The sequence below is a fragment of the Triturus cristatus genome, chromosome 8 (genome assembly GCF_964204655.1).
Source record: "Triturus cristatus chromosome 8, aTriCri1.1, whole genome shotgun sequence".
NCBI lineage: Eukaryota > Metazoa > Chordata > Amphibia > Caudata > Salamandridae > Triturus > Triturus cristatus.
The window spans coordinates 1,581,813,939-1,581,958,117 of NC_140591.1; the positions used below are offsets into that span (position 1 = coordinate 1,581,813,939).

At 43.3% G+C, this 144,179-nt stretch overlaps 1 protein-coding gene across 1 annotated transcript; it reads left to right on the forward strand.

Moving 5' to 3' along the window:
• The first annotated feature begins 37,488 nt into the window (after nt 1-37,488).
• On the forward strand, nt 37,489-91,558 carry LOC146806239 (extracellular calcium-sensing receptor-like). The gene is made up of 6 exons (XM_085623917.1): nt 37,489-37,697; nt 41,801-42,092; nt 48,697-49,539; nt 63,659-63,886; nt 77,437-77,560; nt 90,633-91,558. Exons 1-6 carry the CDS (start codon nt 37,489-37,491, stop codon nt 91,556-91,558), a joined length of 2,622 nt encoding a protein of 873 aa, XP_085480043.1.
• Nucleotides 91,559-144,179: the final 52,621 nt, after the last annotated feature.

Genomic DNA, 144,179 nt, shown 5'->3' on the forward strand with positions numbered 1-144,179 from the left:
GATCATTTATATCATCTGGTATCCAGTTGTGACAGAGGTATGTCTCTTGATTATCGAGACTGCCTCAACAATTCAAAGCTCTATTCCTCTGGGCTGATGGAAATATATCGAGAAAACACGTAGAAAACTGTGATAGCTAGATAGTAAAAAAGTGCAGTGCGACAAGTGAAAACTAAAAAAGGTTGTGTTGAGAGTGTGATGTGGTTTAATTCACTCCCCACACCTTGGTTAAAAAAGTGTAACAAAATAGAACACAGTGCTAACTAGTCACTGGTAAGTAAGGGTCGACATGTTTCAGCCATCAAAGAACATTGCTCACGGCTTTCTTCAGGACCTTTAAATTGCAAAGTTAGGCTACTGCATTACATTTGTACATTTCAAACAATGAGACGTGCCCTCCCACAAATATAGGAGAAGTCTAAAAATACAAACAAGGTGAAAATGTATACGACCTCGAGTAGTCCTAATCCTCTATATCACAGGGTGCGAACATCACCTATGGAGATAGGACAATAAACACATATACTTCTACTCAATTGAGTCAACAATGCTGTCATCAAACAGGCTTATTAAATTGATATGCCTGATCATTACTGTGAACACATCTACGTAATGCTTACCCAGCGTGAATAGGGATTGCACCTCACCTACCCTGGAACCTGGCTCAGGTTAAAGGAGGCCCCGCTCTGAATCGTGGGTAATAAAAACAAAATGTGCTTAAAACTTGGAAAGCAACACTAGGGATACAGTAGATGCTTCGCGTTACAAAAAGCGCAAAGTCCTCACACTCCTCAATGTTATGCTACCCACCTCAGTTAACATCCCATTCCCAAACCTCAACTTTCCAAATGGCAATCATAAATGTTATGCAACGATTTGTCACAAATCCGAATTGGCAATCAAATCAAAAAATAGTAATAATAATAGATTGGTTATCAGCAGCCTTACTTGAACAGCTCGCTGGACAGTCATTAACACCCAATTGCCGCTTGTATAGGAGCGGTGCGATGTGTCAAAATCCCGTAGCCAAATGCATTATACGAGTGGACTGAGAGACTAAGCAATAACCCTTACCTGTCCGTCGTTGCCCCGGGATTTACCGAGCAGGGTGGGAGGCAGCGAACACGGACAGGAAGGGTGTTTAAATAACATCAATAAACGAATGATTGCCTCACGTAACGTGACCTTTCAGTTCATTACGTCGCGAATCACGTGAGAACTACAAGTGAGTATGACGCCTCATGGGAAATGTAGTAACAATTCCTAGCGATGACCCAAGAAGTATACGCGGCGTGAACTCAATAGAGACACGCATGCCGCAAACCTTAGCAGAACTACTAATAGATATGAGATAAAACACCTCATAAAGAACATAGTTCAAAAACCAGAAGCCAATAATGTCAAAACTTGTAATGCATAACAAAAAACATCAAGTACTACAAGGAGTACTGCAGCGACGAGCAAGCCGCCTGCCAGGAGTGCTGTTTCATAAAAAGTATATGTATCTCCCTAGGCAATTACAATTGATTGCATAGGGAAGATTAATTCTTAGCTAGTAATCCAGTAACGTGTAAAACGCTGCGTGGCCCGGTGGGAGCCAATCCGGAGCGTTAAAAGAACTCCTACATGATAAAAGCCTCATGGGAGAAGGGGTTTATCTAAGCTGGACGCCAAACATCAGAGTCCATTCAAAAAGCATAGCATATATAAACCAATACACAGCATAACGTTGCTTGTACAAAGCCCAGCACATTGCAGCTACAAATCCTTCAGCCTAACGAATTGGTGGTACTAAATATAAAATACCTGTTATAGGGAACAAAGTGTCCATCACGTAATACTTCATCACTATACTAACTATGCGATGGGGTGGTTGTATAGTGATCTCACACCCTATAATGTTCTTTTTTATTATTTTTTATTCTTTATTTTTTATTTTTTCATACCATTAAAAATAGAGTGTATGAAGAAAGGGATATGCATATTTCTGTATTTAGCAAATACCAAACAGTGTGCCAATGCTGCACATGACTTTAAGTTTAAAGAAAAGTTTATTGGAGATAAACATAAGATAGAGCAATAATACAATACAGTATGCGTCAATAGTACAAAGTAGAAAAAATATTGCGTACAATAAGGAAAGAGAAAGTAAGAAGAGGAGAGAAGAAAAAGGAGATAGGAAGGAGAAAGAAGGGGGGGAGGAGGAAAAGTAAACAGATAGAAATATCATATACTTATATCACTGAAAACGTTGGTCTAATATATAACACATATTTCGTGTTGATCTCACTACTACAAACTTAATTATATATTGATAATAAAGCACAAAATACAACCATACTTAACTGATTATAATCTAAGGAGGTTTGGAAACTTCTTCTATGACTGGAGTATGCGATGGCAACGATTGAGCAGACACATTTAGGAAATTAGTCACAGGTAGCCACAGTAAGTCACGCTTAATGGCTAATGTAATCGGGTGAACATAGGCTCTATCCAATCGATGGTTATAACAAACTCCATACCACCAGGCCTGAAAAGAAACATTTGAGGCATTTTTCCATGATTTAGTAATTTGTTGAAAAGCAACAGCAATAAGTAAATCAATAATGAGGATATTAAGGGAAGTGGAGGAGGACCAAACCTCCGCAACACTACCCAGAAAAATATGGGCAAAAGAAAATGGGATTTGCGTATGAAATATTTTATTAATTTGTTGCCAAACCCTAGACCAAAATTGATGAATAACTGGGCAAGTAAATAGCATGTGCATAAGGTCTGCAACCGGGGCTGGACATGACCAACAGGTAGAGGGAGATAGATGATTGATTTGATGTAGTTTAGCAGGAGTGAGTAAAAGTCTGTTATATATAAAGAACAGTGTTTGTGTGGTATTTGCTGCCCTAGAAGATTTCCGAAGTTTAGTCCAAATTTTATCCCAGGTTGAAGTGGAAAAGGAAGTAGATAAATCAGATTCCCAGCTAGATTCAACTGCAGATTTATTACGGGGCTGACCAATGAATCTTAATTTGTTATAAATTTGAGAAGCTGAAATGTTCCCTGTTAAGAATGAGATTGGAACTGGAGAGGGAGTGGTCTGCACAGAAGAAGTCATAAGTTTATCGTAAGAACTTTGAGCAGCTAGGGTCAGTAATATATATTTAGGGTGATACGAAGGGGGGAGAGAATAACACGATTGTAGTGTAGAGAAGGGTATACAGGTATCGCCTAGAAAAAGCTGATGTGTCCACTTAAGACCAAGATTGAACCAATCCTTCCAAAAAATAGTCCGATTTTTAATCTTAATATGGTTGTTATACCAAATCGGAGAACGCAAGAACCTATTTCGGACATCTAAACCATCTAACATAATAGGATGAAATATTTTACGAGTATGCATAAGAATGGGGAGAGAAAATTTTTGGGGGGTGTTAGATAAAGACAGAAATTCATCAAATGAGAAAGGGGAAATGAAATGAGATTCAATTTCTACCCACAAAGGCAAGGATAGTAAATCTGTTGCATTCTGAGATAGTAATGCAGAGGAATTCTTCAGGAAGAAAGAAGTATGATAAGATGCAAAGTCGGGAAAATTAACACCACCCAAGTGTTTAGGTTGTTTGAGTTTGGAAAAAGACATCCTAGACTTTTTCTTTTGCCACAGAAATTGCGAGAGAATAGTATATATTTTTTTGTACCAGGATTTAGGAATGTTAACAGGAAGATTGGACAAGAAAAATAAAATTATAGGAACCAACATCATTTTTATAGAATCCAGTCTACCCCACCAGGATAAAAACAAGGGGTGCCATCGCGCTGTAGAGTCGGATAATGTTGACAGAAGATTTTTAAGATTGAGCGCTACAGTATCTTTAATAGAGGGAGTGAACCATAGGCCTAAATATTTAATCTTCGTAGGACTCCAATGAAAGGAAGAAGATACAAAGTCAGCATGGAAACAGTACTTATTTAATGGAAGAATTTCGCATTTATCTACATTAAGCTTGTACCCTGAAAGCGAGGAGAAAGTAGAGACTTCTGAAAGAAAGGCCGGTAGAGAAGACTGGGGATTAGATATAAATAAAAGAATATCATCGGCATAAGCCTAGATTTTTAATTGTTGATCACCATAAGGAAAACCAGTAATGTTCTTGTTCATCCGGATTTTAGATAAGAAGGGTTCTAGGGTCAGGATAAATAAAAGCGGAGAAAGAGGACACCCTTGTCTGACTCCTCTGAGTAATGGGAAAGAAGAAGAAACTAATCCATTAGCCAGAATAAATGATTTTGGAAAAGAATAAAGCAATGAAACATAAGATAGAAATTTAGGGCCGAAACCAAACCAGGTAAGGGTCGAAAAGATAGACTGCCAGTTAACCCTATCGAAAGCTTTCTCAGCATCCAAAGCCACGGCTGCTAGTGAGGAGTGATGGGAATGAGACTTACTGAGTACATTGAAAAAGAGACGAGTATTATCTGAGAAGTGGCGACCTTTAGCGAAACCACATTGTTCCTTGCCTATTAAGTGAGGTAAAATATTATCCAGACGAAGCGCAAGAATCTTCGCGAAAATTTTATAATCCAAATTAATTAAAGAGATAGGTCTATAATTTTTACATAAGGAATGATCTTTACCTTCTTTAGGGAGAAGACAAATTAGAGCCTCTTGAAATGAACCGTCAGAACTCCGGGAAGCAATAAAAAATAGGAATAATTTAAGTAATTTGGGAATAAGTAAATTAGAAAAATGTGTGTAGAATTCTATCGTAAAGCCGTCCGGACCCGGAGCTTTCCCCTTTTTGAGTGACTGAATAGCCTTGAGAATATCTTTAGCGTGTATATTAGATTCTAGAGAAGAAAAATCCACGTTCAAAGAAGAAGGAGGAGGAGAAATGGAGGCTAAATACTGATTAATATCAGATAGAAGAGGTGGAGACTCTGGGGTGTATAATGATTTGTAGAAATTGGAAAATTCCAAGAGAATGACTTCGTCCCTATGAAGCACAGTATTAGATGAAGATGTGATAGATTCAATTTTGGTACGTTCTTTTTTAACCTTGAGATATTTAGCAAGGAGATTACCAGATTTGTTTTGTGCAGTGTAATATTTAGCACTAGATTTAAGCAAATACAAATTTGCAGAGTCAGTAGACACTTTATTAAAAGAAAGCTTAGCGCTAATGAGTTCTTTTAGAATAGATTGGCTATTTGACATGTAATAAAGGTGCTCTAACTTTTTAATTTGTAAGTTGAGTGTTTGAGATGAGAGAAAGGCTGCACGACGTTTTTGTGCAACAAAGGAAATGATGAAATCCCTAGAGGCAGCTTTAAAGGAATCCCATATAAGTTGAGGAGATAGTTGAGGAGATTCATTTTCCTCGAAAAATAAGGAGGCAAACTCGAGAAAGGCTGGTGTGAATTTAGGATCCAGTAAAAGGGAATTATTAAACCTCCAGCGTCTGGTCCCTTTAGTGGGAGGGAGTAGATCCAAATTCAAGGAAACGGGGGCATGATCAGAAATTAATATAGATCCTATGTCTGCCCGGGAGGTATGTTGAAGTAGGGCCTTGGAAATAAAGAGGTAGTCTATTCGGGATTGTGAGGAATGAGCAGGTGAGTAGTAAGTATATTCTTGAAGTGTGGGGTGGCAGAGTCTCCAAGAGTCTACAAGAGCTCTTTGAGAAATAGTGGAAGTGAATTGGGAATGTGCAGCGGAGGGAACAAATCTGGATTTAGAATGCCTATCAATAAAGGGGTCTACAACCATATTACAATCCCCACCAAAAACCAAATATTCGTCAGTACATTGCATTAAAAGAGAAAGAATTTGGGGCCAGAACATTTTATCGTGTGTAGTAGGAGCATAAACGTTAAAAATAGTAATAGGAACCTTATTAATCAGCAAAGAGGTCATAACCCATCTACCATCAGAATCATTATCCTGCTTTATGAGATGAACATCCAAGCGTTTATGGCAGAGAATGGCAACCCCATTGCGTTTTCCTGAGCCCGGTGATGCAAAAACGTGGCCCACCCAATTTCGCCGTAATTTAGTTATCTCAGTATCCTGTATATGGATTTCCTGCAGAAGAACAATATCTCCTTTTAAATTTGCAACATGTGACAGAACTCGCTGACGTTTGATAGGAGAACCCAAACCTTTAACATTCCAAGATATAATATTTAACGACATTTAAATCTTTATAAACTTAGCAAAAACAATTCGTAAAAGAAGCTGCCATGCATGCAAGCAAAAAACATGTGAAGAATGCGGAAAAATACAGAAAAAAGGCATTATTGTAGCGAGATAGCAATAAGACATATAGACGATCATAAGATAGTAAAGAAAGAAATGAATTACATAAGAAGCATAAAAGATAAGCCGAAAATATAAATGGAGCAGAAGAAAAAAGAGAAAAAGGGGGAAAGAGCGAAGATAGTGAGAAGGAAAGAGACAGAACGAGAATAAGAACAATAAAGATGACATACAGAAAATAGAAAAAACATACCACAAAAGAACAATCATGTTGGGGTAGGTGGAGCCACGCGAAGGAGGCCAGACGCCAGGTGAGTGATCGCAGGACGAGGGGCACACGCAAGACATCATCCAGGAAGAACGAAAAAACGAAGAAGGTAAGGGAACACAGAAACCGCAACCTGTTAAAGGGGAATATAAGAACAATAATTAATATGGGAAGTAACATAACTCCAACATATACACATATGAGAAACATAAAGAAGAGCCAAAATTGAGGGCAAATAAGAAACAAACAATGAGCAGTTGGAGCTAAAGCATTCAAGTCAGATCATGGTTTAGAAATGTCCATAGAGATTCCACTACACGAGTTCAGAAATTTTTGAAGCACCTCAGGGTCCTCATAGTTGGTTGTTTTGTTATTGTAAGTTACTTTGAACAGACAGGGTTGGAATAAGCCATAACGAGCATTCATGCTGCGAAGTGCTGGTCTCATATCCAAAAATTTCTTGCGTCGATCAGCCGTAACCTTGGCATAATCTTGGGCAAAAAAGAGGTTAGAACCGTTCCAAGTGATCTTTCCTTTCTGTTTGGCGGCGTGCAAAACCTTAAGAAGGTCAGTATATTCTAAGAAGTACAAAATAACTCCTCTAGGTTTTGCTGAGGAAGATGAAGCATGAGGACTCTGACCCAAACGGTGTGCACGTTGAATATTTAATGGTGGAGATGCTGAAAAACCAAGAAGTGTAGGAAGGAAAGACTTAAAATGAGATATCGGATCAGAACCTTCAAGTCCCTCAGCCAGGCCATAAATGCGCAAATTGTTGCGCCTATTGCGATTTTCTAACTGCTCGACCTGTTGTTTGAGGTGATCGACTTCTTTGTGAATATGAGGAACTTGAGCAGCGAAATCTTGAACAGTATCAACACGTTTCTCCAGAACGTCGACCCTTTGTACAGTGTGAGACCAGTTATCTTCCAAACTCAACAGACGGGTGTTAGTTTCCTCCATATATGGTTTGAGGGCACGAATCTCCTCAAGGATAAGCTCCAACGAGAGAGGTGAAGAAGAATTGGTAGGAGAGGGCGGATTCGCTTTTCCTCTTTTCCTAGGCGTGAAGGAAGCCGATGACGATATTTTGGATCCCTGTTTGGCACCTAACCAAGTCATAGAGGAAGAAGAGCCCTTCGTAGTAACAGGATCACCAGAATTATCGTCCGCTCCCTCTTGCAGGATGTTAAAAGGGTTAAAGTCCTCCAGAGCGGTATCACTGGTTTGCAGAGTATCCTTACGAGCAGTCCGGGATGTTGCCATGACTGAGTTGAGGAAAAGTACCCCACAGCAAAAATTTTGTGAGAGAGGTACAATAGTAGAACGTCACTGAAAGCAGAGTAACACCCAATGCACGTATAAGAAACGCCAAAAGTAATGTCAAGTTATTGTTCAGAAAGGAGTAGTATTCAAAAGAAGCGGACAACAGCAGAGAGCGGGGGATTCATATGACTGACCAATTCATACTGTTTTCCTGAGGAGGTCAGACCATCTCCAGCAACAAGCATGAGAGAACAAAAAGTCTGTCAAGGCAGTGAAAAGGCGGAAGATGCACTCCAATAAGCGTTCCAATAAGTTGACCCAGATTCTTTATTGTTGAGATTTTTCAGATTTTTCATTGGGGGTCTGCATTATTTGCGGAGCAAAGGCGGCAAATGTGAGGAGATTACTTCATGAAAAACAAAATGGCGGCCGCGGGTAAATCGTAACCGCCATGAAGTCGAAAAAGTGTCTTCTCGCTCACCATATGCCAGGAATTAGAGCTTGACGGCTGGAGCAGTACTTCCAATGAAGTCGGGAGCAATTTCCGCGCTCCAACAGCAGGAGAAAGTGTCCTGGAACAGCTGCGCCACCTCACATCGCTGCGGAGCTCATCGTAGCGGCGGCCATCTTCTAAGGCGCCGAAACCACGCCCCCCTGCACATGACTTTAGACAAAAACTTTTTAAATGTGTGTATTGACTAAAACAATCACACTTTAGACTACTTTTTCGGTCAGATTTAACCAGACATAGTTCATTTAGTTTACATTAAATTTTCTTTTGCATCGATTAATCCATAGCCCTAATGCCACAACGTGGCAACCACATTAATTTTTTGTGTGTACAACAATTTTTTCAAAAATTTTTTAGACACCCTCTAGCAATATACAAAAACTTAACATAAACATTACACACTTTTCAACATTCATACCCACTCATACCCATTCATATTCAGAATCTTATAAAAACAACTTAGTGCAAACATGTCAATGACGCAAAAAAGGCCAGCAGCCGCTTGCGAGAACCCCATAGAGATGCGGGAAGTTCGTTCCATTCAGCATTACGAACAGCATTGGCAATCTTGAAGCGAGTTAAACACACGGCTTGTGACACAGCCACACTCCATTGATTGATCGTTCTACTTGTGGCATGGTTTGATCCATTGGATATATTGGACATCGGCTGACATCTTAAGCAGAGGCTGACGTTTAGAGCAGGAAATCCCTCTGAATTTTGTAGACTGCATTCAAATTGCAGAGAACATTGGTCCTGACGAGGATCCCAGGAAGAAAAGGGATTTGAAACGCGTAGACCATAATATCCAAGGCCAATCAATTGGCACAAAGCTGTAAACAAAGAACAAAGTGTTTAAAAATGTAACATTGTCCTTCGGATGGCCTTTTTTGCGTCATTGACATGTTTGCACTGAGTTGTTTTTATAAGATTCTGAATATGAATGGGTATGAGTGGGTATGAATGTTGAAAAGTGTGTAATGTTTATGTTAAGTTTTTGTATATTGCTAGAGGGTGTCTAAAAAAATTTTCAAAAAATTGTTGTACACACAAAAAATTAATGTGGTTGCCACGTTGTGGCATTAGGGCTATGGATTAATCGATGCAAAAGAAAATTTAATGTAAACTAAATGAACTATGTCTGATTAAATCTGACCGAAAAAGTAGTCTAAAGTGTGATTGTTTTAGTCAATACACACATTTAAAAAGTTTTTGTCTAAAGTCATGTGCAGCATTGGCACACTGTTTGGTATTTGCTATTAGTAGACTTGGCCTTGCTGCCCATAAGTCAAAACCCAAAACTGTTTGTTTCAGTTTTATTTCTGTATTTAAGCAATTATTAACTAGTAGTTCACTTATCAGGTTTCTCAGCACTAGGAGTCAAATGGGTTACCTCAACTTTGACAGCAAAAATAGTATCTCAGAGTGTGGTGTACTCGCTAGTTCAGAATGCATCACAGAATAAGGATTGTAGAACTTATTCCTAGGGAAATGAATAAATAAACCCACTGGCTAAATGCTAGTCCAGGGAATATCATCATTCAATCCCGAGACATCGCATTGGAGCCTATAGATCCATTTCTGTTCTTTAATGAACAAATATCTAGAGACATCACTGATGTGTTGTGGAATCTGAGGTTTCTCAAGTATAGCCCATTGGAACTCGTCTGCAGTATGCTTAGCCTCTAAGAAATGTCTAGTGAGACTGGTGTTCATTTTGCGGCACCTGAAAGTGCTCTTGTGCTCTAACATCCGTAACCTCACTTTACGGGTAGTCATCCCCACATACCTCGTTTGACAGGGACATGTGAGTAAGTAGATGACATGACTACTGTTGCAATTAGTAAAGTGGGTCTGAATCCAAGGTCTGTTGGTCCCTATATCTACTGATAAGGAATGGGTGGTCTGTGGGCAAACCGAACACCCTCCACATGGGTGGTGTCCGTTTACTGCCGGTAAGTCCCATAAAGTACCCAGAGGTCTAGTGGGCCCAGCTGATGGACGTGTATGGACCAATCGGTCCTTTATATTGCCTGATCTTTTGAAAGCAAAAAGCGGCATTGCAGTCTTCTCATTACAACTGTTTAGAATCCGCCAAAGTTTTTTAATGCTTCTCTTGATGTCATTGGATAATGTACTAAAAGTGCTGACCAATGTAAGGCGCTCCATAGGTGGTTTAGATACAGGTGGATCCAACAGGGCTTCGCGATTGTTATTCGAAGCTCTTTTGAGCGATCGTTTGACTAACTTACGTGGGTAGTATCTCTCAATGAGTTGTGCAGTTAGAAGGTTAGAATGCTTAGCAAAACCCTCAGTTGTCGAACAGTTTCTGCGCACCCTAAGAAACTGGCCATAAGGCAAGTTATCTCTTAAGGCCTTAGGGTGCTTACTGTCATAACGTAGAAGAGAGTTGCGTGCCATAGGCTTACGATATAATTCACTCTCTAGGCCCGCTGGTGTTGCAAAAATGGACAAATCCAAAAAAGCCAAACGGCTCTTATTAGACTCAACCGTGAACTTCAGGTACTCATTGCGTGTGTTTAACCATTGATGGAAGTGGCCTATAGACTGTTGGTCTCCCCTCCAGACCACCAAAACATCATCAATATATCGCTTCCATAAGCGAATTGATCGGCAGTAAACGGACACCACCCATGTGGAGGGTGTTCGGTTTGCCCACAGACTACCCATTCCTTATCAGTAGATATAGGGACCAACAGACCTTGGATTCAGACCCACTTTACTAATTGCAACAGTAGTCATGTCATCTACTTACTCACATGTCCCTGTCAAACGAGGTATGTGGGGATGACTACCCGTAAAGTGAGGTTACGGATGTTAGAGCACAAGAGCACTTTCAGGTGCCGCAAAATGAACACCAGTCTCACTAGACATTTCTTAGAGGCTAAGCATACTGCAGACGAGTTCCAATGGACTATACTTGAGAAACCTCAGATTCCACAACACATCAGTGATGTCTCTAGATATTTGTTCATTAAAGAACAGAAATGGATCTATAGGCTCCAATGCGATGTCTCGGGATTGAATGATGATATTCCCTGGACTAGCATTTAGCCAGTGGGTTTATTTATTCATTTCCCTAGGAATAAGTTCTACAATCCTTATTCTGTGATGCATTCTGAACTAGCGAGTACACCACACTCTGAGATACTATTTTTGCTGTCAAAGTTGAGGTAACCCATTTGACTCCTAGTGCTGAGAAACCTGATAAGTGAACTACTAGTTAATAATTGCTTAAATACAGAAATATGCATATCCCTTTCTTCATACACTCTATTTTTAATGGTATGAAAAAATAAAAAATAAAGAATAAAAAATAATAAAAAAGAGCATTATAGGGTGTGAGATAACTATACAACCACCCCATCGCATAGTTAGTATAGTGATGAAGTAATACGTGATGGACACTTTGTTCCCTATAACAGGTATTTTATATTTAGTACCACCAATTCGTTAGGCTGAAGGATTTGTAGCTGCAATGTGCTGGGCTTTGTACAAGCAACGTTATGCTGTGTATTGGTTTATATATGCTATGCTTTTTGAATGGACTCTGATGTTTGGCGTCCAGCTTAGATAAACCCCTTCTCCCATGAGGCTTTTATCATGTAGGAGTTCTTTTAACGCTCCGGATTGGCTCCCACCGGGCCACGCAGCGTTTTACACGTTACTGGATTACTAGCTAAGAATTAATCTTCCCTATGCAATCAATTGTAATTGCCTAGGGAGATACATATACTTTTTATGAAACAGCACTCCTGGCAGGCGGCTTGCTCGTCGCTGCAGTACTCCTTGTAGTACTCGATGTTTTTTGTTATGCATTACAAGTTTTGACATTATTGGCTTCTGGTTTTTGCACTATGTTCTTTATGAGGTGTTTTATCTCATATCTATTAGTAGTTCTGCTAAGGTTTGCAGCATGCGTGTCTCTATTGAGTTCGCGCCGCGTATACTTCTTGGGTCATCGCTAGGAATTGTTACTACATTTCCCATGAGGCGTCATACTCACTTGTAGTTCTCACGTGATTCGCGACGTAATGAACTGAAAGGTCACGTTACGTGAGGCAATCATTCATTTATTGATGTTATTTAAACACCCTTCCCGTCCGTGTTCGCTGCCTCCCACCCTGCTCGGTAAATCCCGGGGCAACGACGGACAGGTAAGGGTTATTGCTTAGTCTCTCAGTCCACTCGTATAATGCATTTGGCTACGGGGTTTTGACACATCGCACCGCTCCTATACAAGCGGCAATTGGGTGTTAATGACTGTCCAGCGAGCTGTTCAAGTAAGGCTGCTGATAACCAATCTATTATTATTACTATTTTTTGATTTGATTGCCAATTCGGATTTGTGACAAATCGTTGCATAACATTTATGATTGCCATTTGGAAAGTTGAGGTTTGGGAATGGGCTGTTAACTGAGGTGGGTAGCATAACATTGAGGAGTGTGAGGACTTTGCGCTTTTTGTAACACGAAGCATCTACTGTATCCCTAGTGTTGCTTTCCAAGTTTTAAGCACATTTTGTTTTTATTACCCACGATTCAGAGCGGGCCTCCTTTAACCTGAGCCAGGTTCCAGGGTAGGTGAGGTGCAATCCCTATTCACGCTGGGTAAGCATTACGTAGATGTGTTCACAGTAATGATCAGGCATATCAATTTAATAAGCCTGTTTGATGACAGCATTGTTGACTCAATTGAGTAGAAGTATATGTGTTTATTGTCCTATCTCCATAGGTGATGTTCGCACCCTGTGATATAGAGGATTAGGACTACTCGAGGTCGTATACATTTTCACCTTGTTTGTATTTTTAGACTTCTCCTATATTTGTGGGAGGGCACGTCTCATTGTTTGAAATGTACAAATGTAATGCAGTAGCTTAACTTTGCAATTTAAAGGTCCTGAAGAAAGCCGTGAGCAATGTTCTTTGATGGCTGAAACATGTCGACCCTTACTTACCAGTGACTAGTTAGCACTGTGTTCTATTTTGTTACACTTTTTTAACCAAGGTGTGGGGAGTGAATTAAACCACATCACACTCTCAACACAACCTTTTTTAGTTTTCACTTGTCGCACTGCACTTTTTTACTATCTAGCTATCACAGTTTTCTACGTGTTTTCTCGATATATTTCCATCAGCCCAGAGGAATAGAGCTTTGAATTGTTGAGGCAGTCTCGATGATCAAGAGACATACCTCTGTCACAACTGGATACCAGATGATATAAATGATCATGAGAGGTCCACTTGCTCTCACTATTTTGCTCCTCGGAGGAGCGTGGTTGATGTTAATCCATGTTATGCTCTATTAGCGGATGGGCCTGATTCTATACACTATACTCCTTCTCTGTCTTTTGTGCTGCCTGTCGTTAGACCCCCGATTCTTTTTTGTGTGTATAGTTTAGTTTTGGGGATTAGAATTTGGGCAGGTCTTTAAATATCTTTCCCTTAGACCCTTCTTTAAGTATTATTGTTAATGTAAATATTTGGACATATTTTGAGTATAAGGAACTCATTACCAATATGAGGCAAGCGAATGATGAGGACTATGCAAGTATTCTGAAAGATATAAGAATTGGACTACTCACAGAACATGGCAGAAAGGCATTACAGAGTCGATTGCTGAGTAATTTGTTTACAACAGAAGAAATAGTTCCAGAGAAAATATACAAGAAAATTGGTGAAAAAAATACTGTAATCTGCTTAATGCCAACACTACATGAATGCTCTCTCTTCAATCAAGAACTTTTGAAATTGGAAAATGAAGAGATCATAAAACTGGAAGCTGTGGATAAAATTCAACATGAACGAATAATATTATATTGACAGGCAAATTGGCTACTAAATTGGATTCTCTGGAGAAAAACATTTCAAAAACAGCTGGTTTGGAAAAGAATCTTTATGTGGGTATGAACTGTAGAGTAATTTTAAGACGCAATTTGGATGTAGAAAAAGGTTTAGTGAATGGAGCTATGGGTAAAGTTGTGGGTTTTGTAAAGTACCAGAAAAAAGATGGAATTGAATTCTTAAAAATAAAATTTGATCAGATTGTAGAGGTTAAAGTGATTAGTCGTTGTTCAGTTCGTTTTTTGCTAGTGAAAGACTTATATGTACGTAGGAAGCAGTTTCCGATTTCTCTAGCATATGCTGTAACTATTCACAAGTCTCAAGGATTAACTGTTGATAGTGCTTTTGTAAACATTGGGTCTACTGTGTTCAAAGAAGGTATGGCATATGTTGCTTTGTCACGCGTGAAAAAATTATCTGGTTTATTCATGATAGACTTTGATGACTCAAAAGTAAGTGCTGATGCAAACTGTGTAAAGGAGTATAATAGATTAAGAAAAAGCTATGCTCCTCATTTAGGTCAGTATCCTGTGTTTGAAAAACGTGTCGTTTGTCGGAAAAGGAGATTTGAGAATATCTGTAATGAGGATGTACAGAAGAGAAAACAAAAAGATAGTGATGTGACTGCAAGCAAAAAGAAAAAGGACAGTGTGGAAGAGGTTGTTGGCTGTCATTTTGAAAATAGCTCTGGTGTCAACTGCTACGCAAATGTAGTGCTGAATGTTGTATTTTATCTTGAAACTTTGCAAGAGCACATAATACTAAATCATGAAAAAAGATTCTGTTCTTTGCTGAGTCTCCTTTATGAGAAGCTGAGTAATGATATAACTAAAATAGAAAGTGCTTCTGATGTTAGAAATCTTTTAGATGTATGTTCTGGACGTACACAGTTTACACAAAATGTCCAGCAAGATGCACAGGAATTCTTGATGTATATCCTGATGGTACTGGAAGATGAAGGGGTAGAAGTAGAAAATTGATTTGGTGTCTCTTATAAATGGGAACATTGTTGTGATAACTGTATGAACACAAGCAGTACTAATGTTGATTCTGAAAGGTTCATATATTTACCATTACCAGAGAGTAAAACAGTGACTTTAGTAAATTAGTTAAAGATGCTAATCACAACATGGAATGTTCTAAATGTAAATCTGAAATGTTGTCAACGTTATTTTTAAAGAAATATGGACAGTATGTAATTTTAATGGTACAACGTTGTAGAGCTGATGGAACAAAATTGGAAACTTTACTAAAGAAGTTTGTTGCCAACCAATTATCTATATCTGGAAAAACTTTTGTAGCAGTTGCAATAATTTTTCATGATGGTCCTTCTATAACTTCTGGTCATTACACAGTTTATCTTAAATGTGAAAAAGGATGGACACTGTGTAATGATTCTCAATTGATTTTCAAGCAACGTTTGCCTTATGATTTACCCAATTGTTACTTAATTTTTCTGAAACCCAAATTTTAAATACAAACATCATCATCGGAAGAAAGCATTATTAAAATTTAAAAAGATTAAAATTGGATATTTCACTCAAAAGGGATTTTAAACTTACCATTTGGCCTCAAGGAAAGGTAAAACAAACAATTGTGGAATTCTTTGACAGATATTATTTTGGAAAATGTTCTTTTGCAACAAGGTTTACAGACGTTATTTCTTGTTTTTTTGTTTTTTTTTTTGTTCTTAAAAGGTATTTTTGACATTTCTATTAAGGTATGTTTTAGTGAGGATACATTTGGGGCTTTTTTAAACAATCTTTCAGATTGTTTTTTTTTTTGCCCGCTGTTAAATGATGAATACAATTGATTTCACTATTTTCAGTGAAAATCAAAACATTCTGAAAACAGCAAAAAAAGGGCAAAAAATTGCTTTGCTAAATATGAAAAAACATGTACTGTTTAATAAAGTGTATTGTTGAATATTAATACTTTTTTATTTTTTTCAGAACTAGACAGAAAATTTAGAAGATGTAATTCAGTTTTCTTTGCAATTAAATAAAAACATTTAATTCTAAATTATTTATTTTGATGGTCAGGTAAGTTTAACATATCTGTATGTGTCACTGCTTTCGTTTCATGCTTCCTTTTCTTCACCTCTCCTTACTCTGCTTTTCTCATTTCTCTTCTCACTCTCTCTTCCTGCTTTACTACTCTTTTGTAACTCCCTCACTCCTTCTCTACTACTCCCCTACCTTTACTACCTCCATCACTAATTTTTCATCCATGTTTCTTTCTCTGTATCCATATGTCTTAGTCTTTTTAACTGCCTTACTCCTTCTCAGTTGTTTGCTCTCTGTCTCTGTATCTGTCACTCTCGGTTTGTCTGTTTTACCCTTAATTTCCTTAACATCTCTGGGGCACATTTACAAGCCCCCTGCGCCACCACTACGTCACTTTTCTTGACGTACAAGTGGCGCAGGGTGCTCCTCCATATTTACAAGGAGAGGATAAGCCTTTCTGTGTGTCTTTTCCTCTCCTTGTAAATACAGCCAATTCAAATGCAGCACTAAAATGAGCTATTATCTTTTTTGGGTACCTATACATAAGTACTGATGCAGAGTTTAAAGTTTAATAGGAAGACTCTCTTCCCTTCATCTGTGAAATGTACACCATCTCTTTTTTAATTACTTTGCCACTACCCTCTCCTTGTCAGGGAGTCCCTGAAGGTTTACTAAAGGTGAAAAAAATGAAACCCCATTGGGTGCGCGCAGGGTACGCGCACCCAAAAAAACCCACAGAGAAATAGATTCAAAAACCAAGTTTTTGTGTTTTGATTTTAGGTGGCTCTAAAAAGAGCCCTTGAGTTAATGTAGGGACAGAGGAAGAGAAAAACGAAAAAAAAAAAAAAAAAATTATGGCCTTTCGCAAGGATGCTCCTCAAATTTTCTTTGAATGAGATCAATACTGCTCTCACCCAAAGTAATAAGAGTACCACAATCCATGCAGTGTGTACTCATCCTCCCAAAACCAGGACGAATATCCAGAGGTGTGGAAGAAGGTGAAGGCACCATCGCAGAAGAAGTGCTCGCCTGAGCTTCCGAAGATGTGCTCGGCTGAGCTGCTGCAGATGTCGTCGGCTGAGCAGGTGGAGGGATTGCTCCAGAAGCTTGACGAAAAGTCACAGGATGCATTGCCTCAACGTGCCTCATAATAGTGTGAATACTAAAAGAGTACTTCTTATTAGCATTCCCACGTGACAAAGTGCGCTGACACAGTATGCAGGTGACCTTTGGTGCATTCACCTTCTTTTGTCCCTCAGGAAAAGTGAAAAACTGCCATATAAAGGAGTCTTTCTGCTTCCTCTGCCTCTGTCTCTCAAGAGTGTCCTGCTCACTCTCAGAAGGTGGCTGGTGCTCTGCCATTGTCTCACAAAAACAGAGTAGCTCCTTCTCCAAGGGAGTCAGAACTAACAATGAGGGGGGTGGGTGTGATTTTGGAAGAATCTGGAACTGAAAGTACTTTGAACCAATGAAAAGTGATGTTTCTTGATCACATGACTTGCCATGAGGGGATTGGGTGTGGTGTTGAAACAATCTGAAACTGAAAGTAATGAAAACCAATTAAAAGTGTTGTTTTATTCATCACATAACCCGAGGTGCGCGCACGGAGCAAGCTCAGAGCGCGCACCGTGCAATTACGCATGGGCGAACGCGTACGCGCGCATGCGCATACGTATTATGCGCGTAAGTAACGCGCATACGCAGCACGCGCGTATGCGCGAACGTCAGCACGCGTACTCTACGCGTATACGCAAGTGTACCGCGTGGAGCACGTACGACACACGCATGCGTACTGGGTGCGCGCTGCGTGCGCGCACTAAAACGTATGTATGCGTACGTAGATAACGTACGCCTGCATACATGAAAAACGTACGCAAACGTACTAGGTGCGCGCTCTGAGCGCGCACCCTAAGAATTTATAGAAAAAAAAAAGTGGACATAACTTAATAGAAGATATTAACTATGCTGTTCAACTTTATCCAAATTCAAAGTAAAAAAAAATTAGCCACACCAAATTAAAGGATACAGATAATTTATAAATGTATACATAGGGACATTTTTGAAAAAGAAATATATAAAAAATATAATAAAAAAATAAAAAAATTGCATTTAAAAAACCTTTGAAATTCAAAGAAAAAACCATAGGTTTCACACAGGTTATAGTTAGGAATTAGCATTTAAAAAACCTTGCAAATTCACTGAAAAAACCATAGGTTTCACACACGTTATAGTTAGGAATTAGCATTTAAAAAACCTTTCAAATTCACTGAAAAAACCATAGATTTCACACATGTTATAGTTAGCTGGTCATTTTACTCGTAAAAAACCAATGAAATTCCCCCGTTATAGTTAGTTCAGCTAACTATAACTCGCGCGCCCGCAATCCACTGCTGATGACGTCACATATTACATCACTCATGACATGGTCAGTGACATCACTCATGACATCACTGATGACATCTCAAATGACATCACTGATGACATCACTGATGACGTCATCCATGAGAAAAATTACCACATCTTCTCACACCCTAATATAACCTTTGATACACCGACTAAAAATTTAAGAGTTCCATTCTCAAAACCATATATACTGCAATACCAATCATTACATACCCACTTATTAACTCTTTGGTCTTCATATACCTCCACTTGCTCACCTGTACAGTCACTCATACTTACAGTCACTCCGTACAAAACTATAATATACATTTAAACACTTATATAGACACTCACACACTAACAAGTATCCATAGAGCTACTGTTACACCAACTCAGTCATGCAAATAATCACACTCCCATTTTCTTACCTATGCAGTAAAACACACTCAAGTTCACTTACTCATAAAAATAGTATCACATTCTTACACTCTTATAGAATCATAGATACAAGCACACACTCATCCATACAGTCACTTTCACAATCACAATCACACACTCTCATATCTACTCACTTATATACTCTTACACGCACATATACTGCCTTTCACATATGTAGTTAGTCACAAATGTACTACTGAAATATATATTCAATCCCTAACACACCCATACATACACTCACTCAACCATACAGTCCATCACAGATGCACTCCTAAAACCATTCACCCATAGAATCACCCACTCACACATCTATGCATAGAGTGACACACACCCTACCCACACAAACACTCACGAACCCATACAGATACTCAGACAACCAATCAATTACCCATATAGAGACTCATATAGCTGTTCTCAAAACCATGCAGCCACTTATACACCAACCTACAGATACATACACACATTTACACAGTTTAGTCACTAGTCTGCAGTAAGATACATTTAATGACTTACTGAAAGAATCATGTTATGCACCACAGAAAATCATCCATTTACACACTTGTACACCCACTCATTCTTCAACAGGCCTTTCCCTATATATATAAAACATATTCAAATTCTTGAGAAACACATACTCACTGGATGACGTCATCAGTGATGTCATCAGTGATGTCATTTGAGATGTCATCAGTGATGTCATGAGTGATTTCACTGACCATGTCATGAGTGATGTAATATGTGACGTCATCAGCAGTGGATTGCGGGCGCGCGAGTTATAGTTAGCTGAACTAACTATAACGGGGGAATTTCATTTTTTTTTACGAGTAAAATGACCAGCTAACTATAACATGTGTGAAACCTATGGTTTTTTCAGTGAATTTGCAAGGTTTTTTTAAATGCTAATTCCTAACTATAACGTGTGTGAAACCTATGGTTTTTTCAGTGAATTTGCAAGGTTTTTTAAATGCTAATTCCTAACTATAACGTGTGTGAAACCTATGGTTTTTTCATTGAATATATATATATATATATATATATATATATATATATATATATATATATATATATATATATATATATATATATATATATATATATATATATATATATATATATATATATATAATCTACTGGCGGTCACCAGTAGATAGTTATAGTTAGGACCTATTTTCCATAGGAAATCCGCAACATTCTATTGGGAATATCTTTAGTGCCGGTTGATGAATCCTCGCGAAATTCTCCAAACTTTTGGCCAGCTCCGCTCCGCTCCTACCCTGAAAGTTTCATGGTGATTCGACTGAGAAAAAAGGGGGATCCCAAAACGCATTTTTCCCATGCAATTTCCCATAGGATCTGTTGTTGCAGCTACAGCTCGAACCGCTGAACGGAATGACACCAAATTTGGCAAAGAGGTAGTCCTCAGTTCGGACTCGTGCCTTTTGCATATTTGGTGTGAATCTGTTCAGTAGTTCCTGAGAAAATTAGGGTAAAAAAGTTAGTGATATCTATGGCCGCGGAGGATCCGCGGACCCTACTCGCACCGTACGCGAACCCTCCCCGAACCGAGCGCGCACCCTCCCGATCGCGCACTGAATGCTAATTGGCTGTCGAGCGTCTCTCTACATTCGAAACCAGGAACTGTTGGCGGCCATTTTCTGCCTCGGTAGAAGCAAGGCTGAAGAAGCAAGGGGAATAAGTGCGTAAAACATATAAAGGGGGCAGAGTGGAAATACTCTGACCCTCTAGAGGTGCTTAGGGGGTCCCAGAAGGACCCCCTGGGGCACCCCTTTTTAAAAAAAATAAAAGCGGCGAAATGCGCGCACGGTGCGCGCATCCTATCGCGTTGGATGCACGGATCCTCTCGCGTTGGATTCGCGGATACACGGCATCGTTTTTTGAAAAACGACAAGAAATCATTGGTTGTATGACAATTTTGTACACTGAAAGGTAGGGTGTATATTTTTGTTTTTAAAAGGTATGATTGTTATTGGTTAACAAAAACAGATTGTAAGGAACATTATATATGATAAGCTGATATGTTGAAAAGTCAAGCACACTTCCTGTCTTGTGTAGGGGCATTGTGTGCTGAACTTGTGACCTGTGAGCTCAGTGCAGTGTTCCATGACCTGTTTCTATGGTAACAGGCAGAAGGCAGATTGGGGGAAGGGTTGAAATGTATTTCAGTTGGAAAGGGTTGAAATGTTTAACCAATAGAAATGTGTGTTTGCTTTTGCGTTTATGTGCGAAGGATTGTGATTTGATGTTTACATGTATATGTGTGGAAAATGAAAGGGAAACTTTTTCATTCTTTGCTTTTGCTGAGAGGTGCACAGTGCAGAGATTCTGTAAAAGAAAATATGGTGAGTGATTGATATACTCCTTAATCTACAAAAGAACTTGAAAGATGAGTTATTTAATTGTGAGGGGATGTATGTAGACTATTTTGATTTTAATTAGACTAATGTATTTTTCCTGCTAAAGTGTAGGGAGTGCTTTTTTTCTCTACAATGTGTGTGCATGTAGATAGCATTCTGTGATAGGCATTTGTGTTTTTCATGTGTTTGTAGACAGATATCTGTGCAGTTTTTATATTTTGGTAGAATTAGAAACCAGTCATTGTTTATAAATTTGTGAAATGGGTTATGTTATGTTTCTATACTAAAATGTAGTACTACTTCTAGATGAAGAAATGTGTTTTGATATAGTGCAAGGGATAGTGTTGTTTGTCTAGAATCACACAGTGAGTCTGTGTGCATTTGGGAACCACTGTGAGAGAAGCATTTGGTAACATCTTGTATTTGCTGACAGATAACTGTTTTAAAACCAGTCAGGTTGTCAAGTTTTAGTAGCATTAGAAGACAGTTATGGCTTATGCTTTCATTAAATGAGTCAGGCTTTGACACAAAAGTGCAGTCCTGAAATATGTAGATTGTGTGCAGTTCCCTTACCACTTGCATTGTAGTGAATGAGTTTTGGTAAACTCATAGGGATAGTGGTGCTTGTTTAGAATCACACTGTGAGTTAGTGTGTATTTGGGATCACAGTGAGAGAAGCATTTGGTAACATCATGTATTTGCTGACAGATAACTGTTGTAAAACCTGTCATGTTGTGAAGTTTTAGTAGGATTAGAATCCAGTCTTTGCTTATGCGTTGATTAAATGAGTCATGCTTTGACACTGATGTGGTGTACTTAAATATGTAGATTGTGTGCAGTACCATTAACTCTTCCAGAGTAGTGAATTCGTTTTGGTAAACTCATAGGGATAGTGGTGCTTGTCTAGAATCACACTGTGAGTCTGTGTGCATTTGGGAACCACTGTGAGAGAATCATTTGGTAACATCATGTATTTGTTGACAGATAACTGTTTTAAAACCTGTCATGTTGTGAAGTTTTAGTAGCATTAGAATCCAGTCTTTGCTTATATGTTGATTAAATGAGTCATGCCTTGGCACTGATGTGCTGTACTTAAATATGTAGATTGTGTGCAGTCCCCTTACCCCTTCCACAGTAGTGAATGAGTTTTGGTAAAGTGCTAGGATAGTGTTGATTGTCTAAAATCACACTGTGAGTCTGTGTGCATTTGGGTAAGGATTGTGAGAGAAGCATTTGGTAACATTGTGTATTTACTGACAGATAACTGTTCTAAAACCTGTCATGTTGTCAAGTTTTAGTAGCATTAGAAGCCAGTCTTTGCTTATGCGTTGATTAAATTAGTCAGGCATTGACATTAAAGTGTAGTCGTGAAATATGTAGATTGTGTGCAGTTCCTTTACCACTTCCACTGTAGTGAATGAGTTTTGGTAAACTCCTAGGTATAGTGGTTGTTGTCTAGAATCACACTGTGAGTCTGTGTGCATTTGGGAACCACTGTGAGAGAAGTGTTTGGTAACATCGTGTATTTGCTGACAGATAAGTGTTGTAAAACATGTTATGTTGTCAAGTTTTAGTAGCATTAGAAGACAGTCTTTGCTTATGCGTTGATTAAATGAGTCATGCTTTGACACTGATGTGGTGTACTTAAATATGTAGATTGTGTGCAGTACCATTAACTCTTCCAGAGTAGTGAATGAGTTTTGGTAAACTCATAGGGATAGTGGTGCTTGTCTAGAATCACACTGTGAGTCTGTGTGCATTTGGGAACCACTGTGACAGAATCATTTGGTAACATCATGTATTTGTTGACAGATAACTGTTTTAAAATCTGTCATGTTGTGAAGTTTTAGTAGCATTAGAATCTAGTCTTTGCTTATATGTTGATTAAATGAGTCATGCCTTGGCACTGATGTGCTGTACTTAAATATGTAGATTGTGTGCAGTCCCCTTACCCCTTCCACAGTAGTGAATGAGTTTTGGTAAAGTGCTAGGATAGTGTTGATTGTCTAAAATCACACTGTGAGTCTGTGTGCATTTGGGTAAGGATTGTGAGAGAAGCATTTGGTAACATTGTGAATTTACTGACAGATAACTGTTTTAAAACCTGTCATGTTGTCAAGTTTTAGTAGCATTAGAAGCCAGTCTTTGCTTATGCGTTGATTAAATTAGTCAGGAATTGACATTAAAGTGTAGTCGTGAAATATGTAGATTGTGTGCAGTTCCTTTACCACTTCCACTGTAGTGAATGAGTTTTGGTAAACTCCTAGGTATAGTGGTTGTTGTCTAGAATCACACTGTGAGTCTGTGTGCATTTGGGAACCACTGTGAGAGAAGTGTTTGGTAACATCGTGTATTTGCTGACAGATAAGTGTTGTAAAACATGTTATGTTGTCAAGTTTTAGTAGCATTAGAAGACAGTTATGGCTTATGCTTTCATTATATAAGTCAGGCATTGACAGTAAATTGCAATTGTGAAATATGTAGATTGTGTGCAGTTCCCTTACCACTTGCACTGTAGTGAATGAGTTTTGTTAAACTCATAGGGATAGTGGTGCTTGTCTAGAATCACACTGTGAGTTAATGTGTATTTGGGATCACTGTGAGAGAAGCATTTGGTAACATCATGTATTTGCTGACAGATAACTGTTTTAAAACCTGTCATGTTGTGAAGTTTTAGTAGGATTAGAATCCAGTCTTTGCTTATGCGTTGATTAAATGAGTCATGCTTTGACACTGATTTGGTGTACTTAAATATGTAGATTGTGTGCAGTACCATTAACTCTTCCAGAGTAGTGAATGAGTTTTGGTAAACTCCTAGGATAGTGTTGCCTGTCTAAAATCACACTCTGAGTCTGTGTGCATTTGGGTAAGGATTGTGAGAGAGGCATTTGGTAACATCGTGTACTTGCTGACATATACCTGTGTTAAAACCGGTCATGTTGTGAAGTTTTAGTAGCATTAGAAGCCAGTCTTTGCTTATGGTTGGATTATATGAGTCAGGCTTTGACATAAAAGTGCAGTCCTGAAATATGAAGATTGTGTGCAGTTCGCTTACCACTTCCACAGTAGTGAATGATTTTTGGTAAACTTCTAGGTATAGTGGTTGTTTGTAGAATCACACTGAGTCTGTGTGCATTTGAGAACCACTGTGAGAGATGCATTTTGTAACATTGTGTATTTGCTGACAGATAACTAATTTAAAACCTCTCATGTTGTCAAGTTTTAGTAGCATTAGAAGCTAGTCTTTGCTTATGCATTGATAAAATGAGTCAGGGTTTGACACTAAGGTGTAGTACCATGTACTATTCTGTTCACTGTGGCAGAACTGAAAATTTTAAAGTTTTACCTAAGCACTGTCCTAGAAGTAGTCTGATTATTTAGTCAGTTTCTAAGTACCAAATAGACTGCTTCAAATGTCTTTGCAGTATGCATGTAGTGTTCTAACATACTATACACTTGTCTTTTACACCTTCAATTCCCTAGTCAGTATCCATACACTTCCAGAAAATATCCTGTCACTTCCTTTGCAGTCCTCTAGAGACCCATTCACCAGCATGTACTAATCCATTCACTGTGCCAAAACCCAAACACTTATAAATTCACCAAGACACTCTCTTTCCAGTACTCTAATGATTCAGTCACTGCCTAAGTATTCATGCACAGAGCCAGGTCTTTGCATATGGACTTCGTCAAACCCCTATCCACTATGCATGCAGTCCTCTAAGCACCTACACACTTGTCTTTCACTCCTTCAATTCCCCAGTCAGTATCCGTTCACTTCCAGCAAACACCCTGTCACTCCATTTGCACTCCTCTAGTGACCCATTGAGTATAATGTACTAATCCATTCACTGCGCCAAACCCTAATAAATTCACCCAGGCACTCTCCTTGCAGTATTCTAATCATTCAGTCAGTACCCAAGTACTCATCCAGTGACCCAGGCCTTAGTATATGGACTGCTTCAAACCGTTATCCACAATGCATGCAGTCCTCTAACCACCTACACAATTGTCTTTCTCACCTTCAATTCCCTAGTCAGTATCCATACACTTTCAGGAAATACCCTGTCACTCCCTTTGCAGTCCTCTACTGACCCATTCAGCACCATGTACTAATCCATTCACTGTGCTAAAACCCAAACACTTATAAATTCACCAAGATACTATCTTTGCAGTACTCTAATCATTTAGTCAGTGCCTAAGTATTCATACACAGAGCCAGGCCTTAGCACATGGACTGCTTCAAACCCCTATGCACTATGCATGCAGTCTTCTAACCACTTAGATACTTGTCTTTCACACTTTCAATTTCCTAGTCAGTATCCATACAGTCCAGCACTATTGACTGCCTTTGCACTCCTCTAGTGACGCATTCAGTACCAAGTACTAATCCATTCCCTGTGTGAAAAGCCTAGCACTAATAAATTCACCTAGGCACTCTCCTTGCTGTACTCTAATCATTCAGTCAGTACCCAAGTAGTCATGCAGTGAGCCAGGCCTTAGCACATGGACTGCTTTAAATGCCTATGCAGTATTGATGCAGACCTCTAATCACCTACACAGTTGTGTTTCACACCTTCAATTCCCTAGTTAGTATTCATACTCTTCTAGCAAACACCCTGTCACTCACCCAGTGTGTCTCCTTATAGTACTGTAATCATTTAGTCAGTTAGCATGTAGTCTTTAGTGAGGTAGGCTTTAGGGCATGAACTGCTTCAAAGTAGTATGCACTATGCATGTAGTGTTTTAACGATCGTCACACTTGTGGTTCAGGGCTATAGTTTCTTAGTCAGTTTTTATATAAAATGTGTTTGTATAGTAATGGAATAGTATAAATTTGAAAGTTATTAATGTACATTTATTTGTGATTCTTTTTTACAGATACAGAACAGGAGTGTTTCTCATCTGTTTGCACTCTTCTCATGCAAGATTGTTTGGATGAAGGGTCCTTAGGTGTTTCATCATACTTGGTGTGCCGCACGAGTATTTTTTGTTAGGATCCCCTCGTAACAGAACTCTTTGGCAAATAATGCGAATGAAGAAGGTGGCATTGGTCTTTGTTTGCCCCTTGGAAAAAGTTAAAAATTTCTTCACCACGGAAGAAAAACGTTGTGGGGGTGGTGCCTTCTGCAAAAAAAAATCCTCAGATTCGGTAAATATTTTAAAGCGGCAACATTTACAGTTTTTGTAAGTTAAACTTAGAAAATGTTGTTAGCTGTATACATTTTATATATCTGTGATTTGTTTCTTGTGGTATTTTGTTAAGAATACCATGTTGTTTTTTTTTTAACAATCTTTTTGATTTTGCAGGTCTGTCATCGGCATCCATGGTTCCCACAGGAGTGTTCCGCTTTGTTGTTTTGTATTATTGTTGTTTCATTTTGTTTATTAGTTTATTGTTTATATTTATGTTAATAAAAATATAGAGTTTGAAAATAGTTTATCGTTTATATATTTATTATTATAAAAAATAAAGTTTGAAAAAATAATTAATAATGTTTTTGGTTGTTCTCTCAATGAGCATGATACAGGGATACCCATGAGGGCCAGAAGACTCATCACAACAACTCCAGGACCACCAATGCCCCCCAAACCCATATCTTAGTAAGTGTGTCCCTGTGGTCATAGTCTTAGCATGATAGGCACGAGCCCTGCAACATCATAGTCACCTCAGCGTTGGCAGTGAGCCTAGATGTGTAGCTACGTACGCATCCTCCTGCATGCAGAACTGGCGTGTGCTGGTCTGGGGTTCACAGGTCAGTGCAGGGGTGTGCCTATCCGGCAAGGGGAACGGGGTGTCTCGGACATGTCCGTATACAGGAAGTGCGGTAAGTGTGTTTCTGTGTTCTGGTGTGGCCTGTTACAAGAGCTGCAGCAGTCGATGTTGTAAAGTGGCATGCACCACCTCCAAACGGCACTGTGATGTTGTAGTTGGAATGTAGCAGGACATGCGCAAATAGGCATTACAATGGCGTGCTGTATGAGTGCACGAGATACAACAGCTCACCGTACAAAAGTGTGGGGGCTCGAATGCTCCGTCCATCACCACCCCCTTTTGTACCGCTTTGTTCGCCATAAGTTGGCAGGGTATGCTCAGACGTGAGTCCCTTGCTCACTTTGCCACTGGATTCAAGCAAGCCTGGCTGAAGACGGCTGAAATGCCAGAAACCGGTCCTAGGAAGCTTGTTTCCGGTCCAGGGAAGGCATGGCTTGGCAGTTCGGGCTGGACTGTTACCATGAGGCACAGGGTCAGACTGATTTGCATATGGCCATGTCTGAACTGGGGTGGCAGAGTGGGCTAAAGAACGGTGATGGATCAAACCCAGATCTGTTGACTGGGTGTGAGTGTTTGATTGGTTTGAATGCTCCGTCCATCACCACCCCCTTTTGTACCGCTTTGTTCGCCATAAGTTGGCAGGGTATGCTCAGACGTGAGTCCCTTGCTCACTTTGCCACTGGATTCAAGCAAGCCTGGCTGAAGACGGCTGAAATGCCAGAAACCGGTCCTAGGAAGCTTATTTCCGGTCCAGGGAAGGCATGGCTTGGCAGTTCGGGCTGGACTGTTCCCATGAGGCACAGGGTCAGACTGATTTGTATATGGCCATGTCTGAACTGGGGTGGCAGAGTGGGCTAAAGAACGGTGATGGATCAAACCCAGATCTGTTGACTGGGTGTGAGTGTTTGATTGGTTTGAATGCTCCGTCCATCACCACCCCCTTTTGTACCGCTTTGTTCGCCATAAGTTGGCAGGGTATGCTCAGACGTGAGTCCCTTGCTCACTTTGCCACTGGATTCAAGAAAGCCTGGCTGAAGACGGCTGAGATGCCAGAAACCGGTCCTAGGAAGCTTGTTTCCTGTCCAGGGAAGGCATGGCTTGGCAGTTCGGGCTGGACTGTTCCCATGAGGCACAGGGTCAGACTGATTTGCATATGGCCATGTCTGAACTGGGGTGGCAGAGTGGGCTAAAGAACGATGATGGATCAAACCCAGATCTGTTGACTAGGTGTGAGTGTTTGATTGGTTCGAATGCTCTGTCCATCACCACCCCCTTTTGTACTGCTTTGTTCGCCAGAAGTTGGCAGGGTATGCTCAGACGTGAGTCCCTTGCTCACTTTGCCACTGGATTCAAGCAAGCCTGGCTGAAGACGGCTGAAATGCCAGAAACCGGTCCTAGGAAGCTTGTTTCCGGTCCAGAGAAGGCATGGCTGGGCAGTTCGGGCTGGACTGTTCCCATGAGGCACAGGGTCAGACTGATTTGCACATGGCCATGTCTGAACTGGGGTGGCAGAGTGGGCTAAAGAACGGTGATGGATCAAACCCAGATCTGTTGACTGGGTGTGAGTGTTTGATTGGTTCGAATGCTCCGTCCATCACCACCCCCTTTTGTACCGCTTTGTTCGCCATAAGTTGGCAGGGTATGCTCAGACGTGAGTCCCTTGCTCACTTTGCCACTGGATTCAAGCAAGCCTGGCTGAAGACGGCTGAAATGCCAGAAACCGGTCCTAGGAAGCTTGTTTCCGGTCCAGGGAAGGCATGGCTTGGCAGTTCGGGCTGGACTGTTCCCATGAGGCACAGGGTCAGACTGATTTGCATATGGCCATGTCTGAACTGGGGTGGCAGAGTGGGCTAAAGAACGGTGATGGATCAAACCCAGATCTGTTGACTGGGTGTGAGTGTTTGATTGGTTTGAATGCTCCGTCCATCACCACCCCCTTTTGTACCGCGTGGGAGGGAGGAGCAGCCGTTTGGCAACATAACACACAGTGAACTTGACCATGTGCCACATGCTGGGCATCTCATCCATGATGACCACGGTCGCAGACATCCCACAACACCAACGACTCGCCTTTGTACACATCCTATATGAATGCAGCGTGGTTTTCACTTCTATGCTCGTTCAGTGGTGTGATGCTGGCGGGTTGTGTGACTTGTGCTCCTTGTTGGTGTGTTTCATTTTGGCCATTGTTAGTCTATATGTGTGTTGTACTTAATTGTGCATTTGTGCCATTCTGCCCATCTCCCCCCTCTCCCCACTCCCTGCTTCTTCCTCTTCCTAGTGCTGTTGTGTCTATAATTTTGTTGCTGCACGCATAAATGTATGTAAAGAATGAATTAGAATAGTTCCTTGATTCTTTTAGGTTTCAAAACTTCTCTATTGGTTTCTTTTTAATTTTCCATATGAACCGTTTTTTAAATATTCAACAACACATAGAAGTCAGAAGTGCAACGTATTCTATCAACACACTTTCTAGAACATTCTACAACACGTGCAGGTTAAAAGTTCATCAATTTTTTAAAACTTAACAATATTTTTTTGTAACAATTTCTTGAATTTTTAACGACACGTGCAGGTTAATAGTTGATGATTGTTTTAAGTTCGAACAGTGCCTTCCAAATGCAAGTAGCAGGTGTGGTTGATCTGAGCAAATTTTATCCTTTGATATGTACTCCACGTTGAAACTGCTTTTTCTTAACCAATCACAAAGATGCTTTTCCACAAAACTAATGTGCACCCTACTTTTAAAAAAGAATGCTTTTCATGATATCTTTAGAGATAAGTTATAGATAGGAATTAGCATTTAAAAAACCTTTGAAATTCACTGAAAAAACCATAGGTTTCATGGGCGTTATAGTTAGGAATTGGCATTTAAAAAACCTTAGAAATTCACTGAAAAAACCATAGGTTTCAGGGGTGTTATAGTTAGCTGGACATTTCCCTCGTACAAAACCCTAGAAATTCCCCAGCTAACTATAATTCGCACCCCCGCAATGCACTGCTGATGACGTCACATATTACATCACTCATGACATGGTCAGTGACATCACTGATGACATCACTGATGACATCACTGATGACATCTCAAATGACATCACTAATGACATCACTGATGACGTCATCCATGTGATAAATTACCGCATCTTCTCACACCCTAATATAACCTTTGATACACCGACTCAAAATTTCAGACTTCCATACTCAAAACCATAGATACTCCAATACCAATATCTACATACCTACTCATTAACTCTTAGGTCTACATACACCTCCACTCATTCACCTGTACAGTCACTCATACTTACAGTCACTCCATACAAGACTATCATATGCATTTATACACCTATACAGACACTCACACACCACCTATCATCCATAGAGGTACTCTCACACCTAGTCAGTCATGCAAATAATCACACTCCCATTTACCCACCTATGCAGTTATACACACTCAAGTTCACTTAGTCATAAAAATAGTACCACATTCTTACGCTCTTATACAATCATTGATACAAGCACACACTCATCCATACAGTCACTCTCACAATCACACACTCTCACATATACCCACTTATATACTCTTACAAGCATATATACTGCCTTTCACATATGTAGTTAGTCACAAATGTACCACTGAGATATACATTCAATCCCTAACACACCCATACATACACTCACTCAACCATACAGTTCATCACAGATGCACTCTTAAAACCATGCACCCACTGAATCACCCACTCACACATCTAGTCACAGAGTCACACACATCCTACCCACACAAACACTCAGGCACCCATACAGATACTCAGACAACCAATCAATAATCAGACACTCATATAGCTATTCACAAAACCATTCAGCCAATTGTACACCAACACACAGACACATACAGACATTCACACAGTTTAGTCACTAGTCTGCAGTAAGATACATTTAATGACTCACTTATAGAGTCAGTTACGCACCTAGAAAATCATCCATTCACACACTTGTACACCCACTTATTCTTCAACAGGCCTTTCCCTATATATATTAAACATATTAAAACTGTTCAGAAACACATAATAAATGCATGACGACGTCAGTGATGTCATTTGAGATGTCATCGGTGATGTCATCAGTGATGTCACTGACCATGTCTTGAGTGATGTAATATGTGACGTTATCAGCAGTGCATTGCGGGGGCGCGAGTTATAGTTAGCTGAACTAACTATAACAGGGGAATTTCTAGGGTTTTGTACAAGGGAAATGTCCAGCTAACTATAACACCCCTGAAACCTATGTTTTTTTTTAGTGAAAAAAAAAAAATATATATATATATATATATATATATATATATATATATTTGCCAAGGTGTATTGAAGAATGAGTGGGTGTATGAGTGTCTGAATGGATGATTTAGTGGGTGCATGACTGACTGTATAATTGAGTGATTAAACGTGTCTTAGTGAATACATGGGTGAATTATTAATCTGTGTAAATGCTGTGTAAGTGGCTGCATGGGTTGGTGAGTAGCTACATCAGTGTCCATATGGGTAATTATTGGTTGTCTGAGTACCTGTATGGTTGCCTGTGTGTCTGTGTGGGTGGGTAGGAGGGTGTATGACTCCCTGCACAGATGTGTGAGCAGGTGATTCACTGGGTGTATGGGTTTATGATTCCTTGTGTTAGGGACTGTATGGGTGAGTGAGTGTATGTATAGCTGTGTTGTGGAGTGAATGGATGTCTCAGTGGTATATGTGTAAGTAACTACATATGTGAAAGGCAGTATATGTGAGTATTGGAGTATATAAGTGAGTATATGTGACAGTGAGTGATTGTGACAGTGGTTGCATAGCTAAGTGTCTGACTATGTCAGTAATTGTTGAAGAGAGTATGTATATGGTACTATCTGTATGAATAAGTGAGGTTGTGTGTGTGTGTATGTGAGTAAATGGCAGTGTAATTAATTCTTTTGGTGACTGACTAGGTGTTTGAGTAACTCTTTGGGTGAATGACAGTGTGTGAGTGTCTATATGGGTGTATGAGTGGATATATCACTGGCTTTATTGATTAATGACTGCGTGTATGAGTGACTGTATGGGTTAGTTAGTAGATGTGTGTGTGTAGACATATGAATCACTGAGCGGGTATGTACTAACTGCTATTTGTCAGTCAATGGGTTCAATATTGGTAGTCTGTATTTTAGAGTGGGTGTATCAAAGGTTATATTAGGGTGTGAGGAGGTGCATCAGATGATCACGTGGATGATGTCATCAGTGATGTCATTGGTGATGTAATTTGAGATGTCTTCAGTGATGTCATGAGTGATGTCACTGACCATGTCATGATTGATGTAATATGTGACATCATCAGCAGTGCATTGCGGGGGCGCAAGTTATAGTTAGCCCTACTAACTATAACGGCTGAATTTCTCTGGTTTTATATAAGTGAAATGTCCAACTATCAATCAATCAGGTGTTTGTTAAGCACAACTACTCACCTGCAAGGGTCTCAAGGTGTTGGGGGTAGGGGGTGCAGGTTCCAGTCCATCAAGGAGGGGGACAGCCAAAGAGCCAAGTTTTGAGGTTTCTCACGAAGAAGGGAAACAATGTTGTCTGTCGGAGGTGGAGTGGAAGGGCGTTCCAGGCTTTGGCTGCGAGGAAGGAGAAGGAGCGGCCTCCCGATCTGGTTTTTCAGGTGTGTGGGACCACGGCGTAGGAGAGCTGGGCTGATCATAGGGTCCTTAGGGGTGCGTGGAATTTGAGTCGGCTGTTCAGGTATGCTGGTCCGGTGTTGTGGAAGGCCTTGTGTGCGTGGGTGAGCATCTTGAAGGTGACTCTTGCTTCGATGGGGAGCCAGTGGAGTGTGCACAGGGGCTGGGAGATGTGGCTGTGTCTATGCAGGTTGAGGACCAGTCTTGCGGCAGCATTCTGGATGTTCTGTAGCTTGCGGGTGAGGTTTTTGTTTACTCGAGCGTAGAGTGTATTGCCATAGTCAAGTCTGCTGGTGATCAGGGCATGAGTGACGGTCTTTCTGTGTTCGAGGGGGATCCATTTGAAGTTCTTACATAGGAGGCAGAGGGTGTGGAAGCAGGAGGATGAGACTGAGTTGTCCGGCGGTCTATTTTGAGCTCGGAGTCCAGAATAATTCCCAGGTTGCGTGCGTGGTCTGTGGGGGTGGGTGGGTTTCCGAGGGCGGGGGGCCCCCAGGTGTCGTTCAAGGCGTCGGGGTTTGGGCCCATGATGAGTACTTCTGTCTTGTCAGTGTTTAGTTGTAGCCAACTGTTTTTCATCCATTTTGCGACGGCTTCCATGCCGTCTCGAAAGTTGTGTCTCGCAGTGTTGGGTTTGTTGGATAGGGAGAGGATGAGTTGGGTGTCGTCTGCATATAACACTATGTTGAGTCAGTAGGTTCTGACGATGGGGGTGAGTGGGGCCATGTAGACGTTAAAGAGCATAGGGCTGAGGGAGGACCCCTGAGGGACTCTGCAGGTGGTTGGTGTAGGGTCCGAGAGGAAAGGGGGGAGTCTGACCTGCTGCATTCTGCCGGAGAGGAAGGAGCTGACCCTCTTGAGGGCCTTGTTCTGGATCCCTGCGTCGTGAAGTCTGCGTATTAGGGTGCGGTGGGAGACTGTGTTGAATGCCGCTGAGAGGTCGAGGAGGATGAGGGCTACTGTTTCTCCTTTGTCCAGTAGGGTGCGATGTTGTTAGTTGCGGCGAGGAGGACGGTTTCTGTGCTGTGGTTTTTCCTGAAGCCAGATTGGGAGGAGTCGAGGATGTTGTGCTCATCGATGAATGTGGCGAGTTGGCTGTTGATGGCTTTCTCAATATCTTTTGCAGGGAATGGAAGCAGAGAGATGGGTCTGTAGTTTTTGAGGTCAGTGGGGTCCGTCGGGGGTTTCTTCAGGAGGGGGTTGACTTCGGCATGTTTCCAGTCGTCGGGGAACGTGGCGGTCGCCAGGGAGCGGTTGATGGTGTGGCAGAGCATGGATGCGATGGTGTCAGCGTCTCTATTGAAGATGTGGTGGGGCAGGGGTCTGTGGGGGCCCCGGAGTGGATTGCCTTCATCGTCTTTAGTGTGTCTTCAGTGGTGAGGGCTGCCCAGCTGTCAATCTTCGGCTTCAGGGTGTCGGGGGTGGTTGGTGGGGGTTCCGTGTGTTGGTTGTATTCATCGAAGTTGTCGTAGATGCTCTTGACTTTGTGGTGAAAGAAGGTGCTGAGTTTGTCGCAGAGGTCTTGTGATGGAGGGATGTCAGTCAACTCGCTGGTAGGTTGGGCGAACTCCTTGATGATGTTGAAGAGTTCTTTGCTGTTGTTTGCGTTTGTGGAGATTTTGTCTTCAATCGCTTTTTTCTTCGTTTTTCTGATGAGTTGGTGGTGGGCGTTGTTAGCGTCTCTGAAGTTGTTGTGAGATTCTGCGGATTTGGTGTTCCTCCAGGTCTTTTCGAGGTGGCGGCAAGTGCATCTGGACTCTCGAAGTTCGGTGGTGAACCATCTGGCTTTCTTGGAGTGAGTGTTGTTGTTTTTCTTGAGGGAGGCTATGATATTGGTGCTGTCGGAGATCCACCTGTGTAGGGTTCGGGCTGCTGTGTTGGAAGCATCGTTTTCCACGATGGTTGGGGTGGAGTTGCTGAGTGAGTCGGTGAGTTGGTCGTTGGTGATTGTGGTCCAGTTTCTTTGTGGGAGTAGGTGCTGGTGTCTGTGAGTGGTGGGTGCTCTGAAGGTGAACTGGACGCATCGGTGGTCAGTCCATGGGAGTTTGGTGGTGTGGCTGAAGGTGATGGAGTTTCCTGTTGTGAAGAGGGGGTCGAGGGTGTGTCTTGCTGACTGCGTGGTACAGTCATGATTTGGCAGAGTCCAATGTTGTGGAGGTTGTCCAGGAGGGACGTGGTGTTGGTGTCCAGTTGGGTGTCGATGTGGAAGTTGAGGTCTCCCAGCAGGGTGTAGTTGGTGGATGCGATGGCATGCGGGGAGATGATGTCCGTGATGGAGTTGGTGAATAGTCCACAGGGTCTGGGGGTCAGTAGATGAGGGTTCCTCAGAGGGTGGTGGTAGGGCTGGTCTGTATCTTGAAGTGTAGATGTTCCATCATGTCTGTGGGCTCGTCAGGGAGTGTGCTCAGGCAGAGGGTGGATTTGTGGACGATGGCGATTCCTCCTCCCGGGCAGGTGGGGCGGTCCTTTCTGGAGATCTTGTATCCTTGGGGAATGGCGATGGTGATATCCGGTCCTGAGGTGGTGTTGGTCTAGGTTTCGGTGAAGAAAGCTACATCGGGGGTGGTGTTGTCAAGGACATCCCAGATTTCGGTGGCGTGTTTGTGGAGGGATCAGACATTGAGAAGGATGCATTGCACGGTCCTCGGTTTGGGTGTGTTCTTACGGTTGGGTTGTACTGGGTTCATGTTCCCAGTGGTGCTATAGGTTTGTCGGCAGCAGTGACAGCTGAAGGGTCCGTGAGTGTCGGCTGGCGAAGCTAGCTTGCAGTTGTTGTTGCGGCCTGGGTTGAGTTCGAGGAGTGCTGTTGGGTCTTATCGTTGGCGGGGCAGAGGTCCAGGGTTCCCTGTGCCGGTCAGGTCACGGACGGGCGCAGAAGGGCTTGCCCTTGGCGCGCCTTCGGCGTGTCAGCGGCGTGGCCGCATACCGGCTGCCATTAAGTAGGGGTCAGGGAGACCAGGGAGGTGGGAACGGGGAGGGGGGATTGGTCACGCTGGGGGGAGGAGCCACGTGGGCAGCAGCGGTGGGGGAAAACGGGCGGGAAAGGAGGAGAGTGGGAGAAAGGTGAAAAAGAGAAGACAAGCAGAGCACAGGAGAGTGCAGAAAACAGAAAAGAAGAAGGAATATAGATTAGGCAAAGATGGTGAAAAACAAGCAAAACGAGTGGAAAAACAGAGCGGAAAGCGGGAGAAAGGTGAAAAAGAGAAGACAGGCAGAGCACAGGAAAGTTCAGTAAACAGAAAGGAAGCAGGAATATAGCTTTAACTAACTAACTAACTAACTATAATGTCCCTAAAACCTGTGTTGTTTTTTCAGTGAATTACATATCTATATATCTATGTACGTACAATTTGGATTTTGCTATTTTAAAAAAACTTAATTCCTTCCAATCCCTACTCCTTATGACTCATCCCAAGCCTTCTGATGCTATGAACCCCCACACATCCTTTTAAATATTTCACCCTTCCTTTTTAGCCATGCTCCCCAACTAACAAACACACATGGACATTACTTACAAAAACAACTCACTACTTCCACTTTTCAAATCCACTCCTATAATGCTATCCCTACCACAAACTCTACTGAACACACATGAACCCAAAAGCTCAATCCTAACACAACTGAGGCACAAGGAAAGTAGAGTGCTACTTGTCAAAAAAAGGGCACCAATGGCTTGTCAAAGGCCATAAGCACTATATAACTACATTTACAGTTACAATATTTCCACAAGCTGTTGTTTTTGCAATAGTCAGTTGTTGCAAATGCCACTGGAAGATTGATTGGCACTGCTGTTCATTTCCATTGAACCAGTGCAAAAGTGGCCTGCACCAGTCCAGTCCAGTGTATATGAACCGGCCCCTGATGGGGCAATTTAAAGCACACTTACCTAAGAATTGACATATAAAATATGATATATTTGGTTTGTCTGTCAATTGGTGGCTTCAATTATTTTCTCTTTGTCTCAGTCTCTTACTACACAGGCCTGATAACTGCTTGCCTTGCTAAGTTTCTGTTAAGGAATAGAGACTTGCACATCAGACATCTATTTACTTCTTAAATTGAAGAACTTTGAACAATTTTTTTATTTATTTTATTTATTTTCAAGTGCAGTTTCGATGCTTGTTCTGGCCATTCTTCCATATGTTATTGACCTGTCAGTTAAAGGGTTGCAGAAAAGACACAAGCAAGAATTAGAAATCTGTGACATCCAAAAGAACATCACCTGGTGTACTGGTACAATGCCCTAAATCTCCACCCTGCACATACATTAGATTAATGGAAACATCTGAGGAGCAGATCTACTTTTCTTCCACCATATAATTACATGCACTGTTATTATTGAAAATGTGGTATAATCTGCAATGATACTAATTATGCAGCACCCAGGAGTGGCACTCAGGAGAGTCCTGGATTCTCTTTTCACAGCACGTTTTCCACTGAGTGCTCTCAGAATCCTTTATAAAAGCGTAATCAGTTACAACCAAATTGTTAGAAGAACCTAGCCTCATATCAGCGTATAGGTCGTTAATCTAGTCTGACCAACTGCAATTTATGTACAAACCCTGTGCAGTTTGGAATATCATTGGTGGGTTACATAATTTCATCAAAAGCAACATTCTGACTGACCTCACTGTAAGATTTCAGGTCCTCAATGGAGCTAAGTTTGGCTGCACTGCTTCTCCTGACCAGCTATGTGTGCAGCAACACCCAGGTGTCCACATGCAAACTAAAGGGTTGGAAGCAGGAGTGTTACTCCAAAGATGGAGATATTCTTATCGGAGCTTCTTTCGGGGTCCACGCAGCTTTCACCTCCACAGAGCCAACCTTTAAAGATGAGCCGCAACCAGTATCCTGCAGGGGGTAAGCAGCAATGACCAGAAAATGTGTGGCAATGTCACAAATGTCATGTGAGGTACATTGCTGCTGCAATTAATTTTCAGCTTCAGTGCACTATACAAAGAATCCATTAGATTGATGCATACCACAGCACACATGTGTACAATAAGCAGCGCTACACTGACATGTGAGCTGCGTGACTGTGTAAGTGTTAGGGGTTGGGTGGGGATAATGGCAGGGGTATCATAATGTTTAGGGCTAGCCTTAGAATAGGTTTAGACTTGGGCTTAGTTTAGGGTTTAGCTTACTTTAGGATGAGTGTTATTGTAAAGTTTAGCATAGGCTTAGAGTTAGCTCTAATGTTAGGATTAGGGATGGGTATAATGGAATGTTGAGGTTTAGGATTAAAGTTAGGTTTGGGGTAAATGGGAATTTAGTATTTGGTGTTACTCCTAGGATTAGATTTAGTGTTCGGCTTCTTGATAGGTTTAGGGGAAGGGTAGGGTTAGTTTATATGTTAGGTTTAGGTGTGGTAAGACATAGAGTTATGGTTAATGTATGTCTTAGGATCAGGATTAGTGTTAAGCCTCAGTCTAGGGGTAAGCTTCGGGGTAGGTGTAGGGTTAGGTTGGGTGTCAGGGTTAGAGTAAGGAATAGTTTAAGGATTAGATTCGGGGAAAAGTGATTTGCTGTCAATGTAGCAGGGCAAATGTAATAGCTGATTTTTTTTATATACCCATGCCGTTGATGTAATGGTAACTAAATATATTGGTGCTTCTAGTAGTGACATAGAATCCTTGTGAAGTGTAATACTGTCCATTAGTTGCACAAATGATACCCTGTGAAGTTAAAGCAGGTAATTGGTTTTCCAGCTGATCTCTTCTATGATGTAAGGACATGTATAAGGAATAAGGAATGTTTGCAATTATATACATATTTCACTTTACTCCGTTATCATCTTTATTATTACCATATTGTTGGATCTTCAAGCGCATCTTTCAACAAAGCGTCCTTTAGATGGTCTTATTCCCAGGAAACATAGTGAAAAAAAAATATCAGTGAAAGAAAAAGGCACCAACCATGGTAAAAATAACCAGCATTACATACATTAATCAGCAAATTAATTCCCAAATTCGGTTATTTCTTGGCAACTAAGTATATTTTGCAACTCTGTCAATCCAGTAGGGATTTTGTTTCTTAACTAAAGGGTGTCATTCCATGAACCTACTAACTATTAACTATTACTAATGACAATTACATCTTTTTACCATGCTCTCTCTCTCACTTATTTGCATAGTTTCTCTTCCTGGCAGTCAGTTTGCCCATTCCATCCTCATCACTTAGCTCTTCACAGTTCTTTATCTTTGAGGCTGGCTTAACTCAAAGAGGATGGACTGACGCATGGGAGGCACATTTCAGGTATTGGTAAGTTCCAGTATCTTTTGTGGCACAAGATATTACTATACACTGACACAACACAACAAATGCAGGGGACATGGTAAGACCTACTGCCAGTTAAGAGTATGCAAGGGATGTGTCTATTTTCATTGACCCATGTTTGGTCCTAATAAGATAAACAAAATAAGCTACGAGGGCACATTGAAAGCCCTCCAGTAGCACTGAGCCCAAAAAACGTTTTTTTTTAACCTGATAAGGGAATCCATATATTAAAGGTTTAAGTGATATCCCCTAATCAGTTTCAGCTCACTTCATCACTAACATTTTACACCACACCACCAAGACATCTCTCGCACTCATCAAACGGCGTAAACTATCAAAAGAGCTCCGCTAAAGTTACCCTTTGGAGGACCTGTAGGGCATTGTAGTGGCAGCCCTTTGTGGAGCAACTGCCCGATGATGAAGCATGACATTCATTGGGATGTGTGAGGGCATCAAGAGAGTCTTGTTGACTGTCCCCTATGTTTTGTCAAGATCCTAAATACCCTGTTGTCTTTCCTTTACCAGGAACAGTGACACCCCCCCTCCCCATCTTTGAATTATTTTGATTTCCCACCAGATCATAGGTAAACCTTAAATTTAATTACAAGGCAAATCAAGATTCAATTGTTTCTGGCGGCTGGAAACCAAGAGACTTGGAAGGTTTTCTTCCAATTGCTAGCAGTTAGTTTGTACTTGAGGTTGCAAGGGAGGGGGAACTCCAAGCATTTATTTTCCTGCCCCTCCACATTGTCTTTCCAATACTGAATATGCATCTGCAGCGGAGTCAGGCTCATGGTGGTGGACTGCTGGATTTTGGCTCACAGAAAAGAAAGTTTAATAAGTGATTTTCTGTAATAGTTATTACAAATCTACCAGTGGCAAGTTGGATTTATCTCAATTATTAATTTGATACATTGAAGTATATTTTTAGATGGCTCATATCTATATTTATTTTTAAATAAAACATTACAATGGTACCCTATGGGGCCATTCACTACTATGGGAACACCAGAATTGGCAGTTTTTCCCTCACCAGGGCTTACAAAACATATTCTATAATGACCCTGTTATAGTTACAAGGCACCCCATCACATGGACACCTAAGGGAGACCTTAGGGGTGACTCATATGTAAAACTAAGGTAGGTTACATATTTGGCAGTACCTTTAATTCCAAAGTCGAATTTGCAAATGATTTCAATTTAAAAGCAGCCTGTAAGGCAGGGCTGGCTTTTAAAATGACAGCAGGCACTGCAGTACTGCACACTCCAGTCAGGAAATCCACTGGGCCGCTAAACCGCTATTAACTACTAAATACTAAGGACTTAATGGTAGTTTGTATCCCCCTCTTGTCTTATTCTCCACTAGGGGCTTACAGGGGTCTGTCATTGCCAATTGTAATTAGACCATATACCTTTATAGCAGAACACTGGTCCTGGGTCTGGTAAACAGAGCCCAGGGCACAGTCAGAGTCAGTTACCACCAGTACCAAGCAAACGAATGGGGGTGATCAGGGCAAAAGGGATGACTATCTCTCAATAATGTTCTTGTGAAAAAAGAAAAAAGAATTTGGCAGTGCAAATGCACTAATTGCTACATTCAAACATGCAGACATGAATACCTGCTGCATTTCCATATGTGTAAATGACTAGAGGTCAGTTTACTCTTGACATTTAGGACTACTGCTGGAATTCTTTGAGAATTCCAAGTAAGTCAGTAATTTGCTCCAAAGGTAGGCATTTTCCTGGATGAACAATGTTTCTTCTGCAGCCTCTTTGTAAATCAATAAGAGCACTTTTTCTTTACTACTTGAGAAGTTTTTCACCTTGTACCCCTTGCATCTAAAAAGGCTTGATGTAGAATAATTAGTGAAACCTCTGCTCGCTGATCATGGAAGATATACATTTAGTACCTTCTCTATTTCAAAGTAAATACCAATTAGAGGAATCAGATTTATATGATGTTTCATATAGTTGTGGTATATGTTCTAACATCCCCTTCCCCGCGTATTAATTTTTTCATTGTGCATAGGATATGAATTTCCCTCTCACACAACATTTGAATGCTTCTCACGTTGCTGATAGACCTTGTACAGATCCTACAATGTCCTCAGTGAAGTCATCAATATCCCCAAATTTCTATGTGATATTATGTCCTTTAAAAAAAGCAAGGGATTGCGCCTCCAAGCATTCTCATTTTGGCCTTTGTATTAATCTAAAGTAAGTAGTACTGTGACTATTTTGTCAAGTGTATATTATTAATGATGACATGGACTAAATCTTTAATCAAAGTCCCAGAGAGTGGAAATAGTGAAGCAAGAGTAGCTATTATGGGGGTAAAGATAAATAGTTGTTACTGTATATCTACTATTTTGAATGTTTCTGAACTAAGAGAAAAGGATTGCTAATCCACTTGTGAGTCTATTGTGCCATGCAGAGCTCTGATCGTGAATCAGTGATGGGAAGTGCTGTTGCTGCACTGTAAACTATTTCACTTTTAGACAGTTAACGTCATTATCTGACAGTCAGGAGTTATTACTAAACTATCCTTGTGGTAGAAGAGAAACTTATATTATCAATTCACATCTTTTTATTGTCATTCACATTGTTTACCACCTTATCTGACAAACCATCTTGTGTGACTTACCACAAAAAAAAAAAATGTATGTATTGTTTTTGTGGCATTGCAGGTTCTACATACGATACTATCGGGTTGTGCTGGCTATGGTTTTCGCCATAGAAGAAATAAACCGAACTCCAGGTTTTTTACCGAATATCACCCTTGGCTTCCGGATCTTTGACTCCTGCATATCTGAGATAAAGGCTGTCATGGGGACCTTGGAGTTGCTCTCAGGGAAGAAGGGTCCAGTTCCTGGATACAGCTGCCCATCACACCCACAGCTTGCTGGAATCATTGGGGAGACAATGTCTTCCTTAACTGTCCCCATGGCCAGGATAATGGGGGTTCTGCACTACCCACAGGTAATAGTATAAGCCATGTTGAATATGCTCCCTGCTATGAGTTAGAAATTAAAGGTTAAATGATGCATTTAGATAGACTTTAGTGTCTCCTCTCTTGCTTTTTATATCTTTGTAAACTCAGTGAATTTAACAATACACTAATGAATAATTTTTAGATTATTAAATACATTTTGATATATTTTTCTCTACAACTGTGTTATAATTTTATTATTTCAAAATTTACAATTAAATGATATTTTTTAATTTAATAGAAATAATCAATATATCCAAAATTATTGTAACTGTTATGTATAAAAAATACTTAGTGCAACAAAAGAAATTTTGAAAAAACCCATTCCACGTTGCTTATCATTAAAATAAAATTCACTACATATAAAATAAATTATCTATTTTTTTAATAATCTCCAGACCCCTGTCCCTTAAAAACCTAATATCTCACTGCACTCACTAATTGGGCTACTAGCTTCTCTCTCAGTAAAAACGACAATCTGCACTGGCAGGCTGGGTTACATGTTTTACGTTGTTAGTCTCAGGGTGGCATGATACGTTCTGCAGACCACGGTGGAGAGTTTAACTTACATGTCCTGGGAACCCATTGTAGCATATACTCTGGATCTATAAGTAAGTTAACCTATGCTAATTGGGTATAAACCAATCAAGCATATACTTTTAAAGTTCAGAGTACTGGCACTGAGGTCTGGTGGGCAGGCCTCGGTGCACTCTCAGAGTAGAAAAACCAGCATTGCGAGTGTGAAACTTTGAGGGGATCATGCAAAAAGAGACATTTCCCTACAAAGTCATATACAACTTTTCAAACTGCGATGCAGCGCTGGACAAATATAGCTTAGCAGTCCACTCCAGTCAACAGATTTTATTTCTGGCTTAGGGTCAAGTGTCTTTGAATAGAATGCACTTCTAATATAGCAAATAGGATATCCATTACGTTTCTGACGGAAGTCTAAATCAGGACCTTAGTCAATCAGATGGACGCCAAAATTCTTCAGTGTGGTCTTTCGGACTCCTTTAGTTTTTGTACCAAAGCTTGGTACAAGAGGAAATCAGGTTCCCCATCTCAGTCCTTTCTTCAGACAAACCCTAGCAGCAGGTTCTTCCTCTTCTCTTCACCTTCAGTGCACTTTTATTCTGAAATCTGAAGGTTTTGTTTACATGGGAGCCATTTTTTTTAATATTAACTTGTTAGTACTCAGTGATGGGGCCTGCGAAAATAGTAAGCAAGCTTGCACAATTAGTTATATAAATGTTTTTGCAACACTTGCTCTACTTTACTAAATACCCATCCCAGAAAAGTCTGTATTGTGGGTCTTCAAAGGTGGCAGAATCCCAGAGACACTGTGTGGAGTTCTTTCAGCCTTCCAATGGGCTGGCCCATTAGAATGTGATCCTCCGTTTCCTACCAACAAGAATCCCACTCACTAGTTCTGAACCCAGGCCACCTGCCAAGGTAACATGAATCAGCCTGGCAATAGGGAAGCCACCTTCAAGGTACGAGCACACTAGAGCAATTAGTTACTATACAGATGCTATTATCAGGGTCCCTGATTGTCCTTAGTAAGTTACAAGTGCTTTCCCCCTTACATTCCTAGATAAATATCAATCAATCAATCAGGATTTATAAAGCTTGGCAAATCACCTGTGAGGGTCTCAAGGGGCTCAAATTGCTAGCTGCTTCGTGGAGAAAGCAGTGAAAAATGAGGTAAAAGCAGAAGAAGGCACTCAGAAAAATGGAGGAGAGGAAGGAGAAAGCAGTAAAAAGCAGTAAAAAATTAGGCAAAAGCAGGAGAAAGCACTCAGAAAAATGGGTGGAAGGGAAGGAGAAAACAATGAGAATGAGGAAAAAGCAGGAGAAAATACTCAGAAAAATGGTGAAGAGGAAGGAGAAAGCAGTGAAAAACGAGGCAGGAAAAAGCACTAAAGAACAAGGGAGAGGAGGGAGAAAGCAGTACAAAATGAGGCAAAAGCAGGAGAAAGCTCTCACAAAATGGGGAAGGATGGACAAAGCAGTAAATAACTAGGCAGAAGAAGTAGACAACACTTGGGGAAAGAAAGGAGAAAGCAGTGAAAGTGAGGCAAAAGCCAGAGAAAGCACTCGGAAAAACAGAGGAAAGGAAAGAGAAAGCATTCAAAACGAGACAAGAGCAGGAGAAAGCACTCAGAGAAACAGGGAAAAGAAGGATAAAGCAGTAAAAACTGAGGGATAAGCAGGAGAAAACACTCTGAAAATTGGGGGGGAAAGAGAAAGCAGTGAAAAATTAGGCAAACGCAGGAGAAAGCACTCAGAAAAACGGGGAAGAGAAGGAGAAAGCAGTAAAAACTGAGGTAAAACCAGGAGAAAGCACTCAGAAAAACGGGGAGGAAGCAGAGAGAGCTGGGCCTAGGTTGAATGTTCATGTGACCAGCTTCTGTATTGAGAAAGACTCGCACCCGACCTGGTTACTTTCACTTGCGGCTAACATTAGCTGTTTGGGCCACCCACTGTTATACAGATCAGTCAAACATTCACTTATATTTATTGTTCATTTTATTATTTTATTCAATTCAAACTTTTTGTACAGTTTTCCTCGTTTACACAAAAGTTAAAAAACATGTAAGTGAAAATACCAAGCCTTGTTGAAGTGCAAATATACAAAAATGCAATTGTTACATACTTTACATGTAAGTTATGGTCCATTAGTTCTGGGACTGAATCACAGTTGGAAACTTGTTCAAAGTACCTCCCGGCTCCTCCCAGGTAAGATGTTAAGCTTCCACTATCATGAAGTGCCAATAGGTCTCAGAAAACCCAATAAGCCACCACTGAAGTGGATAACCTTGGTAGAAATGCTCAATGCCCTAATTTTCTCGTGCCTTCTAGCATTCTCTAACACCTCGATCTTTGCATCTATTTTATTGTAGCCTCAATGCCCACTGTCAGAATTTTCAGGGTCTGCACCCTACTCTCTACCTTGTCAGTTCTGTGGTCTACACCAAACACACAACTACTAAGGCCCTCCAGCTTCTTTTTGCACCCTTTGCTCAACTGCCTCCATAGTGTTCATTTTTTTCACCAATGTATTATTGATAACAGACATTGAGAACAGAAGCAGCCAGTCACTTATAATGGGCTGCAGATTCCACTGGCCATCACGGGCCATATTGTCAAGAACGGCGCAAACATTATCGTCGCTCTAGCGGCAGGAAACTGCCGCTAAAGCGGTGATAAGGGGCTTGATAATATGCCCTAGAGAATTCCAATAGAAGCCCGGGTTTGATTTCCGTGACAGCAGAACCTGGGCTCTATTGGAATTCTCTGGGGCATATTATCAAGCCCCTTATCACCGCTTTAGCGGCGGTTTCCTGCTGCTAAAGCGGCGATAATGTTTGCGCTGTTCTTGATAATATGGCCGCACATTTCATGCAGTGAAGAAGTCTACCTTTGCCTTCTTTTTTGCCGCTATCACTCCATTGCATGGTTCACCAGGCAATTGTAGATAATCCCCCAACAATGTGCAGAAGTAAATTTAAGGCCTCTAATGTCCTCTGACTGCAAGTAATAGTTTAGTTGGGTTAGGAAGCCACTTCAGGGCCTGCCCACAAGATGGGAAGATGTGCTGCTAAGAAGATCGCAACCCAGCATTGCTGCGGGAAACCCATTGTTTTTGGGGTTTCAGTCACCATCTTGGAGAGGAATTGGACTCTCTGGCTCATCCCCGTTCATGTGTCTCCTCTCAGGTGCTGAATCACCACCATACTCCAATGAACTTGTTACACCCACCCAGTCTCTGAGCACATGACAATCTGCTGCTTTTCCTGGCCACCTCTGGAATGCCATTACCTACTCCTCTACTATTTCTAGATTGATCCTTTGTCAATGACAGTGGGCAAGACAATGCTGGCTCCCTCTTCTTACCACTACCTGAGATGATCAAAGAAGCTCACAAGCACTTGGGGCAGCAGAACAAGGGTAAAGAAGGGGACTTGAGCAGAAGCCCTCAAATACAAAAAACATCTTGGGACCCAGTTGGTTGTGCACCCTGAACTCATGTTTTAAAAAAATATTGCAGTGGGTGGTGTAACTTCATACTCATACCCATAGATGCCACTGGTGTGATTTCTATGCCACTGTACTGTGGCTTTACCTAAAAGTTGCTAATATATTAATTGGGTTTAGCTAATGCAATTTCAAGACTTCAGAGCACATGCACTGGGGGGTGTTTACCAGCCTCCTAGTGTCCAGATTCTAAATATGCACATAAATCAGTCACAAAATAGAAGATCCACGCCAAAAGATGTAGGGGCATATTCTCAAGTATCTATCGCCGAGTTATCCGCACTTTATCTCAGCCAAAGTCGCGATAAATTCATCGCCCCATTCACAAGCTGGTGCAAAAAGCAGATACCACCTGTTTACCTGCGAAATCAGCCACAAAAAATATCGCCATGGATGACCCCGACAACTATCACTAATGAGATGCAGAGTAGGCGTCCCCGAGCAAAAAGCAGCGACAATACCACACCTCAACTTTCCCAATGACCAGCCAGATCTGCGATAAGAACACAAAACATGCTATAAGGCGCGTTAGCAGCAGAAAATTAACACCTGCTCTGACCTGGTGCAAAGTCGGACTACAACCTGCACCAGAAAAGGGAGCCCAACCCAGAGCCACACCTGAAGAACAACAGATGCCATGGAGCCAACGATCATGCAGCTCGGAGCCCCAACAGGGCCACAACACCCACCGCCACCCACCCCCGGATCACCCCTCCCCCCACCCGGGCCCTTCCTTGGGCACCCACCACCTCCCCCGGACCAAGAGACTGCACAGCAACGTTACAAAATAATGAAAAAAATAATTTGCCTGATGCCGCAGAATCACAACAACAGTCATGTGAGTACAGAAAAAGCAGAATCAATCATTCACCATTGAAAGTCCAAACAAAATATCACAATCAAATTATTCTCCAAACAACTATTTGGAAGATCCATGGCGGGTCATCCCTGGACAATCTGTAAGTGACAGCCTGTAAGGCAATATCTGTCATGATTATCCACAGCCCCACTCCTCATGCCAAGCCTTCTTGAAAACCTATGTTCTCAAAACCTGGAAACCCCACACCCTCAGATTTCCTTTTGTGACTTGCTCTCTTGTTTGTATTGCACTATATGAGTCTTGATTATGATGATATAATATTGTTTATATTCTGTTAGTTGATTGGTTGATCACAAAGCCAGTAGGCCTTTTTTTTCATGCCTTACACCTGTTTGATTTAGACTTACACGAGGGCAATGTATTTATAGGGGTTAGGGCCTGCTGGTGCACGAACCATTAAAGGTGCTTCTAGCATAAAGGGACTACGCTGCATTTAGAAGGTTATTCAGTAGCTGTGAACTTTCCTTATTATACATGCTCTATATTGTGCAAGGACCTTTTGAGGGTGTCCCCATTGACGTTTCCAATAGCCATATAAACTTAATTGTGTGCATTGTAGTCAGTTTTGTGTGTAATAAAGTACTTTTTTCCTTATTGAAAGTGAAGTCACGGATTGGACTGATTGGGTGTTGCTGTGGGTGTTCCCACGCAACACCCATGGAATCTGAAGCATTCCCAGAATTACGAGAAATTGTAAACCTGGGAATGCGTCAGAATCTAACACCCCAGGGGTGGCGAGAGTTGGGCGCAACGAGGAGAAATGTTTTATTTCTCCTCGTTTTTTCTTTTTTCTATGTGTGGTGCATTCTGCGGCTCACATAGAAAGAGGACAATGCCTGAATTGATTGATTGAGTGCAGAAAGGTGTCTCTTCCTGCACAAACCCAATCAGCCCCACAACGCAGGCACCCTTGCAACATGGTGCAAGGGTGCCTGCGTTGGTGCACAGCTGCTGTTTGTGCACTGGCGCAGGGGTGAAGGACAGGAATGCACCTTATCTCATAGCACAATCCTGCCCTTTTGTTTTGATGCAGGGCAGCGCTGCCCTATGCCAAAACATCATAGATGAGGCCTGACATCTACAGTAGTATATTTCTTAACTGAGTCCAAAGTTAACATTGTAATAGGCAGAGCTCTGAGACAAGCAGAGTTTTGGGATTCTTGTGGAATAAATGTGAAACATGAACGAATTATATAACATAACGGTGTACGTATTATTCCTATTTTTTCACACTGAAAGTGTACTACAGAAAGCCTTTAGCCGTATTACATAGCATATGAGGAACATTGTATTATAAAAGTGATAACAGTGCACACATTGAGCATGGCAGGAGTTACAAAAATGGAAATTTGAACGTTGAAGCAAAATAGATCAGGAAGATATTGAATACCCCAGTGTGCATTTCAAAACGGAAAGTATCTTGATTTTATGGGTGACTTTATTTTTATTAGAAAGGAAGCAGATTTAATAGAGAATATGTTCTCTGACAATAGGTGACTTGCAATGGTAGGTAACAATATTAAAGTCAGTTTTGGTACATTCATAGGAGACAATATTACAAGTGTGTTCTTCAGCTTAAGTGTTCACATTAGTGGAGTGAGATTAAATAACGCTCCTACGTTGATATTTTGGATCAGAAAGTAATACTTGTGTATTGTTTTTTTATTTCCCAATAGATCGGCCACTCTGCTGCCATCTCCATCCTCAGTGACAAGCTCCAGTTTCCTTCCTACCTTCGCACTGTGCCTGGAAACATAGTTCAGAATATTGCCCTTGCACAGTTGACGCAGCACTTTGGTTGGACATGGGTGGGAATGATCATTTCCGATGACGATGTGGGCCTGCAGGGTGGCCAGCACGTGAAGATGTTAATCGAACAAAATGGCGGCTGCGTAGCTTTCATGGAGAAGATTCACCAGCCATACTCTGTGGAACAGGTCCGTCGGGTGTTTGACGTAATACGTAGACACTCAGTAGGAGTGATCATTATTCACAGTGCAGAGGCGCACGTGAAGGTGTTATTGGAGACTCTTTACACTCAGAATGTCACTGGGAAGACCTGGATACTCTCTGCATACTTCAGTATATCTGCAGGGTTATTTGCACATCAGGCATGCAGAATACTGAATGGAACTATAGGTCTGAAGCCCTACACAGACGTCATGTTAGGCTTTGATGACTTTCTCTACCAACTCCATCCCAACAAATTCCCTGATGATGTCTTCCTTAAATATTTTTGGGAGAAAGAATTTAACTGCAGATGGTTGGAGGTCAAAAGTACTGAAAGCACTGAGATGGTGCAGCGGGTAACACAGGTGGCACCTTGTTCGGGCAATGAGACATTAGGTGAAAGAGCATTTTCTGTGTTTGAACTCCATGACCTCAGCTTCACCTACCATGGTTACCTAGCAGTCCATGCTTTAGCTCATGCATTGCGCACCCTCCAATCCTGCACACCGGGACAGGGGCCCTTCAAAGACAGGACTTGTGCAGACATCAGCGACATCCAACCATGGCAGGTCAGACCTATTTCTTAAGAAACATACTCAGGGCAACTAAAGAGGGTTGATTAGCAAAGAGCAAAATTACTGTGACAAAACCGCGACCTACTGTAAAGAATGGCATGTGAGCAAATGGAACAGTTTTATGTCATGTGATGAGGGTACTTAATTGGCAATAACAGGGTGGATGATGAAAACCAGATAGGTCAAAAGATTTACTAAACTGTGCCAAATGAAGCCACCCTACCTCTCCACTCCATTCCTATCCAAGTCCTTGTTTTATGGGACGTGTCCTCCTCTCCCAACAGTTACCCTATTGCCAATGCCCAAACACATTTATTGGACACAAGCCAACCCCTCTCTGAGCCCTTTTCCTTGGCTTATAGGAGCCATAAACAGAGTCCTCAATCACAATCCCATCTGGGTTTATCTTAAAAGGAGACAGGTTCACTTGGTCCTGGTAGCCCTATGGTCCTCTAGTGTACAAGATGCTGTGTTCAGCTAAGTAGGCTCACTAATGCTGGACAATATAGTTACTGGGGACACAGCAGAAGACTGTTCTTCCCAGATTCCCGCTAACTAGCTGAGAGCAAGGATAAGGCATTGCCGGAAAGGAGAATTCAAGAATAGGATTAAGATGCAAAGTTTTGTGGTGACATTTAAATGCTGAACATTACTCAAACCTTGCAGAGGATCCACTTGAAGAGATTCATAAGCAGATTTCCATAGTGACAGATGAGAGATTGACAGGAGGCAACCTGAACAAAAATGACCATGCCTTCCTGAACAACCCTCAACAATGTGCCCAGTGATTTATGTCTTGCCTAAAGTGCAAAAGACTGCTAAAAAACGTGTGGGGTGGCCCATAGTACGCAGATGGGAGCCAATACTGCTTATGTCTGTGACATCATTGACTTCATAGCATTAAGGATCTTCTTTTTTTACCCAAACGTACACATATTAGTAATTCTAGACATTCTCACAAACTCTAGAGATCCAGACAAGCACCTGTTCCCCAAAATTGACCCCTTGAATATCTTAGAAAAAAACGTATGAAACAAGACCAACTACCCTTAGTGTTAAACTAGTATAGATTGACCTCACTCAGCATTACTTTATTTTCCTGAGTGACTAACACTATCAGAGAAAGGGCACAGCAAAGGGTGCTGGTTTTGCACCCAATCTCACTCATTTGTCTCTGAATGATTTGGAGCAAAACCATATATTTTCACCTTCAAACCCTTTTCAAGATAACCTTAGGACTTGGAAAGGTATAACTGACATTTTTTTAATTTTGAAAGGTTACATTGATCTACTGCTATCCCTCTATAGATGGATAAATGTTGTTCAGCAAGTATACCATTTACCATGAACCTATCAATTTACTATTTTAGTAGAAGGCAAACTTTGCATCTTGTTTCTGGAAACCAATGTCAGCAATTATTTTCTCAGCTACACAAATCACATTTCCATGATAACTTGCTCTTTGAAAAGTTGTTTAAATTACAAAGAAATTTTAGTCCGAAATGCAACTATTTTTCAAGATCAGAGACCCTGATTATACTATTAAATCAACAAAGCATCCCCAAAGTGACTGGTTAAAAGAGCATGAAGAACTGCTACATCTCAAAGAGAGGAACAGAGAAGCATACCCATGAGACTTGATAATTCACTTTAGAGACCCTTGTGCACCTTCAAGACAACAAGAAGTAAAAAGTATCACATTGTGAGGGTGCTTACAGTAAGTGAAAGAAATGCATCCACAATTGCCCAATGGGGATTGCAAATTATGAGCAATTACAATAGTTAAAGTTGCAACACATGCTTTTACTTCCCAGATAAAGTATTTTCAGCATCAGAATATACAGGCATGTTAAAAAAAACATGGCAACACATGCTGCACATGTAAATTACATGATTTGGAATCTTTGAAATGAAATCATTATTTGTCAAACAACACAAAGATCAAACTCTATATCACTCCATGTAGGGGTAGAATCTGTTGTCAGACCTCCAATGCCCCCCTTGTTCAACACTATACTCAGTGGAACCACACTGAAAAGGAGATATGAAGGTCCTTGGTAGAACAAATGCCAGCATCACTTAGAGGCAGAAAATTTGCACGTGATCTTCATCTGTGTGAATCCAAGAGGAAGGAATGCCTCAAACCCATTGAAAAAAGCCTCAGTGAGACATGTGAATGGACTACTTTGATACGACAATAAAGAATGTATTTGCAGTGTTTGATACATACCAGGATATTGTTTTGTTTATGTATGCTCCATGTCAATCATGATTTATAGACTTTGGAGTTTCAAGTGTATATATTGTCCAGTTTAATACTTTATATGTAGGCTCAGACAAAAAAAAATGTTCCAATAGGTATGCACCACAGCATCCTTAGGTCGCATACACATTGATGTGTGCCTAAGAATGCTAAGACTGCCGCGATAGAGGCTTGCAGTGCTGCTATACCATGCGCATGCATGTTTGGATCTGATATGGTTCCAAGGTGCTGCACGTTATTTTGATGTATTCTGGGTAGTCTTTTCTCTCTGGTACTTCTGGCAATGATTTAATGAATATGGGATGAAACTTCCTGGTATCCCTTGATAGTATCACCCTGCATCTAGTAAATGCTACAAACTTCGGACATTTCTGAAGACTAGCACCCTAAGAGGGCCACCATAAAAATATGTAGCGGGCAACTCTGGGCCCAAATTAAAAGTAATTATTTATTTATTACGCATAATTAATTAGAATTGTTGCAAAAATGAGCTATCTTACATAATTTAAAAGCATCAGGTTTTAATTTTAGTCAACATCATTTGCAAGTTAGATTTGAAAGGAGTATTATGAAGTAAAAAAAGGAAAAGAAGAATGGAGAAAGAAGGAACAAATGAAGGCCATATAAAAATCAAGAGCTGTCTCAGTCCATGTCAGATTTTAAAAAAAAAATTACATCTGGCAGATTTAAGCGTGCTCAGATTTCTCTCCTGCTTGATCAAGTGAGGAGCTTAATCATATTTTATGTCCTAATCAGAAATTTTGGATGTCTGCAGTTAAGATCTGTAAATCTGACAGGTTGAAACATGCTATTATCGCTCACCTACAAGATCGAATATTCCGTTGAAAGATGGCCTGGCGTCATAGCTCCCACCGGTTCTTCATAAGTGTTTTAGATACACAAACAAGGTGGACCAAGGCCTCATTAGTCGACCCACATAACCTGCAAATCATGATGCATATTTATCATGCTTCCACACAGCATAACGCAGCAAGCCACCTTCCTGCACGGCATGAAAGGGAAAGGGCAGGAAGGTGCAATATTTAACATCATATGGCGCATTCCTGTCCTTTCCAGGCACTAGCACGCTTTTGGCTGCCTAGCGCCAGCTCAGGCATTCTTGCACCATAGTGCAAGGGTGCCTGTGTTGTAATCAGGATTGTTTTCGTACAGGAAGGAACATCTTCCTGCACAAAAACAATACGGAGAGTCTGATCCTCTTTCTATGTGTGCTGTAGAATGCAGTACACATAGAAAGAGGAAAAAAACAATGATAAATAAACATCTCGTTATGCCTCTCTTGGGGAGGCATGTATTTTGATTAATTCCCAAGTTTACCACTTAAGGTAACTCTGGGAATGCACCAAAATCCATGGGTGGATTTGTGGGAACACCCACGCTCCACCCATGAAGCACCTACTTGCGCAGAGTAATACAAGGGATTGATTTGCGCTGCTTTGTGTTACTCCAGATTTATCAAGCCATCCAGGGCCATGTAAGGTGGCAGGGCAGTGCAAGGTGGCCTTTCATGGTTTGATAATTCTCACTTGGGTTTCGCTTAACCCTTGCGCCCCCTTGTGTGGTGCATGGGTGAAGCAAAACCTTGATAAATATACCACTGTATTTTCGATTTTCCTGACACATGGTGGAGTGTGATCAAGTAATGGGAGATTACCAAATCGAAAATTCATCACATTCTGTTTTAGAAAGGGTGATAAAACTATCCCAAGGTAAAACTGTGGGACATATGTACGAAGCCTTCTGGGCTTAATGACACGCTCCGCACTTCGGAAATGCAAGGCTGCACCATATTTACAAGAATGTGGTGCACCCGTGTGTTTCCCCCAGCGATGGTGCTAAGTTTCACAACTTTGCGCCAACGCAGGCACCCTTGCACCAAAGTGCAAGGGTGTCTGTGTGCAGGGGAGGTTTGTTTATGTACAGGAAGGTGACCCTTCATGCAAATAGACAATCCTAGTAACTTTTATGTGTGCTGCTTCGTGCAGCACACATGAAAGTTACAAAATGGCATTTTTAAAAAAAGGTTTGTTTATGTACAGGAAGGGGTACCTTCCTGTACATAAACAAACCATGGCATTTTGCTTTTTCTATATGTGGTGCACAAGGCAGCACACATGGAAAAAGCAAAAAAGAGGAGAAATAATGCATTTCTCCTCTTTTTGCCATCTTCAGACCGGGATTTTCCTGGTCTTAATTTTGGCACTGCCTCCTATGTACGCCATCCTTTTTCATAAGGGGAAGCGTCAAATACAATGGGTGTTGCGGTGGAACGCCCACCACAACACCCACTGTATGCGCCTTTCACGCTAAGCATAGCGTGAAAGGGTGCCTATGGTACAAGGCAGTGTTAAGCCATGTAAAGTGGCTTAACGCTGCCTTGTACATAAGGCGCAACCCCTATCGCCACGGGAACATCACAAAAAGTGACGTTCCAGTGGCGATAGGGGCTCGTACATATGCTCCTGTGTTTTTAGAGTGTTGCAACTTTTCATCAATGCATTACTTCACTTAGGCATTGCTGCTTTATCCTCCATTAGTGAGAGTATTTTCATCTCATTATTCAGTGTTTTCTAAAACGGGCATAGGTAGATGGATGATCCCAGAGAGAATTTATCTGGAGAATTTGCAGAGGTTTCCTGTTATCTTCTTGCAGGCCTATTTCTGTCCACAGCACTTTGTTTGATGATTTTTGTGTTGTTAGTTTATGGCAACGTTTCATAAAGGCCCCCTGTATTGCTATTGTTTGCTTGACTAAACCAAACCATGGGTGTATCTGGGCTGGGGATGCATTTTTCAGCAAGGAAAAAAAAGGCACCTGTATGTTTTGGAGATAATGATGTTCAACACTGTTGAATCCCAACCACCCAGCTCTTCACTAAGCTAGTCGGTAGCAGTGTTACAGATACTGTGACATATTTACAGGCCCCTAACGCCACTGGAGCATCACTTTTTCTGATGCTCCTGTGGAACTGCTCCATAACCCATATTTACAAGGTGGCATTAAGCCACTTAATGTGGCCTAGCTCCACCTTGTAAATATGCCTCTTTCTGCAGCAGTCCGCTGTGGCAAAGGGGCGGGCAATGGGTGTTGCAGTGGGCATTCCACCGCAACACCCATTGCTTTTTGATACTGCCCCATATTTACAAGGATAGGACAGCGCCAAAAACTAAAGCCAGGTAAAACCTGGTTTTAGGATGGCGATGTGAGGAGAAATTATTCATTCTGCAGCACACATAGAAACAGCGAATCACCTGTAAATATTGTTTATGTGATGAAAGGTGTCCCTTCCTGCACATAAACAATCGCCCCTGCAGAACAGGCACCCTTGCAACATGGTGCAAGGGTGCCTGTGCTGATGCTACTTAGCTTTTTTAGTGCCAGCACTAGGGGAAATGCAGGGATCTACTGTATTTTTGTAAATACGGTGCATCCCTGTGTTTTGAAAATGTGGGAGTGCAGCATTGCCAAATTTGGCGTTACACCGCGCTCTGCCAATTTCTGGCACACATCCCCTACTGTTTTTAGTATTGGAGTCAATGTGGGTCCCCTAAGTGTTTTATTTAATGTTTGAAATACTACCATTAGAGCACATCCTTTGGCTCTAAGGTGCCGCTTTTGGGGTAGGGCAGCCTCTAGAACTGATAATCACCCCAAAGTATGTATACTCATTCAATTTCCTGACTTGATTTCCTCTTAAAAAAACAATTGTGTTTTTTCTTTATTTTGCTGTCTGTCACCACTGCCTAGGTTTTTTGTTAGGTTCTTTAGACTTGCCAAGATCTCATCATGTGTGTATCACAAGTTAGATAATGAGTGGCTACCAAGTTGAGAGGGCGAGAATTGACAGTCTGCAGGTTAGGGGTAAAGATTGAAAGGTTGGGGGGCCAGGACGTACCCCTGCTTCAGGCTGAGTAGTTGTCAAATCTTCCTGGAGACACAAGAGCCATCGCCAGTCTTGATTCCCATACAGGTGTTTGTGTATAGGAGTTGGATACACCTGAGGAGGAAAGGTAGACTTACTAATTGCACCAGTTTTTCCCATAACGTGTTAGGTTGAACACAGTCAAAAGCAGATTTAAATTCTATGAAGCAGAGATGTAGCAGTGAGCACTTTTCCATCTGTTGGTGGTTGACTAGGGAAAGAGCTAGAATATTAGCCATAGTACCTGTCTCTTGGCAGATTCATAGGAATTATTTACTTGTCAGTAATGTAAGTTTCTAGATCTTGCACCAACAAAGAGGCGAACTCTTTGTCTTCATTATCAAGAAGGGCTACAACTCTGTAGTTCAATTGTGCTGATTTTTGCTTCTTTCATAAATTGGGTTGATAATAAAGCATCTCCAGGAGTTTAGTAATGCCTCCCACTGAAGTATGTGACCGAAGATGGGGGACATTTTGCCTGCCCAGATTGACGGGTTGGTCTGTAGATGCCATTTGGACCAGGTGCCCTGACAAAATGTTCTTTCACGATTACCTCAATGATTTGGGTCGTTGAATAAGATCATGTATTTTCTTTGATACGTCACCAAACTCAGTAAGAAAGGTTGTCCGCATCAAACAGGGCACTCAAATCCAATTTCTTTTTGTCCTGGGCTCTAGGAGTGACATTCTGTATATCTATTAGTAAATTTGGTTCTTCTCTGCCTAGGAATAAGCTAAAGTTGGCCTTTAAAAAGGGTGCCCAAGTTGATTCTGGAGTGTTTGAGTTGCTTACATTGGAGGCGCCTCTTTCAATAATATTGATTATTTGTCAGAGGTTATTTGAGTTGTGATCCTTGCTAGCATGGAGTATTTTTCCCAAAAATGGCTCTCATCCAGTCTTTTGTCCCGCCTGCAGAGTTTTTAAATGTAGCCCTTTTCTTCTGGAGGTTTTCAGTCAGGAGATTGTTAAGTGGGAGTATCCTTAATGACCTACATGCTTGGTTAACTTTTCTTGTTACAATCAACCAAAGGAAGGGGCAAGAGGTTACATCACAGTGACCCCCCCCCCCCCCCAATATACGCACAAGACAAAAAGATGCTGTGAAGATATAGAGGCTCAGAATTAGAATAGGTTCCTTGGGTATGTAAACTGTCTAGGGTGAGTTATTTATTAAGGACAAAACCCCTCACCCACCGGCCAGGTGTCATGGTTTATCATAAAGTTCCTCCTCAGGACCAAAGGTGTGGGATACAACCCTCTCAACGCAGAGGAACTGTTAGGACGGGTCATCCATGGTCGAACTGTGATGAAACACTAGTTTTCCCGGTTTTCAATATGCATTCAATAATTTTGGAGTAATCTGTCTGGCGTTCTTCAGCTTGCTGTTGAAGCCTCTCTGCTATATTCATCCAGTGTGTGGTGGTCAATGATGTTTTGATACCCATTGACACATCTTTCTGTGTCTGTTATGCTTCAAATAGGGGCTCTTTGGCCACCTCCTCCTTATACGAGCCAGCCAGATGGAGAAGGCCGAACTGGTTAATCAGTATTAGCCGGACCGGCAATCTTTTTTTGGCAATGCCCAGTTGGACCTTTTAGGGCTCACTCTTAGTAGCCTGAGTAATACTGGTGACCCTGGAGGATGCAGAACCTACTTCGGGGCTGTATAGCCTGTGCAAAAATTAAGTCCCTGGAGCCCCAAATTCCATGATCGCACAAGTGCAGCTGGGTGACAGAAATTCAATGGCTGTCCAGACTTCAGGGACCAGGTCTGGGATTCTGACCTCTTACCTGTAGAAGCCTACGCAAGGCTGCCATGGGGGCTCAGAGTGGTAGGTCATGGATATGTATCTCAATAAAAGAAGCAGCAGAAAATGGCCTGAACAGTCCAACTTGCACCAGGGCGGTGACATGAGATGGAGCAAGAGTGGGATACAAGGCTCACCAGTTCCTGTTTCCGCACTGGCCACTTCTGTGCCCTACTAGCTATGCACCCCAAACCCCCTGTGGTGCTGCTCAACCCACCTGCACATCTAGTTCTGCCTCCATCGAATGCAACCTAAGCAGCCACCTCTCCTATTTCTCCTCTGTGGATCAGGTCACAACAGCCCAGCTCAGCAGCTCAGTGCTGTTCCTGCATCACTGGTGCGGCTAGCACAGCTGCCACTGCTGCTGTGTGTTACCTTCTTGACACAACTCTCCATGGCACTCCACTCCTCTCCAAGCCTCTGAGCATCCAGGCATCTCCCTGCATACCACTTATCTACCCTCTAGCACCAGTATGTAATGCGCCATGGCTCACTCTCTTTGGACCTTACAAGATTTTGCTCTTGGTAATGCCGGTGGGCTGAAGCTCCCTGCTTCCCTCTCCTGCCAGCCGCAGCAGCACTCCCTCTTGGCGCTCCACCTCCTCACTTTCCTCCAAATCAAAAAGGCCAAGGTTGATAGAGTTCCTTGTGTGCCAGCTGACTCAGACGCATACAATGCAGCCATTCTCATTACAATTGTGAAGAAATTGTGTTATACAGTGGATGTCATTTAGAGGGTGTTTTGGCTAACAACCCCCACTTCCCTGTATTTCTCATGGCCCCCAGTTTTCAGAAATGCCAAGGGCTGATATAGTTCCCTGGGGACAGGGCAGCCCTGAGCTCAATTTATTTCAGTAATCCCCATGGGAATTTTTATAAGTTATTGTTTTATGTAGCTATTGAGTGATGTTTTGAGGAGATTCTGAGCAAGAAAATATGGTTAGATGCACACAAGCCAAACCTCCCAGGCCTCTACTGGATCTTTAGTTGCCGGGCCACCCTTGGCCAGAGCTCCGGAACCATCCTGCATGGGAACTGTGGTTTCTGTAGCCATCATTTGACATCTGGAGGAAAAGCTGAGTAAGAAAATATGATTGGAGTAAATGTAATTCCTTCCTAGATTCCTCTATGTCTTCACATTTCAATAAGACCTAGAGTTTATAGGATTCCCTGGTTGCTGGCTGTACCCATCCTAAATACTATTATCCCCCCTCCATTTGAATTATGTGTAAATTGTGCATTATGTAGCAAAGATTTGACATATGGATGGTATTCTGTCTAGGCCTACCTTCACATGTATTTGTAATTGCAGTTGTATCTTTAATCATATTTGTGCAGCACTTCATACTCCCTACAGGGTGCTGCAGTGTACTCTCTGATGGTAGCATGCTAGGCCATGAAGGAATTCTTGGCTTCAATAATGTTGTTTACAGGGTGTTAGCCTAGGCATTCTTGGCATGGTTTTCACCCTAACTTTTTTGCCTTCAACACTCCTGTTTCATGTTTACTGACTTCATTTTGCTGGCTTTAAGACTATGCACTCTGTACCACTGGTAACCAGTGTTAAAGTGATTGTGCTCTCTCCTTAAAACATGGTAGAATTGGCTTATACTAAATGGACATATTTAATTTACTTGTACGTCCCCAGTAAGGTGGCACTCTCCGTGCCTATGGCCTGTAAATTCAACAGTGGACCTGCAGCACTGATTGTACCATCCACTTAAGTAGCAATGTAAACTTGTCTCAGGTGTGCCATTGTAGCTTGTGTGTGTGCAGTTTAAAACTGCCATGTTGACATGGCAAAATAAACCTTTTGCCAGACCCAAACATTCATTTTTAATACATATAGGTAACCCCTAGGGTAGGCCCTGGACAGCCCAGAGGGCAGGGTGGAATGTTTTAAAAAGTAGGATGTGCTTTTCAGTTTTACATGTCCTGATGGTAAAAAAATCCGAAATTAGTTTTTAAGTACTGCACTTTTAGAGAGTTGGCATTTTTCTGCCTTAGCCATTTGGTGCCTGCAACCTGTCTCTAAGTCTCATGACTGGGTGTAGTTGATAATTGCGCTTTGTATATTCTTCCTAGACAGTCACACACAAAAGGGAGCCTTGGCGTTGCTGAGTGGGCCATCACTGGCAGGATGGGAGGAGGAGCTGGGCACAGCCCAATTTACACTTGAAAAGGCTGTGTCCAGCCTCCACACAAAGGGCTGCTGCATACCCCCTGTAGTTAGTATGGAGCGAGGGCCTGGAAGGCAGAGCAGCTGGGCACAACAACGGCATGCCTCTAGTAGCCTCTCCCCACTTCAAAGGCACAACTTGGTATAAATGCTGAACCTCAGACACCAACTCTTCAGTACACTTCTGGATCTATGTATACCCTGCCAGGAAGAAGGACTGCTGTGCTGTTGAAAGGACTGCCACTATGCTGGACAGCTGTTCTGACCAGAACCGATGCATTGCTACTGCTGCATGGACTGGACCCGTTGTAAAGACCCACGATACCCTCACAGCCGGCAACCACCTTTAATTCGCTGCTGCATGACTCATCCTTGGCACAGGCCCTCACATTCCTCGTCGATGGCAGCCTAAATGATGATACCAGACTCCGCATCCCAGCCTCGCAGCTCCTCGGAATCGGCGCATCGCCCCGACTGCGTGAAGCATCCTCGATGCCGGACTTCACATCATAAGCCCTCATCGACAGGATCTTCTATGACAATGTAGGACCTCGCACCAAAACCTCACCGCATCTCTTCAGCTGTGCAACTCACCTTCGAAATGGATCCTTGCAACGCTCCGCAAACCAGGATTGAAAGTCTTTTGTTCAGCTGGCCTAACTGGGTTCCAGTAGGGGGCCAGCACTCCATCACGGTTGACCTGAACTTGTGACTTTCTCCCAGCCCAGCACAACCACTTATCCACAGTTGGCAGTTTGTGCTTTTTGGTGCTCTTTTCATTAATACTTTAACATTTCATGTATCCAGTTCTACTGATTGGATTTTTGCTGTTTTGGTCCTGTTTTATGTATTAAAAATGACTCTACTTTGTAATCTGTCTGGGCTGCATTTCATGCTGTGTTTCTGTTTGAATACTTTACACATGACCTCTATGTTAAGCCTGACTGATCTGTGCCAAGCTATTAGAGGGCTGAGCACAGGTTAATCAAGTGTTGGCTTGTACAACACCTTTACAAGGATTGTGGTTGCTGCCTGACCAGGGCTCACACCCCAGTCAACCAACAACCTAATTTCATACACAGGGAGACCTGTGTAGAAAGTGTTTCGGTGTTGCCTGTGAGGGAACAGAGTGATGCTCTTACCCTCTCTTGGGTTGGAGCGCTTAATAGGGTAGTTGAGAAAAAAACATTGAGAGATAGGGTATTAAGAGCATTTTATAATAGTGTGAGATATATAGTGTTATCAATAAAAATGTGGGAACGCTGGATGGTAGGACTTTTGCCATTGTCTGTGAATTCTGGTGCCACTGCTACCCACTTGTGAGGACTAGGTACGTTTGTCCTATATTTAACATTTTGAGGGCATTATGGATAAGTAGAGCAACACAGACATGTCACATGTCCCTAGATTCTATTAGCCTCTTCTCTTTAAAAGTGTGTGGGTGTGACAGATTTTAGCTGGGACAAACTCTGTGGACATAATACTTTACTTTGACAAAGTGATCTCTAAGATACATGTGAGGGGGCAGTGGTCCTATAAAATCCTAAGTTAAAGAAAATAAATGATCCCTTGCAGTTAGTGTTTCCCGACTCGCCCATTTGACATCCCCATATGCATCCACAGGGACGTTGCATTACAGAGGGTGACTGGCACCCACCAAGATTCAAATTTTTTCAAGGATCCCCAACTCCAGGCATAGTTGTTATGTTTTCAACAAAAATATATACCTACTGATAGATGCCAAGGGTAAAACTCCCATTCTGTTGCTCCAGGGGAGCTGCAATGTTGAAAGCAATCAGAGCCCAGAGAGACATGTCTTGTGCCTAGAAGCCCAACTTCACACTCTGTTATGAGATTTTGTTTGCTTATCAGAAAATTAACCCAGGTGTCCAAGTGACATTTCAGGACCCATGAGAGAGACAGATTACTAGTTACTACCCTGGCCTTCTCCCCCAGGGATCGAAAGATGGAGGCTGGCTGATGCCCGGAGGGGCCAGCCTCTGCTCCATATATCATTTATTTCCAAGTTATCATTTTCTCAGGTGTCTTTTGTTTTCAGACCCTTTGAGATAGGCAGATTTGGCACTCCCCCACCCTAATCTTCTCTCCCAGGACCTAGAAAGTTGAGTGTGGTGAGTGAGATTTGGGAGCAATGCACTGTGGCAGAATGTTGCTTCCTTTCTGAAACTCATCCCAGGTGGTCCAATGGGTGGATCCCTGCGTAAGGATCGCTCTCTTTTGGCTGTCATTGATAAGGAAACAATGTGGGAGGCCTACTGCTGAAAATGAGAGAGCCTCTCATTTCCAACTGTACCTCAATCAGTGCTAGGGTGGTAAGCTGTTTGCCACCTGAAAATAATGGCTTCGGCTCCCTCCGGATTCCCTTCCATGACATTAGCATGCTGGATGTGTTGGGCATCATTGATAAGTAAAACAACCTCAAGTTTGAGCGGAAGCAATTCCGTTGGTAGGCTGGATGAAGGGGAAGCCCACCAGCATATGTATCAAGGGGTCCCTGAGGCTATGTACATGGACATGACCACCATATACATAGCACCTGTCAAATAGTGCTAGAGATGCGGCCATGGCCATTGCACCCTAGAGGTTGAATCCTTGGAGGCTCATTTAATTTACAAGCCCTGTGCGCCGGCAGAACGTCACTTTTTGTCACATTCCGGTGGCACACAATGCTTAGCCATATGTATGAGGCCACGTTAAGCCACCCTGCATGGCTTTTCATGGCCTTATAGCTGTGGAGTGAGGCACTGCAGCGCAAGTTGCTGCGTTGCCTCACACTCAATGGGGAGGTATACCATGAGCGTTATGGTGGGTGTTCCCATGTAACGGCCATGGCATTTGACACATTCCCAGATATACAACAAGCTGTAAACCTGGGAATGCGTCAAAAGCCTACGCCTCCCTAGGGGTGTCGTAGGGGAGGTGCAACACGGAGAACTAACATTATTTCTCCTCATTTTTTCCTCTTTCTATATGTGATGCATTCTGCAGCACACATAGAAAGAGAAAATCAACTCCACGGATTGTTTTCATGCAGGAAGGTGCCCCTTCTTACGCAAAAACAATCATGTCTACAACGCAGACACCTTTGCACCATGGTGCAAGGGTGCCTGCGTTTGCACATGGCAGCCAATTGAGATTCAGGCAGGGAAAAAGACAGGATTACGCCGTATTAGATAGATACGGTGCATTCATACCCTTTTCTTTCGCCGTAGGGCAGCGCTGCAGGAAGGGTTGCGGCACTGCCCTACGGCAAAATATTGTAAATATGGCCCTTAGTTTCTTGCATCTTGTAAATGTAGTGTAGCATAAATGTCAAATTTGGATTGTGGAAATAAATACACCAATATGCATAGTCTAGTTCACTGTAAGCACATTCTCTAAACCATTTATTGCAAGGAACTTTCAACCCCAGCTGTTAGCTACAATGTTGTAACATGCTGATAAAATCCTGCTTTTCGCTACTTTTCTTCCTGAAGCACAATTAACACATTTTGTCCTCTACATGCGTCTTAGTGATTAATTTTTACTGAAAAATGGTCAAATGAAAAGGAGCTAGAAAGTGCTTAAATTCAGTTTTAAAGTCTTCTTTAGTGATATGTATTTACAACTGTCTGAAGACCCCAGCATCTGGCACTGGGCTACCGCGACTCACCTGTAATACTTGATTACAGTATAGTAACAATGTAATGTTCTTACTTTACTCTAGACTGTGACCAGGAAATGAGATGCAGGTTTTTAGCATTCCATGTTTTATCTAAAATCCAGTGAGATCTGACTGTAGATTACAAATGGGGGACAGGGAATGTTTTGAAGGGGCCATAAGAAGCATGGAGGAACAAGTCTTTAGAAGAGCAGAAACTCTATTTATACAAACCTCTGTTCTGTCAAACTCCACAGATTCTACATTACCTGAAAAATCAGCACTTTACGACTCGCAGTGGTCGGGAAATATTCTTTGATAAAAATGGAGACCCTCCTACCTCTTTTCATATCGTAAATTTTCAGATTTCTCAGGATGAGGAATTCCAGTTGGTAAAAGTGGGAGAAATAGATCCAAAAAACCCAGGAGACAAAGGGATAACCATCAACATCAGCAACATCTTGTGGAGCGGAGGATCATGTGAAGTAAGGATGGAGTGAGTTAACTGCAGTGGAATGCGTATTTTAAAGAAGATATTATCTATCATATTCAAGACATGATCTCTTTCTATGTAAACCAACTATACAGAAGGGTAAATTGTTTCAGACATTGAAGTTTACCTGAAATCCATATAATTTCGAACGTGCGTGGGCCAAAATGTTGAGTACCGGACCATATTGAATTTTTTATGATAGGCAAAATATCGACATCAAAAATCTCGTCTCTCACAAATATATTTTGTATCTTACCATAATATGTGACATCAGATTGTTTTATGGGTCACTATAACAATATAAATGTAGACAATGTGAAGGTAAAATGCATACCACATCCTGAAAATATAAATACAAGTCTACCCCTTACCATAGTGCTGAACCTAACCCCAGCCCTGAACCTAATCTCAGCCCTGAACTTAACCTTAATCCACCTACCCATGAATCCAACCCCAATACACCTAACCATAATCCGTTTAACCCTAACCCTTAACCCAACCCTAACACACTTAACCCTAGCCTTGAAACTACCCTAGTCCTGCACCTAACCATAATCTGCTTAACTCTAGACCTTAGCCACACCATAATCCACCTACCCCTAGTCTTGAACGTACCCTAGTCCTGAACATAACCATAAATCACCCCACCCTAGCCCTTAACCCAGCCCTAACACACCTAACCCTAACCTTCAGCATATCCTAGCCCTGAACCCCACCCTGATTCACCAAGCCAAAAGCCTGGAATCTAGCCCTAGCCCTAACCCTAACCCTAATCCACCTAACGTTAACCTTGAACCTAACCCTAGTCCTAAGCATAACCCTAATCCACCTAACCTTAGCCGTGAACCTAACCCTAATACACCTAATGGTAGCCTTTAGCCCAACCCTAGCCCAGAGTCTTACCCTAATCAAACTAACCCTAGCCTTGAATGTAATCATAATCCACCTAAGCCTAGCTTTGAACTTTACCCTAGTCCAGAACCTTACCCTAATCCAATTAACCCTAGCATCTAGCCACAGTGTTATTCTGATTACCTTTAATAATCATATGAACATACTGACCTCAATTTATACAGGGGTTTAGATTTAAATCTTCTAGATTTTCTCATAAGTGTACACTACCATTGCATACAACTAGGTGGGCGTAAAATCCCACCCGAAGCCAGGAAGTGTGCATTTTATTGACAAGTCTTGAAAGGCTGTGAACCGCTACACAGGCGTGTAAACCCCTGCAAAACTTGTGCCCCCCCCCCCTCACAAAGACGTTCACAAACTGCTCTCTGACCATTTCTCACATAGGAAATAATCAGACGGTTGTACCTGACTTGAACCGGAGTAAAATGCTTTCAAGTGTTGGAAGAGGAGCAAACCACCCCCCCCCCCCCCCCCCCAAAAAAAACTTGTTAATGGTGTAGAAAAATGGGTCTCGTCACAGACAAAAATGTTTCCCTAATAGGAAACAAATGTGCAATTGCACATTGGCAATGGACTTTTAATATATACAGAATTATATTGTGAGAACGATTCCTATTAGGAACATCCATAAACCAGGAAAAAACACATTGCTTTTCTGGGAAAATGTCTGGAAAACCTGTGACTGGTGGACATTTTGAGGTGTACTGTGACAAAGTTTGTGAATTGAGAACAAGTGTTAAAGTACACCCCAGAGGGTGGGAATCAGGCTCACTATAGTGTGACTTTTAAATATACATGCAATGTCGAATGTTGTCATACCACCTGACATCTCCCAATGCTTTATTTAATGATAAACCACATAATAAATCATCACAAACCAACCCCTTTTCTCGTTCCTTTACTCGCTTCTTTATACTATGTAAGACCTCTTCTCGAAATGCAATGTAGTTAAGAGTCAAGGACACATTTCCACTTAATCAGATTATCGTACATTTGAACTGCATACTTGTTACAGTAATGTAGTATATGTTGCTTTGTTTTTGCAAAACTTTATTGTTTAGGTATATGTCGAGCCCTCATCACTCTAAAAAAAAAAGTCATTTGCTATGGGCAAAAACGTTTTGGGTCTACAAAAATACACATTACCATAGTACTCGCTGGCACTGAACGGAACTACTTTATGTGTGAATGTGTTCCTTGTGAAAGGGCAGCATACTGTAACTCATAGTGAAGTCAGCCAATGGCAAAAGTGGGCTGATACATTGCCCCTTAATAAATGCAGGAGTGGGTGGAAGGAAAATGTGAATGACACCAACCACTAACTAATGGATGAAGTCTGGCTTAAAACCCCGTTAAATAACTATGTTGAACACATAGTTTTAGTAAATTCAAAAGGTCTTGCTAACACAGTCCTAAAAATGTCAATTAGTCTGGAATTAGGCTGCAAGTCGAAAGAAAGAAAGAAACAAAGAGAGGAAGAATGAATGAAAGAAAGACAGATAAGAGAAAAAGGAAAGGGAAAATAAAAAAAAGGCAAGAAAGAAAGACAAAAAAGAAAAAAGAAAGAAAGAGAAGGAAAAAGAAAGAATGAAAAATAGAAGCAATGAAAAAAGAAAGAAAAGTAAAAAGAGGATAACTTAATCCAGAACAGTTTCAAATGAGCATAATCTGATTTGGTATGCTTTGAAATAGCGGCAGTCAGAAAAGCGAAAAACCCTGTAAAAGGAATTAACAACAGCATTGGCAGGAGATGGGCGCTGATAAAGATTGAATGAGCATTGGAAGCGTCCTGCTATCACATCAGGTTCTAAATAAAAAGGCAACACTGAAGTAATTATAAAGTGAAAACAAAAACACTGGCACTGAAGTGAACTAACATGTGTGTGGGTGTGCTCCTCGTGAGAAATGCAGTCAAGGTGAAGGTAACAAGTGGCTTAATTAGACTGAGCCACTGCCCCATGCTATATGCAGCAGTGGGCGAAAGCAAGATGTGAATGGCACAGCAAAAAAACAATGGATGAAGAGAGGTGGCTGAAAGCCCCTACATGTGAGTATATTGGTATTTAAATGCAGAAACACCAGCAGTAAACATGAATAGCGCTAAATAATGTCCATTTGGGTTCATAAAAAGCTAAATTGCAGGTAACAACACCCATTCCAAATGCCACATTGGAATAGCGACTTTGGTGTTTTACCTTCAATTCTGGAAAAATTCAGGTTCTCATGAATCGCAGACCTGCCACCACCCTGCAATTACCCTGCCAATATTTGCCTCGATTAAAGGGACTGTTTAGTTGTAGTGGAGAGTGGTGAGAGGTGGCGGATGTCTGGCTGGTGGTTAACTGCCAGGCAAGTAAGTAAATTTGAAAACAAAGTAAGTGGCACTTATAACTCTTCATATGTTTTACTTTCTGATATTTAACTTTGCAGGGCTTTCTTTGCTTGTTTTTATTCACAGTTCACGCGTCACTCACAGTGTGACACATAAAGCATGGAATGTCACACCTAAGTACATTTAAAACATGGTAATGCCACAAATAAGCGAGCTGAAAACTTGAAGACTTTGATAACCAATACGCTGTCTCTAAGGAGGTATACTCAAGTGTGTCTTAAAACAATGGAATAAATCAAGAGGAAGTTATAGGGTCTTTCTGTAGAGTAAAAAGAGCAGGCACAATCTCAATCAATTCAATCAGGAGAGAATTCCATTGATAAAGGCCATATGTTGGAAAGGCCCTACGAGAAGAGTAGTATATGAGAAAGTAGCAGCGTTTTACCTGGCCACCCAGTACATAGTTAAGTTTCTTTGCTATTTACTTGCCCACTAACTAAGTAGTAGAAACTATTTATTATTTGGCCAGTGGCCTTGAAAATAGCAGAGAAACTTCACTAAATACCCAGCTGCAGGCTATAAAACAGAGATTCTGCACTGTTTGCCCAGCAGCCGTGCAAATAGCAGAAAATGTTCACTAGTTGCCCAATCACTGGCAAAACAGTAGGGTTTCTGCACTGTTTGGTAAGAAACCATGCAAATAACAAGGAACGTTCACTATTTGCCTGGCCACTGACTAAATAGGTGACATTTTATTTTATTATGCCTTTAAAGGTCCCATATGTTTCCAGGTTATTTTGACAGACATGGCACTGAATGCCACTTCATACACTGTGGGCCAAGACATAGCGTCTTGGGAGCCCTTCATGGATCTGTCTCATGCTCCACCAATGGCCCTACTCCTTTACATTTATCTGCAGAGGTGACTAATGATATAAATGATTAGAACTTTTGTAAGACTAGTTAAACCTGTTTACTCTTAGAAAGACCAGTACTTGCTCCTACTCACAACCCGTGGGAATGTACCAGGGCCAGATATTGGATTACCAAAAGGCTCCATGTAATGAGAACATCTGTCTTTCTGCATTTTGGAATTATAAATTATGGTTCACTTCAATTAAACAAATAAGGCTAAAACCCCTGAAAATAATGACTTGTAAAAGCAAAAACCAGAACTGGAAATGTTGTTACCCAGTGACATGGAGTCATCTAATATTTACGGTGATTTTATAGGGCCCCTTATGAAGTGACCATCAGAATACAATTGAGAGGCTTCATTCCAATCTCATGACAGAAGGAAGAAAAACTTTGGGCCTGATTTAGAATTTTGAGAACAGAGTTAATTCCTTTAGGACGGCAGTAGACAATACCTCCGACATTGTGGGGGACCTCGGGACCATAAAATTTAGAGTTGTGCACTGGCCCTGTGGACAACTCTCTACATTGACAGGAACTGTCTATGCACAAAACATTTGAGGGCCAGTAGAGTTAGATATGATGGCCAAAACAGGACACTCATAGAAAATGTTTTGTTTTATAAACTTAAACATCCAAAGAAGGAGATTGTGTTTGCAAGAGATATAGTCATCAAAGACACAGTAGAAAAGAAATTCACAGAGATTTGTATTCATTTACTTTTTTCCAAATATTGTAAGGAATAAGACACTGAATAAACATAAACATTTTGTTACCTCCATTCTTGTGACCTACCGATTAATACATATTTTCCAGACAGGGGATGTGAATCTACTATTGAGATTTCAGTACTGATTTGGGGAGTTTCTCTTTCAAATATCCTTTTCTGGTGGCAGCTCAAACACAGCCTTTGTGCTAGGTGACGGCTTTCACAGTAGTGGCAATAGTGCTGGCTCTAAGAAGAGGTATCCAAAACAAGGGCACAATGGAACATTAGATCTCAACACCTGGCTGTTATCAGCCTTTCTGAGTAGACATCAGGCAGAGAAAAAAAAGGCATTCCTACTTAGAAACTTTGACACTTTTAATTAGAGAAACCTATGACCTACTCCTTACTCCTACTATCTACCCGTTGTTGTCACTCAGGAAGAACTAATCAGCAGCCTTTTGCTAAAAAGGACCTCACATAATTTTTTGGGGTAGCCTTTTCTCCATTCTCACCTCATTTCAGTTCTGGGTCTCTACCCTCTATCCACAGGGATGCAGTCAAGACACAGGGAAGTTGTATCTACTCCCCATAACGTCATGCAAAATACATCCCACTGGTCCATGCACTTGGACTTTCATCACACAAGGAGTATTACTACTGTGCACTTGCTACATGCCTACCTCACATACACATACACATACAAGGAATGTGAGCACAAAGATCTGGGGTCACACAGAATTCCTTTTTCGGCTATCTGAGGTGATCTAGCTAGAGCCTCCATAACCCCTGTTTTGCCTTCTTATGATCCTTAGATTCCCTTTGCTGATTCCCATACCCCTTTGACCCATTTGTTAGCCATTAACCATCTTTCTGACTTCAGTCATCTCAGTTTCTCAAACTTTCTGTCATCCTTCACAGAACACAGTCATTTTCACCTATACACCTTTAAACTCATTTGCCAAGTTTCAGTCCCTATGCACTCAGATACACCTTCAGACTACTGTGACAGCTTCAGATCACATCTTCTACACTCAGAGAGGTCAGCCTGTAACAATCCTGGCTTTTTATTCACTTTGCATGCTCTGATGTTTCAGCAAATGCATACCAGTTCTTTTCATTGGCTGAAGAGGTGGAAGTTTCATGGAGGCTTGAATCACTTAAGTGTACTCCTGCTTCTGGCCTTCTTCATTCACTTTCAGGTCCCTTTGTGCCTTTAGGCATTGCCTCCCCCCGCCCCATTCTTGTTTCAAGTCATCTTTTTCTGGGTTACTTTGGTTTTTCTGCTCCTCATCCTGGCCAAACTAGTTATGGCCAGCCTGGTACTGGTTTCCTGACCCTGGTAGTCCTGGTTGTATTTCTTTCTGAACTGGTCTTCCTTCCCCTGCTCTTGGCTCATACTTGTATTAGCCCTTCTTGGACCTCCTGACCCACGCACTACTGAGCTTCACACTGATCCTGCCAGTCTGCTGGGTCTTACCTACCTAGCCCTGTTATCCTGGTTCACCTAGGGCTGGCACTCCTAGTGTTCCTGGTTTGGATCTTTCTGACTTTCCTGTTGTGGTCCTTGTGGTCCACCTGGTTCTGCCTCCACTCGTTTCGGTACTCCTCATTAGATCCTCTTGGGCTGTGCCTGGTCATTTTGGTCCTGGTCTGGTCCCATTGATCCTCATTTCTCTGGTTGTCCTGGTTCTCCTTATCCTCACTAGCCTGGTCCTAATACTCATTTTCCCAGTCCTCCTGCTCCACTTGTAGCTTCAGGCCCTGGTCCTTTACTTCTAGCATCAGCTCCTGGTCTCCTAGTTCTGACCTCACTGGCCCTCATAGCCAACTTGAGTCTGTGGAACCTCCAAAAAACAGCAAGTACATCACTGTTTATCTGCATTCATAAGCTTACCTTTTGCATGTCACACATTTGGTAAAGCGTTACAGTGGTGCATCACTGGGGGAACCACTGTCACTTTCTTTACCCTGTGGAATGCCCAGGACCTAGGCTAGTCCAATAGAGTAGGTCAGAAACATGTTGGTGTTTGTAACACTAGGGTCATAAGACCACAATACCCTGTTTGCCCTGTGAATTTACAATTGTAATCTTTCTGATCACCGCCACAAATAAAGGAATACCTTGGGGTGGATGAAGATTTTTTATTTAATAGTATATGACCGCCCACAAAATTTACATTTCTTCAAAGAGCTCCCTGGAATACGGTCAAGCCCACCCTGACCTTTAGGAGTCAGGGTGAACCCAATGATGAAGCATGCCACTACTAGAGTGGGTGAGGGTTGTATAAAAAAGGTTTTCCTTTTTCAAAATACTAAGTGCGAAGGAGTAGAGGTGTTGTTGAATCTCCTTACCACACTGCCACCTACAGAGGAGGATGCCACATAGGTTATTGGATATTTAATAGGGACTAAGTATCACCTTTCCTTTCACTTACGAAAATACCTCTCGACCCTTCTGAGTCCAGGAGTCGCTCTCCTGCTCCTAATTGTTCTATGATCTTCCTGGTCATGATGTTCCTGGTCCTGATCCACATTTATCACCTCATTCTGATCCTCCTGGTCCTGGTACTCAAGGTCCTCATCCTCTTTTCCCTGATCTGACCCTGGTTGACGGTGTCCCTGGTCTCAGCTGCGTGGCATTCCTGGCTATGTTCATGCTATCTCTGCGGCCGCAGCTGTGTGCTTGTTATCATAACCTTTTCATTTTGGTTCTCATGGCCCTTCTTGGTTCCCCGATCTTATGTCATCTGGCCCTGTTCCCTTATAGTACTCTTTGATCCTGATCACCTTGTCCTGGTTTTCCTCCATGACAACCTCCTAGCCCTAGTACCGCAGGCAACAGCGGCTCCTCTGCTATGATGGAGGAGCATCGCCCCACCTGCTAGCAGCCGAAAAAATGGAAAATAAAACGATAAAAATAGTTTTCTTTTTATCTCGGATCCGAGGCTAGGGGATGGGGCCAGGGTGGTAACAGGCTGGAGGGAGAGTGTTGGACACTTCCTTCATTGCACAAGTGAGTTTGGCTGGCCATCTTAGGCCGGCCAAACCCACACGCGCAGTGAAGTTCTCTCCAACCCCAGCTGCGCTGCTGGGTTGGAGAGAGCAGGCACAGGCTCCCAGTCTGTGTGGGAGTGCATATCATCTGCGCTCAGGCCACTCCTGATGCTGCTTTCAGCAGCATGAAAACAGCGGCAGGATTGGCCACAGTGCACTCTAGGACCCTGTGTCTGGAGAAGCGATGAGTGTGATGCAGCGAGCAGGTAAGTGTTTTTAAAAAAAGAAATACTTGTCTCTCCCTGTCCCCATTCCATACCTCCCCGCCCCACTACTCTGGCAACTCACCACCCGCTACTGACCGCAGGTCCTGGTCCATCTTGTTTCTCGTATTGTGCCATTCTTAGTCCTTGTCCTCCTGTTTTGGGTTTCCTGTTCGCCTAAATTTCTTCCTTGTCCATTTAGGCCTACTGGTACTTCAGCCGTGGATCCAGGTCCTCTTGATCCAGATACTCCTTGTTTGGGTTCTTTTGAGCCTGGTCATGTTGGTCCTGGTCTCCTTGACCACCACTGTACCTTCCACTGTGCCGTCCAAATTTTGCTTGGCCTTCCTATATCAGATCCTCCTCTCCCTAGTTCAGCTATTTATCATGATTGCTCTGCCCACACTTGGTAATCCAAGCTTTGGTTCCCTGGGGCCTAATCTTTCATGACCCTGTAATCCCTGTTTCTGGTTCTCCTGGTCATGATCCTTTTAGTTTACCTAGACCTTCTTGGAGCCCTTGGTACTGCCCCCTCGGTCTCCTAGTCCCTGTCCTCCTTTACATAGTATCCTGGACATACTGTCTTCTGGTTCTAGTTCCACTGGCCTTAGTTTGCCTAGCCCTCCATGTTCCCCGGTCCTCCTGCCCCATCCTTCTCCTCCTGGTCTCCTGGTTTGTCTATTCTAACTTGTTCTTGTTTATCTGACCATGGTCCTTTCTATCATGGACCTCCTAGTAAAGGCCCTCTTGGGTATGGTCTGGCAACGGTCCTCCTATTTCCCATGTTGTGGGTCACCCTGGTTAATATAGTTCTTGACACCCTGGCTTAGGATCCCACTGAGTCTGGCATTCATGGACCTTCCAATCCTGGTACTACTGGGCCTATACTTTCACATCCTTTATATTCCCCTAGGTCATTGTAATCTAGGGTATCCAGGTCCTGCTAGACAGTGCCCTTTCTCATCATGGTCTTCCTAGTCCTGGCCTTTTGCTTCTGGCCCTTTGGTCCCACTTGATCTGATCTATATGGTCTTGGCCCTCCTATCTTTGCTCCATCTTTCCATTGATCTGCTGGTACTATTCCTCTTTTGTTTGTCTACTTGGGTCTGCAACTCCTGGCCCTGGTTGTCCTCATCCCTTTGGTCCTAGTCAGAATGCATAGGCCCTCATAGCCCTCCTTGTTGTTATGGTCCAAGTCCTTCTGTTCCTTTTATGCCTCGTCCTTATGTTCCTTCAGGCCCTTGTCCAATGGGTCCAGACCCCCCTGCTCCACATTCTCTTGGTCCCCCTGATCCTTCTCACCCTGGTCCCAGTACCCCTAGCCCTGTTTTTCAATGTCCTGTTCCTCAACATCCATGTGTTCCTGTTCTCCTCTAGCATCCATAATCCTGGTTCTTGTATTGTTTGTTTGTTTGTTTGTGGGTTTTATATAGCGCCTGAATCACCCCATACAGGGTATCTCTGCGCTGAAGCTGCCTACTGATCACCAGGGAAGTTAGATTAAAAAAGCTCTGTTTTCAACAGTTTCCTGAACACCAATAAAATGGTGCATTGACGTAATTGTAATGGAAGAAGATTCCAGTATCGAGGTGCCAAATGAGAGAATGCCTTCCCTCCCATCCGCCCAAGTTTAATGCGGGGGGTGCACAAATATGCTAAATGACTGGATCTCAACAATCTTGTGGGAGTATATCTGACTAGTTTATGAGCTAAATAGCCAGGACCCAAATTGTGTAAGGATTAGAAAACCATATAACAAACTTTGAACCTGATTCTCTTTTTTATAGGGAGCCAATGTAGGTAACGGAGAAGGGGAACAGGGGGTTCTAGGAAGTGCGTTATTTACTAAACGGGCTGCAGTGTTCTGGACAACCTGTAATTTAATAAGAGATTTTTCCTTGGCTGCAATCAATAAGGCATTGCAGTAGTCTAGTCTGCTAATAATCAATGATTGAACAAGGGTTTTACGAGTATTTATAGGAAGAAAAGGACAGACCCTTCGCAAAATGCGAAGAGTATGAAAACAGGTTCTGGCAGTACTGTTTACATGTTCTTCTAAAGTTAGACCCTTGTCCAAGCGCACTCCCAAATCCTTTACTACATCTTTAGGGGACGGGGCGGGGCCTAATTCCTCTGGCCACCAGCTAGGGGACCATCTTAGTGTTGCCTCTCCAAACAGCATTATTTCTGATTTCTCAGTATTCAGCTGCAGAAAGTTCTCCTTCATCCATTGTGCGACACCCTTCATACCCTCAGAAAAGATATCTTGGGTGAGTGGATTCGATTTATCAAATGACAGCAAAAGTTGCGTGTCATCAGCATAGGATATGGGGGTGAATCCAAGTCTTCTGAGGAGTCCTGCCAAGGGGGCCACATAGATGTTAAACAACGTAGGGCTCAAACAAGAGCCCTGTGGGACCCCCTTGTTAATACAAGTAGTTTGAGAGCGGTATGGACCAAGATTGACGGTTTGCGTCCTATTGGTTAGGAAATCAATTAACCAACTCAATGCTTTGCCTCTAACACCAATCTCCTTAGGACGAGTAATAAGTACCTGATGAGATATGGTATCGAAGGCAGCCGACAAGTCAAGCAGGACCAACATCACTGCCTGACCCTTGTCTGCTGCCATTCGAATATTATCAGTAACCTCCACCAAAGTAGTTTCAGTACAATGTTTCGGACGAAATCCAGACTGAGATTGATCTAAACATTTGGTGGTTTCAACAAACTCGGAGAGATGTTTATTGATATGTTTTTCAAGCAGTTTGCTTATGAGGGGAAGTAAAGAAATTGGTCGGTAATTGGTAATGTCCTCTGGTGGTAGCTTCGAATTTTTCTTTATGGGGACAACCTGCGCTGCTTTCCACTCCGCTGCAAGAACACCTTCATCCAATGATTTATTAAGGATGGCACAAATGGGACTAGCTAGAGAGGTTGACAAAGTGGCTATAATTTTAGCCGGCATAGGATCTAAAGGCGAGCCTGATTTAGTGCTCTTTAAAAGAGCGTCAACATCAAGAATAGTACATGTAGGAAAGGTATCTAGAGTGTGTAATGCCTCCTTAATGGGAATAGATTTTATGTTCAGACTAGGACAAGAACCAGTCGTTGAAGTAATCTTTTGGTATATGTTATCAACTTTTGGAACTAAATAATTAGCGATGTTATCACAAAGAAGTTGTGAAGGGACAACATCAACATTGCAAGCTTTGGGATTGGTGAATGTGTTTAATATTTGATAAAGCGTACGAGAAGAATTTTCGGCATTATCAATCTGGGTAGCAATATATAGCTTTCGAGCAAGCTTTAAATTTTTATGATAGGCTGCCAAAGTTTTTCTAGATAAATCTTTGTCAGATTGATTATGTGATAGACGCCAAGTGCTTTCTAACTTTCTACACTGGCATTTCTCTGTTTTCAGAGTGGGTGAGTACCATGGCGCCTGCACACGTTTAAGAGGGTTTCATTGCGATTTGGAAGGAGCTAAGTGAGTAATAGCTGCCATAAGATTGGTATTCAGGGATGCTAGTTGATCCTCTATACCGTCTGATTCTTCCAAGCGGGGGGGAATAAAAGAGTCCTGAAAGGATTGAGGCATGATTTTGTGCCACTGCCTAAGTACTCTAGTGGGTCTAGTTTTATGACCTCCCATTTCTTGTTTACACTGAACCGAGAAATCCACCAGATGATGGTCTGACCACTCAAGAGGGGTCGTTGTATTGTAGCGGATATTCGAAGAATTGGTTAAGATAAGGTCGAGCATGTGTCCGGCCTGATGTGTGCGATCGGTGTTAATTTTCCTTAAATTTAAAGTGGATAGGTCTGTTAGCAGAGAGAGAGTTTCCTTATTTCCTAGATCTCCCTGGATCTTGTCCTTCTTGTTTTGATCCCATGACTCTGGCCGTTCTAGCCCTCCTTGTAGTTCACCTCCAGGCCCTTATTCAATCAATTAATCATGTGTTTGTTAAGCGCGACAACTCACCCGTAAGGGTCTCAAAGCGCTTATTCATCAACTTGCCATCCTCCTCCTCCTACTGCTTCCTTCTTTAGTCAGACACAGCCTCCAAGCGTGTCACAAAGATTTGTATTCACCGTTTTTTGGCTTCCTCGTTTCTTTTTCTGAGACCAAGAGGCATTGTGCAGGTGACTAAAATGTCAGTGTGATTGAAGGGGCCTCTCATGACATGAGTCCAATTAGAATCAATGCCATCCACCTACTCTGTTGGGTAAATAGTATTAAAAAAGTGTGTATATTCACAGGTAGCAGAGTGATTCTTCTGCGTTCACTTTCCCATTTCACAGAAGACTCATTAAACTGTTTTACACAATTTCCCTCCTGCAAGTGCCCTATAGCACTCTGCCCCCAAACACCAATTGCCTACTGTATGTGTCCTTCCCTCCGGGGCTCAGATATCATCTATAAGTCTGCATTCCCTGTTCTCTGCTGCCTGTTGACTGCTGCTATGTTGCCATATGTGAAATGCTAAGCAACCACAGTCCCCCTTAAAGAGAAGCCTAAAGCTAGCACAAGGCCTTTCATAAGACGCTCAAAGACAACCTAGCACTAACAAATCATCAAAAGGAGCATTATGAGCATTAAAAAAACAATGTATTCTCATGAGTGAATAAAACTCTTATTTAACATGCTTTAAAACCATACTCAGTATTCTTTGCAGACAGCCAAATAGTCCTAGACTGCAGCACAAAATATCTGTGTGCCATATCCTGACGCTTCAGGTTGATTTCTAGATGACTTATTTGAATATAAAAATAACAAAAATGTTTTTATAAAAAATTTACTTGACTGGTTTTTCAGCTCTAAACAGCTTAATTTATTTCATGCACTTATCTTTTTATAAACTATTGTACATTTGTATATGCTCTTACTTTCAACTGCTTCATACATGTTCCATCACAAGATGGCCACCACACTACCATTTACTGGAGTCCCTCTTTTCTTTATGGTTGGCTAAATAAAGATCTCCTTCACACTATTAATCAGGCCACCAGTCAAACTGTACATCATCTCTAAGTATTTAGTCTATGACTGTCTAAACAGCAGAGATTATGTACTATTTTGCCAGCCTCTGGGTAAATAGCAAAGATGGTGTACTGTTATAAGATAAGTAGCCACTTGCATATGAGAAACTAATAGATCATTGTCTCTACTATGGATAATTTTTCAATGTTTGACGTGTCATATGCCTACAAACAGAAATGACTCTTGTTTTGAATAGATGGGATTTCCATGTGGTTGGCACACAAATTTTGTTTGGAAGATCTTGCTAGTGAACCATGATCATGTTGGCTCGCTTCACCTCAACCAATATATGAGAATTGTCACAAATCCTTGTTGCACCTCATCATCCTTGCACAGACTCTTGCCATCTCATTCTGTGTCCCCCCTTCAGGTCCCGCATTCCGTCTGCAGTGAAAGTTGTTTGCCTGGGTTCAGAAAAGCTGCACGAGAGGGGGAGCCCATTTGCTGCTTTGACTGTGTCCCCTGCTCCCAGGGAGAAATCAGCAATCGTACAGGTAGGTCAGCTAATGTAAATAAAACACCATGTATACCAAGTCTCTCTATTTTTTTAAAACAAGGCCAGTACAAACAAAAATTACTTCTCACATATTGTATTTTCCTATTATTATTGTGTGAGGATGAACTTGGCCTCCTCACCTGCACTATCTAGTGCCATTCATTGTTTGCAACAGCCTGTCCGATCATCAGGGCAGTGCTGTCCATTTCTCACTTAATGTAAAGCATATCTTTCTAGCATACATTCTCCACATCTTTTGATTTCTACCTTCTAGCAATTTACAAATAATCTGCCACAGATTATGTTAACAGTGGCGTCGCCCCACTGCCTTGAAGCAGTAAAAAAAAAAGAAAATGATAATAACGTAATGTTACTATCATTTTATTTCGTCCTCCTGCTGTGGTAGCTTTGTGTGAGGGGGTGGGTGGGGCTGCAGAGCAGGGGAGGAGTGGTAAAACCCTCCTAAGTGCGTAATGACTGTATGCTCGCCCTCTCCGGCCGCTCAAAACAGTCATGTGCACTGCATTACAGCCTGCATGGAGAACATGCTCAGGCCCCCAGTCTCTGGTTGAGCGCCGAACCACAGCACTCAGACCAATCACAATGCTGTATTGCAGCTTAGTAATTGGTCAGGGGAGCCTTGGTGCCTACTAATCACAATGCTGTGTTGCAGTGTTGTGATTGGTCAGGGTAGCCTGGCTGTGTTTCCTGGAGTCCGAGATGGAGGAGAGTAGGAGCGGAGATGCGGGACCTGGAGGAAAGGTAAATGTATTTTTTTTTTATTTAAAATTGTGCACACTGCCCCCCCCGCCCGCCCGGCCACCCGCGAGACGTGCCGCCCGCAGCAGGATGATAATTTCTGCTCCTCCAAACCATATCGGCACAAATGTTCCCTGTGCGTTCATCAACACCATCAAGTAGTCTTCAATGTCACTAAAGGACAAGTGTACCCCACTGACGTCTGAACAACGCTGGCCTGAAATAAGTGATATCAGACAGGATCCTACTCCAGGTCCCATTATTCAGTAATAACCCGTCAATTCCCATCTAGACCTGCCCCCTGCTGGTGACTTCCTGGCATCTGGCCAAACCCTCCTTGTCATCAACAATGCCCACCTAAACTCACCAGCGGGAACAGAGTAGCTGGTGCTTAATTTGTAAAATAATAAGTGCCAGGGCATGCAGTTTTACTCAGAAGCGGGCAGATGATGGAATGAAAGGTCAGGGTGCTAGATACCACGATTATGTCATCTTGATTCCACCTCATGCCTCTTTAATCCTCTGCTTCTTTATTTCACTATTGCAATTTCTTTTTCATCCTTGATTTCTTCCTATGTCACTGTTTTTCCATCTTTCTCTTCCTCCTCCTTTCACTCTTTTGTATTGTTCTCTTTTTTCATTGAATCAAAGTCTTTCAAACAAAAATAAGTGTTGGTCACACAGATGAGTGTTGGTGGGCCCCACCTGCACGCACCGGCACAATTTCAACACTGAGAGTTGATAACCCAATCAGGTCCTTCATCATACCCTTTAACAGAGCCAGACCAATAATATGTAGTCATTAATTTACCCTGTGTCAGGTTTCTATCATTTATTTCCCAATTTGCAAACTATGTACAAAAGCTGGGACCATAGCATGCTCCCCTTCCTGCTTCACTTCCCATAGGCTGAGGCCTAATTGCCTCCAGGAGCCTGTGCTTTCTCATGCTTTCCTGACAACTTAATACTCATATGGTTGCCAATCCATACCTTTAACAGCTGTCCAGAACTGCCTGCCAAGTCTGCACTCATCACAGCAAACAAGGTGAAGACCAAATGTACCTGCTTACCTAAACCTAATTGCCCTCATGCATGCAGGGCCTATAATGGTATGACTTCCCCCCACCTAATCTTACAACCTACTTCCTTGCTATTCTTATTACGACTGCTTCCATGCTTCCATGGCCAGAACAATGCAGAAGGAATTTATGCTGATCCTGGCAGCTGGAAACTCTTATCTCAACAGGTATTTCCCAGAACTACATGTACCTGACACCATTTCATTCCACTCCCATCATTGTGCCAGAAGATGTGTCTGCTCCCCTATCCCTTAACTCACCATGTGCTTTCAAAGCTGCCCTAGGGCATATTGCCCACTGACAAAAGTCTGCAGTCACACAAAGGACCCTATTCCCATTTATCTCTCTCTCTCTCTCTCTCTCTCTCTCATCAACCACAACACATATCGCTCAATATCAACCCTTCTCAAACCTCTTCTCGTCCTGTCATTTGAACAAAACTCTGCCCCTGCTGCTAGTTCATTCCACAATGTCCTGTAAGTACCTAACCTATATGGTGCAGTTGAGGAGTCCTACAATCCTCTTGTTGTCATCATCACAGCTGCCACCGGACCGTGGGTATTGGTGTGGGTATTTTTCTCGCCTCCAGAACAAAGCCACATAACCTCTCCCACTGGTAACAAGATAATGCACCAGCTATTTGTTGGACATGCCTGGTACATGGCAAGCATGAGAAGAACATTCAGTATCAAGTACTCCAACACTGTAGCTTGGAACTACCCATATAGAGGTATTGTGCTGCCCGCTCTCTCCCTAGCCCTGGAGCACAATCATGCTGCCAGCTCTACACACACATTTGCATCTTAAGGTATAGGTGTGTGCCCAATGTCTTGTATAGGCTTTGTATTGAAAGGGTACCTTTCCAGTAAAAAATATTATTCTTAGATTAACTTTAAAAATGTTCCTACTTAGTATGTGTTCTGTACATCCCAGCTCAAAAGTAAAGCCGGAAAAGTTTGGAGAAATAAAACTATTTCTCCTCAATAATGCTTCATTAATGCCAATGTCAAAATGGCATTATTTGTTGCTGAACAACCTCTCCCAGTTATTAGCAGATATGGGTTGTGTATCAGAAATCATAGGAAGTTGCATGGGATCGCCCATGTACTACCCATGGAACGCCTCTTTGATGCTAAGTGATGCAGAGCTACGCTAGGTTTGGGTTACTTTCAAGTGACTTTGCAACACAAACATGTTTTGATCTGGAAAATACATTTCAAATGAACATTTTGTAGCAATTTGCATCAATTCTGGGATGTAAACCCAGCACAACATACTAGTAAATATATTTTATTGATTTGTCTCATGCACAGACATTCATACTCTCAGGGTATCTTGGTGCAATGGAAGAAAGTACACACGTTCATGGGAACTCACTGACCAAACTGTGGACACATACTGGATGTAATCAATAGGTCATTGACCACAGTTTTATAATAGCAGTGAGTCAGAAATCCAAGGCATAGGCCATGATTCTGCGGAGGTGTAGCATATATTATATTAGAGTTATCACTTTCTCACTTGGCTTATCCCCCCAAAAAACTCTTTAATATGAACCACAGGAAGGGCTCAATAAAGTATTTCTTCTATGCTTCTATGCTTCCATCTGCTCCTCTCCATACCCTGGTCTGTCATGCTCTCACCAGCAATGTATTTACAGGTTGGTATCTCACTTATTTCATTCCTAGGATTTTTCCTTTTCTTCCTCTACAATATTACCTCCACCATGGCTTCTCATTTTTTTGTAGGCTGATAACAGACGGATTAACTTTTCATTGCCTCACTCATGATTATATTCCAGTGTAGAGTCTCTGACTATCTTTCAGCTGCCATCAGTCAGTGGGTAACCATTCACAAAAATTAAATAATCTTCTTCCCTGCATCATCCGGACGCACCACTCTAATGTCTGTCATCTCTATTCCACCTGTATTATTGATGTCCCCTGCCTTCACATTAGAATTTGGAAGCTTTTTGCAACTCCAGCATGCACCTAGAACGTTTCAAGTGTCCACTACCACAACCCGAGGCTCCAATTTCTCAATGCCAAGAACATCTATCCATTCCTCTCAGTGATGGTAACCAAGACCATTATTAAAAGTGAAGAGTAATTCTTGCACCAATTTACTAATAGGGCTTCTCCAATATGTTTCCCCTTGCTTTATTAATACTGCTGAAGATACTCTCCCCCCTCAATAGAACTAGAAGGCCCCTCTTAACAAAAGAGCTAAAGAACTAAACAGCAACATAACATGGAGCTGGGGCTCACCTTGTAAAAGAAGCATCTGCTTAATATTCACTTGCCTAATATGTTCTCTCCTGTGCAAAGAAGTGACCAAATAAGGACTCAATCCCAGGAAAGCACATCCCTATAATCTGTTTAATGTAACATACTCATTTTACCTTTACATTTTCCTCTACGACATTTCTATGATGAATAAAACTACCAAAATTGTCCACACTCCTAGGTCCTCTCTAGTCCTGACAAAGACCCTGTTAAAATACCTGAAAAGGGCTGAGGTCTATCAAAGTACTAAAAATTACGAACTGCGATGAAAGCCTAACTCTAATACATGTACATGGACAGACAAAATTATAGATAGACTACTATTCGATTCCGTAACCATTGTTTGCCCACATTAAGAATATGAAACAAAGAGTCTCTCGAACTTACAGTGTAGTTAAGAAACCACTAAGAACCAAGTTTTAAAAAGTACACAACTATTAGCCCTTTAGGGTGGTTATACCCCAAACATTTTGCCTTCTCCCCTTAGGCCTTAGGACTCTGTTCACTTTACCACTGCCTACCAGTGCTAAAGTGCTAGTGTTTACTCCTTAAAACGTAGTAAAATTGGCTTGCACCTGATCAGCACATTTGATTTACTTATGAGCCCCTAGTAGTGAGGTATATGATATATCTAGGGCCGCTAAATTAAATGCTACAAGTTGATCTGCAGCACTTATTGTGTCATAACATACCATGTGTATTTGTAAAGCCCACATTCACACAAGGATATCTTGGCGCTAACTAACTGATGTTTATTGTTACACAACTCTATGGTACTCATTTTATAGACCTCAGAACTATAAAAGGTAGACCTGCCGGGATTTAAACCATTGACCATGAGGTCAAACACAGGCCACTACAGTGGATGCACTAGTCCACTAAGCCACCAGACCATAAGGCAGGTGCTTTGTATTTAAAAAGTTGGACATGTACTTTTAGCTTTTACATATCCTGGTAGTGAAAAACGTCTAAATTCGGTTTTCACTACTCTGAGGCCTACCATGCCAAAGTATAACATTGGGTTACCTTATTACATTTAATGTATGATAACCTTTGTTTGGGAACAGGTAGAAATTTCATTTTTAGAGTCTAAAGAATTGTAATTTAAAATCCTGTTAAAAGGTTAAGTTGGATTTTAAGTCATAGTTAAAAATGCGACTTTAGAAAGTTGGCATTTTCTGTCTATTTGGTGCTTGCATCTTGTTTTCTGAGTCACTTGACTCGGTGTAAATAAAAGTATTCCTCCCAGACAGCCACACACTAGGGGGAATAGATGGTGGTAGGATGGGCCACTCAAGGTTCATCTGGTATTGCAACTGGCAAAAGCGGGGCTGAACTGGTTACATGTGTCTTGTCACTGGCAGCCTAGAGATGACACTCCTTGACCACTTCTTTGACCATCCTGTCCATACCTGGCCACAGATCAATCAATCAATCAATCAATCAATCATGTGCTTGTTAAGTGCGACTACTCACCCGTAAGGGTCTCAAGGCGCTGGGGAGGAGGGGAGGTGCAGGTTCCAGTCCATCAAAGAGTAGGTCTATTGAAGAACCATGTTTTGAGGTTTCTCGTGAAGATGGGGAGTGATGTCGTCTGTCTGAGGTGGAGCGGTAGGGCGTTCCAGGCTCTGGCCGCGAGGAAGGAGAAAGAGCGGCCTCCCGATCTGGTCTTCCTGTCGCGGGGGACCACGGCATAGGAAAGCTGGGTTAATCGTAGGGTCCTTAGGGTGCGTGGAATTCGAGTCAGCTGTTCAGGTATGCTGGTCCGGTGTTGTGGAAGGCTTTGTGTGCGTGGGTGAGAATCTTGAAGGTGATTCTAGCCTTGATGGGGAGGCAGTGGAGTGTGCACAGGTGCTGGGAGATGTGGCAGTGTCTTGGCAGGTTGAGGACCAGACTTGCGGCGGCGTTTTGGATGTTTTGTAGCTTGCGGGTGTAGTTTTTGTTTATTCCGACGTAGAGTGCGTTGCCATAATCGAGTCTGCTGGTGACGAGGGCGTGAGTGACGGCCTTTCTGTGCTCGAGGGGGATCCATTTGAAGGTCTTACGTAGGAGGCGGAGGGTGTGGAAGCAGGAGGATGCGACGGAGTTGATCTGGCGATCCATTTTCAGTTCGGAGTCCAAGATGATTCCAAGGTTGCATGCATGCTCCGGCGGAGTGGGCGGGCTTCCGAGGGTGGGGGGTCCACCATGTATCGTTTCAGGCGTCGGGGTGTGGGCCCATGATGAGTACTTCTGTTTTGTCAGTGTTGAGTTGTAGGCAGCTGCTTTTCATCCATTTGGCGACTGCTTCCATGCCTTCTTGAAAGTTGTGTTTGGCTGCGTTGGGTTCGTTGGATAGGAAGAGGATGAGTTGGGTGTCATCTGCGTATGAAACAATGTTGAGTCCGTGGGTTCTGACGATGGGGGCAAACGGAGCCATGTAGACGTTGAATAGTGTGGGGCTGAGGGAGGATCCTTGGGGGACTCCGCAGGTGGTTGGTGTAGGGTGCAAGAGGAAAGGAGGGTGTTTGACCCACTGCGTTCTGCCAGAGAGGAAAGAATGGATCCAGTTGAGGGCCTTGACCCGGATCCCTGCGTTATGAAGTCTGCGTGTTAGGGTGCGGTGAGAGACTGTGTCGTAGGCCACTGAAAGGTCGAGGAGGAAGAGGGCTACTGTTTCTCCTCTGTCCAGGAGGGAGTGGATGTCGTCTGTTGCGGGGAGAGGGGCGGTTTCTGTACTGTGGTTTTTCGGAAGCCGGATTGGGAGGAATTGAGGATGTTGTGCTCTTTGATGAAGGTGGCGAGTTGGCTGTTGATGGCTTTCTCGATGACTTTCACTGGGAATGGGAGCAGGGAGATGGGTCTGTAGTTTTCAAGGTCGGTTGGGTCCGCCGAGGACTTCTTCAGAAGGAGATTGATATGGGCATGCTTCCAGTCGTCGGGAAGGAGGCGTTCGCTAGGGAGCAGTTGATGGTGTGGCGAAGCATGGATGCAATAGTGTCGGCGGCTCTGTTGAAGATGTGGCAGGGGCAGGGTTCCGTGGGGGCCCCGGAGTAGATTGACTTTATCATCTTCAGTGTGTCTTAGGTGGTGAGGGCTGTCCAGCTGTCGGTCGTTGGCTTCAGGGTGTCGGGGTGGCTGGTGATGGTTAAGGGTGTTGGCTGTCTTCGTCGATGTTGTCGTAAATGTTCTTGATTTTGTGGTGGAAGAAGGTGCTGAGTTTATCACAGAGTTCTTGTTAGGGAGGGATGTCAGTAGACTCGCTGGTGGGTTGGGCGAACTTCTTGATGATGCTGAAGAACTCTTTGCTGTTGTGCGCATGTGTTGAGATTTTGTCTTTGATCGCTGTTTTTCTCATACTTCTGATGAGTTGGTGGTGGCCGTTGGTGGCGGCTCTGAAGTTGTTGTGGGCTTCTGTAGATTTGGAGTTCCTCCAGGCCTTTTCGAGGCGGCGGCATATGCGTCTGGACTCTCGAAGTTTGGTGGTAAACCATCTGGCTTTCTTCGCGTGTGTGTTGTTGATCTTCTTGAGGGGGGCTATGGTGTTTGCGCTGTTAGGGATCCATCTGTGCAGAGTTTGGGCTGTGGTGTTGGGGTCATCGTCTACTGCAATGGCTGGGTGGAGTTGCCGAGTGAGGAGGTGAGCTGGTCATCGGTGATATTGGTGCAGTTTCTTTGTGGGACCAGGTGCTGCGGTCTGTGGATAGTGGGTGTTCTGATGATGAAGTAAATGCATCAACGGTCTGTCCACGGGAGTTTGGTGGTGTGGCTGGAAGTGATGGAGTTTCCTGTTGTGAAGAGGGGGTTGAGGGTGTGTCCTGCTGAGTGTGTGGGTTCTGTCAGAGTCCAATGTTGTGGAGGTTGTCCAGGAGGGATGTGGTGTTGGGGTCTAGTTGGCTGTCGAGGTGGAAGTTGAGGTCTCCCAGCAAGGTGTAGTTGGTGGATGCGAAGGCTTGCGGGGAGATGATGTCCGTGATGGAGTTGGTGAATGGTCCATGGGGTCCAGGGGGTCGGTAGATGAGGGTTCCTCGGAGGGTGGTGGCAGGGCTGGCCTGTATCTTGAAGTGTAGGTGTTCCATCAGGTTCTGTGGGCTCGTTGGGGAGAGTGCTCAGCCAGAGGGTGGATTTGTGGATGATGGCGATTCCTCCTCCAGGGTGGGTGGGGCGGTCCTTCCGGGAGATCTTGTATCCTTGGGGAATGGCAATGGTGATGTCTGGTCCTGAGGTGGTGTTGGTCCAGGTTTCGGTGAAGAATGCAACGACCTGGCTGGTGCTGTCGAGGAGGTCCCAGATTTCAGTGGCGTGTTTGTGAAGGGTTCAGACGTTGAGGAGGATGCATTGCAGGGTCTTTGGTGCGGTTGTGTTCTTTTGGGCGGGTTGTGCTGGATCCGTGGTCCTGGTAGTGCTGCAGGTGTGCCTGCAGCATTGACAGCTGAAGGGTCCGTGGTTGTCGGCTGGTGAAGCTAGCTTGCAGTTGTTGTTGCGACCTGGGTTGAGAGCGTGGAGTGCCGCTGGGTTGTAGCATTGGTGGTGCGGAGGTCCAAGGTACCTGGAGATGGTCGCATTCGGGTCGCGGACGGGCGTAGACATGCTTTACTTTGGCACACCAGCGGCGCGCCCGCACAGCGGCCGCCATTAAGTAAGGGTTGGGGAGGGCTGGAAAGCTGGGAGGCGGGGAAGGGAATTGGCTCAGGCTGGTCGCGCTGGGGGGAGGGGCCGCAGCAGAAGTGAGAAAAACAGGAAAAGGCAAGATGATAGGAAAAACAGGGAAAAGGAAGATGATAGCAAAAATGAAAACGTGAAGAAAAGTGATAGAAGGCGTAAAAGGGTGAAAAAGATAATGGGTGAAAACAAGGAAATGGAGCAGAAAGGAGAGGATGAAGGGGGCAGAAAGTGAAGCGAGAGAAGGAGTCAGAGGTCCACTTGACCACCAGGGATGAGGCGCAGATATAACCTGCTGGTGGAGGAGTGCCTCCAACACCAACACTACTGGAGTGCAGGGGCTCAGGAGGGCCTCACTTAATGGTGGAACTGCGAGGGTGGGAGAGCAGTTTCACTGACAATGAGGCAGTGGTCTTGGCCAACAATACCTTTCCCTCACTCTACTTTTATTGAGACTCCTTCCAAGATGTCCCTCGTGTCCATGGCTAACCAATCTGTTTCTTAACCCTGCATGGGGGAATAATCCTGTCTCCTGTCATGAGGTTCTCATGGCACAATGTAAGTTCATCTCCTACTGGCCAATATGGCTTTAAATCCTGATCTAATGATGTGTACCCTGGCCAACCTTTCACCACCAAAGACCTAAGTGTGGGAAACAAAACATCCTCCTTCGTACTCTTGGGCCACTCTTCTTCCGATAAAGTGGGTTCCATAACCCAACTGACTACTTCAGCCCCTATGTCAACATTGTTATCCTCCAAGGGTAAGCGTGACAAGCAGTCAGCTGATTTATTCACAGATCCTGGAAGGTACTGCATCTGAAAGTTGAACTCCTCAAGACCTTCGAACCAACGCTTGAGTCTGGGAGTAAGTAGATCACTATGTTGACATGAAAAGACTTGCATCAAAGGCCGATGGTCAGTTCTCACTAAGAAGGGAATACCCCATAAATAGAACTTAAAATGTCTCATGGCCCAAAATATGCTTAAAGCTTCTCTTTCTATGCAAAAATAGTGTTCCTTTGCACCTTTGAGTGTTCTCGAAGCAAAAGCAACCACTTTTTCTTCTCCCTCTACCATATTTGACAACACAGCTCCTAAACCTTTGATACTGGCAACACTGGTAAGAATTGTCTTAAATTTGGTATCAAAATGCCGCAATGTGGGCATTTTGCCAATCTCTGGCTTTATAAATGCAAACGCTTCATCACACTCATTTGTCCAATTAAAATGCTCTCCTTTTTTAAGTAACGATCTAATGAGCTCCAGCACACTTGTAAAATTCTTTAAGAATTTTGAGTAAAATTTAACAAGTCCCAGGAACGACCTGACGTGTTCTTTATCACTGGGAGTGGGAGCTTTTACAAAAACACTCAGCCAATTCTAATTTAGGCTGTACACCCTCACCAAAAACCACATGTCCAAGGTAAGTAACAGACGGCACTCCAATATGACATTTCTGCTTCTTTACAGTGAGTCCTTTCTCTCCCAGTCTCTTCAACACTCTTCTCATTACATTCTCATGCTCACATTCATCCTTGTCATAAATTAATATGTCGTCTTGGAAAAAGAGGACATTTACTAGGTCACCAAGCACCAGCTTCATTATTCTCTGGAAACAAGCTGCTGCCGAAGCCAAACCAAATGGCATCCTTATAAAACAGCAAGTACCCAAGGGAGTCACAAAGGAGGTCAAATGTCTTGAATCTCGATATAATTTCACCTGGTGATACGCAGATGAGAGATCCAAGACATTGAAAATCTTAGCCCCCTTCAACATGCTGATAGATTCCAAAATGTTGGGGAGCCTTTGTTGGTCTACCCAGATCCACTGATTGAGACCACGCAGGTCCACACATGTTTATGCACATATGGTTTTGCTCCACTCTTCTAGGTAATACGATGCTAACAATCTCTGAGCAGACCTAACTTGTCACAAAACACTTCAGGAAACTCTGAAAAACGTTCCCCATCACCTGAGTTGTCAATAAGCATCACTGGTGCCTTGGATTGCAAGCACTGGGATTCAAAATGATTCCCAAATCCCGTTGCTGCCTACTCCTCAGACAATTGTTACCTCTCTCTGCTACATATATTTTCCCAATGGTTTGTCTATCCTTAAACTCAGCTTCCATGACTACATAACCTAACACATTGATGCGTTAACCCCCATAGCTAACTGGATTAACATCAGGAGGCTCTAACTTTATTCCTTCATTAGCAAAATGTTCATCCCTTTGTATATTTCCAATCATAGTGAAGGACGAGCTTGAGTCCACAAGCACCACAAAAGTCCTTCCACCAACATCAATTTCACACTTTGGCATGACTATTGTGCTAGCATCCACCTCTCCATTGTCTTCAACTACACACAGAATCACAGTCCTCACATTCTCAGAGACACTTTCCACAGTCTTCACCTTTTTCTGTGAATCTACATACACGAGCACAATGCCCCTTCATACCACACTTAAGACACACCTGCCCTCAGGCAAAACAATTTGGGCTATTAGAATAGTGTGTATAGCTGCCACATCTGAAACATTTGACTTTTTGCATTTCTGGAAAGTTCCTCAATTTTGTATTAGAAGACACTTTTAAAATGTCTCCACCACTAGCCTGAAGTGCTTCTTCCTCAACCACTCTGTGACTGCTGCTCTGTACAGAACTTTTGTCCATTGCCAAACATTACTCTCATCTCCTTCATCCAACCTGATATATTTTCCATGCCTTCCACAATTGCAATGGCTTCCTTGAGTGATGGATTCCTGGTCAACAGTTTTTCTTGCACCCTATAGCTATTGGTGCATCTCACCAATTGGTCTCTGATGAGAGATTCAGTTAAATCACCAAAGTCACAAGTCTGAATCGCTGTTTACTACCGCAAAAACATGTTACTCTTCATACTAAACCCATTTTAAGAGTCTGTAAATTGTTACTCCAAAATGGGTTTTTGATCCCATACACATTCGGTATTTGGAAGGGGCATGTTGTAGGCATCCTTTAGAAACAACCAATTGATATGAGACATATCAATGTTTTGTGATCGCAGTTTGTTCGCAAAACAGTGAAAAGTCAGGTTAGAAATCTATGGCAAAAACGACCCCTTTGTGAATGTAAAAAAAAGATGTGACCCGTCCCAAATCTCAAACCATCTTTTCTATAAAGTACATTTTTTCTTTTAAACACACAAGAGCTTAGCTTCAGGAGAGGTGTTTGGGGGTGTTGCACCCCTCTAAACAATGTATTCTGTAGTAAATAATTAGGTACAGGTGCTTTCAGTCGGGTATGATGAGCTATTTCTAGGATATCACCTTGCATTTACATGCCCATATTGACAAAAACACACACACTCTCTTTCCTCGCTGCCTTACAACTTATTTACAAGCCCATTGCACCACCGTTGCATCACTTTTTTAGATGCACCGGTGGTGCAGTGTGCCTGCCCATAACTACAAGGCCATGTAAAGCCATTCTGCGTGGCTTTTAATGGCTTTGTACAGATGGCCTCCTTTCACGTATTACTCTGTGTCGAAGGGGAGTTCCATGGTTGTTGTTATGGTTGTTCCCATACAACATCCATGGAACCTGACACATTCCCAGATTTACATAGTGTTGTAAACCTTGGCATACGTCAGATTCCTACGCCTCCACAGGGGAGGTGCAACGAGGAGAAATACCTTTATTTCTCCTTGTTTTTCCTTTTCTATGTGTGCTGCATACTACAGCACACACAGAAAGAGGAAAACACCTCTAGTAACTGTTTTTGTGCAGGAAGGTGTCCCTTCCTGTGCAAAATCAATCACCCCTACAATGCAGACACCCTGACCACCATTCGGAGTGAGTTGCAATTTGTGATCAACCTAATGAATATTAATGAGGTAGGTCAGATTATATGTGACTCACACCAATTCCTAAGTTTGTGGACCAACCTTTTTGCACATAGGTTGGGTCACAAAATAACTTTCTGGTCGCAAAAATACTAGTCGCAAATTGTGACCACTTTTTGTGACCTGATAGTTTTTACATCTGGCCTGTGTCTGAAAATACATATGGGCACTGCAGTATTGGGGCAATGCAAGTGTTTCTGGAACCGCATAGAATCAAAGCAATGGAGCAGAGTTTATTTCAGCCTGTTTTGGGACAAAGCAAATTAGTTGAAAGAAGTAGTTTTGGAGCAATGTAACTATCTAAACAGCTTCCAACACAATGTATAATGATTTTTAATTGCACCACTATCTGCATAAAACGTAATGCACTGATATTCTTACTTCTAAAGAATTCCTGTTCTTTTATCATTTTTGCAGATCAAGTCAAATGCATGAAATGCCCTGACAGCCAATGGCCCAACAGAAGACGCGACAAATGCATTCACAAAGTGATTGAATTCCTCTCCTCTGAAGAGCCTTTGGGACGGACTCTTAATATCTCTGCTGCCTTCCTGATCATTCTCGCTGCTTTCATACTTTGGGTCTTCATTACGTATAGAAACACGCCTGTCGTCAAGGCCAACAACCGCGGACTCAGTTACCTGCTCCTCGTGGCCCTGATGCTCTGCTTCTGCTGCTCCTTCACATTCATCGGTCAACCTGGGAAGCTCACCTGCATGCTTCGGCAGGCTGTCTTTGGGCTCATATTCACCATTAGTGTCTCAGCTGTTTTGGCTAAAACTATCATAGTTGTCATTGCTTTCAATGCAACTAATCCATGCAGCGCAGCAAGACGGTGGCTGGGAGTCAAGACACCATGTTGTGTAATTATCTCCTGTTGCATGGTGCAAATTTTTATATGCATTGCTTGGCTGATAGCTTCACCTCCATTCCCAGAACTGAACACAAAGTCTAGCAATGAGAAAGTAATAGTTGAGTGTAATGAGGGAAATACTATCTTCTTTTATTGCATGTTGGGTTACTTGGGCTTCCTGGCTACAGTTAGCTTCTTGGTTGCCTTTCTCTCAAGGAATCTGCCTGGAAGCTTCAACGAGGCCAAGCTGATCACCTTCAGCATGCTGGTGTTTGTCAGTGTGTGGATCTCCTTCATACCAGCATACCTGAGCACAAGGGGGAAGTACATGGTGGCTGTGGAGGTCTTTGCCACACTGTGCTCTAGCGCTGGACTGCTGGGGTGTATATTCTTTCCTAAGTGTTATATCATACTGTTAAGGCCTAATGAAAATATCATAAAACTTGTAGCCAGCAAAGCTAACTCTGCAAGTAAGGGAAAGAATCACTAAAAGTCACCAAGGTTTAGATGTCTTTTTAGTTGCATCACATTACCTATACTTCTTTGTAGACCTGTGATAAATTTAATGTGGAGGATTGACAGCACTGCTATCAGGACATTTTCGCTGAAAGCAGCAATGGCAAAATCTTACTTTTTAAAATGTCCCTGTTGAGTGGTGCCAAGTACAAAAGGGAGATTACTGCACATAAACAGGAAAGGCTTATGTGCTCTGGCTGTATTCATCACCTAGGCTACAAAGCAGCCCAGGAATTAGCTGGGCTTACCATTGTTGTTCTAAATGGGTGCCCAGCAGCTTATCAGAAGGATCTAACCACAGGAACCTGTTTTGGTCAATGGAGATTAGCCAATGAGAATTGCTGAAAAGCAACTCTGGCTGCCTTCAGCCAATGACATTAGGTCTCAATATTTAAACGCTTCTGATTAGCTGCTGGAAACCCATTCAAAATAGCAAGATGTTTGCCCACTCACCCTGTCATGGACTTTCCATGATGGGATGGACGGGCCACTAATCTTGCTGCATTTGTGCATCACTGCAGTGTTTCACCAGGACAGTTTTGTGTTTTCCGTGAGCAGTAACTGGAAACAGGCCTAAGAAAAGGTGGGTTTGCGTGGAATTCATTTCTACTCACCGAGAACTGAAAAAAGATTTGCCCTACCCTGGTTAACAAATGCAAAAAGAACTATTGATGGACAGAATGCAGAACAATGTCATACATTCACCCCAGTACAGAGATCTGGGCCTAAATCCATCGTTTTTTTTGCTCACCATGCCATTCCAGTTTGGACCTAGCCATCTGCAAATTAGTCTTGACCCTGTGCCCAAGGGGAACAGTCCAGCCCGAACTGCCAGGACAGGTCCTCCCTGGATTGGAAACAAGCATCCTAGGACCGGTTTCAGGGTTTCACCCCTCTTCAGCCAGGATAGCTTGATTTCAGTGGCATGGAGAGCACGGTACTCACGTCTGAGTATACCCGTCCCATTCGGGGTGACAAATGCAAAACGAACTATTGATGGACAGAATGTAGAACAATGTCATACATTCACCCCAGTACAGAGATCTGGGCCTAAATCCATCGTTTTTTTGCTCACCGTGCCATACCAGTTTGGACCCAGCCATGTGCAAATCAGTCTTGACCCTGTGCCCAATGGGAGCAGTTCAGCCCGAACTGCCAGGACAGGTCCTCCCTGGACTGGAAACAAGCATCTTAGGACCGGTTTCAGGGTTTCACCCCTCTTCAGCCAGGATAACTTGATTCCAGTGGCATGGAGAGCACGGGAGTCACGTCTGAGCATACCCTTCCCACTCGGGGTGACAAATGTAAAAAGAACTATTGATGGACAGAATGCAGAACAATGTCATACATTCACCCCAGTACAGAGATCTGGGCCTAAATCCATCGTTTTTTGCTCACTATGCCATTCCAGTTTGAACCCAGCCATATGCAAATCAGTCTTGACCCTGTGCCCAATGGGAGCAGTCCAGTCCGAACTGCCAGGACAGATCCTCCCTGGACTGGAAACAAGCATCCTAGGACCGGTTTCAGGGTTTCACCCCTCTTCAGCCAGGACAGCTTGATTCTAGTGGCATGGAGAGCACGGGACTCATGCCTGAGCATTCCCGTACCACTCGGGGTGACAAATGCAAAAAGAACTATTGATGGACAGAATGCAGAACAATGTCATACATTCACCCCAGTACAGAGATCTGGGCCTAAATCTATCGTTTTTTTGCTCACAATTCCTATCCAGTTTGGACCCAGCCATATGCAAATCAGTCTTGACCCTGTGCCCAATGGGAACAGTCGAGCCCGAACTGCCAGGACAGATCCTCCCTGGACTGGAAACAAGCATTCTAGGACCGGTTTCGGGGTTTCACCCCTCTTCAGCCAGGATAGCTTAATTCCAGTGGCATGGAGAGCACAGGACTCACGTCTGAGCATACCCGTCCCACTCGGGGTGACAAATGCAAAAAGAACTATTGATTGACAGAATGCAGAACAATGTCATACATTCACCCCAGTACAGAGATCTGGGCCTAAATCCATCTTTTTTTGATCACCATGCCATTCCAGTTTGGACCCAGCCATGTGCAAATCACTCTTGACCCTGTGCCTAATGGGAACAGTTCAGCCCGAACTGCCAGGACAGGTCCTCCCTGGACTGGAAACAAGCATCCTAGGACCGGTTTCAGGGTTTCACCCCTCTTCAGCCAGGATAGCTTGATTTCAGTGGCATGGAGCGCACGGTACTCACGTCTGAGTATACCCGTCCCATTCGGGGTGACAAATGCAAAACGAACTATTGATGGACAGAATGTAGAACAATGTCATACATTCACCCCAGTACAGAGATCTGGGCCTAAATCCATCGTTTTTTTGCTCACCGTGCCATTCCAGTTTGGACCCAGCCATGTGCAAATCAGTCTTGACCCTGTGCCCAATGGGAGCAGTTCAGCCCGAACTGCCAGGACAGGTCCTCCCTGGACTGGAAACAAGCATCTTAGGACCGGTTTCAGGGTTTCACCCCTCTTCAGCCAGGATAACTTGATTCCAGTGGCATGGAGAGCACGGGAGTCACGTCTGAGCATACCCTTCCCACTCGGGGTGACAAATGTAAAAAGAACTATTGATGGACAGAATGCAGAACAATGTCATACATTCACCCCAGTACAGAGATCTGGGCCTAAATCCATCGTTTTTTGCTCACTATGCCATTCCAGTTTGAACCCAGCCATATGCAAATCAGTCTTGACCCTGTGCCCAATGGGAGCAGTCCAGTCCGAACTGCCAGGACAGATCCTCCCTGGACTGGAAACAAGCATCCTAGGACCGGTTTCAGGGTTTCACCCCTCTTCAGCCAGGACAGCTTGATTCCAGTGGCATGGAGAGCACGGGACTCACGCCTGAGCATTCCCGTACCACTCGGGGTGACAAATGCAAAAAGAACTATTGATGGACAGAATGCAGAACAATGTCATACATTCACCCCAGTACAGAGATCTGGGCCTAAATCTATCGTTTTTTTGCTCACAATTCCTATCCAGTTTGGACCCAGCCATATGCAAATCAGTCTTGACCCTGTGCCCAATGGGAACAGTCCAGCCCAAACTGCCAGGACAGATCCTCCCTGGACTGGAAACAAGCATTCTAGGACCGGTTTCGGGGTTTCACCCCTCTTCAGCCAGGATAGCTTAATTCCAGTGGCATGGAGAGCACAGGACTCACGTCTGAGCATACCCGTCCCACTCGGGGTGACAAATGCAAAAAGAACTATTGATTGACAGAATGCAGAACAATGTCATACATTCACCCCAGTACAGAGATCTGGGCCTAAATCCATCTTTTTTTGATCACCATGCCATACCAGTTTGGACCCAGCCATGTGCAAATCAATCTTGACCCTGTGCCTAATGGGAACAGTTCAGCCCGAACTGCCAGGACAGGTCCTCCCTGGACTGGAAACAAGCATCCTAGGACCGGTTTCAGGGTTTCACCCCTCTTCAGCTAGGATAACTTGATTCCAGTGGCATGGAGAGCACGGGAGTCACGTCTGAGCATACCCCTCCCACTCGGGGTGACAAATGCAAAAAGAACTATTGATGGACAGAATGCAGAACAATGTCATACATTCACCCCAGTACAGAGATCTGGGCCTAAATCCATCGTTTTTTTGCTCACTATGCCATTCCAGTTTGAACCCAGCCATATGCAAATCAGTCTTGACCCTGTGCCCAATGGGAGCAGTCCAGTCCGAACTGCCAGGACAGATCCTCCCTGGACTGGAAACAAGCATTCTAGGACCGGTTTCGGGGTTTCACCCCTCTTCAGCCAGGATAGCTTAATTCAAGTGGCATGGAATGCACAGGACTCACGTCTGAGCATACCCGTCCCACTCGGGGTGACAAATGCAAAAAGAACTATTGATTGACAGAATGCAGAACAATGTCATACATTCACCCCAGTACAGAGATGTGGGCCTAAATCCATCTTTTTTTGCTCACCATGCCATTCCAGTTTGGACCCAGCCATATGCAAATCAGTCTTGACCCTGTGCCCAATGGGAACAGTCCAGCCCGAACTGCCAGGACAGGTGCTCCCTGGACTGGAAACAATTAGGGAATTACAAAACGGTGTGTTGATGCAGCTGGCCCAAAGAGTTCTAAATGGACCAGGAGAGAACGTTCCCTCAAGAGTTTCTACCAAAACTCCCTTTTATTTAGCAAATGGCTGGTTTCTTGACCATCAAATTTTCTGTCTTTTTATATGCTCATCTTAAGTGTATTGTTGACATGCAACAATTGATGCTTAATAGATTGTGGTTATAACATCTGTTTCAGCTTTCTTCATTACATATGAATAGGCTGGCCAACTTTCAATATCACTTTGCACACATGTCTACTGCCCAATAACCATCTACTGTCCCAGGTCCTAAAGTATAGGTCTCACAATCGACTTCAGCCTCTTTGCCATTATATGAAAATATTGTTCAGAGAGACCTAGAAATGTTTACAATACAGGTAGGAAGTGCTATAAACGCCTTGACCGAACGCCTATGAAGTTAGCAATTCACAGAGGTGGGCAGATACCACTATTAGACGTAACATCTAATCCTGGCTTTATGCCTTTATCTAAATTTGCTGGAAATAAACACTGACATTTTAAACTGAGGATGGGATGATAATACAATGAAATTTCCATGGAATGGGATCCCTTGGCCTTTCCATAAGAATCGCTACCACCACAGATGTGGTGAAGTGGGCTGGCTGGAAAGTGTGGGAGAAGAAATGGTTTTTAATCATGGCCTCCCCATTTGTAAAATAGCCTGCTCTTGCACCATCACCTTTTGCACTTAATCTTCTGTCCTCATTTTTTGTCCAAGTCTGGGAATATTTATAATTAAGCTACTAGCTGTTAGTAAGTTTGTTCTTAAAAAACCTGAACTGGATATTACCTCGTGGGAGGGGATGATAGATAGTGCCTCAATGGTGGGTGCAAGAAACTGGGGTATTAGCTAAGGGGGGTGAGTAACCCCTTCAAGTAATAATCAAAATCATCATCAGAATGAACCACAAAAGTCACTTAATTAACCTGAACCCCAAACCCCTGGTAGCTATGGCACAGAGCAGACAACCTTAACTTAGAGGCCAGGAGTAAAGTATTCATGCAGCACTTCAAACAGTAATAAAGTGAAAACACAACACAAGAAAAATCCCACACCAATTTAGAAAAATAGAGTAAATTTGAATAAATAAATTGACACCAAAACAACAGAAATCCAATAAGGGGAACTACGGTTATTATGAGCCTTTAAAGTTCAGGGATCAAAATAGCACCATAAAGCATCATGGCTAACCGCAGTCAACTGGTACTTAGGCGCAAATAATGGCTGACTGCGATGGAGCACAGGTTACATACAGAAACCAGGTGCAATCAAGTTGGAATTTGTAATCCTCAGTGGAGCAAGGCAATTACTTTAATTGAAGGGGGCTCCGCGTCGCCGGATAGCTGCTGGACGAGATCTTAGTGAAGCTGTAGACTTTTGGTGGGAAAGTTCTGAGTGGGGAAAATATGAATTTCATGCCCAGACAAAATTTCTCACTGGACAGAAACTATTGATGCCTTGGCCCAGTGGAGATTTCTATCTTCGGACTGATCACTTTTTGGAGCTTGGATTCTTCCAGCGTGGCAAAGCTGTTGGCTGTAGTCGAAGAGGGCTCGACAGGGCTGATACCTTCTCCGGGAAGTCCCGCTGTATTGGATTTGCTGCAATGGAAAAGCTTTGAGCTGTAGAAATCTGAATCTTTGCCCCAACGGCAATGCACCGTCATCGCATCAGCTTGGTAGGTTGGTCCGAATCCTTCAGAGGTCTTTCAAGTCAAAATGTTTCTAAGTGCCAGGGATCAGGAAAAGTAAGGACGAGTACACTGTGACACCAGCCACTGTTCCAGGACCTAAGAGACCTCACTTGGGGTCAAGACTCTCTCCAGCAGGGGCCAGCAGCAGAGTCCAAGGCAGGTCCAGTTGAAATTGACCACTGGGCAGTTGAAGAAAAGGGGTCTTGTAGCTTGAGCAGGCGATCAGTCTTATGGCCCATGGAGTCAGCTTCTTTGACCTGTGTACAGCAGGGATAGAAGATGCAGTCTTCTAGCCTCTTTGCCAGACACAGCACGGTCAGTCCTTTTTCTGTTCTTCCACAGGTCCAAAAAGTGTTCTGAGGATGCAACTGTGGCTACCACATTTACACTGGACACCAGCTTGTGGGTGGTGGTGACTCTTGAACCCTCCCTAACAATAGGGTAAACATTCTCAGGGGCAATGCTACCCACTTGCAGCACTTCCTGTCTGCATTAATACAAGCAATCCCACATTGTCCCATGCCTAAATCCAATATAAAAACATCATAGTCCCCTTGGGCATGGCCTATATGCCCACCCAGAGGTGTGGCCAGGAAAATGAGCAACCCCTTCTGTGTGGTCACTCTAACCAGTTCTGGGATAGCTCCACATTCACAGCGACCCACTGTGATTGGTGCCTGCCTGGCTGGAGAAACAATGGAGGATCCTGCCCAGATGTCAGATAACATTTGCCTGTGACAGAGTGGCCTCTTTGAAGTTAATCAAGCTCCTACATACAGCCCAGATGGTCAGAGGAATATAACACCTCCCCGTACCATGCCTTTGTCTCTGCTCTGGGAACAAGTATACACCTTGTCAATGGGGCTATCTTACTCCTATGTGACAGCTGGGGCTTATAGAAATAGGCATCCAGAGGCTTTAGGCAGAAAAAAGTTTCAAAAAGTACTTTTCCAAAATATTTACTACAAATCCAATACCAGTGAATTGGCTTGTAATAAAACATTCAAAAAGTTCAAGAATTAAATTTGTAGGTGCTTCCTAAAAAAAAGAACTACTTTTTTTTGGGGGGGGGTTTATATTTCACAAACTTGACCAGACGTTTCAGAGCACTTTACATGAGCACAAGTTGCTTCACAGATTGATACATTTATGTTTTTTAGGCACAGGGAGATTAAGTAATTTGCCCAGAATCACTGGATTGTGTGCATCCCTGCAGAGACTCCAACCTGGTTCCCCAGCTTCAATTTCGACTGCGCTAGCTGTTAGGCCACATCTTCTCCCCAGCTGCAATGAAAATAGCTTTTGAGGCCTGCTCACTGTAAGGACATGTTTAACATTAAACTTATACATGTCCTACTTTTAATTACAATGCACCCTGCCTTATGGGGAGTGAAGCCTACTTAGGGGTGACTTAATAGTATTTAAAATGAATGTTTCAGCCTGTTAAAGGGGGTTATTTTGAAAGGTGAAATTTGCAGTTTAAAACTACACATGGCAGCCCTGCAATTATGTTTACACTCTCTCTGTAGTAGATGCTACAGGGGAAGCTGCAGCAGTCCAAGTGTGATAATTAACATATAGGCCCTCTGTGCACTGTACTAGAGGCTTATAAGTAAGTTAAATATACCAATGGGTTCGGCTAATTTCATCATGTTGAAAGGGGGAGCACAGGCACTTTATCACAGTGCTAGAATAATAGCCTTTGGAACAAGCAGGACTTCATAACAGCCTCTGGTCTCTAACTTCAACAAAGTGTTTGCCCTTGGGCAAATCATACTCTCCCAGTTTCACTGTCCCCTTACCAGACAAAGAATGTCTACCCTGTAGGAGGCTTAATGGAAGATATAAACACCAAGGACACAATCCCAGCACATACCACTAGTATAGTTTTCATTCAAACATTCAAATGTGTTTAACTGTATGTTCCCATAGTCCCTATTAGTTTTTGTAAAAGTGCCCCTGCCCCCAAAGGATTATTGTGCAGGACCCCCCCAAGCCACAGACAGGCACCTCTAACATAGCTTATAGATGGCTCAAAAAGTGAGATGTGGACACCCTGCCACGCTGTTCAAGGTCCTCTGGCAGGTAGATAGCAAAAAGAGGGACATTTGGCAACTGGCTGAGTGTGGGCAACAGACCAGACCACTCAAATGAAAGACAGACATGCATAATACGGGATGGTTGTGGAAATGTTGAATTTGAAACCAACCGGTGGTCTTTCTTTTTATAACGTTCTCCCGATTGTGGCTAAAATTCCACCAATAAATTCTTCTCTGGATTTTAGCACTCCTTTAATGACACCAAACTCTAAATGAGGCTTATCATATTTTAGTAGACAGTTGGTAAAGTGGTCCTGAGTTTAATGGAAAATAGGACTGAATTTAAACAATAGAGTGTGTGATTGATGTACTTATCAAAATGAATGTAGAATGAATGCAGTTGATGAGCAGTAATAAATAAATCAAATAAAAATATAGGCCAAAAATGTGATCTTTTAACAGCTAATACTAGACAAAGATTGGTAAAATGGAGATGAGAGGATATTCAATGCCTTTGAAAGGAAAAGTCTCAATGCAATAAAATGTGAGATTTTTTATTCTCCTATCAGTAAGCTTCTCTAACGTAAAATCTGAAAGTGCCAGTGGCTACCAATATATCTAAAAGAATGAGCTCATCTATCCGTGTGATCAAGAATGGGGACAACAAGTAACTTCATGCATTGGGATAAGCTGGACTGCATTGGATATGAGGTATAATAAGACTGAACAAATTCCTGCAGCTATGCAATGACTACCCTAGGTTCCTAAATTATCTCATGCCACAAATCCTCTTGCTGAAAAAGGGGCTATTTGTCCATTTAGGACTAGTGTGTGAAATGCTTTCACATATCTCAGAAAATTCAGTTTCTACTAGGATCGCAATTTGTCTCCAGAGTCTCTGTTGTGTGTTGTGTTGTGGTGTGTAGCCTCTACTAACTGAAGACTAAGTCACAAGGATGTAGTCGTTATGATTTCTGAAACTTTAAATTCTCTCATTTGTATGCAAATTTTGGATCCTTTTGTGCTATGCTATTGATTTGTCTTGTGCACCGACTTTCACACTCTCAGGGTATCTTGGTGCTATGGAAATAAGTACATATCTTTGTGGGGGTCATAGGCCAAACTGTGGATGAAGACTGGATGTAATCAATAGGTCATTGACCATAGTTTTCTAATAGCAGTGAGTCAGAAACCTAAGGCCTAGGCCATGGTTCTGCAGAGGTGAACCATAAGTGTTATCACTTTTTTCACTTTTTCTACTTTGGCCTATCACAAAACCAAACTCTTTAATGTGAATCACAGCAAGGGCTCAATAATGTTTTCCTTCTCCATACTCTGGTGTGTCATGCTCTCATCACCAACTCACCGACAGTTTGGTACCCCACTTGTTTAATTACTAGGATTCTTCCTTTTCTTCCTCTACAATATTACATTCACCTTGGCTTCTAACTTCTTTTATGCTAACAAAAGACAGATTGACTTTGTTTTGCCTCACTCATGCCTATCCTGCAGTGTAGAGTCCCTGGCTCTCTTTCAGCCGCCATCGGTCAGTCGGTATCCTTTCACTCACCCATGCTAAACCATTCAAAAAAATAAAATAATTCACTTCCCTGCATCATCCAGCTCCACCCTGTAATATGTCTGACATCTCTATTCCCCCTGAATTATTGAGGCCCCCTGCCTTCACCTATGAATTTGGGAGCTTTTTACAGCTCCAACATGCACTTAGAATGTTTCAAGTGTCCACTGCCACAGTACAAGGTTCTAATTTCTCAATGCTGAGAATATCTATCCATTCCTCTCAATGATGGTAACCAAGACCATAATTAAATTGATGAGTAATTCTTACAACCATTTACTAACAGGTCCTCTCTAATATGCCTTCCCCAGCTTTATTAATACTACGGCAGATAATCCCCCCCCCCTCAATAGAACTAGAAGGTCCACTCCTTACAAAAGAACTAAACAGCAAAATAACATGCACCTGGCCTTCACCTAGAAAAAGAAATATCTGCTTAAAATTCCCTTGCCTGATGTATTCGCCCCTGCACAAAGAGGTGACCAAATAAGGAATTAATTCCAGGAAAGCATATCCCTATAATCTATTTAATGTCACATATTCATTTCCCCTTTAAACATTCCTCTACCATATTGCTATGATGAATAAAACTACCAAAACTGTCTTCACTCCTGACCCTAGGTCCTCTCTAGTCCTGTCAAAGACCCTGTTAAAACACTTGAAAAGGGCTAATGTGTGTCATAGTTCTAAATGTAGTGAACTACAACTAAAGCCTCTAATACATGTACATAGATGGAGAAAATAATAAATAGACTACTATTAGTTGCAGTAATCATCATCTGCCCAAATTAATGATATGAAAGCAAAGAGTCCCTCCAACTTACATTGGAGGTAAGAAACTACCAAGAACCAGTGCTGCTAAAGTGCTTGTGCTCACCTCCCTAAACGTGGTAATATTGGCTTACACCCAATTGGCACACGTAGTTTACTATTTAGTCCCTAGTAGAGTGGTAGTAGATATGTCCAGGTCCTGAAAAGTAAATGCTACTGGTGGGCCTGTATTACTTATTGTGCCACCCACTTAAGTAGCCCTTCAATACAGGTCTCAGGCCAGCCATTGCAGCCTATGTGCAGTTTTAAACTGCCAATTGGACTTGGGAAAATAACCCAATTTTAATACTTATAGGTACACAACCCTTAGTGCAGGGTACAGTGTATTTGAAAAGTTGAACATGTACCTTTAATTATTACATGTCTGGGTACCAAAAAACTATTACATGTTGATTTTCACTACTACAAGGCTTACCTCTCTGATAGGATAACATTGGGTTACCTTATGCATTTAATAAGTGATCATTTCTGTTGGAAATAGGTAGAAATGTCATTCTTGGTCTCTAAAAAATTGTAAGTTAAACTCCTCTTTAATATTAAAGTCAGATATTACGTCACAATTCTGAAAATGGCACTTTTGGAGAGTACATTTTCTTTTCCTAACCATTTGGTACCTGCAGCCTATGTCCTATTACTGTGATTACCATGACAACTGGCCTTTGTGTATTCCTCTCAGGCAGTGGCACAGAGGGGGGCAAGGTGTGATTGGGGCAGAGCTGTTTCCTGCCCCACTTACATTCTAAAGGAGCTACATCAGCACATCCACAAATAACTCCACAATAGACTTGTGTCACCTCAGACCTCTTGGAGCCTTGGCAGGTAGGAAGGAAACTTCAGAACCAACTGTTGTGGGGGGGGGAATCTCCAGAAGCTTCTTCTACTTCAAAGCTGGCACCAGGTATAAAAGTAGGACCCTCAGACCCACTTTTCAGTTCACTTCTGGACCTACAGAAGAGACCTGCAGAAGAGACCTGAGGCCTGTCTTACACCCTCAGAGGACTACCCTGTTGCTTGAGGCTTGCCTTGCTGCTTGAAGAAAAGAAAACCAGAGTCACTTAAAATCCAAGTTGGTTGGCCTCCTGCTCTGAACTGCAGGGGCACAAAAAGCTACAACAACTTTTAACTTGTACCTTCTCCCTGTCTGTATTGGGTCCTACCCTCTAAGTGGTACCTACCCAATCTTGGACCATTGAAAGTGGTGCTAAAGGTATCTAGATAGCCTAAAATCTAAAACTTAGAACTTGGGCAATTTCAACCAAAAAGTGCCCTGAGAACTGACAGGAGACCGAGACCTACCTGCTCGCCTATCTGCCTTACTTTGTGGTAGCTCCTGCTGGGTTCTTCTCTGCAGCAGCCAATCCTGGCCCGTGGCTCTTCTCTGGAATGGTATGTTGCCTACTGGAACCCTCATCAGCTACAGCCTGCAGCTTCGTCCCGCTGGAGATTTGCAACTTCCAAAAAATAGAGTAAGTCCAAATGTAGAAATCTTTACCGTACCTTCATCAAGCGGCTCCCCGACAACTATGCCTCCTCCTCGGACACTGCTGGCTACCTTGTCCAGCTGAACTTAACCTTCTCATTCAATGTTCTTCTATGTCCGAACGTAAGCCAAGACCAGGCCAATTAACTTCATAAATTCGAGCCACGCTCCATCACAGTATGCCATAACTTTCGACTTTGCCCCGGTCTTGCGCGATTAAAAGCCCGTGGTTGGCGCTTTCATCCTTTAGGCGCTAGATTTTACTAACAACTTCAACAATTCATAATTTCAGTTGTACTGATTGGATTTTTGTTGTTTCAGTGTCAAATAATGCTATAAAGTTTACTCTATTTTTCTAAATTGGTGTGGAATTTTTCTTTTTCTTGAGTTGTGTTTCCGCTGTATTACTGCTTGAATACTTTACATACTGCCTCAAGTTAAGCCTGACTGCTTTTGTGCCAAGGATTAAGCGCAGGTTAATTTAGTGACTTTTTGTGGTTCACCCTGACAGAGATGGTGGCTTTTGCTTGAGAAGGGTCTTTGCCGAACCTCAATCGAAAACACAATTTCTTACAATAACCTTCACATATTTAATGTTTTCACTGAGAATACATTTATGACTAAATTGTTTAGGTAATCTACAGCTTTTCAATCATTTGTATATGTATTGACTTGTGTATTTTCTCCAAATTGTATAGAACATGCAAATCTCTTCTACTACACAATAAAAGGCTACCAATTACTTTCTTAAGCGAGACCTTGCTAGAAATATACTGTACATAAGTGTGAAATAAATGGCCAGACAACTGCTTACCTGGGGCCAAAATGGGCAGGCTTGAGTATTACGAATGTGACAATGCTTCGTACATCTGGCCCTTGGTTATTTAGCAGTTACTTCTTACGACTTTCTAACAGGTGAATGTGCAGGAAAAAGTGGGTGGTGGAAGGCCTCTATTGATCTTAGCCATTGGTAATTACTCTGGGCCGCATTCTAGTCCATCATTCTTTTGCCCACCGTTCCACCTCAGACAGGAACCAGACATGTCCAAATCAATATTGACCCTCCTCCTACTTTCTCGTCATTGCAGCACCCTAAGTGTAAGGAGTATGCCCAGATGTGAGTCCCGCGCTCATTGTGCCACATGCACTAAGCTGCACCCTACTGATGAGGCTCAGGTAGGTTAAAACTAGTCTGGGGTTGCTTATGTTATAGTTCCAAAAGGACCTGGCCTGGCAGTTTGGGCTGGACTGTTCCTATTGGAGCAGGAACAAGGCTGATATGCATATGGCTGGTTCAAATTTGTGGTGGCATGGTGGGCAAAAACAATAATGAGCTGTGATGCAGCCCCAAGTAATTACCAGTGGCTGAGATTAATTCAAGCATTCCACCCATCAATTTTTTGTATTTCTCAGTGAAACAAAATTACAGAATCAATATGGGAAAGGTGCATCATTTACAGCCTCTTCATCACTTCACTGCACTCCTAGGTTGTACCGCCACCCATTTACCCTCAAAGACGTACTTCATCTGAATCAATGTAATTACATTGAGATGGTTGCTTATCTAATTAGGCAACAGCTGCAGGAATCACTGAACAGGAATCTGAAGAAATCACCATGAAATCATATGATGACGCTGCTTTGATCAACAGACACCTCCGTGCACCTTGTGCTCCCCTACTAATTTCATATATATTGCCCCCCAATCTTACAGCAAGGTTGTAGAAGGGGAAAAACTCACTTTGGCTTGCACCAGTAGCCTGATCATGCTTGAAATCTTTAGCTTGATACCAGTTTGTGGGCAACTTCTCGGACCAGACCCACATCTCAAGGTGACATCATTTACTCACTTCTCAGGCTCCCAAGTGGTCCTGATTCTGTTGAAAGTTATCATTTGGTGATTTAACTTATGGGTTCTGTTTTTAACAAATAAACCCCAACGTTCGCTGTACTGGTTTGCCAGAAAAGCCATAGATCTGTGTGGAAGAAGTGGTAAATGGACACTGTGGCTTTGTTTTGGCCTGTGAGAGAACAGGGGGAGGAAGGGATGAGCAAGTGAGTGGGTCTGGGCAGGAACGTCTGCAGCTCACCCGGTTGTACAAGAGTATGAAAGACTGGACACTAAGAAGGTCTGTCAAGTGCCCTTCTACATTGCCCAGAAACTGGATACTCCTTCCAGTAGCATAAGAGATATTAAGAATTATATGCATCAGAAGTGACACCCTTTAAAGGGTCACGGTTTAGAGGAAAAAATACCTTTGGAAATCTTAGTAAATCTTGGATTAATGAAAAAGAGAGTGTTTGTGAAAAATAGCAAGGCACTAAGGCCCCCCTTAATGTCAGTAAGGCGTGAACAGAGAAGTATATCAAGCAAGCAAGAAACGACCCACATGCAATATCAACCAGCCTGCAAGAGGAAAAAATCAGGGACAAAAATCATAGCAATTGGGAGTTGAGCACAATGAATAACCAAGGAACAAAATGCATTGCAACATATTATACCCTTTCAAGAGAGGTGTTATATGTGCTAGGAACTAACATCACAGGAAGTAACTTATCTAGGATTGAGTACTACAGTACCTTTCAATGGAATGAAGACCATCTTGGAAAGGGCGTTTTATAAAGCTTTAGTTCAGTCTCTTTGAAAATTCATGATGTTTGTTCCACCTCAAAGAAGAAGCCCTTTCTGAAACTCTTCCGTCCACACTCCAGGCTACCTGCAACTTGTGTGACTCACTGGGTGTGGAAGCAGTGGAGCGGCTCCAGTGATGAGAGAGCTCTGTGTCTGGTTAGACATGGCATTCTGCAGTTCACTGATGTGAAACGCATAAAACCACTTCTTCCTTTTTTGAATCTACGGGACCTCATGTGAGTTCCTGGTAATGTCTTCCTCACAGATGTAATAAGAGCTGGGCAGGCAGAGGCCAGGTGCAGCAGACACCACAGCTCCTGAAACACTACACATAGTTCCAGGTCTCATGTCCATGGGCTCCCTTTGGACAAAGACCACCTCTAGATGACTCATGTACCCTCTGCAAGCATCAGCAGCTGGAGAAACACTGAATGTCCACAAAATCCATGAATAGAAGACTTTTAGGGGCCTATTACGATGTAGTTCGGAAACTATTCCGACCGAATCAGTTTCGGAATCATTTCCAACTGAATTGGCTTCTGCAAGTCCGACCGATTACAATGCTTCCAAACATCGTTCAGTCGGACTCGCACTGACTTGAATGGGAGCCTGTGTTCGGAACAAGAAGACAGGCTCCCATTGAAAAAAGGGGTGGTTGGGGAAAAAGTTGCACCCTGTGATGGGCACTCCATGGTGCCTGCCACACTATGCATGGTAGTAAAGTGGGGTTCCATGAGTACCTCCACAGGCCCCAACCAGTGGACTACAGGTGAAGAGGGGCCTGCTATGGTCCCCCAAAGTCAGATTCCGACAGCCATTTTGTGTCGGACAAACCGATTCGGAACGGCTGTCAGATTCGGACATCGTAATCGCTTGGTCGGAAACAGTGTCCATTGAGCTCCACGAATCGGCTCCGAACGACTCGGTCTGTCCGACTGCCGATCGGAACAGATTTGGACAGCCCGCGCAGTTTCCTTGCATTGTAATCAGTCGTTCAGACATGTATCTGATTTGGTGGGAAACATGGGTTCTGAATTGGATTCGCCAAATCCAAATCCCGTTCAGAGCCTTTCCAAACGCCATCGTAATTGACCCCTAAGTGTGTGTCACAGATTCCTGTCTTCTGTTACACAGTTTACTGGCATATGCCAACTATGCAAATTAAAGAATGTTCTCTTTTTCAATGAACAGCTGCTGAAACAGCAGAGACACATTTCATATTAGAGAAAGGGTCGATATCACCTTCGGTTATATGAAGCAGTTCCCTCACCAGGAAAGGCACACTAAGGGGTCTATTACGATGGCGGGCGGACAAAGTCCGCCCGCCATTCTTTTGGCTAACGGGACCGCCCGCTATGTGTGCGGTGGTCCCGCAAATCCAATTAGGATGCGCCCGCCACACTGGCGGGCGCATCCCGCATTTTTAACATTGCGGCGAGCGGTGTTTTCAGCAGCATCCCCCGACGCGCAGTGCCTGCCACGTTGTGCATGCAAATGCAGGGGGGTACCATAGGTACCTCCCATGTGTACCCCCACCACCCCGGCACCCTGGGGGCTCGCAACGGTCCCCCACATGCAGGGCCCGATTCACAGAATTAACTTAAGACAAAATCCTAAACTTACTACTTTTGGTATTCACAGAATGCACTTACTACTTTTGGTATTCACAGAATGGATTTACGACTACTAACTTTACGTCCGCACTCGGGCCGGAAATTCCAGCCCGGAGGCAGAGCTTCCGGCCCGGAGGCGGAGCCATTTTAATAGAACCCCGTGTGTCTTTTATTTGAATTCAGCATTTATGGTGACACACCCGGTGGCCTTTGGTTAGTTTAGATCATTACAAATATTATAAAATCTCCTAAAAAATCAACATTTCTTTGAGTCTTCCTTTTAACATTTTTCAGGCCACAGAATGCAGCCATAAAAATGACTAGAAAGGTTCCTGCATTCCAGCTGAAGAGCATAGAGCTCCAGCTGGAGGTGCTTTAAAAAAATGTGGCAAGCTGTCCTGGGGTCATGGATTTAATAATGGTATGAAAGTTGCTGCAATCCTGCAGGATTTTCGCCGGAGCCAGAGGAACTCCCTTACTCCTGCAGGATTGAAAACAATAAAGAAAAAAAAATAAATGGGTTGGGTGTCCCTCAGGTCAGGCCAGGCCTGGTAGCTAACACCACCATACGCAAGATGGAAGGCCGGGCATGAAGGGGGGTTGTCTGCTTGTGAGAGGGCTGCAGGGCATGAGTGGAGACCAGGCCCTGCGGCCAACCCCATGCCATGAAAGGTGAAAGGCCATGTGCAGCTTGGCATGGCCATCAGTGGGGCTGTGCACAGGGCCTGGTTGCAAGTCAGGCCCGGCGGCCAACTCCGGGGCACTGGCATAGTTATGTACTGTAATAAAATCTACCTTCACCTGACGTTATAGTTTGATATGGTAATAATATCTTACTTTACATTAAAAAACTTTAACATTCTCTCTAATCAATATACATTGTCAGCTAAGATAAAAAGTCATTGTTACCTGCAGTAACGTCAAGAAGTCATCATCCAAAGCCAAAGTGTGCCTTGCAGTTGAACAGCTTACACATTTTGTCTTGTATTAGTTTGCAATTGCATCATCACTTCAAAACCTATTGAACTGTTTAGCATGGGCTATCCAGCTATCCAGTCCATTTAAAGGCGTGGACCAGTTATTCGTTTTTCCACCACATAAGATATCAGGAAGGTCAGTTTACTTTGATCTCCTGAAAAAGTATTGCTTATGTAGTGGAATGGTAGTTGAAATTGATTAGAAACACTGCAGATTTAGTTGTGTCACCATAGAAACATTCAGGTGAAGTTAGTGGTATATTGGAAATTTGAGCAAGCTGGACTGGGCCCTGAGACACTGTTACTGAAACCGATGCCAACAGTAGACGTACAGGTAGTGGCATAAAAGGAATGGTTATAGGGCTTGGTGGCCCTACTAGGGAGGGCTCAGTGCTGTGAGGACAAGCGTTTAATAGAGATAAGCTTACCTGCAACAGTCCACCCTTTGGGCCAAAAATGGTTGAAAGACCCTTTGTAATTATTAATTCCAGGGCCACTGTGTCAGATTGTGGAGCGTAATGCTTGGTTTTAGAGCTCGCCACACTAACTTCCTGCGATAAGGTCGCCAGAATATCTATCAATTTGTCCACTGTGAAATTACTGAGATCGTCTTTCGGATCAGTCACTCAGACCAGGCAAGTAACATGGGCAAAGCAATCTGTCAACGCACTAATCTCAGGTATTTCACGGGTCACGATGACTCAACCTTGCCCACCTGCCCGAGGGACAGGTCGAGCAAGGGTTGCAGGGGTGCACATCAGGGAAAGGAATAGGATGAAAAGAAGCTGGGCTGATCAAGAGCAGAAACACAGCTGCTGAGAAGGGCTCTTTACACCAACTACCTAACACCAACAAGTTCCTATTGTCAACCTAAATGCACACAAGGCATAAGCAAGGAGAAGGCACATATGTATACACACTCCCAGCCCCAGTATTGCTCTCCTCTGTATGCTTTTCTTGTTATCTAATATTGATGACACTTGTCTGAAGAATAATGACAGTGGTTAGTGTTTTGTTTACTGTGGGCCTGATTCACACAAATTAAGTTCCACTTCTGAGTAAGTTTACACTTTGTGGTATGTTTACTGCTTTTGGTATTCAAAAACTGCGAGTATAAATTATTACAAAAGTGTAAGTTACTTGTTTTGACCCCCAGAGTATTGCAATTGACTTACTCTTGACTGAGTAGGTCAAGTCCTAAACTACTCGCTAGCCCTCCCTAAAACATTTTACTCCTGCCTAATGTCATCCAATTTAGTGGTAAGTCTGCAACTACCCCTCACTCCCCTGTGTCCCTCCCACATTTAAGACTACAATTTATACTTACATGTGTGGGGACTCCACATTCGGGGTGGAGAACTCCACACATATAAGTATAGGCAAAACCTATACGTTGTAGTTCATGTTGTAGTATTTTTCCTTTAGTAATAACATGCACTGGAAACAGTGTGGCATTAATGTCCATTAGTTTCTTTTCTAAACTGTCTGGTGAAAGCTGACCCGCTTGCTTAAGGAAACAATTGCGGATTGCATTAATCGGTTGCCAGACAACACAAAGCTGGGCCACAGTACAGGGCACAGCTGCTAATCCTGGTATCCACGCAATGCACAACACTCTCAGAAGGCCTCTGGTCACATGGGTCATCACGCAAGACAAGTATCCTGGCAACGTGCATGAAAGACGCACATGTAGCTGTAGGCTGCAACCCTCACGAAGGCAGCTGGTCACCTGAGTCATCGCACGGCCTACAGTCAATGTCTGGGTGTGCATGTGCTCGCCACTACAGTCCCTTACAATGATGTCGGACATATTGATCCAATTACAATGCACTAGGTCACAGTGGTACCGCGGCTGTTCTTGTGGGACTGCGACACTCCTCCACACTGGCAGATGGTCCGGTTCTAACAGCAGCACCGTCCACTCACTGCTCAGCTGCCGACTCCTAAAACAGGATGCTCTCCTCTCAATCCCACTCCTGCCGCCAGTGAAATGATTACAGGTGTCAGCTTCTGAAGGTGTATAGATTTGCATTTATTGCTGAATGAGATGAGACATGAATGAGGGAGCTGCTGGCCAGCTCGCCAACTATGCACTTCTTCCCTCTGCATTCTTCGGTCCCCTTGGCAACCCATTCCTCCTGGACCACAGGTAACATTCTCTACACGAGACAATGCAACAGACAACTACTGAGATTTCCTGTTTTCGCAAGGCTCCTGGCTCCATGAGTCTTGTAAGCAGAAGTCTGACTGGATTCAGCTCAAGGATCAAGGAATCCAGAGCATACTGCATGTCTCCACCTTTGTGCTGTCTGTGACTTTGCATCATGTTTACTTAACTAGGGATGCCCCCTACCCTGCATTCCTTAGGTCTATGACTTTCTGTTCCTGTACCCCTGCCTATCAACCAGTGTACTATGAATATGCCCAGCCAGGTCCATGATAAGGGCTCATAGTCAGTTCTTAACCATGATACATTTTCTTAGGTCCAACAGCCAATGAAACACGAGAGCCATACTATTCCAATGATGACACGCACTTCCAATACCAATCCCCATCATTTTGTTTCCCAGAAATGCTTCATATAGTTTCCTTCTAAATGTTTGTGAGGTCCTAAGTGCCTGAGCTGCGACCATAACTGAGAAAAGAAATGCAGTTTAAGAGCAACAATTATCACCGAGAATATGTGCACTAATATCCTCTAACAGTTTATTATTATTATTATTATTATTATTATTATTTAAAATCTTATATAGCGCGCAGCTACCCTTGGGCATCCCGGCGCGTTTACAGAGTAATATCAGAGATGGTATATGCATTAATGACCTCAGGCAGTATATGCATCAGTGGCCACAGCCTGTATATAAATCTATGACCCCAGACATTATATGTTTGAGTGGTCTGAGACAGTACAAGCATCAAAGTTTACGTATAGTATACACTTAAATTGCAGCAGACAATATGCAGCATTTGCAAAAGATGCTATACGCATCCAGAACCCACAAAGTAATATGTATTGATTCCCTGATAAAAATAGGAATCAGATGCCTACCTAAAAGCATGCATCAGTATACTGAGAGAGTAAATGCAACAATAATCTGCAGCATTACATGCATCAATTACCTCAGACATTATAGTTCTCAGTATCCCCAATCAATGCATCAATGGCCTAAACAGTAATATGCATCAATGGCCTAAAAAGAAATGTGCATCAATGGCCTAAACAGCAATGACCATCAATGGCAGCAGATGGTAATGTGCATCAATGGCCTATACAGTAATGTGCATCAATAGCCTAAACAGTAATGTGCATCAATGGTTTAAACAGTAATGTGCATCAATGGCCTAAACAGTAATATGTATCGGTGGCCTAAACAGTAATGTGCATCAATTGCCTAAACAGTATTGTGCAATAATGGCCTCAGAAAGTAATATGCATCAATGGCCTAAACAGTAATGTGCATCAATGGCAGCAGACAGTAATGTGTTTCATTGGCTCCAAACAATAATGAGCACCAATGGCAACAGACAGTCAGAACATCAGTGGCCATATGATGAAACAGTGAGCAGTCAAAATATCGATTTTTTAATATTGACCCACACTAATATTGAGTTTTTAATATCGTAGGGACAGAATATCGATGTCAATAATATCGTTGACCAGAATATCGACTTTAAGGTAAGTAATATTGTTTTATTTATATCGAAGTAAGTAATATTGAAGTTAGTAATATCGAAGTAAGTAATATCGTTAGCAAAAATATTGTTGTTAATAATATCAATATTTATATTAGTTATGTATTTTAGTATGTATTTTATATGTATGTTCAACATTTTTTGTTATGTATTTTTATTATTTTTAAATATATGTATTAAGTGTTTAGAAATTAGTAATGTTTTTCAGTAAATTTTGCGTTTTAGTATCAGAGCTGGTTGTGGGTTTATAGGGGAATAGGGTGGGAAGTAATTTAATTATAACTAATTAATATATTTTTAGGGGGCGTGGCTAAGCAAGCCACGATGGCCGACGTGCATAGCTGAGGCTCCGCGACCGGGCGCCTCTCTGCTGAGCTACGGAGCGTCGCAGCGGGTGCTCGGCAGCACAAAGTGCACCGGACAGCGCCTGTAGGGTGGCGAGATGCGGCGGGAAGCCTGACGATGTCCTGAGCCTCAGGAATGAAGATTTATCTGGAGGGACTGGATGCCACCGCAGCCCGGGATCCAAGATGGCGCCGAGACTCCCGTGAGTGAGACGGGGAAGGCGCGGGGAGAGACGCTGGGGACAGCGGTACATCGCGCTGTCCCTACATCGCCACCTGACCAGGAGAGGCCGAGAGCGGACCCGGGGCCACCGAGGCGGGACGCCGCAAGGAGGGGGGACATCGCCGCCCCGGGCGGACCCGCCATCTTACACGCAGAGTGCCTGCTTCGCACCGGAGGAAGATCTGGACGCCACCAACCAAAGCCCCAGGTACACCTACTCCTGGGAGGGCTGTGAATAGGCGCTGGGAACCGGCGAGAACGACGCGACCTGGGGGTATTTTGACCTTCCCTCGCGTGGCCTGCCTGACCCTAAAATGGCCGCCGAGCAGACACCGGGCCCATTTCTCCACCACCAGTGATGCCTCTACGCCTAGGACAGTCACAGAGATGACCTCCTCGGTGGCGTCCGGGGGGGGTTGGCGCACTCCAGCCTGTCCCGCCCGCTGTCTCTCCGCAGTGAACTGCCAGAGGGCCCCCTGGTGCCTCCGGGAGGCCGTAGTGGTCAAAGAGTGCCGGAGTGACGGGTCGCACGGGTGCAAGGTGACAACGTGCCCCCCACTCTGAAGGGGACGCCCTGGACACCAGGCATAGAGGTCGCACAGAAGACTTTGGGGAGGCGTGACGCACACCCGCACTTCCCCACCACACACGAACAGGCCTAGTCGACTACACCCCGAGGGGCTATGGGGGTCTCGTCTCTGTCTGGGGCCTCCGGAGGGGACCGGATCTAGACAGCCACAGAGAAGATCGCCTTCGCACCCGGTGGAGTGCAGCTCCGGAATTCGCGGGCGCTGCAAGAGAGTTCCCGCCCGCGGCATCGGAGACGGACGGGAGCTCTGAGTGGGGGCTCTGCAACTGGAGGCGCCGTGCAGGTGGCTCCTGGGGCCTGACACGGTGGCTCTGTGCCCTGCCTGCGGAGGGAGACCCAGAATACCGGCCCGTACTGCTGCCCTCCGGCACCGCTCTCTCATCGCCCTCTACCACCGCGCCCCTCGCAGACACCTGGCGCCGCCATGGGCTACTGAGAACTGATCGGCGGCGCCGGCCCGTTCGCCGCACGTGACGTTAAGATGGGGAAATCAAGACCTGCGCAACACCATGCGGTCCCGGAGACAGTCCCGGAGAACATGCCGAAGGCCTCGACCTGGACCCCCGGCACAGCATCCCGCACAGACCTATCAATATCGGATAAGCTGGATAAGGTCCTAGCCGCCATCGAGCTGTCCCGTCTATCTATGGAGGAGCGCCTCGGTACCCTGGCGACAGATGTCAATCTTCTCCGGGATGATCACCGAAAATTAGCTGACCGGGTGCGCACGGAAGAGCGGATGCTGGAGGAAATGCAACCAATGCTGAAAGACCACCAGGCGACGCTCCAGGGAGTCCTCAACCATCTAACCACAGTGGAGGACCGCGCAAACGATGTGGAAGGTCGCTCAAGACACTGCAACATCCGAGTGCTGGGACTACCGGAGGGCATCGAGAAAGGAAATCCTATAGACTATATGAACACTTAGCTGAAATACTTCACTCCGTCCACAGATCGCACAGCCTTTTTCTCTATAGAGCGGGCTCACAGAGTGCCGGCCCAGAGGCCCCCGCCTGGCACGATGCCCCGGCCACTCCTAGCTAAGTTCTTGCACTTTCGGGATCAGGACGCGGTGCTCCGGGCAGCGCGAATGGCAGCACCACTACGGGTGGAAAACAACCAAATAATGATGTTCCCGGACTATGCCAGAGCAGTACAACAGCAGAGATCCTCCTTCCTGGATGTAAAGCGGAGACTACGAGACAATCAGATTCAATACGCTCTGCTATTCCCAGCCCGCCTAAAGATCCTCCACAACGGGGCGTCCCTCTTCTTCACATCCGTGGAAGCCGCACAAGACTGGGCGGACCAGCACTGCCCGCGAGCATCCCACCCACACCCCCAAAGGGGCTCGCCTCTCAAATCTGACCGCACTCGGAAACGCCCCAAGAAGGTCCGTAACACCGAACCCAGATCAACAGGTGGTTCTCATGACTCGCCCGACCTAGAACAAATAATGCGAGAAAGGCGTGAGGCTCTGCAGGCAGCTATTGATCTACGCTCTCCGCGGCCCTCGGAGTCTATAGACCGACCCCCACATCTGTTTTCATCAGACGGCGACAACGACAGCGATGGCACCATCTCGGGAGCTGACCTGGTAGCACTCCCCCACACCACCCCGCAAACCGCGGATGGGCTGCTGGACGGACTGATCTCTCCTACCGCACCCTGAAGTGACTTGGACATACAGACTGCCGCACAATATCCTTATATGTGAAGTTCACCTCACGCACATTGTCTCATACGCAGGCGCCAACACCCTGCACAAGACGCGCATTGCCTCTTCTACATGCCCACTAAACGTGTAGCCTCGCACTTGCACGCCGTCACCCCCTATCACATAGAGCAGTTCTCCCCCCTTGTGTTACGGGAGGAAGCTTGGACACACCGTTTCCTAAACGATGAGTCCTCTGTATTGGGACAGTTTCCCGCACCCCCATGCGTTGTTAATACCCCGGTTCAAACATGTCCCACCCTGCCATGGGGCCATATGCCACCGACTGTCTGCTTGGACAGTCCCCCTACCTACCTACTCCTCTCGGGCGCGGCGCCTCCCTAGGAGATCACTCGAAACCCTATCCGGTGGACACCTGACCCGACCCTTCCACAGACCATACTACTCATGGCACAGCTGACGAATAGCACAAACATCAACATACTCACGCTCAATACACGTGGCCTGCACACCCCACGTAAGCGCTATGCGATATACGCTTATGCGAAGCGACAGAAAGCGTCCATCCTTTGCCTACAGGAAACCCACCTTAACTCAGCCGAAGTGGGCAAGCTGCGAGCAAAGTGGCACGGACTTATCTGCGCCACGACATACTCCTCGTTTGCCCGAGGGGCACTGATATGGATCCGCCTGGGAACCCCTTTCCGGGAACTTAGACGGGTGGTGGACGAAGACGGCCGATTCGCTCTACTGGAGGGACTATTAGACGGGAGGGCGGTCCTCTTGGGAAGTATATATGCCCCGAAGGTCGATCAGGATAAATTCTGGGACCGACTCACAAACGCTATAGCCCAATTCATGCATGTGCCCTGGATACTAGGCGGGGATTATAACTGTATCCAAGATCCACTATTGGATCGGTCGCATCCCCCGCTCCCGCACTCCTCCGCCTACAGACAAATCGAGCGCTTTAAAGCATGGGTCGCACATTGGTCGCTCACAGACGCATGGAGATTACATCATCCTCAGGCCCGTATTTACTCTTTTCACTCCATCCCACACAACCTGCGAGTTCGACTTGACCGATTCCTTTGCACCGCAACGCTCCTCCCGCAAATATTACTTGGGTAGAGTCGTTTCGGATCACGATGCGCACCTGCTTAGCCTCCAATGGAGACCCCCGCGCCCCCCAGTCTCCACATGGCGATTAGCACGGGAATGCCTCACAGACCAGGTTTTCACGCACGAACACCAAAGCAGCATTTCAGAGTACTTTACGCATAACACAGGGACTGCATCATCGACCCTGGTCGAATGGGACAGCTTCAAGGTGGTAGCTCGCGGGGAATGTATCCGGCAGAGGGTTGGGATAAGACATACCTTGGAGCAAGCCCTAGAGAGGGCGGAACAACGACTGGCCACGGCCACGAAAGCCGCAGATCAGTCAGTGGTGACGGCGGCCCAAGTCGCCCAAGCCAAATCGGCATATCAGGAGGCATGCGTGGATCTTCGACTCCACAACTTTCGGTCTCATGCAACCCGAATGCACAAAGACCGTGATAAAACGGGCACACTCTTGGCATGGCTCGCCAAACAAGATGCTGAAGTCCGGCCCATCACTGCGATCATAAACTCCCGGGGCATCTTGGTGCAATCCCAGGATGAGATCCTCCAGGCCTTTTATCACCATTACTCGGCGGTCTACACTGCCCCCTCATCTCTTGATCTAGGGGCCGTCGACCACTTCCTCGACCCTCTATCCCTCCCCCAGATCTCGGCTGCAGACCGGAAGGGGCTGGATGCAACGATACAAGCCACTGAGATTACAAGCGCGATACGAGCCCTGGCCCGTGGTAAGGCCCCAGGCCTGGACGGGTTCCCACTCGTATACTATACCACCTTTGCCCCCCTGCTGACTCCCCACTTATCAGCAGTACTGGACTCGGCGCTCAAACTCGGTGAACTGCCCCGTTGCATGAGAGCGTCGGTGATCGTGACATTCCAGAAACCCGACCGGGTCCCCAACTCCTAGCCTCCTATCGCCCCATCACACTACTTACGGCGGACTGCAAAATCCTGGGGAAAATCTTAGCAGACAGATACTCGCAAATCATAAGTCCACTGGTCCACCCTAACCAATGTGGTTTTGTCCCGGGAAGGAACACCTCTCACAATATCCGGCGCCTTTTCCATATCCAGGACCAACTGGGCGATCGCTACCCTCGGGCGGCATGCCTAATTCTGAACCTTGAGAAGGCGTTTGACACCCTAACATGGCAGTTCCTCTTCGCCGTCCTCAGACGAGCGGGCCTGGGTCCCACGCTCTTAGCCTACACTCGCCTGCTCTACACCGACCTCACATCTCGGATCCGCCTCGGTCGCTACATCTCCCCGGAATTCGCAATACACAGGGGCACGCGACAAGGGTGCCCCATCTCGCCCTTATTGTTTGCGCTCGCAGTGGAGCCCTTGGCTATCCGGCTCCGCCGGGATGGGCAAGCCTGGGGTATTCCACTAGCGGACGTTACGCACTGTGTATCCATGTACGCAGACGTCCTCCTCATATACCTGCGAGATGTGACAGCGGATCTCACCATACTCGAGACCGCTTTGACGGAGTTCACGGAGGCCTCGGGCCTGCAAGTGAACTGGGACAAGTCAATGGTATACCCCCTCCACCCGGACATCCCCTTTCAGGATGTCTGGATCGGGGACCGAAAACTACAGTGGGCAGCAGAGGGCCCCCGATACCTCGGGATTCGTCTATATCACTCCCAAGTCGACCTATACGAGGGTAACGACTGCAGGGCGCTCGCAGGGATACGGTCCTCTATTGGATTCTGGCGGAGCCTCCCGCTGGCCCCGATAGGTCGGGTAGCTTTGGCAAAGATGATTCTGGTCCCGCGGCTTTTACACTATTTCACGAACCTCCCAGTAATCCCGCCTCGCTCCTTCTTCAGGGACTTGGATACATTCCTCAGTTCTTTAATATGGGGTAAGGGGCGGCATAGGATCGCGCTGGCAAAGCTGAAGCTGCCCACGACACAAGGGGGGCTCGGTGCGCCATCATTTGAAGCCTACTTTCTAGCATCGCAGCTCCAGTGGCTTTCATATTGGACGGCAGACAGATATACCCTCGAAACACATACAATCACGGGTCGCATACCCCTGCCAGAGTTACGTCGCCTACTTTTACCAGGATCCCGCCCTGCGCTTACCTACCCCCTACAAGTAGACATAGCCCGGAAGTGCATTCAGCGTATACATCATATGGCGACAGATTGCCCCCCATACACACCATTACTGCCACTAGTCGGCTGGCCCAGACATAGGGGGTTCTTTACCTCTGCCATGCTTCGGGAATGGACGTCTAGAGACATTACCGAGTTGGAGACACTGTTTGAAGGGGGACAGCTCCGGCCATACCGACAGCTTATGGGCGAATATGACCTACCCCCAGGACAGTTCCTGCTTCAACGACAACTCCTCGGCTGCTACCTACCATACTCTGATCTCACATTAGGGGAACCTCCCACTCACCCCGTTCTCCACACAATCTTGCGAATGGGATCGGTTCGCCATCTCACCACATGGTTATACAAATCGATCAGAGAACTGACACCCCCGCTACTGGGATCTCTACGGACCCTTTGGGAGGAGGAAGCGGGGCGACCGTTTCATGATAGCGAGTGGGACAGAGCGATAGAGTTCCCCAAAAAGTTTCCAGGAACGCTCGGTTCAAGAACATACAATTTCACATCCTACATAGGGCCTGCCTAACGCCAGCGCGCCTTCAACGCTTCTATCCCGACACGACCTTCCTCTGCCCTCGTTGTCAGGCAGAGGATGCAGCCTTTTCCCACATGTTCTGGACCTGTCCGGGCATCCTGACCTATTGGTCATTTATCCACTCGTTGCTCAGGGATCTCACCGGGCTGTCCCATCTGACTCCTTGGGAGGGTTGTGCACTCGGCATTCTGGGACGGTGGAAACGACACAAAATACCAATGCGCTTTGTTTTCCTAGCCCACCTACTGGCCAAACGTTGTATAGCCATGCACTGGCGGGCCCTATCAGGTCCTCCGATCGCGGCATGGGTGGGGGCGGTTCTCAAATGGGCGGCGGCCGAGGAAGATGCAATCAGGGAGGAAGAAGTCAAAGGTATTCGTAAGGTCCCAATCTCCCTAGTATGGGCGCTCCTGCTGCACCAATTTAGACAGTCCCAGATTCCGGAGACCCCGGTCATCGACTTAAATACCCCCGGCACCACACAACCTCACACTGCACAGGCTCCCAGGATAGGAGGTTCCCCTCCACAACCCTCCGCGCTACCCTTAGATCCATCGGGTCCATCCTCTCCCGGCAGGAATGCTCACCAGCACTCCATAACAGCCCGCATACCCACTCCCTCCTCGGTGAATAGTAGCTGCATGATGGAGTAGGCAATACCGGAATCCTAGTATACGCCTAACCCAAACACTAAGAACCCCATGGCACTCCCCAGTTCAGTTCTCCCCCTAGTTTTTCTTTAACTGGTACAGACCTGCTACACCACAGACCACACTCACACCGACCAGGATGTAAAAGTAATCTCGATATCAACGATGGTCTACCTTGCTACTTATATGTTACAGTCATTTATGCGAAATATGATAAATGTACGTTTATATTACTAAATGCCAATAAAAAGAATTTTCAAAAAAAAACTAATTAATATATTTTTATGTATTGTTAGTTATAATTAATTTACTGTTATCTATTTTACAAAAATTATTTAATTAATAAGTATGTTAATTTAACCCGTACTCTTTCCTACATTTTCCACACTGTTACATTCACTGGAGTTGGAATATTAATTTTAATCCCTACACTATCCAACACATTCTCTACTGTTGTACCCACTGGAGTGGGAATAGTCACTTTTACCCCTACGCTATCCAACACTTTCCCTACTGTTGCACTCTCTGGAGTGGGAATAGTAATTTTAACCCCTACGCTATCCAACACTTTCCCCACTGTTGCACTCACTGGAGTGGGAATAGTAATTTTTACCCCAACACTATCCAACACTTTCCCTACTATTGAACTCACTAACGTGGGAATAGTAATTTTTACCCCTACACTATCCAAAACTTTCCCTACTGTTGCACTCCCTGGAGTGCGAATAGTAATTTTAACACCTACGCTATCCAACACTTTCCTTACTGTTGCACTCACTGGAGTGGGAGTAGTAATTTTTACCCCTACGCTATCCAACACTTTCCCTACTGTTGCACTCTCTAGAGTGGGAATAGTAATTTTTACCCCTACGCTATCCAACACTTTCCCTACTGTTGCACTCCCTAGAGTGGGAATAGTAATTTTTACCCCTACGTTATCCAACATTTTCCCTAGTCTTGCACTGTTTGGAGTAGCTAATATTTTTTTTTATTATTTTAGTTAAAGTAGTATATAATTAATATTAAAAAGATTCAAAATAATTTTTATTTTTTAAAATGTGTTATATATATTTATTTAATTTTTGTTTATATTATTGTTTTATGTGTATAGATGTATTTATAATGTATATGATATTTTAAACAATATATAAGTTATTAAAATAATTATTACAAATTATTAGTAAGTAGATATATTATATATTATATGTATAAGTTTAATGTATTTTTATATTATATATATTACTTATACTTTTTAACATTTTAAAATATTTTTAACTATGTTTATTTTAATTATATGTATTATTTACTATATGTTACATTATTTTTTTAATTTAAATAAAAAACGATATTTTTAACAACGATATTTTTGACATCGATATTTTATTTTCGATATTTTTGTACTTACCATAATGTAGATAGGATGTCAATATTCTTGACTTCGATATTCTTGCTGCGATATTTTTGTAGGTCGATATTCTGACCTTCGATATTTTGTCAGTGATTCTGATGAAACAACCATTAATGAGCAAAAACAATATACGTGTAAACAGCCCTTGTCTGTAACAAGCGTCAATGGACCAAGACAGCATAAGTAGGAATGCCCTCTTGCTTCTACAAACATCAATGATCCAAGACTGCATAAGGATCAATAGCACTATGAAGTAACACACTTAAGTGGCTTAAGATAACATAAACATTAAATGACTTCAGCTATAAGCACTAATAGTACCAGGGTGGAAGAAGCATCATGGCCCTACATAGCAGAAGCAACACTGGTTATATATAGTGCATACTTAAAAGGCCCCAGACAGTTATTAACATAAATGGCTTCAAACAATATAAGCATCAGTGGACCCAGCCTGTAAGATAGAAATGGCAGCAGACCATGCTGGGCATCAATGGTCCCTTCAAGTTTAAGAATCAATGGCTCTGGAATTCAACATTTATGTGACGAGTATTACTGACCTCAGGTTCTAACAAGTATTAAAGGTACCTGACAATACATACAACAACAGCTTCAGACATTTACATCAATGGACCCAGGCAGTAACATTCAATCAATCAGGATTTATAAAGCGTGGCTAATCACTCAGTAGGGTATTCTGGCGCTTTACATTAGTCAATGGCCACAGCCAATATATGCATGAATAGCCCCAGGCTGTTAGAAGCATCATGGTCCAGATAGAAGAAACAACAATGCTCATTTGCTGTATCGAATTGTAAGGTCAGTCTTAGTACATACTACAGTCACCAAAAACAGTAACCTGTGGGGGTAGGGGGAGGTTCAAAATATTTCAGGCAAAGATATTGTGTTAATAATCATCTCTATAAAAATGTGAGTTTGTTAACATTATAGGGAAAATTAGATATAACAAATTGTGGGGGAGGGATAGTTGATAAAGTATGTACATTACAGTGACATAGCTCTTTGGCAATGGAGGTGCCAAACTAGTCAGTTTGACCACGTAGAACAAGGACAGTTCCTCTGTATAGAGCTAGTGAGTTGAGGCAGTATAAACCACCACTAATTTCGGGTGGCATAGGTAAAGAAATGTGACACTTTTAAATAAGCATTGTTGATATAAGCCCAGCCTTGCTTTGTTTCTTACATGCAAAAGCAAACATTTCATTAGTACCTGATAATTGTCCAGTAACAAAACAAAACACAAACACATGTGTGCCCCGTTTGCATGGTTGCCCCCACTTTTTGCCTAACGTTAATGTACTTTGACTGAGTGTGCCCTGGATTCCTGCCAACCAGGTACCCAGGGCCAATGTTCTTTCTCTAAACTGTACTGCTGCAAAACCCAATTGACAACTCTCTAGCCACATGTAAATCCCTTGTAAAAGGTATCACAGGTACCAAGGGCACTGTGACCAGGGAAGTCCTCCAAGGGCGGAAGCACTTATTGTGCCACCCTTAGAGACCCTGTTCCTTTACACACACACACACACACTGCCATTGCAGGTTGCGTGTTTTGGTGCAGAACAAAGTGAAGAGTCAACATGGCACACATCCTGTGTGCCATGCCTACAAACCACTACCCTGGCATATGTAAGCTACCCCTCTAGCTGGGTGCACTATATCAGTGGTGAGGGTACAGGTGCATAGCCCTGTACCCCTGAAGTGTCTAAGTCAATTCTTAGACATTCCAAGTGCAGTAATGCCATAAAGAGTATATGGTCTGGTAGTTTGTCATTACGAACTCCACAGCACCATCATTTTCTTACTGAAAACTGGGAACTTTGGTATCAAACTTCTCAGCACATTAAACCCACGCTGATGCCAGTGTGGGATTTAATGAAAAATGCACTCAGAGGGCATCTTAGAGATTCCCCCTGAAAACCGACCTAACTCTAGTGTCCTGGCTGAGTGGCTGATCACCAGCTGCCACCACCAGACATGTTACTGGACCCTTGGATCGAGAGCCTGCCCCTCTTGGGGTCCTGAAACAAAGCACATCCTGGGACGAGGTGCCAAGCCTCCTCCCCCAGGATGGGCAGGGCCATGAAGGGGAAGCTTCAAAAGCCTGCCGCCTTTGTGAGCTACCCCAGCCATTTGCTGCTCCCAGCAACTGGCCCCCACTTTGGGTGGGAGAATCGGCGGGAAAACCAAGTTAGGAGGAGAGGTGTGCCCACCTTTGCCAACCCATCCCTTAGGTGGGGGAGGTGAGGTGAAGAACATCTCTCATCTCCGCCATTTTGAAGATGGGGGGGCTAGAGGGTGGAGGGTGGCATAATGGTGGGTGTTCCCACCCCAAGGAAGGGACCCATTGGTCCCAACCTGTACCTACCTGTAAGGCCCCTAAATGTAGTATTAAGGGGCAAGCCTGAACCTTGCCTCCTCAGACAAGAAGAAGGAGGATCAAAGAGCCGTGCTGAAGACAAAGAGAACACCAACTGACTTGGCCCCAGCCCTACTGGTCTGTCCCGACCTTGACTGACTACAGCAAAATCCCGGTGTGTCCTGCATCCAGAAGCCCCCAAGAACCCAGAAGACCAGCCCTGCCTTCCCAAACCAGACTTTGTCTCCCGTGAGCACCGGATTTGCTCACCAACAGACTCTGACTCCGGCCAAATCTGCGAGTCTGCACCACTCTGCACCCGACACCCACGGCCCGAGTTCGAGTGGCCCAACACGAGGAGGTCTCCCTTGCAATCCTGACCTAGAATCTGTCAATTCCTGACCTGCCTCAAGTATCCAACCGACGCCTGCAGCCCCTTTCTGGAGGATCCTCCTAACCACGTCCGGAGCCGATAAGAAAAACCCAAATCCAAAAGACACCCCTGAGCCCGACATCCCACGTCCTTGGGTGGCTCAACCAACAGTGTCCCGGCATCCCAAGACATCCCAACTTACCTCTCCAACTGGTGGTCGCCTCCAGAAGATCTCCGGCCCGAGCCTGCAGTCTTTGTTGCAACCGGAGAATCCCCATTGGAAACACCAGGGCACCCGACGCCAGAACAGCACCCTGCACCCAGCAGCCCCTGCGCCGCTGTGGGTGCACTTTGTGTGCTAAATCGGATCCCCTTTTGCCCTGAGCCTAACACCAGGAGCTTTGCTCTAACAACCTTGTGGCCTGCTCGTGAGCAGCCACCTACCGGAGGCCTACTATCCCCCTTTGGATAACATTGGGCCCCAGCACTCTGCACTCGGCTGCCCGAGTGCCGCTGAGGGTGTTTTGAGAGTGCATCCCTGACCCTGGGGGAACACTGGTTCTAATCCCAGAATCCCAATTCCAAAACTTAAGTACTTACCAATAAACCGATAACACTGTCTTCTCCTATATCACTGCATTGACTACGTTTCTGTCAAAAAGCTTCGAATTATGCAGTTGGTTTGTATGAAAACCCTAAAAAACTGCATATGTGTAAAAACTGAATTACTTACCTTTTGTCTAGAGAATGTTCCAGTGTGATATCTAGGCATATCACACTGATTAGCAAAAGTAACTTAAAAAGTAATCCAAGATTTAACATACACAGTAATCTACAAAGTAACTGAAAAGTAATTTTGACTGTTGACTTACCTGTAAATTAACCAACTGCATTTAAACTGCATTCAACTTGTATTTCACGGCATAAATATTGCAAAGTATTATTCTATTTACCTGTACCAGGCCTGGCTTGGTTCTATAAAATAAAATATAACTAAATAATATTTTTTCACAAACAAATTGGTCTGAGTTCAGTCTCTGAGTGTGTGACATAATTTCTTGCCTGAGTGTGTACAATAAATGCTTAACACTATCCTCTGATAAAGCCTTACTGCTCGCCCACACTACCACAAATAGAGAGTAGGGTATTATCTACTTTTACCTCTGCCTACCTTTGGGGTTCCACTGGACTCTGTGCACACTATACCTTACTTTGGTATAGTATATACAGACCAGCTTCTTACAATATTGGGTTTTACCACGCAACATCAATGGAACCTGACACATTCCCAGATTTATAACATTTTGTAAAGCTGGGAATGCATCAGAATCCTACACCTCCCCAGGGGAGGCATAGGAGTAGGGCAACAAGGAGAAATACTTTTATTTCTCCTTGTTTTTCCACTTTCCTCATTCTGCAGCACGCATAAAAGGAGGAAAATGCCATCAATGATAGTCCCTTCCTGCACAAAAACAATCATCCCCGCAATGCAGGCACCCTTGCATCCTGACGTAAGAGTGCCTGCGCTGGCGCATGGCAGCCCATTGTGCACCAGTGCAGGGGAAAGCACACCGATGTGTCGTATTGTTGTTAATACAACACATTCCTGTGCTTTTAAAATAACGCAGCTCGGAACAGCAAAATGGCTTGCAACACCGTGCTGCATCATTTTTAGTAAACAAGGCTCCAAGATTCCAGGTATTATTATTATTATTATTAGGAGTTTTATATCGCGCACGGTTACCCTTGGGCATCCCAGCGCTTGCATTGGGAACCCGTCCTGGTTTTTCCCTGTGAGATAATCCATACTGGGCATCCCCAAGGTGAAAGCCAGGCATCCCGCCGCGGGGGGGCCGTTGTGGAGATTAAGCAAGCTAGTTGCCCAGAGCTGCCTAGTGTGAACTCATGCTTAGAGTAGGCACCGAAGCGAGAATTATCAAGTCCGTGGACAATTGGGCTCCAGACCCTGCCGCGTCGGGAATCGAACCCTGGTCCCGGGTCTGACCTCTGCTTCAGGGTATGCCTGCTCTAACCAGTGAGCTACACTTCTCCACGGAGAAGTATGTTATGGGCATTTAAACATTGGCCTACTTTACAAGGCAAACGAAGCAAAGAAGAAGGTTGTTTGCACTGTAAAGGTGTGCTTTTTCTCCCTACAAATAGAAATGCTTGGCACTGCTTTGGTTGCTTCGCAGATCACCACAAACGCTCAGAGGCTGTGACGCAAAGCCTGATCTACTAAGATTGCCGGAACAGGCTTTGCATGAAAAAGTCCTTTCTACTTAAAGCAGGTGCAAAGAAGGGGAGATTTGTTCGTTTTTTTAAAAAAACTGACTTGCTCCATGTGTGAGGTGGGTCAGAGCACGCATCTACTTTGTGGGATCCTTCTGCGTTTATCCGTGCATTGGTCCAATCTTAGGCCCTCATTTCTGGGGTTTTGGCAAGTCAGCTTGCTGCACTGCCCTACACCAAAGTGAAAGGGCAGGAATGCATCATGTTCATGCAATAAGGTGCATTGCTGTCCATTCTCCCTGCAATGGCACAGTTTCAGCACCCTAGTGTCAATACAGGCACCCTTGCACTATAGTGCAGTAGCTTTGCATGGCCTCACAGATATGATATTGTGATTTGTGCTGCTGGAACGTCACTTTTGCGCTGTTCCTCCACCTGGTGCAATACAGCACAGCACATTTGGATGATGCTCTGTTTTGCTCAAAAAAATAGTAAATCTGGGCCTAGATGGTTCCACTTGAGACTCAGTTCCAAGGGAAGATTGCTCAATAATTTGACTGCATGATAGGTAGAGGGCATCTGACCAGACAAACCCTTTTGATTAGCGGAGTATTTAGAAGTGATAGAGATGTTAAATGGCGATTACAGGCAAGGGAGTAAATTGTAAATAGGACCTGGTGAATCGCCAGCTCCATTGACAGACAAAGTGCCCTATAATTAATTCCTTTTAAAATTGGAAGCCAGCACAGTTGAGAGAGCTGATCACAGATATGATAATTGTTCTACAAACCCAGAAGCAAGCACTCAGCTGTATTTTATTTAACAATTTGAAGTCTATTTAACATAATGCTGGAAGGCTAAGTGCAAGGCGTTCCCATAATCCAGCCTGGATGTGCTGATTGCTTGAATGACAGGTTCCTGGGCTTTAGAATAAATAAAAGTTAATTTTTCCAAATTGTAATGAGCAGAAGGCACATAGAAGCAATATTATTAATCTGAGCAATGAACGATCTGTATGTCTGACTAAAAGATAATGCTCAGCTCAGATTTCAGGTTGATTCAATGGGTGTGGGAAGAGTGATGGAGCAGGGTTTTTACTTTAAAACCAAATATCCGTTTCGTTTTCGCATGTTATAATTAAAAGTACTACTGATTAAATTAATAACTATTAAAATGTATCGTGATAAGTCTAACCAACCTTATTAACTGAAGAATTACACGTGGGAATGCTATTGCATGGCTAAAATAATAAGTGAACTAAGTTGGTGAGCAAACTGACAGAAATAGATGTTGCCTATGTGATGTTATTGTGTTTTGCGCTTAAAATTAATATGCATTAATGGCTTTTGATGTCGCAAATGGTTAGATAAGTACATACACATAAGGGTATTAGTAGGGGAATAACACTGTATAATCATTACCGTGCAGTAATTATGTTTTGTGTTTTATTTTGCTTAAGTTGTCCATTGTGGCCTGCCATAAAATGGCCACCACCCGCAGCCTGCATTTGAGTTGATGGAGAATTTTACAAGAAGGCTTCGCGCTGCTTGTGACCTTGCCTGAGCGGAGAACCGAAAAGCCATGACCATGACGACAAATCTGGGACGGATGCCAGAAAAGCCCCTGAACATGAGATGTTGCTAAATCGAAAAACTGACTTTTGTGAACTCATAATGATCCCATAAATGAGATACAAATTATCCAAGAAAGACATCCGTAGAAGTAACAAATTAGTTATGGAATCTTTATTTCTATTCATTTGTTGAGACGATCAATACGTGTGAACTTTCCGTAGTGTATCAAGACGACATTATTTCCGCTGTTCATCCATTTTTCATAAGATGTTTGTAACATTTGGAATGTAACTTTTAGTATAAATATTAGTAGACTAGAGAGGTCTAGTGCCACTTCTTCCCGAACTGATGATCAGAGGTCCCGATGCTGACGGAGAGGACGGTGACTCTACATGACGGATAGAAAATCTATTTTGCTGAGGACTGGTTCTGACTTAGGATCTGACTTTTAGCCAGAATAGGTAAATATGAGGGAAATGGTTTTGCATTTAATTGGCTTTTCATACAATTTTAGATAAACGATTATCCTGTTTGAATTTCTGTGTCGGTGGTTATTTTCTTGTCATGTTTATTGAATTTATTTACATATTCTTTGAAGTGTTTTCGCCAGATTTATAAGCAACTAGTTGGTCGCATTGACCTCAAGGTATATGCAGATTGGTTAGGTACAGGAAAGTGATTTTCCCCTTATACATGGCACGGATAGAGTGGTAGGATGAATGTTGGTGTAATGGGCCCCACCAGCGTAACGTGTGTGTGTGTGCGTGTGACTGCGAGATCACTCCGTCCGTGGAAGTAGAGGGGATTCGGAAACTCTGATCTGCACCAGTTTCTTGGTAGCAGAATGATGGTTAACTATTGTCTTGATCTGGTGAATTTGCGTGTACATAAGCTTATTGATTATTGATTGATGTTTGTACTAACACTGTATGTTGAAGTCGTATTCAGTTTTGTGTAGTGTGTACGGCTTCTGGGACGTAGGAAGTCGGTGACAGTTCCGTAGTAGGGCAGAGGGAAGCGCTGCTCTCGGAAGAGGTGGGATTGTTAGCCCTGTATGCAAACAGGGGGAAACGTGTGACAATTAAAGTTGCGCGTCGCATTGTCTGGGTTCGATGAGGTAGCATCGCCGTGTGTTGCCATTAGAAACGTATTTTCTGTGTGAAAGAAGTGTATATGATAGCGAAGGTTATCTGTGAAGTTCTGGTCTTAGGTATCAGGGATCCTTATGGCATTCCGTTAACGCTTAACACTGGGAAGGTAATAGGTACTCTCTGAGCTTGTTAGAAGGACAGAGCAGAGGTAAGTGCTGTTTTGTTAACGTGTGATAATTCTGTAGTAGGACAGACTGTTCGCTGTTCTCGGGAAAGACAGAATTCTGTGTGAATGTACTACATTTTCTGGTATGAAAGTGCGTGAATTAGAAGGCATTCTGGTTACTTGTGAAACTCTTAGGAGCATTCCGGAGAAAACAGTTAATTAATGCTTGTTAGAAGGGTAGAGTATAGGGATGTGCTACTTTATCAACGGAAGTAACGATTCCGTAGTAGGGCAGAGGTAAGCGCTGCTCTCGGGAAAGACAGAATTCTCGTGGGAAAGGTCTTTTGCTGTTCTGTAGCTAGCGAAGCAGACAATGGAGATGTTTGTATGTTGTAACTAACAGACTCGTAGAGATTGAAACAAAGTCTACCGAATAGTTTTTGTAAAGGAGGGGTAGACGAGAGAGATAGGAGACAGGAGCAGAAGCTGCTGCAGCGACTGCTGACGTCAGGAAGACCGCGCTGTGATTGGACGGTGGGTTAGAACAGTGGAAAGCACTGTGATTGGTGTGCTACTGTACGCCGCACAAGGATTGGGAGACATACAGGGTGACGTAGACGTTCCAGGATTGGTGCGTTAGTGTGAGTCGCGCTGGGATTTGTGGACTGAGTTAGTGACGTAGACGCTCCAGGATTGGTGCGTTAGTGTGAGTCGCACTGCAATTGGACAGGAGATCGTACAGTTGTAGAAAACACAAGAGGGTTGTGGAAAACAAGAAAATTTACTACCACGCTGAGGAAAAGAAGAAGAAATCCTTGTTTAGCAAAGTAAAAACATGGTTCGACAAGGATAAGGATATTGTGACTAGGGAAGGACAGTTACTTCCTCCAATAAGAACCCCCGCATCCTTCATGGCTGCAAGATATGGGTATCATACCTGTATTTGGTTGGATAACTGGGTAAAATAAACCAGAGAGGATGGAGTTTTAGCGTTCCCAGAGCATGGCTCATTTAATCTGGCCATAATAAGGAACTTACGGGAGAGGATGATGGGCCTAGAGCCTCAGCCTAGGCCTACGCAATTTGAGGCATTGACAGAATGGGAAGATGAAGTGCATGAGCGAGAAAAGCAGAGGAGTGGAGGGAATTACAGGTACATGTTTGGGCGAAAGCATGATCGCGAAACCCATCATGACCGGATGAGAAGATGGCGTGATGCCAGTATGACTGAGGGGTTATATCCTATGAGAACAGACGAAGAGTCAGAAGGGATAAAAAATGGACAGAAAAAGAACATAATATAGAACCGAGGAGATATGGGGCGAATGAGTCTGAAGATGATGTCTTAGATGACATGCTCTACAAAAGACCACCCCCGTATAGACGAAAGCCAGAAGTAGGAACGGCAGTGACCCCAATGAGAGAGACTCTGCGGATTATTAAAACAGAAGGTATCACCCCTGGTTTGAAAAGCGGTTGTTCTCTGGTAGAGAGAGAAAGAGAAAGAGAGAGAGAAAGAGAGAGAGAAAGAGAGAGAGAAAGAGAGAGGGAAAGAGAAAGAGGAAAGAGAGAGAAAGAGAAAGAGAAAGGGAGAATGAAGTTGAGGATGAGAGGACCGGAGAACTAGCAAGGACTACCTTTGAATTGACAGAGAAAATCAGAGAACTGACTAAAAATCTTGAGGCAGTTACGGTGCCAGTGACAATAGGTCCGGTTATGCCGATTTTCGACAAGCAGAGGACGGGCGAAAGTGGTTTGACGGTTCCATATGTGGGCAATAGATTGATGGTTTCTCCAGAGCAGGCAGAAATGAGTGCAGAGGAACAACAGTGGAGAACGGGAGGAAATCAGTGGAGACATACCATATGTGGAGGAGAATTGAGGGTGCAGACTAACTCAAGTTTGAACTCAGGATGTGTGGAAGGGAACAGAGGATCAATTCTAGAACCACAAAGGGTGTCGGAACCAGGGGGTGCAGAAAAATCTACGGGAATAACTGCTGAGGATTTGAATGATTGGCTGAAGGCTTTGCAGAAAAAGGAAAGAGAATCCCAGGGAATTGATGTAGCTAGGATACGTATGGAAATGGAGGAGCTGATAGTAGGAGCAATCTCTACAGAAATACTGAAAAATTATCAGGAAGGGGAGATTTTATTTTTATGTAAAAGCATCACTTGGAGAGCTAAGAACATACATGATAGGTTGAAAGGAATAGCCAGTGAAATGGGGATCGACATGGACAAGGTAAAAGCTTTACAAAAGCCTTACCGGGTGGATTTTACAGATAAGGACATTGAGAATCTGAACAATGCAGGTCGAACAGGGCAGATTAAAGAGATGATTGCTTTGTTGAGAAAATGGGGAGATGTGGAGAGATGGAGAGATAGATGGTATAAAAAGCGAGAGGATGCAGCAGACAGAACTTACTCAGCATTTCCCCTGAAGGAAAAAGAGAAGGCAGTGACAGCCTACCCCATGAGGGAGATACCAGGAGGTGGGTATGTACATGTCCCATGGACCAGACAGGATATTTTGTCATTTACAAATGATTTCCCTCGACTAAGGGAGAAGCCCGTCGAGTGGTATAGACAAGTCAACAGATTTGTGAAGTTGTCAAAAGTGCTGTGGATCGACCTGAATAGTCTGTTTGATATAATTGTGCCAGCAGACCTGTGGGCTGAATGTAAAATAGTCATAGACTGGCCCACTAAAGAATACCCAAGAGATCCAAAGACAGGAGCTCCAGACCCGGAGGTTATGAAGAAGTACGAACAGGTTATGGCATTCCTGAAAAATAAGATACCCCCCAAGGAAACAGACTGCGTTAAAATAGATCGGACACATCAGGAAGTGAAAGAATCAGTCCATGCTTACTATGAAAGACTAATACTGGCTTTCAAACAGTTCAGTGGAGAGGAACATCTGGGTGACAAGGATCTGAGCCATTTTGTATATAGATTTGTGTATGGCTTGCGACCTGAAATCAGTGAAATGATAAGGCAGCATACTGTTGACTGGCAGAGCAAAAAGATTGATGAGATCCTGAGACATGCAAAATACTTCAGTGATGAAATTGAGGCAAAACAAAGGAAACTGAAGGAAAAGGCAATGTGGGCACAGGTGAAAGTTGCAGAAAGGCAGGAAGCTCAGTTGGTTGAACAAGCAAATAACCCAGGAAATAAACCCAGGTTTGGTACAGGAAAAGGGAGAGGCAACATAGAGGAAGCCAAGAAAAGGTTTCCCTGCCACAACTGTGGAAAATTAGGGCACTGGAAATCCGAGTGTAAGAATCCACCATCTACTAATGATGACAATCCATCATTGAATTCACAGGTGCAGAGTGAGGGGTGTGGTCAGCATCAGCAACAGCAGAAGGCTGATAAGCAGCAGAATCAGGTGCCAAAACCACCCTTGCCACAGCGAAGAGGATCCCAGAAGTACAGTCAAGAGTCGGGGTTCTACGATGAAGAGCAGGTAATCAAGCCAAAACGCGCAAGCGCTGTATCTCAATATTGGATGAAGAATGAGGGAAGTGACTCTGAGGGAGAATTCTGACGGTGCCGAAGAGAGGAAGGAGAGTGCGTACTTGGCGCAACTCTAGAAATAGACCAGGCAGGACCATTTGTAGATGGGAAAATCAATGGTGAAAGTGTTACCTTTTTAGTTGACACAGGAGCTACGAGATCAACTGTCAGGTCAACTGATATAAAGAATCTTCCTCTCTCGGATGAAGCAATCCAAGTAGTTGGGGTGTCCAACACACAGATCAAAACTCATCTTACTGAACCAGTAAGAGTTAGAATAGGGAAATTTTCAGAAATGCACCGATTTGTGGTGTGTGATAGTAGTCCTGTGAACTTGCTAGGTAGGGACCTGCTGTGCAAAATGAATTGCACTATTTTCTGTACTCTAGATGGAATAACTTTTGAAACACCTGATGAGGATGTCCTATACAGGATGACAATGGATAACAGGGAATGTGAGGCTATGGGAACGTATGCTGTGTTTAATCCAGATGCATTGCCCCCAGAATTAAAACAGACAGTAAAAGCAGCGGTCTGGGATTTCACTGGAGAAGATGTGGGCCTGATGAGAAATGTAGATCCAGTAAAAATTTCCGTAAAAGAGGGAGTGATTTACTCAAACATTCCACAATACAGATTGACACCTGAAATAATCGAAGGAATAACACCCATAATTGAGAAAATCATTCAGCAGGGGGTGTTAAGGGAAATACTGAGCAGCCCATGTAATTCACCAATAATGGGACTGAAGAAACCCAATGGAAAGTTCAGAATAGTACAGGATTTGAGGAAAATTAACAAGATTGTCGTGTCATGTTGTCCCATTGTGCCAAATCCATCAGTAATTTTGTATCAGATTCCCCATGATACAGAATGGTACACAGTAATTGATTTGTGTCATGCTTTCTTTTCAATCCCGTTGCATCATGACAGCCAGCCGATTTTTTCATTTAGATTTGGAGAGAGGATTTTGGCATGGTGCCGAATCCCACAGGGGTATACAGAGAGCCCCTCAATATTTAATCAACTGCTGAAGAAATCTCTGGAGAGTCTAACAATGCCTGAAAATTCAGTTTTGGTCAAATACATTGATGACCTGCTTGTGGCATCAAAAACACGTGAAGCCTGTGAAGTAGACACCATTGCTTTACTGAATCACTTGGCAGATGGAGGATTAAAAGTGTCTCCAGCAAAATTGCAATTCTGCAAGAAAGAAGTCCAGTATTTGGGACATAATATTGAGAAAGGCCTGAGAAAAGTAACCATTGACAGGATTAAAATTATCAGAGGGATGAGAGCTCCAATGACACAAAGAGAAGTAAGAATGTTCCTGGGAATGGTTGGTTACTGTCGTCAGTGGATAAGTAACTTTTCCCTGATTGCCAAGCCACTGAACAAATTGACAAAAAGTGAGGTGAAAGACCCATTGGAATTAAACCCAGAACAAATGGCAGCCTTTAAGGAGCTAAAGAACAGGCTATGTGAAGCTCCTGCCCTAGGAATGCCAGATTATGAAAAGGAATTCGAACTGTACTGTAGTGAGAGAAATGGATGTGCACTTTCAGTGTTAATCCAGAAACATGGACGTCTGAGAAGGCCGATTGCTTACTTCTCAGCAACACTTGACCCAGTAGCTGTAGGTTTACCGGGTTGCCTGAAAGCAGTAGCGGCTACATGCAAAAGTCTGGAACAAAGTGAGGGAATCATAATGGGATACCCTGTACGGGTATTTGTACCTCATAATGTGGCAATCCTTTTAACAAGGAGCCGGACGCAGTTCATGTCTCATAGTCGGCTGACTAAATATGAGAAAGTCATTCTTGGTGCAACAAATGTGAGCCTGGAGAGATGTGTGAATGTGAATCCAGCGACACTGTTGCCTGATGCTGAATGTGTGGGAGTGAGGAATGAGGTTGATCATGACTGTCTGGATGTGCTTGATTACTGTACGAAACCAAGGTCGGACATAAAAGATTTGCCACTGCCTAAGAGTGATCATGTGTTGTTTGTGGATGGTTCTTGCTTGAGAACGGATGAAGGAACACTGAGTGCTGCATATGCTGTGTGTACAGTTTCAAAAGTTGTGGAAGCATCACCTTTGAAGGGAGTTAAATCCGCTCAGGTGGCAGAATTGGTGGCACTAACAAAAGCCTGCAAGATTGGAAGAAATGTGAGAGTGACTGTGATGACTGACAGCCAGTATGGCTTTGGAGTTGTCCATGATTTTGGCCAGCTATGGCTACAAAGAGGTTTCCTGACCTCAAGTGGAACTCCCATAAAGAACGCTGAAGTGGTTGGAAAATTGCTAGAGGCGATACAGCTGCCTAAAGAACTAGCAGTCGTGAAATGTGCTGCTCATGGTCAAGGTGATGATTATGTCACCGTTGGTAATAAATTTGCCAATGACATTGCACAATATTGTGCGAGGAATAATCATTCCATTAATCGGAGCAAAGAAAGAGAAATGTCTTCTTGTTCCTTAATGTTTACTAATGAAGTGGGAACATGGGAGGAAGTGAAGCAGTTGCAGGATGAGGCAGGAGATGAGGAAATGAAAGACTGGGTGAAAGCAGGTTGTGCACCAAGAGAAAAAGATCATGTGTGGGTCTATAGGGATGGAAGACCAGTCATGCCCCATAGTCTGTTGTCAACAATGGCAAGGATGTATCATGGCCAAGGACACCTGGGGAGGGATGCTATGATAAGGGCCTTTAAGCAGACCTGGTATAGTCCAAAATTCAGGCTGATAGCAGAAAGTCTCTGTCAGAGATGTCTGATATGTCAGCAATTCAATCCTGGAAAGAAAACAGTAGTGAGCCTAGGAACCATAGGCAGGGAAGGAGGACCCTTCACAAGAATGCAGATAGACTTCATTGAAATGCCCCAAGTCAACAGATTGAGGTATGTCCTGGTGGTGGTCTGTTTGTTCTCCAGGGGGGTGGAGGTCTATCCAACAAGAAGAAATGATGGGATAACAGTGGCTAAGTTACTGTTAAGAGAGTTCATCCCAAGGTATGGGTTCCCAGTAACCATTGAATCAGACAGAGAGGGACATTTCTATAATGAAATCATGAGTTTGATCTGTGAAGCATTGAGTGAACAGCAGAAGTTACATTGTGCTTACTGACCAGAGGCTTCTGGTGTGGTTGAACAAATGAATGGTACTATCAAAAACAGAATTGGCAAAATGTGCCTAGCCACAGGAATGAAATGGCCCGATGTCTTGCCTCTAGTCCTGATGACCATTAGGTTTACTCCAGACAGAACAACAGGTTTGAGTCCACATGAAATTATCATGGGACGTGCTATGAGACATGCATTTGTACCAGTCAACAAGCTGATGACTATAACTGATGACATGATTTTGGATTATTGTAAGGGCCTGGCTGACGCAGTTCATTCTGTGTTTCACCAGGTTGGAGAAGACGTCACCACACTTGAAAAGAAACCAGCCCATGATCTGAGCCCAGGGGACTGGGTAAGAATAAAAGTCCACAGAAGAAGGAATTGCCTGGTTCCAAGGTGGGGAAGGCCAAGACAAGTCATTCTGACCAAAACAACTGCTGTAAAGTTTGCTGGAGTAAAAAACTGGATACATGCAAGTCACACATTGAGAGTTCCAAATCCAAGAGACGGCACTGGAAAAGAATACTTTGAAGAATCAGATTCCAGTGATGATGCAGACAGTGAGGCAGTAAGGAGGAAAAAGAATCCTGAAAGTGGGGAAAGTGAGTCAAGAGAAATCTTCATCCCACCAGAAGAAGTTCTAAAGAGAACAGTACAAGCTCCTGAGACAAGTCCAGAATATGAAGAAGTGCCTGAAGTTCCAACTGACAGTGACGAACACAAAAAGAAAGGAAGAAAAGAAAAGAACATCCCAACAGAGGTAACACCTGAATCAGATGAGATAATTGAGCAAGATCCACCTGAGATAATTCTTGAAGAAGAAGGGACAGGAAAGGACAGAGAGGGACAGATTGCGGAAAAACCCCGAGGAGGTGTAGGGAACATCAACAACAAGCTAGGTGAAGGGACAAGTAGACAGCAAGAAGATTGCGTGTCGGAGACCCGAGGAGGGACAGAAGTAGGGAAATCTCAATTGGTGGAAAAAGAGACTGTTGGAGAAAAGGAAGCAGTTGGAAAAGAGAAAACTGTTGATGAGCAAGAAGCAACTGAGACAGAATCTGATGAAAGTGAAAATGAGATACATGAAGGACGAGTTCTGAGAAAGAGAACTTGGATTGGAGAAAGAAACAATAAAGAAGGAAGACAAAAGAGAAATGCTAAAGGAGATCTTTGGCCCAACAAGATAAAGAGACTGAGGTATAGGCTGACACGAGTTAACTCTTTGAAAGCTGAACAAGTGAACGAAGTGTCAAGTCAAAATCCAACAAAGGAAGAAGAAACAAAGTTATCTGAAGGAACTAAAAGAATCAGAAAACCGAACCAGAAGTATAAGTCACCAGAATGGACGTATGTGGCACTGCCTGAACAAGGAGAAGAGGCAGACAGTCAAGGGAGTCCAGAGGAGGCTTTGCTGAAAGTGGTTGCTGAAGAAGAAGCTGTGGGAATCCTGAGAGTTATCTTGTCCGACATTGGAGAAGAGACGGATGTTCAGGACCTGATACAGTTTGATGATGATGAAGAAACAGTGAAAAGTGATGAAAATCCAAATTGAATAGATTCAAAAGAAGAAAGTGAAGAAGTAAAATTAAGAACTAATATATTGTAATAATCTGGATGGTACTTGCTGCCCTGAAGAGTTCGGTAGTGGAGTAGAAGAGGCTAAGTCAAAAGACACGGTCAAATTAACAAGATGGCTAACACTGAGAATAATCAAAGTAGATGTACCTTCTTGAAAAGATGGTGCAAGATGTGCTGCTGCTGTACAGGATTGTTAATGCTGCTTTGGAGCGTGCTTGCTCTACTGATCTCTTTTAGAGTAACAATAGAAACTTTAGAAGGCCATACTGAGAACAGAACTAACATAGGGAAGAGTACACAGAAGATAGTTCCAACTAGAACTAGCAATGTACATATTCATAAGGATAGGTCAATTAATGATTTTTCTAGCAATGTTTTTTCAAAATAGTTGTATGAATACGTAAAGACAATGGAAGTAAGGGATTGCTACGTTTGCATGCAATTACCTGCCACTGTTTCGGAAGGAGTGACTTATCATCATCTTCCGGCTACGTATGGAATTTCATGTAGTGTGTTGATTAGTATATTTTGTCAATTAGGGAAATTAGATTATAATATGTCTAACATAGATAATATTCTTGGGCAAATGCCTCTGAATAAGGAACTGAATCCTGCTAAAGAAGCTAACACTTTAGGTGAGATTTTTATAGAAACTAAAGAATTAACCTTAGAATATGTTTTTAAGAACAATTTAACTTGCAGTTTGAAAGGAGAAGAGAAGAATTTTCTAGACATGGTTGAGAGAAGAAGGTTGAACATGCACAAGAAAGCAGAAGGGCATAAAATGAGTGAAACAATGTGGGACACTGAGAAAGAGAAGGAATTGAAAGATGGAGCCAGTCCAACTATGGCTATAGATGCACCACAGAAAGGCAAATTGTGCATTACCAGAAAGAGATCCCAGTATGATTATTATTTCATAGGGACTAGTGAGTGCCATGATACATACTTTATTGCAACCGGATGGGGTTTTAGAGGAGGAGAAGATCCCGTGTTTCCGGGAGTGTATTATATTTGTGGGAACAAGGCTTATTACTGTTTGCCTGACCATTGGTTTGGCACGTGCTATGTTGGCCTGGTCTTTCCAAAGATTTTTCACATGGATAGAGTAGACAATGCTGAACAAACTAATACATTAACACGCTATAGAAGAGAAACATGGACAGAAATTGTAGGAGATATTTTCGGAGCTTTGATACCAGCAGTGGGAATTTCTTTGAATGCCTTTGGCATTCGGAAGCTGTCAACAGTAGTGGATCGCTTATCAGCAAGCACCGCTGGAGGCTTTCTTTTGGTAAATACTGAAATGGTTGCTTTACGCGCTATGTCAATGCAAAATCGACTTGCCCTTGACATTCTTTTGGCAAAAGAGGGTGGAGTCTGTGGAATGCTGAAAGTTCAACATTGTTGCACTTACATTCCTGACGAAAGCAAAGATCTAAAAGTCTATATCAAAAATATTACTGATTTGCATGAAGAATTAGTACCACTGGAAGCTGAAAGTATCTGGACTAAAATGGCTAATAAGATGATTGCTATTAAGAACTTTATAGCTAAAATAGGTAGTACCATTTTTGGTAAGATATTATTTCCATTTACATGTGTAATTGTTGCATTATTGATCCTTAGACTAGGGTGTATGTGTTGTAGATATAGAAGAAATAAAAAGAAAATTATAAAGCAAGAAAATGTTAAAAAGAGACAAAAGAAACCAGAAAGAGATCTACAAGAAATAGAATTAGAAGAGCTAAGAGAAAGCATGTATATAGAAACTAAAAAGAAGGATGAGATGGAGACAAGGGTTTAAAACAAACAAGAAGACATTTTGAATTTCTTCCAAAAGGGGAAAACTAAATTTTTTGGGGGTTTTGATTTTTGTGGTGATAAGATATCACTAAAGGGGGGATTGATGGAGCAGGGTTTTTACTTTAAAACCAAATATCCGTTTCGTTTTCACATGTTATAATTAAAAGTACTACTGATTAATTAATAACTATTAAAATGTATCGTGATAAGTCTAACCAACCTTATTAACTGAAGAATTACACGTGGTAATGCTATTGCATGGCTAAAATAATAAGTGAACTAAGTTGGTGAGCAAACTGACAGAAATAGATGTTGCCTATGTGATGTTATTGTGTTTTGCGCTTAAAATTAATATGCATTAATGGCTTTTGATGTCGCAAATGGCTAGATAAGTACATACACATAAGGGTATTAGTAGGGGAATAACACTGTATAATCATTACCGTGCAGTAATTATGTTTTGTGTTTTATTTTGCTTAAGTTGTCTATTGTGGCCTGCCATAAAATGGCCACCACCCGCAGCCTGCATTTGAGTTGATGGAAAATTTTACAAGAAGGCTTCGCGCTGCTTGTGACCTTACCTGAGCGGTGAACCGAAAAGCCATGACCATGACGACAAATCTGGGACGGATGCCAGAAAAGCCCCTGAACATGAGATGTTGCTAAATCGAAAAACTGACTTTTGTGAACTCATAATGATCCCATAAATGAGATACAAATTATCCAAGAAAGACATCCGTAGAAGTAACAAATTAGTTATGGAATCTTTATTTCTATTCATTTGTTGAGACGATCAAAACGTGTGAACTTTCCTTAGTGTATCAAGACGACATTATTTCCGCTGTTCATCCATTTTTCATAACATGTTTGTAACATTTGGAATGTAACTTTTAGTATAAATATTAGTAGACTAGAGAGGTCTAGTGCCACTTCTTCCCGAACTGATGATCAGAGGTCCCGATGCTGACGGAGAGGACGGTGACTCTACATGACGGATAGAAAATCTATTTTGCTGAGGACCGGTTCTGACTTAGGATCTGACTTTTAGCCAGAATAGGTAAATATCAGGGAAATGGTTTTGCATTTAATTGGCTTTTCATACAATTTTAGATAAACGATTATCCTGTTTGAATTTCTGTGTCGGGTGGTTATTTTCTTGTCATGTTTATTGAATTTATTTGCATATTCTTTGAAGTGTTTTCGCCAGATTTATAAGCAACTAGTTGGTCGCATTGACCTCAAGGTATATGCAGATTGGTTAGGTACAGGAAAGTGATTTTCCCCTTATACATGGCACGGATAGAGTGGTAGGATGAATGTTGGTGTAATGGGCCCCACCAGCGTAACGTGTGTGTGTGTGCGTGTGACTGCGAGATCACTCCGTCCATGGAAGTAGAGGGGATTCGGAAGCTCTGATCTGCACCAAGAGCACCTAATGTGCAAGGCCTAGCTGTGTTCTTTCTGTTTGGTTCAGCCCAAAAAACTGCTCCATCTGCTTCAACTCCTGCAAAACTCCACAGCAAGGTGGTAACAGGAGCCAGGCAGTGTGATCATATGACACCCATTCTGAGATACCTTGGCAGGCTTCCAGTAAGAAAAAGAATTGTCTCTAAGGCCTTTTTCTAGAAACCGCCAAATGAGAGCCATCCACCACTCTCACATAAGTCTCTTGTCATTTTACATCAGGTCATCTGCTCGGCCTCCCCTGTTTAGACCACACTAAATTCCAGTTACAAGTTGTCATATGAGCTTTGCACTCTTCTGATAAACTCTTGCTGAATATTCTTAGGACCAAAACTGTTTCATTTGGGGACAGAGGATCCTATCCACAGACTTTCTTTTTTAGTATGTTTAATAGTACTACAATAGTACTACTGTAATACTACAAAATGATACTCACAAGACTACGAATGTAATTCTCCACCGGTACCGCTCTGTCTTTTACATGTAAGATTACTCATTAGTAGTAAATGTGGGCGGGACCAGGAGGAGTGGCAAGAAAAAGGGGCACACTTACTACTAAGGGGCCGATGTCGGAACGGACTCTGGTCCGTCCGACATCGGTCAGGAGGCGTAACCGACCGACCTGCTGACGTCGGTTATGTCCCTCCAAGTACGATGCGACCGAACCCTGTTCAGTCGCACTCGAATGCTTCACAATGGGAGCATGCATTCCGAGCGGAATGCATGCTTGCATTGTGAAAAGCAGGGGTGCAGTTCATCCCTGCACCCTGTGGCCGGCACCCCTAGGTGCCCGCCACCGGGTGCAGGGCTCAACAGAGGGGCACCATAGGGGGCCCTACTGGGGGCCCCCAAAGACAGTTTCCGACTGCCTTTTCGTGCCGGAGAGACCGGCACAAAAAGGCAGTGAAAAACTGCCATCGTACTCCCTCGGTCGTAAAGAGGCGCCAAGGGGACTACTGAGGGATTTCTGGATGGCGGACAGGCTCTCCGAGCCTGTTGTCAGCCATCCGGAAATCCGAGTCGGATTCCTTTCCGACCGAGCCCATCGGAATTGCTCGGTCGGAAAGGAAGGCCGACATGTTCTGATTCGGTCGGAAGAGCTCCGACCATCGTTCGGAGCCCTTCCGGCCGAAATCGAACTCGGCCCCTAAATGAGAGGGGTTTAATGAGGGATTTAGTGAAGGAGATACACCGACCCAAAACAAAGGAAGCATATTCCTATTCACAAACTGTGTTTCTAAAGCTAAAAAGGGACCCAAAAGAATAGTAAATGACTCCAGGTCAGAGCTGGAGTAGGTCCATCACTACAAATTCCCAATTAATGCTACTGCAACACCTTCCCTTTGAAAATAATAGAGGTAAGTACTTAAAATAAAATAGCAGAGCAAATAATGTTACATGAAATTTTTTTTTTTTTAAATAGTAAAAAATATAAATCAATATAATTTAATAATACAAATTCGAAAATTACAACACATTTATTTTTAATTATAAAATATTGAGCAACATTTTGGAATTTATAAATTAATATAACACTATTTAATGTATTAAATTACTTTTTTAATTAATTCTATGCACCACTTTTAGTCATTATTAATGCATAATATTTGTATGTACTTTAGGTGGGAATTTATTTTTTATTTAAACTTCAGAACATAATTTTTATGTCATGCAACAGATTTAAATTAATTATTATTCTGAAATTAATTGATAACCTAATTCAAAATTAAGTTAATAGTGCCTCAGTCATCCACAGGGGACAAGCAGCCGGCTGTAGAAGGATGGTCCAAGATAAAATGGTGGCATTCATTCACATGATCAGGGCACAAGTCGGGGATAGACACGGGTTCACAGCCTCCACCCACTATTTTCATAGAGTGGATGCTGTCCACCCTGCCAAGATGTTAGGCCTCACAGAAATATGATGAACTTGTCCCAGTGTAATTTCCAGACACCTGGACATGTGCATCAGGGCCTGCACATTGTGGGCCTCATTTATGAAAAGGGTTGAATTGCTGCGAGAGAACAGCGATGCTACACTTTTCAGCGCGCCCTCCTTGCGACACCATGGATACGCCGTATTTACCGTACAGCGCTCCATGTCACAAGGATTTACAGATGCATCCGTATTTCTGATGTATCTGTAGGCGCAGTAATGACGCATTGCTGGAGTGTGTCGCAAAAGTGTCGCTACTCCAGCAATGGATCATTACACATGGGAAAGTCCCATGTTAAAGGCGCCTGCATCAGTGTTATGCCTACTGTGAGGCAGGCATAAGAAGTGGCATAGTGAAATCTCATAGATTTCACTGTGCCATTTCTACGACTCTTTTTTGTGGGGAAATGCCCACCCTGCATACATTATACCTGACACAGGTATAATGTAGTGCAGGGTTTTACAAAGTGACGCATCTGCTTAGATGCATCACCTTGAAAATATGGCGCAATGTGGCGCATTTTTTAGGCCACCGCAGCATCACAAAAAGTGACACAATGGCGGTGCAAAGGGCTCATAAATAAGCCCCTGTCTGCTTTCCATTCCCAGCAGCAACGTGCTGGCAGCGAGGGGGCTTCTTCATTTTTCTCTCCAGCGGAGCCAAAGATAAAGGCCGAAGTAAAGGGTCCATCAGGCTTCCTTTTGATCGACATGTCCTGGAACCTCAGACTTAAATGCAAATGCAATAGAGGGGAAACAAAAGCACACAGCTTGTAATCTCTTCACATGTACTTAAGAGATGCATGGCTTTGACTTTGTCAGTCCCTGTAGATAAGCGCGTGCACTGTAAGAATGTCAGATGTGTTGGTCTGTCCCAGTATTTACACAAATAACAATTTAAATAGCACTATTTTATTTCTTTTATAGCTCTACTCATCTCAATGCAGGGTGTCAGAGCGCTTTATGTAGCATACATGGACAATAAATCATGTAAGTGTGTAAATCAATGTACAAGATGTGTTACATGAGACAATGAGAGTTACAAGGTTTAGGAGTCACATGTCCTTCATAGTTCGCTGTTCTATGTTAGAAGGATTACAATTTATGAACTGTAAGTAACAAAAGGATTTCTGTGTTCAAAGCAGTACGCCACTTACCTATCTACAAAAAATAAAAATCTGTAATTTGCATGTTTCGTGATGTGCTTTGCAGGAGACACCTTAACCTTCTACACTACTTTGATTCAAATCTGGAACTACACAAAACACAGATCTCTCCGCAAATGTTTTAACCTCCAGAGTTATCTCGCCATTATTATTATTCCGTGAGATTTACTGGACACTTCTGCAGCAGATGCCTTAAACCCATAAAATATTTTAAAATGCAGACTTTGCAACCCATTAAACAGAACAGATTTACTACAATGTTTCTCGTTCTTGTCAATTTCACTGTGGCTGAGTTTAAAAAAAAATGTATTAGTTGAGGCCCAGATTTTGCGTTGGGATTGCACCACTTTTTTGCACAACTCGACGCAAAATCTCATTTATCAAATCTCATAATTCACTTAAAGGTGCTCATGATATACCTGATAAACATATCTGTGAGGTCTTAATATCTGATGTCACTTCTTGTGATGTCACTGCTAGTGAGGTCACTTCTGATGATGCCATGTGTGGTGGCACGCACCATGTTGTCACTTGCATACTGCCTAACGTGGTTAGTCCCCCACCTCTTTTTTTAGAACTTGTGAACCAGCACATGATCAAACTTACAAACTTTTAAGACTGAAATACAACAGCAAGAAAAAATGCAATATGACAGTCTAGTTATATATCATTCAAATGCAAATTCAAGTGGGAGCCACAATTTCTAATTACTTATCTGTTAACTGGGCCCATGTTATGTTGGTGATTTCCAGACAGTGATGTGTTTGAGCCAGCAACACTAAGCATGCTGGGACTTGTAGACAGGTGGTTAGGTATAGGC

Excerpts from the sequence above, each read along its gene's own strand:
- LOC146806239 (XM_085623917.1), top strand. The coding sequence starts at position 37,489 with ATGGAGCTAAGTTTGGCTGCACTGCTTCTCCTGACCAGCTATGTGTGC. Across the intron at positions 37,698-41,800 it reads CAACCAGTATCCTGCAGGGG|GTTCTACATACGATACTATC; the intron begins GTAAGCAGCAAT and ends GTGGCATTGCAG. Across the intron at positions 42,093-48,696 it reads GGGTTCTGCACTACCCACAG|ATCGGCCACTCTGCTGCCAT; the intron begins GTAATAGTATAA and ends ATTTCCCAATAG.